This window comes from Cetorhinus maximus, chromosome 10, assembly GCF_964194155.1.
Source record: "Cetorhinus maximus chromosome 10, sCetMax3.hap1.1, whole genome shotgun sequence".
Classification (NCBI taxonomy): domain Eukaryota; kingdom Metazoa; phylum Chordata; class Chondrichthyes; order Lamniformes; family Cetorhinidae; genus Cetorhinus; species Cetorhinus maximus.
The window spans coordinates 133788674-133910897 of NC_135888.1; the positions used below are offsets into that span (position 1 = coordinate 133788674).

Below are 122224 nucleotides of genomic sequence, written 5' to 3' on the forward strand. Positions count from 1 at the left end.
CATAGACTCATAGGTATTTACAGCACAGAAGGAGGCCATTCGGCCCATCGTGTCCGTGCCAGTCAACAAAGATCTGACTGCACTAATCTCATTTTCCAGCGCTTGGCCCATTGTCCTGGAGGCTATGGCAACTCAAGAGAATATCTAAATACTTCTTAAATGTTACGAGAGTTTCTGACTCAACCACCCTTTCAGGTAGCGGAGAGGGAAACAGAGTTAATGTTTCGAGTCCGTATGACTCTTCTTCATAATGCTCTGGGGACCGGGGTTCGAATCCCACCACAGTCGGTGGTGAAATTTGAATTCGATAAAAAAACTGGAATTAAACGTTTAATGATGACCATGAAACCATTGTCAATTGTTGCAAAAGCTCATCTGACAGGGTTTGATATGGTTTGAAGAGAAAATGTTTCCAACTGTGAGAGAGACAAAACTAGGAGGACATAAATATAAGACAATATAAATATAAGACTGTCACTGATAAATCCGGTCAGGAATTCAGGAGAAATTTCTTTGCTCAGAGAGTGGTGAGAATGTGGAACTCACTAAGACAGGGAATAGTAGAGGTGAATGGTATAGATACATTTAAGAGGAAGCTAGATAAACATGAGGGGAAAAGGATTAGAGGGCATTCCAAAGCATTAAAAACTCACTGCATAATTTTAATTATTTCTCATATTATCTCAGGTTCTTTTTCCAATTATCTTAAATCTGTGTCCTCTGATTATAAATCCTCCTGCCACTGGTAACAGTTCTTCTTTATTTACTCTCAAAAGCATGATTCTGAACACCCCCATCAATTCTCCCCTTAACCTTCTCTGTTCTAAGGAAAACAATCCTGGCTTCTCCGGTCCCTTTGTGTAACTGAGGCCCATCATCCCCAGGATCATGACAATAAATATCTCCTGCATTCTGTCTCCCCTACAATTGGAACTATCTTCTCTTCAAACCCTTTCACAGTCTTAAAGACCTCTCCTTCAGGTTAACCCTCAGCCTTCTCTGTCTTCGAGTAAAGAACCCTATCCTGTTTAACCCTTCCTTGTAGTTACACTCTCTCAATTCTGGCATCATCCTTGTATATGTTTTTTCAGTCCTTCTAAGGCCTTGACATTCTTTCTAACGTGTGATGCCCAGAATTGGACACAGTAATTCTGGCTGAAGCCTCACCAGTTGTTTTATAACAACTTACCATAACTTCCTCGCTTTTATGCTCCAGGCCTCCACTTATAAAGTCAAGGATCCTGTATGCCTTTCTCACAACCTTTCCAACCGGCCCTGCCAATGTCAAAGACTTGCGTGTCTACACTCCAGATCTCTTTGTCCCTGCAATCCTTTTAGAAATGTACCGTTTATTTGATAATACCTCTGCTTATTCTTCTTATCAAAGTGAATCACTTCACATGTTCTGTGTGATAAAATTTCAATGCCATGTGTTTGCCCATTCCACCAATGAGTTGGACATAGGGCTAACACAGATATGATGGGCCAAATGGCCTCATTCTATAGTGTATGATTCTAGAAGGTTCTTCTGATGGGGTTAGGTGAAGTAAGTAGAATGGGAGGCTTGTGTGGAGCATAACTACTTGCATAGAACTGAGGTGAGCTGAATGGCCTGTTTCTGAACTTGACATAATTCTGTGTAAAATGCAAGGCGTTGCTATGTGTCAAGACGACACTGTCTGCACAGCAAAACTGTCGAGAACAAAAGGGAGAGGAAAATGTGGAGATAATCTCACCATGTTCTGGAAATAAGGGTTAATGATCACAAGGCAACCAGCCTGAATCACAGAGATTACTCAGGTCTATGCCAAAAGCCTCTTTAATTATGAGAAGCTGAAGAACTGCCTTGGAAGTTGCTTAATTTCCCTGGCTCCGATCCCCGGTTTGATCAAAAGTGGTCACTTTAGCTGGCATTAAGATGAACGGCCTTTGCCTTGCTTGTAGAATTTTACTGTAAATACTGAATCAGCATTTCTACTTTCACAAGAAGCAGTTAGAATTTTGTTGACATGTGGAGGGATTGAGGCAAATAGGATAAAATGCTACAGGGTTAGATTGAAGAATTTATTGGCCTTAGAGGGGGTTCAATGATGTTTCACTGGACTGATTCCTAGGTTGACAGGGTTGTCCCAGGAGCAGAGATTGAGTAGAATTGGCTTTGACAGCCTGGGTGAATGTGAAACAGAGGGCAGAATTTTACCGACCCCTTGTGGCAGGTTTATTTGTCACTCAAGGGCCCCTTCCCACCCAAGCCTCAATTTTGAGACTGACAGGAGGAATTCAGGGGCAGGGGAGAGCCCAGCAGGCCACCCTGCGTGACCCTTGGGTAGGAAGGGGGAAATACCTCCCTCATCAGGCAACCCCCAAGTTCTTCCCCCCCTCCCCTCGGGTGCTCCCTCACCACACCACCCACACCCACTCCCCTCCTAACCCCCCCCCGGCCCCACCCCCTCCGGGCCACTCCATCAAGACCCCCAACCCCTCTCTCCTGGCCTCATCTCCCCTTCCTGTAATGAAGCCCCCCCAGCACTCACATGGTCCTGAACTCCAGGAAATAGAACCTGGGGACAGCTTGCAGTCCCAGTCTTGGCCACTGCTGTTGCTGCTGGCGCTGTTGGGCTACAGAGCTGCCAACCAGCCTGAGGTGGGACCTCTGCCCACGTGAGGAGTGGAAGTCCCATTTCCAGCCAATTAACACTCCTTGGAATGTTAAATGGCTGTGGGGCAGCTGGTATCATTGGGGGTGCATTCCCCATCGAGTCTTCGGGTGGCGGGATGGGAAACTCCGCCATTCGAAAAATGCTGCCCATAGAAAATTCTTAGAGAGCTTGACAGGGCAGATGTTGGGAGTCTATTTTTTTCGTGGCTGGGAAGCCTAGAACAAATGTTCATATAATCTCAAGATAAGGGGGCAATCATTTAAGACTGAGGTGAGAAATTTCTTCATTCAGAGAGCTGTGAAATTTTGGGATTCTCAATTGGAGTGGGCCAAGGATGTTCAGTCATCGAGTATGTTCAATACTGAGAATGATAGATTTTTGGATACTAAGGGATCCCAGGGATATGGGGATAGTGCAGGAAAGTGGAGTTGAGTCATAAGATCAGCCACGGTGCTATGAAATGGTGGAGCAGGCTCGAGGGGCCTTTGGTCTATTTATGCTCCTATTTCTTATGTTCCTAGATGCTAAGGGGAAGTTAGATAAACACATGAGGGAGAAAGGAATAGGAGGATATTGTTGATGGGAATTAAATGAAGAGGGGCGGGAGGATGTTAATGAGGAGCATAAATACCAGCATGGACCAGTTGGGCTGAATGGCCTGTTTCTGTGCTGTCCATTCCTTACAGGAGGGGTTACTTATCTCTGGAACATTTGTTTAGATTCAGATTTATATGTATGGCTTGAGAAAAGGCCATTGAGTCCACTGATGACAAAAAACTATGTACACGTGGAAAAGTACTCTACAGCACAGTAAGATGTTTCCCTGCACACGTGTGCTGAAATTCTGAAAGAACTTTCAACTTATTCCCAAAGTTTCACCTTTTTCCCACTGCCTTTCTATTTTTCAATTTTCAAATATTTATCCACTTCTTTTTAAACAAGTTACATTTATATAGCACCTTTAACGGAGTGAAGACTTCCCAGAGTGCGAGAGACCAGCTTTGACACCAAGCCACTTGAGGAGATATTAGGACCGCTGACCAAAAGCTCGGTCAAAGAAATAAGTCTTAAAGAGCATCTTAAATGAGGAGAGAGACGTAGAGAAGCGAGGCGGTTTATGGAGGGAATTCCAAAGCTTGGGGCCCAGGCAGCTGGAGGCACAGCTGCCAATGGTGGAGCAATGGAAATCAGGGAGGTGCAAGAAGTCAGAATTGGAAGAACACAGAGATCTCAGATGGCTGTAGGGCTGGAGGAGTTTACAGAGACAGGCGGGGTCAAGGCCACGGAGTGACAATGGAGGGATTTGAACACCAAGATGAGAAATTTTAAATCAAGCCGATGAGAGCACAGGGGCAAGGAGCAAATGGAATTTTTAAGGAGACAAGGTTGTAGCAGATTCGATAAGGCAAGTAAAAAACATGATTAAATATAGTTATTTAATAGGACTATTAGCCCTGAAGCTTTTGTGACTCTTCTCAGGGAATGCCTGAACTCAATCAATCTGACACTTTTAGGTTTACACCAGAAATAATGGCCATGAAGCTACTGTATGATCAACAAAACCCATCTGTTAGAGATGGGTACACCTGCCAATCCTACCTGCTGACCTACACTCGGTTCCAGGCTATACAGCCTGTGAGAAACTTAATGCCCTCTGAAGTAGCTGGAGAGCTATTCAGTCGGTCAGCATTTGCTATTTTAAATAAGGGTCACCATCCACTGGGGTCTAAGGGTCTGGCACATACAGGGTTAATGTGGATCTGAGTACAGTACCGCCCAAATAGTGACGTAAGAGGCACATGATCCACACCCAGGCTCAGCCGAGTGTTGGACAGAGCAGTGTGTACCAGCTAGCATGGAGACAGCTTCTAGCTTGTACCCTTTACTGTTTATCTGTAAATAGTTCTAAGAGTCAATAAAGACTTACAGTTAACCTACGTATGATTATGAAGACTTCTTCAGACCCATTAAACTGTATCCAACACCCTACAACAGCCACAATCATCTCAAGCCAATTAGGGGTGGGCATTAAATGCCAGCCTTACCAACATTGCTCACATCTCAGGAACAATTATATTCCTGGAGCAGAATGTTCGAGATCAAGAACCTGTTCAGTCAACATCCTGAGGGTTACCATTGTCCAGAAACTGAACTGGACTAGTCATATACGTGCTATGGCTACATGAGCAGGTCAGAGGCTAGGAATCCTGCAGTGAGTAACTCACCTCCTGACTCCCCAAAGCCTGCCCATCATCTACAAGGCACAAGTCAAGAGTGTGATGGATACTCCCCACTTGCCTGGATGAGGGCAGCTCCCACAACACTCAAGAAGCTTGACACCGCCCAGGACAAAGCAGCCCCTTCCACAAACATTCACTCCCTCCACCACCAACGCACAGTAGCAGCAGTGTGTACCATTTACAAGATGCAATGCAGAAACAAACCAAGGCTCCTTAGGCAGCACCTTCCAAACCCACGACCACTACCATCTAAAAGGACAAGGGCAGCAGATAGATGGGAAAACCACCACCTAGAAGTTCCCCTCCAAACCACTCACCGTCCTGACTTGGAAATATATCACCGTTCCTTCACTGTTGCTAGGTCAAACACTCTTCTTAAAATCACTGTGGGTGTACCTACATCACAGGGACTGCAGTTGTTCAAGAAGGCAGCTCACCACCACCTTCTCAAGGGTAATTAGGGAAGGGCAATAAATGCTGGCCTAGCCAGTGATGCCCACATCCCATAAATGAATTAATAAAAAGAGACACTGGCACAGTCACATCTCCCATCAGTCTGTGAGGCTGTACCTTCCAGGAGAAATATTAGGCAAGATATTGTTTGGTCCTGACAAATAATTAACAACTGTCCTTTGAAGCAAGGATATCTGTTAACAGAGTGTCCAGGCGTGTGAAAAATAATGATCTCCAGTAGATCTGGTGTTCCATTCAGCCTATCAATTTTTAAATTCTCCAACTTGGTTTCAAACCCCTCCTTGACCTAGCCCCTTCCCTATCTCTGTTATCTCCTCCAGCCCCACAACCCTCTGAGCTCCTCTAATTCTGGTCTCCTGAGTATCCCCAATTTTAATCAATTCCCCACTGGGTGGCCATATCTTCAGTTGTCTGGGCCCCAGGCTCTGGAATTCCCTCCCTAAACCTCTCCACCTCTCTCTCTCTCTCCTCCTTTAAGATGATCCCTAAAACCTACACCCTGACCAAGCTTTTGGTCATCTGTCCAAATATCTCCCTATGTATCTTGCTGTCACATTTTGTTTGATAATGCTCCTGTGAAACACCTTGGGGCATTTTACTACATTAAATGTGCTATATAAATGCAAGTTGTTGTTGTCCCACACAATTGTGATGCTCTGTGTATCACAATACATGGAACCCAATACCTCCCCCTCCCCAATCATAGGAGTGCAAGAACAGGAGGAGGCCATTCAACCTCTCAGGCCTGTTCTGTGATGGGCTGATGTGGATCATAACTCCCCCTATCTGTCTTAGCCCCCTAACCATTAATGCCCTTACTCAGCAGAAACCTATCCGTCTCAGTTTTGATATTTTCAATTGACCCCAGCCCGAACAGCTCATTGGAGGGAGGGAGTTCCAGGGTTTCTGCTGCCCTTTGTGTGAGGAAATGCTTCCCGAATGGCCCAGCTCAGATTTTAAAGTTACGCCCTCTGGACTCCCTCCTCACCAGAGGCAATACTGTCCTTCCATCCTTAAAACCGGGTGGGGGGTAAAACATAAAGCCAAGGCAATGAGGTGAAGGAAATCTGGAGAATTCCTTCCTGAGCCTCCCCCATTACCCCCACTTTAAGCCCATCGTCTAAGCACATTAGGTCATGCAGGTCAAATACAGTTTAATTAAAGGCAGAGTCACATTGTCCAAGCTATTCGGACTCACTGAGGAATGAGTTGAAAGTTGCTGATGGTTTCTTTATCCAAGAGTTTTCTTATATTGATTCAGAATGAATTTGGCAGTGGAATACAGAATGAATCCTGGCTCCTAAATATAGAACACAGGATCAATGCACTGATAATATTACAGCGCAGGGATAAAGGTTTGTGCCATTGATTCCTAACCCATCGTTACTTGGTTGTAGGTATTTGTGAAGGCCACATGTACCTTGTATTCCTAACTGCTTCATTTCTCTTTTTAAGGTTACTTTTCAGCTGCAAACATTAAAATCTTGCACCGTTATTATTTATCCAGTTCGACTTGTGTCGGCTATGCCTCAAGGTTGTGGGTTCCAGGCCCCTGCAGAAACCTGAACACGTGACCCAGCGCCAGTGCTGAGGGTGTGCTGCACTGTCGGAGGTGCTGTCTTTTGGGATGAGATTTGAAAGTGAAGCTCGTCTGCCCTCTCAGGTTGATGTAAAACAGAAGCAGAACTGGGTGGAGGGTGTGCGTTGGTGGTCTCTTATTGTGGGCTTGTCTCAGGATTGCTTGGTTTCTTACTCTAGAAGGGATCTTCTAGAACCATTGCTGGAGACAAAGATTCAAAATACCTTTATCTACATCACTAACCACTTACAAAGTTATAGCATCAGGACATATCTACAGCTCCTCTCTAAGGTGCTTCTCAGAATCACAGGATTGTTATGGTGTAGAAGGAGGCCATTCAGCCCATCATGTCTGTACCAGCTCTCTGAGCATTTTAACTTAGTGCCAATCTCCTGCCTTTTCCCTGTAACCCTGCACATTATTTCTATTTAAATAATCATCCAATGCCCTCTTGAATGTCTCAGTTGAACCTGTCTCCACCACACTTCCAGGCAGTGCATTCCAAACCCTAACCACTCGCTGTGTGAAAAAGTTTTTTCTCACCTCGCATTTGCTCCTTTTGCAAAATAATTTAAAACTGTGCCCTCTGGTTCTCGATCCGTTTACAATGGGGAGCAGTTTCTCCCTATCTACTCTGTCCTCATTACTTTGAAAACTTCTATCAAGTCACCTCTAAACCTTCTCCTCTCCAAGGAAAACAGTCCCAACGTCTTCAATATTTCCTCATAACTGAAGTGTCTCATCCCTGGAACCATTCTCCTAAATCTCTTCCGCATTCTCTCCAATGTGTTCACATCCTTCCTATAGTGTGGCGCCCAGGACTGTACACAATACTCCTGCTGAGGTCTTATATAAGTTTATCATAACCTCCCTGCTCTTGTACTCTATGGCCCTATTAATGACGCCTAGAATACTGTATGCTTTAGAAACAACTCTCTCTACCTGTCCTGCCACCATTAATGACTTATGTACATATACACCCAGGTCTCTCTGCTCCTGCAGACCCTTTAGAATAGTATCCTTTATTTTATACTGTCTCTCCAGGCATGTTCTTTGTACCAAAGTGCATCACCTCACGCTTCTCCACATTGAACTTCATCTGCCACCTATCTGCCCACTCCACCAATGTGTCAATGTCCTTTTGAAGTTCTACACTGTCCTCCTCACAGTTTACAATTCTCCCAAGTTTTGTGTCGTCTGCAAACTTTGAAATTGTCCCCTGCACACCAAGATCTGGATCATTTATATATATCAGGAAGTGCAAGGATCCCAATACCGAGCCCTGGGGAACAACTTATCTTCTCTCAGTGAGTGACATCACTATGACTCAGTTCCTTAAGCACATGCTCAGTAGAGTTCATGTTAGAATTAACCCTTTACTGTACATCTCCCACGCCCTGAGTTTTTATCCCTATATTATTATATAGGGATCCTCCTACACCTCCCCCCAAAATCTCTGCTTTTAACGAGATAGTCTCCTCAGTGATTTCACCAGTCTTCCTGAATGAGTGCAGGGCCCCTTCTGAATCCCAAACCTCTCCACCTCTCACTCCTCCTTTAAGATGCTCCTTAAAACCTATCACTTTGACCAAGCTTATAGCCATTTGACCTAATACCTCTTTGTGAGGCTCTGCGGTAAATTCTGCCTGATAATTCCTCCTACGAAGCATCTAGGGACATTTTAACACTTTAAAGATACTGTATTGCTGTTGATATGCACAAAGGGTAAAAGGTACTTGAAATAGGGAAGATTTATACCCGCTATCAAATCCATTATAAAAGCTGTGTAATCATATTGAGAAACATTAGCTTCAGGTTTAACAGTAGCAGTGCAGATTGAAGAATAGATTAAATCATCGTAAACTTGGATTAAAAGCTTTAAACTGTAAGGAGGAAGGGAGGACTGGGAGATGTAAGGAGTTCTGCATTTTTAAGTATCTGGAATGAACAAATCAAAGGGTTGGTTCTCAAACTAGAGGACTCCTGGAAATATCAACATATTCGCTATCATACTCCCTGTGATCCTTATTTAAAGAAAGATGTAAATGCATTAGAAGCAGTTCAGAGAAGGCTTACTGGACTAATACCAGGAATAGGTGGGTTGTCTTATGAGGAAAGGTTGGACATGTCGGGCTTGTATCCACTGGAATTTAGAAGAGTAAGAGGCGACTTAATTGAAACCTTTAAGATCCTGAGGGGTCTTGACAGTGTGGATGTGGAGAGGGCGTTTCCTCTTGTGGGAGACTCTAGAGCTAGGGCTCATTGTTTTAAAATAAGGGGTCACTCATATAAGGCAGAGATGAGGAGAATTTTTTTCTCTCAGAGGGTTGTGAGTCTTTGGAACTCTCTTCCTCAAAAGGCGGTGGAAGCAGAGTCTTTGAATATTCTTAAGACGGAGCTAGATAGATTCTTGATTAACAAGGGGGTGAAAGGTTATTGGGGGTAGGCAGGAATGTGGGGCTGAGGTTACGTTCAGATCAGCCATGATCTTATTGAATGGCGGAGCAGGCTCGAGGGGCTGAGTGGCCTAATTCGTATGTTCGTGTGTGCATACATTGACAAATACCCCAGAACCCTGTAAAAACTGACACATTGTCAAATATTCTCAGCCTCTCACGGATGCCCTGCGAATAATGTCTCATCTTCGAGAGCTCCTGAAAATCCTGACACTCTGCAGACCCTCTGCAAATATTAACACATAATCCGGGAAACTCCTGTAAATTGCAGCGCAAAATCTGGGACCCTTTGCCAATTTTGACACACATTCAGGCTATTCTAACCTCTGAGAGGACCAGGTACCTAAAAGAAAAGAGTTTTTTAAATGAGTTTATATACAGTAAGTGTGTGGTAAGTACCAGTAAATGGGCAACATCGGCAAATACTTCAGGCACCACCTGTTTCCATTAGCCGCTGGTACCAGGGCTAGGAGCAGAATCTTAGGGGTGATGGGGTTTCTTGACGTGCCACCCAAAGTTGGCGGGGAGTGTTAATTGGCTGAAGGTGGGATTTCCGCCCCTCACTCGGGAGGAGGTCCCACCTCGGAGAGCTGCCTGATTGGCCGGTAGCTCTGTAGTCCCAGGAGCGTCACCGGGAGAGTCGGCCACTGCTCCAACTACAAGCAGTACCCGTATTCCAAATGGCAGGGCCCACAGGAACAGGTAGGTGCAGTGTCCCACTGCCAGGGTGAGGCCGCGGGCAAAAGGGGAGGATGTGAGGGTCTTGACGGGGAAGCCGGGTGGGGGATGGAAAACCCCAGGGATGGGGGGTGGGGGCGGGGACCAGGCCTTGCAGGAGGGTGCCCGATCTGTAAAGGGGGCCAGTGATGGAGGTGCCCCCTCCCCACCCTCACCCCTCCCTGCCTGAGGCCTGACAGGGTGACCTGCCAGGCTTCTCCGTCCAACGTCCCATTGGCCAAAAAAAATGCGGCCAGGCAGGGAGCAGCCCTTAAGTGGCCAATAATTGATTCCTTAAAGGCCCCAATTAGGGCGAGGGTGGGTGGGCTGTCCTAGGTCTTGCCCGCCCCACATAAAATTATAGACCGGTCGGGGGGGCAGGCAGCATGGTGGCAGGAAGACCACCATGTTAATTTTATGGGCAACCCCTCCCCACCCCTGCCAACCCACCAATTGGGGAACCATAACACTTCTGCCCTAGGAGACACAGATTTACACTTCTGGGAAAGAGATGCAGGGGGTATATGAGGAAGAATATTTTTACACAGCGAGTGATAATGACCTGTGAAGCGTGGCCCATGAGGATGGTGAAAGGGGAGACAATCAATGCTTTCAAAAGGAAATTGGATGGGCACTTGAGGGAAATAAACTTGCAGGAATATGGGGATAGAGCAGGGGAAAGGGAGTGACTTGATTGCTCCACCGGGAGCCGGCATGGACTCGATGGGCTGAATGGCCTCCCTCTGTATTGACTCTATGATGCAATGACTCTGCTGAGCGCTGGTGTGAATACCATTCATTAGGAATCAGTTCATTTTACAGTGAGTGGAAGAGAGGAGGAAGTTGAATTTTAGTATTTTAAGAACCGTTAATCTTTGTGAAATATAATTTTTGCACTAACTCAGAAGTTCCCACCTGAGGCAGTTTAAGTTATCATCAGCAGATAATTTCTCGAAGGAATAGTGGACACAGAAAAGTCTCATTGAATTAGCAATGTCTTCAATGTCCTTGGTGAGAATGTGATGCCGTTTATGCTTCATATTGAAGGCTCTGAACATTGCGTCTCTGTGTCTCCAGCCTCATTGATCTTATTCCCTCTCTTTGGTTCTTTCACTCTCTTTCTTTGTCTCTCCTTCCATCTGAGGCAGCTCAGCATCAAAAGAAGTACAGGGAGATACTGTGCAAAGCTGTGAGAGTAACCCACCTCCTGACATCCCAAAGCCTGTCCACCATCTGCAAGGCACAAGTCAGGAGTGTGATGGAATACTCTCCACTTACCTGGATGAGTGCAGCTCCCACAACACTCATGAAGCTCGACACCAGCCCGGACAGAGCAGCCCACTTGATTGATACCCATCCACCGCCTTCAACATCCACTCCCTCCACCCCAGACACACAGTAGCAGCAGTGTGTGTACCATTTACAAGATACCCTGCAACAACTCACCAAGGCTCCTTCGGCAGCGCCTTCCAAACCTGCGACCTCTACCACAGAGAAGGACAAGCCCAGCAGATGGATGGGAACACCGCCACATGCAAGTTCCCCTCCAAACCACACAGCTCCTTGACTTGGAACTATATCGCCGTTCCTTCACCGTCACTGGGTCAAAATGCTGGAACTCCCTTTGTAAGGGCGCTGTGGGCGTTGCTATAATGCATGGACTGCAGCGGTTCAGTAAGGAAGTACCCCACAACATTCTCAAGGGCAATTAGGGATGGGCAACAAATTCTGGCCTAGCCAGTGACACCCACATCCCATGAATGAATAAATGAAAATACTGGAAAGCCAAACTAAAAAAGGGGCAATACGGAGGGGTTTGGTGTGGAGGGCGGAGGGAGCAGGCAGTCAGCATCTGGCATTCTGAGTGGATCTTCCAATACAAAGCACCATGCCAACCATTGTTTATCTTCTTCATGCAGATAGTGACTGAGCTCAGATGTACCTCTTGTCTTTTCTGTTTTCTCAAAACAACATAAAACAGTCAGCGAACGTCATTATGTGTAGTACAGAACTCAAATGAAGCTCAACATAAACTGACAGAACCTCATCAGTCAATTAGACATTTCACAGCCTTCCGGAATCAATATTAAGTTCAACAATTTCAGATCGCAACCCATGCTGCCAATTTTTTGGGGCTCTGGGCATCGTCCTGGAATATTGAACACTGCCGAGCCTTCTCTGCCTACAGGCTCCTTAGCTCCTTCAGAGTGACATTAAATTTATTTTGCTTCTCTTCATAATTTTCCAGAGGAACAAGCTTTGACCTGAGGGGATCCTTGTTCATGTGAAGGTCCTTCAACAGGTTTTCCTCTTCTTTGCAAAGCTCAACTGCTTCGTCTGGAGTTTTCTTGTAATTCAACGGCGTCTCTTTGAGTTTCTTCAGCTCTTTGTCCATTCTGCTGTTTAAGACAGTCTTCATTTCTTCATTCTGCTGAAGGGTTATGTACTTCTTTTGCATTTGATCTTGAAGGACAAGCAGCTGTTTTTCAACTGTTTATTTTCTTTTTGACCTCACACTATACTTCAGTGTATTACTTTGTCGCTACTGATAGCTCTAACACTGCCTTTGTTGATGTAGTATTCAATATCTCTTTTAGCTCCTCATGGCTATGTATTGATTCTTCAAGGAGCCTTTCAGGGCTGCAACTTCTGTGGGTGTCGTTTCTGCCTGAGTGCCTGGCTGTACGGCTGGTTGAGTTTTCCCAACTCCCATTTCGATTTGCCATTCGTGGAAATGAGGGTCACTATTTCCTCCTGCAACCTTTGTGTAGTCTCTGAAATTTATTTGTTCAGCTCTCGAACAGTTTGGTTTATTGAAGACTTCAGTGTATCGTGTGCTTTCAAAGGCATATACTCAGCTTGAATCTTGTGCTTCAAATCTACCAGTTCAGCTTTGATGTAAACATTTTATGTTTTTATTTCTGCTTTTTCTTGCTCCACTTGCCGCAGGGCTTTTCCCTTGTTGTTCACTACCATCTGCTGGTACAGTTGTGGAAATATGTCTGTGTCTTTGAAAAGGAAATCATTTGGGACTTCTGTCTCGGGTTTCCCAAAAAGATGGATTCCTGGGACTTCTGGAAAGCTCTGTGCCTTTCTGACGCCCTCATGTGGTTTGTTCAGATATTGTCTCACTCGGCCTGGGGTCTCCTCAACTCTTCGGTGCTTTACAGGGGGTGTTCTAGACCTTCTTTTGAGGTCTGCATTCTCCACAACTTGCAGTTTAAAATATTTTTCAAAGGCTTTTCATAACTCATCAAATGTGGTTGAGGATTCATCTGTATCTTGTTTTAGTATTACGTCATCCGTATATGCACCAAACAAATATAAAAACTTATAAACTTGCACTTCTTCTGATTTCTTCCTTAAGCCTGATGTACTCCTGTAATCTAAAATTTTTCTTTTCCAACACTCCCAATCTTGGGTTTGGTTTAGTCCTTGCCTTAGTCAAAATTGGTCTGGTAGTTTTAATTTTCAACCGATGGCCTTTTTTTATAACAGGTGAGTACCTCCTTATTTTTTTTTGCTTCAAAATGACGCCACAGTTGCCATTTTTCTCTCTCTCTGTTCTTGCTGTACTTTTTTTCAGTTTCGGCGGGCTCCTGTTGTGCTGTTGGGGCCGTTCTAGTTAACTATTCTTTCTTTCCGCTGGAGACATTTGAAACACATTGTTTGGGCCAGCTATGTGCTCCTTCAAGCCTGGGGACTCAAATAGAAGCCGATCTTTAAACTCTGCCTACCATTTTAAAAAGCTTTTTCCTTCCTTCAGTCGAGCTTAGCCACCACGTGTTACTGCGTTGGCTGTAGAACTATAGCTGCAGCTTTCCTGCAGCTGTGCCCTGAATGTACTGGTCCTGATTGCTGCCTATTTTAAAGGGTAATTTCAGCTTTTTTTTTACTGTATTTTGCTCACCCTTCTTGTGATTTGGCTGGGTCCTTGACTGCAGCTCACTCAGCTTCTTCTTTTCATCTGCACAGTGGATTATTCTGCTGCTTTTTCAGCCTTTTTTAAAAAAAAATTTGCTGAACCTTTTTGTGATCCAGATGGGTCCCTTGACTCCGCGTTTGATCAGCTCTGGCGCATGCCTTGGTGGAGTCCTTCAACCTCCATGTCTGCAATGGAGCTTTGTATCTAGGAGATCTCCAACTGTTTCTTCAATTTAGGCACATTTCTCTCAGGTCAGGCTTCAGTTTCTTAATTTTTTTCATGCTTTGAGAATCTGGGTTCCTTCGCCAGCTTCTCTGGGATTTCAGTGTCCTCATCCCACCGCTGCCACCATGTTGTAAGGTGGTTTGGTGTTTCATGGAGAGGTTTGTAGACTTGTGTGTTTGAACGTTTATTGTTAACCCATAACTATGTACATATCGGAGGTAATGCCTTGCATAGGTGCTATCTCCATGCTCTTCCAGACTCCACTACACACAGTCTGCCATCATGTGACTCTCTACATCACGCCCTGGGTGGTACTGTTCTCCATTCACACATTAACCCTTGCTCTGCTGAACACTCTTATATTACAGTGGCATGCTGCTATCCCTTAAAGGCATACTACAACACTAAATGGGATAGATTTAGAACAGATGTAGCAACTCGAAACTGGGCATCCATGAGGATGAAGACAAAAAGATATGTTAGGACAGGTGATGAAATGCTGGTCAAAGAGGGAGGTTTTAAGGAGCATCTTGAAGGAGGAGAGGAAGAGGTAGAATCAACAGAGAGGTTGAAACTCCCTCCATATTGACTTTGCGCCCGGGCAGCTGAAGGCACAGCCACCACTGGTGGAGCAATTGAAACCAGGGATGTGCAAGAGGCCAGAATTGGAGCAGCGCAGAGATCTCAGAGCATAGTGTGACAGGAGGAGATTACAGAGATAGGGAGAGGGGCAAGGCCAATGGAGCGATTGGAAGGTTCTGGAATGGGTTGGTCTGAAGGAGTGTTCAGGGACAGAGGGACCTGCGGGTTCATTCTGTAAAGAGAGAGATTAGCAAAGCATATGGGATCTTGGGCTTCATGAACAGAGGCATTTTGTACAACAGGAAGTTATACTGAACCTTTGTAAAGCTCTGGTTAGACCACAACTATAATATTGTGTCCAGTTCTGGTCACCACACTTTAGGAAGTATGTGAGGGTTCTTGACGGGTGCGGAGAACCAGAATGGTTCCAGGGTTGGGGGATTTTAGTGACAAGATTGGGTTGGAGAAGTTGGGGTTGCTCTCCTTGGAGAAAAGGAGATTGCGAGGAGATTTAATAGAGGTGTACAAGATAACGGCAGCATGAGATAAGATAGACAAAGAAAAAGTGTTTCCATTAGTTGATGATACAAGGACTAGGGGACACATGAGGATGGGGGCAGGGGGGGAATGTAAGGAAGAACTTTTTACGCAGTGAGTGGTAATAACCTGGAATTCACTGCCCACGAGGGTGGAATCAGAGGCAATGAATGATTTCAATTGACTATGCACTGGAGGGAAATAAATTTGCAGGGACAGAGCGTGGAATGAGATTGACTGGATTGCTCCTTGGAGAGCTGGCATGGACCCGATGGGCTGATTGGCCTCCTTCTGTGCCGTAATGGTTCCATGACTGTAACTCTCAAGCTTTCACTCAGGGTTCAGAATGAATCATTCAGTGTCGGGGGGTGGGTGTTAGCTCCAGGTTCTACCAGGAGGGGGCAGCTTTGGCAATCTCCCAGTTGGAGCTCCACACCGCCCTCCAGCGGCAGCATCGCAACTTGACCGGCTGCCGGACACCGCGCGTGCGCAGCCATCAGGCAGGGGAAAGAGCGGAGTGCGCAGGCGCGGGTAAGATGGCGGATGACAAGGTCAGTGAGCCGGCTGCGGGGAGGGTCTGGGGGATATTGGGGGAGGGGGAGGGGGAGGGGGAGGGGGAGGGGTCTGGGAGCACAGGCCTTCACCCCACCCCCTGGGTGGGGGGCGAACATTGGTATTAGTTTGAATGTGAATTGTTCCCGTTGATGTTTGTCGCTTGTGCGGCCCAGTTGGGCCCGATTAGAGTGGAAGAGGGTTAAAGGAGGGGAACATAAAGGGGGGGGGGGTGCTGGGGGGTTAGGAGGGAGGAGTGGGGGGGGTTGGGGCGAGGGGGGGCGTGGGGGGAGGGGGGCGCTGGGATGGGGTTGGGGGGAGGAGGGGCTGGGAGGGGGGAGGAGGGGCTGGGAGGGGGGAGGAGGGGCTGGGATGGGGTTGGGGGGTCTGGGGGGGGAGGAGGGGCTGGGAGGGGGGCTGGGATGGGGTTGGGGGGAGGGGGGGAAGAGGGGCTGGGAGGGGGGAAGAGGGGCTGGGAGGGGGGAGGAGGGGCTGGGAGGGGGGAGGGGGGTCTGGGAGGGGGGAGGGGGGTCTGGGAGGGGGGAGGAGGGGCTGGGATGGGGTTGGGGGGTCTGGGGGGGGGAGGAGGGGCTGGGAGGGGGGAGGAGGGGCTGGGAGGGGGGAGGAGGGGCTGGGAGGGGGGAGGAGGGGCTGGGAGGGGGGAGGAGGGGCTGGGAGGGGGGAGGAGGGGCTGGGAGGGGGGAGGGGGTGCTGGGATGGGGTTGGGGGGGCTGGGATGGGGTTGGGGGGTCTGGGGGGGGAGGAGGGGCTGGGAGGGGGGCTGGGATGGGGGAGGGGGGGAGGAGGGGATGGGGTTGGGGGGAGGGGGGGAGGAGGGGATGGGGTTGGGGGGAGGGGGGAGGAGGGGCTGGGATGGGGTTGGAGGGGCTGGGAGGGGGGTGGAGGGGCTGGGAGGGGGGAGGAGGGGCTGGGAGGGGGGAGGAGGGGCTGGGAGGGGGGAGGAGGGGCTGGGAGGGGGGAGGAGGGGCTGGGAGGGGGGAGGGGGGAGGAGGGTCTGGGATGGGGGGAGGGGGGTCTGGGATGGGGGGAGGGGGGTCTGGGATGGGGGGAGGAGGGGCTGGGAGGGGGGTCTGGGATGGGGGGAGGAGGGGCTGGGATGGGGAGGAGGGAGGGGGTGCTGGGATGGGGTTGGGGGGATGGGATCGTGGGGGGGGTTGGGGGGTTGGGTGGGATGGTGGGTGGGGGGGCCTGGGGTTGGGGGGGATGGGGGCGGGGCTGGGATGGTGGGCAGGGGTGCGGGGGTGGGTGGGGAATGTAGGAGTAGAGGGGATTGGGCAGGGGTTTGCATGGGGGGCGGAATGAGAGGACTTTGGTGGGGAATATGTCGAGGTGGGGAGGAGGGAGGGAGGGAGTTGAGCAGGAGACTGGGTGGGGCAAGGAGGAGGTGAGGGATTGTGTATGGAGGGGAAGTGGATGGGGAGTGGGGCATATGGCAGGGATTGGGAAATTGGGGGAGGGGATGCGGGAAGGGAAGGGGCTGATGGAGTATGGCAGAGGTTGGGGATTTGGGGGAAGGGAAGGGTGATGGGAAATGGGCGAAGGTGATGGGAGTTAGTGTGGGAAGGTGGGTTTGGAGGGAGGGGGTGGGTGAGAAGTTGTGGGGCATAAAGAGGGTGGGGCTGTAAAGTGGTGTGGGGGGCTTAAAGGGATGGGATGAGGGGGAAGGGGTTGTGGGGGCATCAAGGGGTGTGGCGTGAGGGGCCCGGGGGATATAAAGTGGGGGGTGGGTGTGGGTGTGGGGTGAGGGGCCCGGGGGATATAAAGTGGGGGGTGGGTGTGGGGTGAGGGGCCCCGGGGATATAAAGTGGGGTGGGTGTGGAGCAGCATAAAGCGGTGCAGCGATTTAAGGGTGTGGATGGCGAGATGGGGAGAAATTTTTTCACTCAGAGGGTTGAGAGTCTTTGGAACTCTTCCTCAAAAGGCAGTGGAAGAAGAGTCTTTGAATATTTTTAAGGCAGAGCTGGATAGATTCTTGTTTAACAAGGGGGTGAAAGGTTATCAGGGGTAGGCAGGAATGTGGTGTTGAGGTTACAATCAGATCAGCCATGATCTTATTGAATGGCAGAGTGGGCTCAAGGGGCTGAGTGACCTACTCCTGCTCCTAATTCGTATGTTCATATGAAACAGTGTTAAATATGAGAGTTTCAGCCTTACGGGCAGAGGGTGGGAAAACACTGATACCTAGTCCAGTGTCATTCACAGAAACTGGGTTCTGTTGAGCAGCTTTTAGGCCATTTCACTCATTACCTCCCTTTCTGCTGTTGGGATGTTTATTGGTTTGCTTTTGCCATTTTTTTCTCATCCTCCTATTTTCTCTCTCAAGCTGTTAATTCTGATAATGGCCTTACACATTCCAATCCCTTTCCTGTGATGATCCTATACAAGATGCTGCTTGCTCTATATGTGCAACCGCACCAACCTATCAGTTACCTTTGACCATCATTGCTGGGATACTGTGGAGGCTGCATCTGGCACCACACCCCATGCATGTAAATAAATAACACTTGTGTTTTACATAGTGTCTTATCACGCTGAGATTACAACACAAGCAGGCTGTTTGACCCAACTACATATGTACGTACAAACATGGGAACTCGGAGCAGGAGTAGGCCATTCAGCCCCTCAAGCCTGTTCCACCATTTGATAAGATCAAGGCTGATCTGATTGTGGCCTGCACGCCACTTGCCTGTCTACCCCCCATACCCTTTGACCCCCTTATCAATCTAGAATCTAACTCAGCCTTAAAAATATTCAATGACCCAGCCTCCACAACTCTCTGGGGAAGAGAATTCCACAGACTATCGACCCTGAGAGAGAGAGAGAAGTATTCCTCATCCCTGTCTTAAATGGGAGACCCCTTATTTTTAAACTCTGTCCCTAGTCCTAGTCTCCCCCCATGAGGGGAAACATCCTCTCCGCATCCACCCTGTCAAGCCCCCTCGGGATCTTATATGTTTCAATAAGATCATCTCTCATTCTTCTCTTCACCAATGGAGACAGAGTCAACCACATTATTGTGGATCTGGAGTCACATGTAAAGGACATTTGTGAACCAGATTGGTTTTACCATAATCGATGATCGCTTCATGAGACTAGATTTCAATTCCAGATTTTATTAATTAAATTTAAATTCCACCAGCTGCCATGGTGGGATTTGAACCTATGTCTGCAGAGCACTAGCCTGGACTACTGTGTCCCCCGAAGAGGTCACTTTTAAATGTCCTGGCTCTAATTTTAAATTTACTCCCCTTGTTTGGGACTCCTCCCCAACCAGAGTTCTTTCCATTTATTCCCACAACAACTTATATTTTCACAGCGCCTTTAACATAAAGGAATATTCAAAGGTGTTTCACAGGAGCATTCTAAAGCAAAGTATGACACTGGGCTACGTAAGGAGATATTTAGTCAGATGACCAAAAGCTTGGTCACAGAGGTAGGTTTTGAGTATCTTAAAGGAGTAAAGCGAGATGGAGGTGTAGGGAGGGAATTCCAGAGCTTGGGGCCTAGGCAACTGAAGACAGGGCTACCTGTGGTGGAGCAATTATATTTGGGAGCGCACAAGAGGAGCGCAGATATCTCGGAGGGTTGTGAGGCTGGAGGAAAATACAGAAATAGAGAGGGGCGAGGCCATGGAGTGATTTAAAATCAAGACATTGTTTGACCGGGAGCCATTGCAGGGGTGATAGGGGAACGGGACAGCTCGATGAGGTCACCCACCAATCTTATAAGCTCATGGGAACACCTGTCAACCTGTCCTTAAAATTTAAACCCTCAAAGTCCCAGTATTCCTTGGAAATATATCGCTGTTCCTTCACTGTCATTGGGTCAAAATCCTGGAACTCCCTCCCTAACAGCACTGTGGGTGTACCTACACCACATGGACTGCAGCAGTTCGTGAAGGCAGCTCACCACCACCTTAAGGGCAATTAGGTGTTGGCAATAAATGATGGCCTAGCCAGCGATGCCCACATCCCATGAAAAAAGATGTACCTCACTGTCCAGTGACAGCTCTTCTGTCTCAGCAACATTGTTCAACTCCTGGGAGCTACCCACCCATATTGCCTTGCCTGGTGAACTGTACTCATAACGTCACATTGAAATTCCAACAAAAACAGGGCATTTGGCTCAAGCAGTCGGTGTCGGCACTTATCCTCCATGAGAACAAATCATGCTCCTCCTTTTTAATTAACTGCCCGTTCCCATATCCTTTCATCCCGACTCGAATATTGACTGACCTGCTTTCTGTCTAAACTGCAGTCCGTGAAACTGAACTCCACAGCCGCGCAACTCTGTTTAAAGAGAGTTTTCTACAATAAAACCTCTTCCGTTTAATCTCTTTGTGGATGGTTGGAAACAATCTGCTTCTATCTGCCCTGTCCCATCCTTTCATGCACTTCAATCATTTCGCCCCGTGACCTGTTTTCTAATAGAAAAGGCCCAGTTGTACTAAAAGCTGCTGCTTAATTGCACACACCCGTCACCAGCTGTCTCTCAGTGTGTGACTGTTGCTGTGTAACCAGCCTGTCCGACTGCAGTGATCCTGTGTTCGCTTATTGGTACCACCGTGCTTTGTTTTTCCCTTTTATTCTTCCAAGGGATGTGGGCGTCGCTGGCAAGGCCAGCATTTGTTACCCATCCCTAATTGCCCTTGAACTGAGTGGCTTGCTAGGCCATTTCAGTGGGCAGTTAAGAGTCAGCCACATTGCTGTGGGCCTGGAGTCACATCCAGGTCAGAACGGGTAAGGATGGTAGATTTCCTTCCCTAAAGGGGCGTTAGTGAACCAGATGGGTTTTTACAGCAATCAAAGATTATTGTCGCCATTACTGAGATTGGCTTTATGTTCCAGATTTATTAATTGAATTTAAATCCCACCAGCTGCCTTAATGGGATTTGAACCCATGTCCCCAGAGCATTCGCCTGGGCCTCTGGATTACTCATCCAGTGACATTACCACTATGTTCTAGTCTTTCCCTAAAGTGTGTTAAATAAGCTTCTTACCAACATCACCAATAGGTCAAGCTCCCCAGTGCAATTAATTTTAGAGTCATAGAGTTTTACAGCACAGAAAGAGGCCCTTTGGCCCATCGTGTCCACGCCAGTCATCAAGCCCCTATCTACTCTCATCTCATTTTCTAGCATCTGACCTGTAGCCCTGTGTGCTGTGGTGTTTCAAGTGTTCATCTAAATACTTCATAAACGTTGTGAGGGTTCCCGCCTCTACCACCCTTTCAGGCAGTGAGTTCCAGATACTCCCCACTCTCTGGGTGAAAAAAAAATTCCTCAAACCCCCTCTAAACCTTCTGCCCCTTACCTTAAATCTATGCCCCCTGATTATTGACCCCTCCATGGGGAAAAGGGGAAAAGTTTCTTCCTATCTACCCTATCTGTGCCCCTCATAACTTCGTACACCTCAGTCAGGTACCCCCTTAAGCCTTCTCTGCTCTAACGAAAACAGCCCCGGCCTATCTAGCCTCTCTTCATAGCTGAAAAACTCCAGCCCAAGGAACATCCTGGGGAACCTCCTTTGCACCCTCTCCAGTGCAATCACATCCTTCCTATGGTGTGGCGACCAGAACTGCGTACACTACTGCAGATGTGGCAAATTTTGTCAAATCTCAGTTTGTGCTGCTGTAAGTGCCTGTCTTCTGTGTAACATCCACGAATGGATGAGCAACAGCAGATAATGGTGCCTGAAGTCCTGGTTTCCTACCCTCCCCTCCCCCACCACCAATTTGGAAGCTTAAATAAGTGTTTGCTGCAGTTTGTCTTATACATTCTCACTGGGTCTCTTTCCAATAACATTGGGATATTCTTGTTGCAGGATACCCTGGGCAAGCTGAAGGATCTTGCGCAGCTGAAGGGCCAACTAGAAAGCATCCAGCGGAGGGTGGAGGAGGAGGTCCAAATGGGATTGCCCAATGTGAGTATCAGAAGCACTGTAGTGAAGTTAAAAAATCCTTTCAGCCTCATGTGGACAGTGCGAAGAGCATCTTGTTCACAGCTGCTGGTTAACAAGCAGCGATTAAATTTAATTATGTGTCACCTAGCAGTTTATCCTTAAAACAGATGAAATCGAACACACGTGTAAAGAGATCCACTTTTGGAGGAAGAATGGGGAGTGACAATCTGAACTAAGTGATAGAATTGTAAAGGGGGTGGAGGAACAGAGAAGCTTAGGGGAGTATGTACACAAATCTTTAAAGATGGTACGATGTGTTTTTTAAAGAGCTTGAGATCCATGGCTTTAATAATGATGCAGAGTACAAAAACAAGGAGGCTTTACTGAACCTCTATAAATCACAGGTCAGGCCTCAGCTGAAGTATTGTGTCCCGTTCTGCACATCACTCTTTAGGAAAGAGTCAAGGGGGTGGAGGAGAGATTTACTAGAACAGTTCCAGAGATGAGTAACTTCAGTTGTGGGGAGACCCTGAAGAAGCTGGGGCTTGTTCTCCTTAGAGCAGAGAGTTTAAGGAGTAAAGGTGTTCAAAGTCGTGAATGGCTTTGATAGAGTAAATAAGGAGAAACTGTTCCCAGTGGTGTAAGAGTCAGTAACTAGAGGAGCACAGGGATCCTGGAGGGTTGTAGGGAAGGAGGTTGCTGCAGAGGTAGGGAGGGTGAGGCCCTGGAGGTGTTTGTAAACAAGGTTGAGAATTTTTAAATGGAGGCTTCCCAGGGGCCAGTGTAGGTCAGCAAGCACGAGTGAAGTGTAAATGAGATTTGGTGTGAGCTTGGTTATGGACAGCAGGTTTTTGCAGGAGCTGTAGTTTACAGAGGTTACAGTGGGAGACCGGTCAGGAGAGAATTGGAACGGCTGATCTAGAAATGATAAAGGGCCTGGATGACGGTTCCAGCAGCAGTTAAGCTGAGGCGGGCAGAGATGGGTAATGTTACGCAGATGGAAGTAGGTGTTCCTGGTGACGGAGCGGGTTTTGGAGTCAGAAGCTCAGCTCGGGGTCAAGTGCAAGACCAGACTTTGGCAAACCACTAAACCTGATTGAATTTGCTCCTGTTCCAGGGTGGCTCCCTGTTGGCTTCTCCGTTCCTGAAGGGATTCCTGGCAGGATACGTTGTGGCAAAACTGCGAGCTTCTGCTGTCCTCGGCGTGCTGGTGGGGACGGCCACCGGGATTTACGCAGCCCAAAACTACAACATCCCCAATGTAGAAAACACAATCAAAAATTACCTGAACTCGATGAAGAAAGGACCAAAATAAGGAACGTTTTCCCCACCGCCGCAGCCTGGGAGCCAGTTGGATCTGTCCCGAGTGTCAGGGACGGGGGAATTGCAGGACAATCGAACATAAGCTTGGAGAGCAACTGACCTTTGATATTATTGGTGTAAGCAACTTACTGTAACTTGACTGGCTGTAGCTTGAAACTTTCAATGAATCTGACTGAAAGACGGGTGCTTGTGAATGCACAATTGCCGCCTTGCTTCTCTGTCCACCCCCATCGCCTCTTTCCTGGCCTTGCAACTAATCCGTCGGCATTTACTTCTTTAGCATAAATGAGCTTAGTTTTGGTGCGCTGCTTCAGAAAAGAAATGGATGCTGTGGAAGACTCCAGTACTTTCGGCTTGCCTCCTGCGAAGGCTCAGATGAGGGCTCGGTTCAGCTGGGGTCTCGTGCTGCTGCTCTCCGTGCTCGCCTATGGCTCGCACGCCCCCTTGATCGGCCTGTGCAAGGTGGACGGGAGGGTGCCCTTCAGCTCCTCCTCCGTCGTGGTCCTGGTTGAGCTGGCAAAACTCGTGTCTTCCGTGTTGCTCCTAACTTGTGACCGCAGCCCGCTCGCCAGCAGCGGCGCCATCTCTGTGCGCTCGGCCCTCCCTTTCGCTGTGCCCGCCTCCCTTTACGCCGTCAACAACAACCTGGTCGTCCACATGCAGCACCACATGGACCCCGTGACCTTCCAGGTGCTGAGCAACCTCAAGATTGCTGCCACCGCCGCCGCCTTCAGCCTCCTCCTGCGCCAGCGGCTGCCCATGCTCAAGTGGCTGGCACTCTTCCTGCTGATGGTAGCCGGGGCCTGCCACGCCGGTGCTCTGCGTGGCCAGCCTGGGGAAGTGGAGCCAGCAGTGCATGCCCACCTCTACATCACACCATGGGGAGCAGTCGCCATCACCGCCTACTGCTCGATATCAGGCCTCTCTGCCGTGTACACCGAGTGGGCTTTGAAGTCACAGCCGCTGTCCCTCAACCTGCAGAACCTGTTCCTGTACACTTTCGGGGTCGCTGTTAATTCCATCATGCACGCAGCCAGCTCCCCTGTTAGCTTCTTTGAGGGATACTCGGCCTGGGTGGCTGTGATAATTGCCACCCAGGCTCTGAATGGGTTGCTGATGTCTATCGTCATGAAGTACAACAACAACATCACCAGACTATTTATAATTTCCTGCTCCATGTTGGTTAACGCAATCCTTTCTGTCCTCTTGTTTAACCTCCAACTCACCCCTTTATTCATTGTGGCAGTGGGGCTGATCTGTACAGCTATTCATCTCTACTATCGAGTTAGGTAATGCTGACTAATAGGGTCATGGTTTTTGTTTGGGTTCAGTTTGTCTGCTCCCTACCTCACCACCATTTGGTGTTTCTTGATTTGCAGAATACCTTTTGTGTTAGGTTTTCTGAACTCTGACCCCAACCTGATTCAGTCTACCTCGCCTTCTGGGGCCCTCTGTTAATGTCACTGAAGTGAGGATGGGAATAGCGGTGCAGTTGCTTCTGGCATTGGGCTGATATACCCTATAATGTCTTAAACTGAACACTGTACAGGATACGTGTTGGGGAACCTCAAACTCAACCAATCAGGTAGCTGCATTATTGCCACTATTCACATTCTTACTGCTGTGGCTCTGGTTGCAACTTAATTTTCTTCATCTTTCTTCCACTTTCTGCTATGAGGGTTACCAACCCTCCAGGATTGGCCTGCAGCCTCCGGGAGTTATAAATGTTCACATCCAAAATGTCGTGAAAGACCCAGGTGACAAAGTCCCAAAACGCTGACCATCACCATGGTAAACAGGAGTTCCCAAATCTAGTTGTACATTACCCTGGAGGTTTCATCATGTCCTCCCACCTATTAACCACTCCCCCACCTGCCATTGGTCACCCAGCACATCCATCCTCACAGCCCCGCCTTCCACCGCCAGTTGGCAGGTGAACAGATTAATCTCCAAGGCAGTGTTGCAATTTAACAAAAGAAAACTCAGGGGCGTTCTTTAAACTAGAACCTTTACCCCCTTCGTTTTCTTTAAATGTTTTTGTCATTTTACTTGGCCCCAGGAATCGTCCAATCAGGTGACAGGGAATCTGTTCGCTTCCCAGTTAGCAGTGTAAGGCAGGGCTTCGCGAGGATGGACGTGTTGGGCAGACAGTGGTGTGTCAGGAGTGGCTAGAGGTGGGAGATATGAAGAAATCACCAAGGTAATGCACAACTGGAGTTGCCAACTCCTGTTGACTATGGCGGTGATGTCCAGAATTTTGGGACTTTGTCACCTGGAACTTGCAACAATATTTTGGGGTTGGGGGGTAATTTGAGGATCCTTTGAAATTTTCTTGGCTGCTTGAGGTGGGTTTGAAGTAACCATACAGTTGGCTAAAAAGGGAGGGAAAGTCTAGGGTTAGTTCAGGTTGTGTATCCCATTTTGCTTTAAGTTTTGACCTCTGAGCCCGGCCAACCCCAGTCTTCCCTCACTGCTGAGGCCCTCTCTCGAAGCCACAAACATGAAACTGATTTTCCTCAGTGTCGTGGAGGCTGTGTGACTTCAAGCTGCCTTTAAAGATAATCCTGGGGAGCCAGACTGCCGGTTGGGTTTTCTGCAGTCTGAAAACTGAAGCAAGGGAAAACTTAAACAAAACTCCCTGAACTTTCCTTTTTGTCTTTTTAATAATTATCTTACTGGACATGAAAACAATATCTGTCCTCCTAGGAATAGGCCATTCAGCCCTTCGAGCCTACTCCAACCCCATTTATCCATCTTTGCTCCCTATCCCTTGACCTCCTTACCTAATAACATAAATGGGTCTCAGTGTGGAAATCTCTAATTCCTGGCTTTTGGGTGAGAGAGTTCCAGATTTCTATTACCCTTTGTATGGTGAAAGTGCTTTCAGATTTCCCTCCTGAACAGCTTGAGTCTAGTTTTAATGTTACACCGCGTCCCTTTCGAAATAATTTTTTCTCATGTTAACTTCAAATCTCAGCTTTAGCTTCAGCTTTCTGGAGTTTCTCTTCTCTCTCTAACTCATTTCAGTGTGCTGAATGTCAATATCTGAAGCTGCCTTTGTCTCCCTGTTGCCCATCAGAGGTATCCACTGAATGATAGCTGACAGTCTGAAGTGTAGCGATGTAAGAGGGGGGTTGATCACAGCACCTATAGGATAGTGCCTTTCCTAGAAATCATTGCTCTTCAATTTCCGCACTGACTATCAGGCTGACCAACTGAAAACAGGAGTAAAGCTAGAATGGTGCAGTAGACAAGTTAGCACCTGGAAGAGGAAAGGCAATTTAACATCTTCAGCATAATCTTTCAACAGGTTGAGCTTACCTCCAGAAACTTGTTCTGCCCTATACACCTGTAACAGTGTGAATGCTTGACTGATCCATTCCTCATTCAACCTTTGCTACTTTCTAACTTGTCCTTTAACAATTGATTTATTTTTGGGATGGAGTTCCATTGATGTCAGTCATATCTCGAGTCCCTAGCCCAAGTACAATCAGCTGCTTAACCACAGGTGGCATCACACCTGATCAGGTCAGAGTATCCACCTGTGCTTCCTGGGTAGCAGCCAGAAGTGGTGAAGACTCCTTCTACTCCAGCACTCAGCCCTTGAAATCCAAGGCACTGAGTAACTTTGCAGAACAACTCCTGTCAAGATGAACCAGGCATTGTTTCAAGAACTTCCTTATCTTTGTGGCTCCCCTTGTTAGCCATGGTGTTGCCTGGTTCAACTTCTCATCAATGGTGGCATCCTCACCCCCAGTTGAAGAGACTTGGGTGATGGTGATGTTGCCCTGATCAGGTGGTAGTGGGTGGGCTTTCTCTTTGTCATTGAGGGGCAACTGTCCAATTTCGGTCCTGATGAAGGTCGATGCCTGAAACAATGGCACATATGCTTCCTGGCCACACTCCAGTGATTATCCAGCAGGTTTAGGGCAGGTAGGTTGGAAGTGTGCCTGTATCTCTCCTTTTCCTGGGAGAAGGGGCTTCCCAATTTCCTACCCGCAAGCTAGGGACTTTCAGATGTCACTGGAAGTTTATCTCTGCACATACAGGAGCCGTGATGAGCAGTACCCTTCCCCTGCGCCTCACCCCTTGATGGGTTGGCTGCCTCCCCCCCCCCCCACCCCCATCCTGACCAGCAATTGGAGAGCCCAATTCCTATAGTGACTCCAGGAGGGCATTAGTTGAGTAGGCAGATGGTCTTCAGGTGTCCCCACGATTAATTTCCCAACCAACACTAAAGCCTCCCCATGGAGAATAACCACTTGTTTAGGTTACTTGCTGGACGCTCCCTCGTGTCTCGCACCAGCTGTCCTGTGATCCCTCATATCAGATTACCAGAGGCCTGCTTGCACCCATGAATCTGTTGTCCTTCAAGAAGAAAATAAACTAAAACAAAATCCCCCTCTTATTTTTAAGGTGCCAACCGACTTGGGCATTTCAGCACTTTGTTTTCTATGTTGCCAAGAGATTATTCCAAGGCACAGCCCTCTCTCTGTTAACATCATTGTTAACCATAGACGCGGACACCATGGGTTGTGAGCTATGAAACTTCAAAAATGAAGTGCATCTGGAGTGATCTTGCCACGTTTACACATTATAGATGAACTTGCTCAAAAATTCCCTAATTCATTGTGTACTTTTTTGCAATGGCGCAATATAACCATTTAAAAGTATGCAAATGATGTGCACATAAGAATGTTGCATTGTATTAGTGAGCATTAGAAATGTAGAGAAAATATTTATGTTTCTTTTCTGAATAGAAAATCATTATTTTAAAAGCTATTTCACTGTTCAGGGTTAAATGCCTGTTTTAACCCTTTAAAGGCTTTAGCTGCGGCCTCTTATACCAAAAACACAATAATGTACATGTATCAATGCATGCCTTATATCTAATTTTCTCATTCATGCGCTGGAAATTTAGAATTGTAAGTCGCTGAGGTGGTGTGATGAGTTTAGATGTGCCCTTTCACGTCAGGGGAGCTCCGTTCAAATGCTGCTCACGTTACAGTGACCTGTTGTCTGCTCAGCTGAAGGGATTCTGCAGTTTCCAGACAGGCCCCTCAAAGTGGTGAGCTTACAGTGACTGTGTTGCTGTTGGAAGAAACTGCAGGGCAGTATCTGTGGGAGGAATTCACATCTCTGCTCCCCTGGAGGAAGTGGTGGGGCTGAGAAACCTTTACTCCGTGTCTAATCACACCATACAGGACTTGGGGAATAATGGGTGACCAAAGTTGAAACCATTGCATTTCACAGCTCTTAAACACTCTGTGCCTTTCCTCCAGAATTCACCAAAAATAAATACAAGGGTGCTTTTTTTTTTGAATGTCTTTTTTTTTGGTATAATTTATTTGGGTTTCTTGGAGACCAGTTTCAGGTTTTTCATAAACTTTGCACGTTTTGATTTTTTGTTTTAGGTCCAGTTGTTGTAGAAACTGGAGTTTGCAGTCCAACTGTTGAAATCTAAAGTGGGGAAGGCATTGTGATTAATGCAAAGAGATTCCTTTTCCTTTTTTATACCCACCTCTTTTCTCCAACACTGCTATGCTTGAGAAGAGGGCAAATATTTGTTTACTGACTGAAGACCAGTGGTAAAGTTTTGTTGAAAATCACAACCTTAAGCAGGGGCTTCCTTGAGGGAGAACCACATGAATGAATATAAATGTATATATTTAATTAAATGACTCCCACTTCGCCTGTCCTAAACCCCAGTTCAGGAATGTCCCAGAGATGCGAACAAACACCCAAAGAAACTGGTAAAGCAGCAGATCTGCTGAGAGCTGCCAATGAAAGGGAAAATGAATAAGATTGTCCCACCCTATGGGCCTTAACTGAGTACCATTATTGTAGATGAGAATGCTGGATAAATTCATGTCTTGTCATCAATCCAACCGCTTTGGGCACAGAAAGTGGTATCTAACTAACTTCACAACCCAAACCTAACTGCTTTGAAAATATATTCTTGAGAACAATGTCTGGCTTTCCGTGGCTGCAAATGTCATAGACTGGCCCAGAATTTCCTGAAGACTTGCACCAATGCAATGCTGACTTAGAAGATGGAGGAAATTCGGGTCTAAGTGACTTAAATGTTTATGCTGCATCTAAATTTCCCCTGTTTTAAGCTGATTGTTCGAAACCTAGCTTATCAAAATAGCCCCATGCGAAAATACAGCAAATGTCCTGAATTTCTGCAGGTTTTCAGTGGGCTGTATACCTACGCTTTAAAAAGTTTAGATTCAGTGAGACCCTAGATTATATTTCAGGTTTTCATGACAATTTTCTCCAGTTTTTAAAAAAAAATTTTCCTCAGAGACCCGCAATAAATTTTGTATACGATGACATCAGAATGACCAGCATTCAGACAATGCACGTCTTTCAATTTTTAACACTCCTTTCCATTTGTTTTACCTTTCGGCTTATTCTAGTGAGATGCTCAGGAAATTACACTGTGACCGGTTGACTGGTAAATTAATGCAAATTCCGGCGCAGTTACCCAGTTACACTGCTTCAGGAAATTCTTTGCTGTTCAGTGAATATCTAAACCAGTTTGGCACTGAAATCAGGATGCTCTCTGATTTACAAACCCGCTCCCCACCTCCACCACCTTATTCACAGGAACCACCTTATTACGCGGTAGAAATCAATCAGGACAAGTTTATTAGGGTCCAGTATCCAGCCTTTAGAAATCTGGGTGCTTTTTGTGACCACGATTCATTGCAAAACTAAAGTAACTGGGCAATGAGAAAAAAACTGGAAACGCAGAACAGACTGAACTTGGCAAATACAGACTGTCTTGCAATATATTTTCAAACTTTTTTTCTATTAAAATTTTCAGTGACAACAGGCAAACGTCCTGTTTTTAAGAAAAGGAAAGTGCATTGGACCGTTTTATATTTTTTAAAAAAGAAATGTAACTCTGGAATTCTGGAAGATTCTTTGCTATCACCACGATGTATACATAATCAGTATAAGTTATGTTATATAAATTAAAGGTATTTTATAAAGCTATTTTTCAAGACTTGTTCCAGTGTTATTTATGTCGCGATTCCTGAGTTGTCAGAGGACATCTGAAAGGTTAGTGGATTTGATAATCATAGATTGGTTACAATGCAGGAGGAGGATATTTGGCCCATCATGTTTGTGCCAGCTCTCTGCAAGGGCAACTGAGTTTTGCTTCCCCACCCTCTCCTCTCAACCCTGAAAATATTTGCTGTTCAGGTGATTATCCCATTTCCTTTTAAAAGCCACAGTTGAATCTGCCTCCACCACATGCTCACAGTGCTTTCTAGAACTAACCCATTCGTTGCATTAAAAATAGATTCTCCTCATGTCGCCGTTGGTTCTTTTTGACAATCACTTTAACTTGGTATCTCCTGGTTCCCAATCCTTCAGCCAATGGGAACAGTTTCTCCCTATCTACTCTGTTTAGGTCCCTCATGAATTTGAACACCTCTATCAAATCTCTTAGATAAAAGCAAAAAACTGCGGATGCTGAAAAACAATAACAAAAATACCCGGAAAAACTCAGCAGGTCTGGCAGTATCTGTGGAAAGGAATACAGTTAATGTTTCGAGTCTGCATGACTCTTCAACAGAACTAAGGAAAAATAGAAAAGGGGTGAAATAGAAGCTGGTTTAAGTGGGGGTGGGGTTGGGACAAGAGAGCTGGATAGAGGGCCAGTGATAGGTGGAGATAACCAAAAGATGTCACAGACAAAAGGTCAAAGAGGTGTTGAAGGTGGTGATATTATCTAAAGGAATGTGCTAATTAAGGGTAGAAAGCAGGACAAACAAGGTACAGATAGCCCTAGTGGGGGTGGGGGGTGAAGGAATCGAAAAAGGCTAAAAGGTAGAGATAAAACAATGGATGGAAATACATTTAAAAATAATGGAAATAGGTGGGAAAAGAAAAATCTATATAAATTATTGGAAAGAAACAAAGAGGGGGAAAAATCAGAAAGGGGATGGGGATGGAGGAGAGAGTTCATGACCTAAAATTGTTGAACTCAATATTCAGTCCGAAAGGCTGTAAAGTGCCTAGTCGGAAGATGAGGTGCTGTTCCTCCAGTTTGCGTTGAGCTTCACTGGAACATTGCAGCAGGCCAAGGACGGACATGTGGGCATGAGAGCAGGGTGGAGTGTTGAAATGGCAAGCGACAGGGAGGTCTTGGTAATGCTTGCGGACAGAACGAAGGTGTTCTGCAAAGCAGTCACCCAGTCTGCGTTTGGTCTCTCCAATGTCGAGGAAACCGCATTGGGAGCAATGAATGCAGTAGACTAAATTGAAGGAAGTACAGGTGAAATGCTGCTTCACTTGAAATGAGTGTTTGGGCCCTTGGACGGTGAGGAGAGGGGAAGTAAAGGGGCAGGTGTTGCATCTTCTGCGGTTGCATGGGAAGGTGCCGTGGGAGGGGGTTGAGGTGTAGGGGGTGATGGAGGAGTGGACCAGGGTGTCACGGAGGGAACGATCCCTACGGAATGCCGCCAGGGGGTGTGAAGGGAAGATGAGTTTGGTGGTGTCATCATGCTGGAGTTGGTGGAAATGGCGGAGGATGATCCTTTGAATGCGGAGGCTGGTGGGGTGATAAGCGAGGACAAGGGGGACCCTATCATGTTTCTGGGAGGGAGAAGAAGGTGTGAGGGCGGATGCGTGGGAGATGGGCCGGACACGGTTGAGGGCCCTGTCAACCACCGTGGGTGGAAAACCTCGGTTAAGGAAGAAGGAGGACATGTCAGAGGAACTGTTTTTGAACTGCATTCGTTGCTCCCAATGCGGTTTCCTCTACATTGGAGAGACCAAACGCAGACTGGGTGACCGCTTTGCAGAACACCTTCATTCTGCCCGCAAGCATTACCCAGACCTCCCTGTCGCTTGCCATTTCAACACTCCACCCTGCTCTCATGCCCATATGTCCGTCCTTGGCTTGCTGCATTGTTCCAGTGAAGCTCAACGCAAACTGGAGGAACAGCACCTCATCTTCCAACTAGGCACTTTACAGCCTTCCGGACTGAATATTGAATTCAACAATTTTAGATCATGAACTCTCTCCTCCATCCCCATCTCCTTTCTGATTTTTCCCCCTCCTTTTTGTTTTTTCCAATAATTTATATAGATTTTTCTTTTCCCACCTATTTCCATTATTTTTAAATGTATTTCCATCCATTGTTTTATCTCTACCTTTTAGCCTTTTTCGATTCCTTCACCCCCCCACCCCCACTAGGGCTATCTGTACCTTGTTTGTCCTGCTTTCTACCCTTAATTAGCACATTCCTTTAGATAATATCACCACCTTCAACACCTCTTTGACCTTTTGTCTGTGACATCTTTTGGTTATCTCCACCTATCACTGGCCCTCTATCCAGCTCTCTTGTCCCAAACCCCCACCCCCTCCGCCTCCCCCCCACTTAAACCAGCTTCTATTTCACCTCTTTTCTATTTTTCCTTAGTTCTGTTGAAGAGTCATGCGGACTCGAAACATTAACTGTGTTCCTCTCCACAGATGCTGCCAGACCTGCTGAGTTTTTCCAGGTATTTTTGTTTTTGTTTTCTATCAAATCTCTTGTCCGCCCTCTCTAAGGAATGAACACAGTTTCTCCAATCTGTCTCATGTCCCTCATCCCTGGAATTAATCTCATAAATGTTTTCTGTTCCCTCTCTAAAGCCTTTGCCTTCTTCCTAATGTGCAGTACCCAGAATTGGACGTAATACTTGATGAGGCTGATCTAGTGTCCTATCAAGGTTCACCATGACTTCCTTGCTTTTGTACTCTATGCCTCCTATTTATATGTTAAATTGCAGTTAAGACCGTAGATCCCAATGGAAAGTGTCTGGGTGAATAGAGTTTTTTTCTCTCCCTGATCCTACTTTTGTTGATGGCACTAGATAGAAAAGAGAAGACTTGAGGGTTGACCTGATAGAGGTCTTTAAAATAATGTAAGGGTTTGATAGGGTCGATGTTGAAAAGATGCTTCTACTTGAGAGTCAGACCAGGGCTAGGAACCATAAATTAAGATGGAGGAGAAACTTCCTTTCCTGGAGAGTGACGAGAATGTGGAACTCACTCCCACAAAGAGTAATTAAGGCAAATAGTATACGTTTAAGGGGAAGCTGGATAAAAATGTAAGGGATAAAGGAATAGAAGAATATGTTTATGTGGTGGAAGGAGGCTCAGGTGGAGTGTAAACAATGGCATGGACCAGTTGAACTGAATGGCCTGTTTCTGTGCTGTGCGTTGGCTTAGTTGGTCTCACACTTTCTGAATCCATAGGTTCCAGGTTCAAGGCCCAGTCCAGGGCTTCAGCAAAAAAAATTCACGGTTGACGCTCCAGTGCAGGATTGAGGGTGAGCTGCACTGTCAAAGCTGACATCTTTTGAATGAGATGTTAAACCGAGGCCCCATCTCCCTGCACGGGTGGATGTAAAAGATCCCATGGCAATATTTTGAAGAGCAGCAAGGGAGTTATCCCCAGTGTCTTGGCCAATATTTATAAATAGATTATCTGGCCTTCATCAAATCTACCACAGTACAATTACTGAACAATGTTAGAAAATAGACACTTTGCTCGTAACCTCAAAGTAAATGAAATTAAATATTTTACCATTCAATTTTTTATTGGTTTCATGGATGTTTAGGGATACAGAATACAACACGCCAGACTACTTTTTAAAAAACCTCATGGGATGTGGGTGTTGCTGACTAGGTCACATCCCTAATTGTCCTTGAGAAAGTGGTGGTGAGTCACTGCCTTGAACCGCTGCAGTCTATGTGGTTTAGGTACACTTAGGGTCCTGGCTGATGTTATTACTGGACAAGTCAGATCCCAGAATGGAACCTGGCTAGCTAGAACATAACTTTTTTTAAAATTTTAAACTGTGGAGGGTACTTACTGCAACATTCACAAGAGCCTGCTGTTGACTTTTAACAAAAAGATAAAACATTTATTAAACAAGAAACATTAAATATATTACAGTAGACAACAAGAAGATTGGAAAGATTTCAACACAGACACCAAGGAACCATAGAACACTACAGCACAGAAAACAGGCCATTCGGCCCTTCTAGTCTGTGCCGAAATATTATTCCGCTAGTCCCATTGACCTGCACCTAGTCCATAACCCTCCAGACCTCTCCCATCCATGTATCTATCTAATTTATTCTTAAAACTTAAGAGTGAGCCCACATTCACCACGTCAGATGGTAGCTCGTTCCACACTCTCACCACTCTCTGAGTGAAGAAGTTCCCCCTAAACCTTTCCCCTTTCACCCTAAAACCATGTCCTCTCGTGTTTATTTCTCCTAATCTAAGTGGAAAGAGCCTACTCACATTTACTCTGTCTATACCCCTCATAATTTTGTAAACTTCTATCATATCTCCCCTCATTCTTCTACGCTCCAAGGAATAAAGTCCTAACCTGTTTAATCTTTCCCTGTAACTCAACTCCTTAAGACCCGGCAACATCCTAGTAAATCTTCTCTGCACTCTCTCAATCTTACTGATGTCCTTCCTGTAGTTAGGTGACCAGAACTGCACACAATACTCCAAAGTTGGCCTCACCAATGTCTTATACAACCTCACCATAACATCCCAACTCCTATACTCAATACTTCGATTTATGAAGGCCAGTATGCCAAAAGCTTTCTTTACAAAAAAAATTATTCAAACTCATGCTATCCCTTTTATCTCAGCAATACCCTTAACAGACCCAACACTCTAGTGAAAAGGTGCCACTATTTCCACACCAAGGGTAGAGCAAGTGGGTAGAGCTGATTCAATTGCAAAAGGTTTATTTTCCAGTAGACTTCTGAACATTCAATAGAAATCCTTCCACAACTGGTATCTCCTGTAGATATTGAGAAAACTCACTCTAAATTCATTATAACTTTAACTTTAGAGCAATACATTTGAGTTCCTTAACAATCTGGCATCATTTCTAGCTAAAGTCTTATATCTTTCTTGTCTTCACCCTGTAGTATAATCATACCAACTGAAACCTAAAAACTGCTTTTCTTGCCCCTCCCTGTATTTCTGTGGGCCTCTCTCTGATCCCCTGTTGCTAGGCAACAGCACAACTTTTTTTGCTACTCTGCGTTTGTTTTTTTTTAACTTCCCTAAACTACTAACCCCTTGGTGACCCATCTCTCCACTTTAAGAGTCCTAAAACCTTATTAAAAACGCATGTATACAAAGGCTCCCAGACTTGCCGGCTCCATCTCTCAAAAACTCTAAACTGAAACCAAACCTAAACCTTTCTTAAAACACAAATAAAAAAGAATATAAATTAAACTTAAAACTACATTTGGTTCCTAAAACCCACAAATACAAATATAACTTACTTAAAACTATCTCTAGTTCCTAACATGCGTCCACAGTGCTGTTAGGGATTCCATGATTTTGATCCAGCGACAGTGAAGGAACAGCAATTGAGTTCCAGGTCAGGATGGTGTGTGACAAGGAGGGGAATTTGCAGGTGGTAGTGTCCCCATGCATCTGCTGCCCTTGTCCTTCTCAATGGTAGAGTTTGCGAGGTTGGAAGGTGCTGTCAAAAAGAGCCTTGGTGAGTTTCTGCAGTGCATCTCGTAGATGGTACACACTGCTGCTACTGTGTGTTGGTGGTGGAGGGAGTGAATGTTTGTGGATTGGGTGCTGATCAAGCGGCTGCTTTGTCCTGAATGGTGTCAAGCTTCTAGAGTGTTGTTGGAGTTGCAGTCACCGAGGCAAGTGAAGAGTATTCCATCACAGTCCTGACTTGTGCCTTGTAGATGATGGACAGGCTTTGGGTAGTCAGGAAGTGAGTTACCCAACGCAGAATATGCAGCCTCTGACCTGCCCTTGCAGCCACTGTAACAGGGCATCTTAACGGTGTTTGTCATTAGTTGTCTTGCCTTTGCACTTTAAGTTTTTAAATATTTTGCATAGCAAATTGCTGAAAATGTGAGCTCATATCAGGTCAGCAAGCAGAAATCAAGTATCCGGAGCTTGAGTGAAGAGGATAAACAGCTGAGTGTCTCCTTAACCAATTAAAATGAAGGATTGCACGAGGACTGAGAAAGAAGTATAAATTAGAGTGGGTGAATTCAATGTCAAATCAGATACAAAGGGAGAGATTGAACTGAAGAAAGCAAAAGGAAAAGTTTTAAAAAGGTAAAATGATAAATTTTACTTTTTAAAATTTCCAACAGCAATTAATACCTGAAGGAACAAGACTCTACAGTCGTAATTGTTCATTTTCAGTGCCAGAGAGTTTGATTTGAAGTAATTAACACTCTATTAAAAAGGGTACTTAAACTGGAATGAACAAGAGTTAACTTACTTTGGTGGGTTCAGTTTGTATCTACTACCCCAGTACAGCAGCTGATCAATGCATCTCACTTGTGAGGCAGACAATGGGATGTCATTTTCACAAAGCTAACAGCAGAACATGCAAAACAGTCATAACATTTGGGTATTCGAGTTTAACCTTCCATCTCCCCTGGCCTGAGGTTGCTGTACCATTTGTGTGTAAAGAATGAGAGTGCCACCAGTCTCACCATCATTTCTCTTGTCAGGAAAATCTTGGCTGATATGTGCTGAACACAACGTGTGCAAATTATAATAATCTTCAGATGCTGCTCATAAAGTATAAATCACAACCTTGGCACCAATCACCAAGTCAGCAGACTGAACTATCAGTGATAGTTTTGTACAAATCAAACCCTAAATTATGATAATTTTAAACTACATTTTCAGCTTTCCTTCATTGTCAAATACTTGTGCAGCAGTCCCAATAGCAATGGTGTTGACTCCTAACTCCTAACTTGACTTCAGGTCTGTTGCATTTGGACATGAACTACTAAAGCAGTGCAGGTCGAAATGTAGCAAGACCCGGGCAATATTCAGGCTTGGGCTGACGAGTGGCAAGTAACACCGAAGTATCAGGCAATGACCATCTCCAACAAGAGAGAATATAACTATTGCCTCTTGACATTCAATGGTATTACCATCACTGAATCCCCCACTATCAACATCCTCGGGGTTACCATTGACCAGAAACTGAACAGGACTAGCCACATAAATACAGTGGTTACAACGGCAGGTCAGAGGCTAGGAATTCTGCAGCAAGTCACTCACCCCCTGACTCCCGCAAAGTCTGTTCACCATCCAGAAGACACAAGTCTCTACTTGCCTGGATGAGTGCAGCTCCCACAACACTCAAGAAGTTTGACACCATCCAGGACAATGCAACCCACTTGATTGGCACCCCATCCATAAACATTCACTTTCTCCACCACCGACGCACAGCAGCAGCAGTGTGTACCATCTACAAGATGCACTGCAGAAACTCACCAAGCCTCCTTCGACAGCACCTTCCAAACCCACAAGCACTACCATCTGGAAGGACAAGAGCAGCCGACACCACCTGGAAATTCCCCTCCAAGTCACTCACCATCCTGACTTGGAAATATTTCACCGTTCCTTCACTGTCGCTGGGTCAAAACCCTGGAACTCCCTCCCTAACAGCACCTACACTACATGGACTGAAGTGGTTCAGGAAGGCAGCTCACCACCACCTTCTCAAGGGCAAATAGGGATGGGCAATAAATGCTGGTCTATCCAGTGACGCCCTCATCCCATGAACGGATAAAAAAACCTGAAGAGGCCTATAAGTTTTCTGTTACAGTAAACCATCACAAGGGCCCACCACTACATTCTCAGGATACTAGGGACAGGCAACAATGTCCACATTAATTTTTTTAAAATGTACTCAAGATCCTAAAGGATACAAATAAGGTAAATATCAGTTCCTTTAATATGGTCACAACAAGAAAGTATAAGTACCTAAGAAGAGTCATATTGGACTTAAAACGTTAACAGTTTCTCTCTCCACCGACAATGCCAGAGCTGCTAATAAGGTATAAGTATCAAACTTAGGAGAGTGAAAAGATTTAACTGTACAGAGAGAATGGTGAATGTATAGAATGCTTCCCTTCGAATTCTGATTTGTATCTTCTATTTTACTGTGTCTCCGATGCTGGTGGAAACAAACGATTGTGATTTAACTTTTTAGAACCCTTCCTTATCATGAAGACGGTGATCATCAGTCTGGCCAACGTGCATTCCCTGTCCGTCAATCGACCTGCCCTGATGAGGAAATTCATCCTGATGTCCGTCTGTCTCCCCTTCCCTCTGGTGAGGAATCACCCCTTGCTGTTTTGACACAGAGAGCTGGTCGCGGAGCTCAGCAATGACTGCAATTGAAGATGAAGGATGGTCACCGCATTGTAACAGGACTTTAGCGTGCTTAAAGCTCATTGACAATCCATTGTCATTGCTCATAAAGAGCATTAAAGCTCAATGACAACCCATCCTCAGGATTAAAGCCCTGATGCCCCATTGGTGCATTTGCACAATACCTTTGTCACACCCCAACTATTGCCAATAACCCTGGGCTGCTGATGACACCCACTAGGCTTTCATGCAATCTGGAATATTAGAACCTACATTTCGATAGCACCTTTCACAACCTCAGGATGTCCCAAAACACTTTACGGCCAATGAGATACCAGAAGTTCTAGGACAATCAAACATCTCCTTGGGACCTTGTCCAATAGCTGCAGCCAGTTAAGAAAATTAGGGGTGGCGCCTGACAGATGAAGGTTCACTGATCACAATTTGGGTGCGTTTAGGTGATTTACTAATTAATTTCCATGTTTCTGGGTTAACTGGAACTCGCCTACTCCTGACTGCTATCGCTGCTGAAAAATGCATGCGTGAGACAGGGTAAGGATTGGTAGCGGCCCTCCCTCTCCTCCCCCATTAAACATTCCTCACTGTTTAGGTTGAACTTTAAAATGGAAACTTGAACTAAGAAAATGGAGATAACAATTGTCTCCCTTTTCAGGATCTTTGTTTCCAGTGGTAATAGACTATCCAAATGATAATCAAATAATGATGTTATAGTCATCCAGTCACTCCATATTTTTTTCTCACTCCAGCCTATTCACGCCAGTCTTCCTCACTCAAGCCCTCCCCACCCCACTCCTCCCCATTCCAAACCCTATCTGCATCAATCACTTACCCTCCTTTAAGTGTTTCTTTCCTAATTCCAGTTGCTGTTTCTGGGCAGCGAGATACACCGCATCCTGAATTGCATCTTGCAGCAACTTGCGATAGCGTTTCTCCAGCCCGTCCAGTTGCAGCTGAGAGGCCTCGCGAAATTCACGAAGGACCTTGGAGACGGAGGCAAAAAGAGGATTCCTTCTTCTATAAGTAACGAAAGTTGTTCCAGGTTCACAAAATTCGTCACAAAATATCTGGTGCTTCATTGAAACAATGGCAAGTTATTTCAACCAGGAACAGCTGGGGGCTCAGCGCCACTGACCATCTAGAAACTCTTCCTAATTTACACATCAAAGTTTGACACAATCGTGCCTGTCACTGTGGGGAATGGTGGCAATGTCACTGGACTAGTAACCCAGAGGCCCAGGTTAATTCCCTGGAGTGATGAGTTCAAATCCCACGACGGCAACTGGTGGAATTTAAAAGTCAATTATTAAGTCTGGAATTGAAAGCTAGTCTCAGTAATGGTGACCGTGAAACTATCATCGATTGTTGTAAAAACCCATCTGGTTCACAAGTGTCCTTTAGGAAAGGGAAATCTGCTGTCCTTACCCAGTCTGGCCTACATGTGACTCCAGACCCACAGCAATGTGGTTGACTCTTAACTGCCCTCTGAAATGGAGTGGCAAGCCACTCAGTTCAAGGGTAATTAGGGATGGGCAACAAATGCCAGTGACGCCCACATCCCATGAAAGAATAAAGGGAAAAAAAAACTTTCAGATGAGGCATTAAACTGAGATCTAGTCTTCCAGTTCATGCAGCTGTTGAAGATCCTATGCCACAATTAGAAGAAGAGGAGGGAATTTCTCCTGATGGCTGGGCCAACATTCATTCTTCAAGTACCCCCAAAACAGATGAACTGGCCTTGAATATACTTAATGACCCAGCCTCTACAGCTCTCTGCGGTAAAGAATTCCACAGATTCACTACCCTTTGAGAGAAGAAATTCCTCCTCATCTCTGCCTCAAATGGGTGACCCCTTACTCTGAGATTATGCCCTCTGGTCCTAGACTCTCCCACAGGGGGAAACAACCTCTCAGCATCCACCCTGTTAAGCCCCTAAGAATCTTATATGTTTCAATAAGGTCGCCTCTCATTCTTATAAACTCCAATGAGTACAGGCCCAACCTACTCAACCTCTCCTCATAAGAAAATCGCTCCATACCCGGGATCAACCTAGTGAACCTTCTCTGGACTGCCTCCAATGCCAGTATATCTTTCCTTAGACAAAGGGAAGCAAAACTCTTCACTGTATTCTAGGTGTGGTCTAACTAATGCCTTGTATACTTCTAGCAAGACTTGCCTATTTTTATACTCCATTCCCTTTGAAATAAAGGTCAACATTCCATTTGCCTTCCCTATTACCTGTTAAACTTGTATGTTAGCTTTTTGTGATTTATGCACGAGGACCCCCCAAATCCCTCTGTGCTGCAGCTTTCTGCAGTCTTTCTCCATGTAAATAATATTTAACTCCTCTATTCTTCATGCCATAATGCATAACCTCACATTTTCCCACATTATATTCCATCTGCCAAGTTTTTGCCCATTCACTTAACCTGTATATATCCCTCTGTAGACTCTTTGTGTCATCCTCACCACTTGCCCTCCCACCTATTTTTGTGTCATCTGCAAACTTGGCCATAGTACATTCACTTCCCTCATCTAAGTCATTAAAATATATTGTAAATAATTGTGACCCCAACACTGATCCCTGTGGCACTCCACTAGTTACATCCTGAAAATGCCCCCATTATCCCAACTCTCTGTTTTCTATTAGTCATCCATCCTCTATCCATGCTAATATACTACCCCCAACACCATGGGATCTTATTAAGTAGCCTTATATGTGGTATCTTGTTGAATGCCTTTGGGAAATCCAAATATATTACGTCTACTGGTTCCCCTTTATCTATCCTGCTTGTTACCTCCTCAGAGAATTCTAATAATTTTTTTCAGGCATGATTTCCCCTACATGAAGCCATGCTGACTCTGCTTGATTATATTATGCATTTCTAAATGCTCTGCCATTATATCCTTTATAATGGACCCTAACATTTTCCCAATGATGGATGTTAAAGCTAAATGGCCTATAGTTACCTGCTTTTTGTCTCCCTCCCTTTTTGAATAAGGGTGTTACATTGGCAGTTTTCCAATCTTCTGGGACTTTTCTAGAATCAAAGGATTCTTAGAAGATTATTACAAGTGCATCCATTATCTCTGTAGCTACTTCCATCAATGTCCTAAGATGCAACCCATCAGATCCAGGGGACCTAATGGCCTTTAGCCCCATTAGTTTCACTAGTACTTTTTCTCTAGTGATAGTTATTGTATTTATTTCCTCCCCCTTTTTTGCCCCCTTGATTATTTAGTATTTGGAATGCTTTTAGTATCTTCTACCATGAAGATTGATGCAAAGTATTTATTCAACTCCTGTGCCATTTCCTGGTTCCCCATAATTATTTACACAGCCGCATTCTCTAAGGGGCCTATGTTCACTTTGGCGCTCTCTTCCTTTTTATATATTTAAAGAAGCTCTTACTGTCCATTTTATATTACTTGCTAGTTTACACTCAAAGTTTATTTTCTCCCTCTTTATTATTTTTGGTCATCTTTTGTTGTTTTTTAAAATTTTCCCAATCCTCTGGATTACCACTAACCTTTGCCACATTGACTGTTTTTCTTTCAATTTGATACTATCCTTAACTTCCTTGGTTAACCATGGTTGGTTTATCCCCTTCCTAGAATCCTTCTTTCTCACTGGAATATTTCTTTGTTGTGAGTCATGAACTATTTTCTTAAATGTCAGCCATTGTTCGTCAACTGCCTTTTCTGCTTAACTCCTTTCCCAGTCCACTCCAGCCAACTCTACCCTCATTCCCTTGTAATTACCCTTATTTAAATTTAGCACAGTTGTTTACCACCCACGTTTCTCACTCTCAAACTGAATGTTAAATTCTACCATGTTATGGTCACTGCTTACTAGGGGATCTTTTACTCTGAGATAATTTATTAAACCTGCCTCATCACACATTACCAGATCATAATTAGCCTGATCCATTGTCGGATCCACAACATATTGTTCTAGGAAACTGTCCCAAATATACTCTCTGAATTCTTGCTCGTGGCAACCTCTGCCAATTTGATTTTCCCAATCTACATGAAGATTAATGTCACCCATGACTTTTACATTTTTTACATGCCTTCATTATCTCCTGCTTTATTCTCTGTCCTACAGTATAGCTACTTTTAGCGGGCCTATGGACTACTCCCACCAGTGTCTTCTTCCCCTTGTTATTTCTTACCTGCACCCATATGGATTTTACATCTTCCAGTCCAAGATCACTTCTTGCTATCGTACTTATTCCATCTCGTACTAACAAAGCTACCCCACCACCCTTTCCTTCTTGTCTGTCCTTTCAAAAAGTCACATACCCCTGAATATTTAGTTCCCAGCTTTGATCTCCTTGTAACCATGTCTCCGTAATGGCTATAAGATCATACTCATTAACCTTTATTTGTGCCGTTAATTTATTTATTGTGTTCTGAATACTATGTGCATTTAAGTAAAGGGCCAGTGATTTTGCCTTTTTACCACTTTTTCCCCCTTTGACCCTATTTGCTGATTTTTGATGTTTGTATACTCTGTCCCTCCCTGTCACACTCTGGGTATCATTACCTAAAAAGCTGCCCTGCAATGGTGCCATATCCTTTTGCTTTGTTAGCCTGCATATCCCCTCTCCAGAACCCTTCCCCTTCCTATTTAGTTTAAAGCCCCCTCTACAGCCCTAGTTACTTGATTCACCAGGACACTGGTCCCAGCGCAGTTCCTGAAGCCTGTCAGACCGGAACAGTTCCCCCAGTACTGGTGCAGGTGCCCCATGAACTGAAACCCATTCCTCCCACACCAATCTCTGAGCTATGCATTTAACTCCTTGACTTTATTTACACTATGCCAGTTTGCCCGTGGGTCATGTAGTAATCCTGAGATTATAGGGACCTTAGAGGTTCTGCTTTTTAATTTAGCGCCTAGCTGTTCAGATCCTTTCAGCAGAGCCTCATTTCTAGTCCTATCAATGTCGCTGGTACCAACATGGACAACGACAACTGGATCCCTCCTCTCCCACCCCAAGTTCCTCTCCAGCCCTGAGGAGATGTCCTTAACCCTGGCACTGGGCATGCAACACAGCCTTTGGGACTCACGCTCATGGCTGCAGAGAACAGCATATATCCCCCTAATGATACTGTCGCCTACAACTACTATGTTCCTATTTCCTCCCCCCACTTGAATGTCTCTCTGTACCACGATGCTGCGGTCAGTTCACTCACCCTTCCTGCAGTCCCTGCTCTTGTCCACACAGCTTGCAAGAACTTTGTAACTGTTGGACAGTTGCAGGGGCTGAGGCTCCTCGAACGCTACCCCCTGGATCCCCCTACCTGTTTCACCTGCAGTCACACCCTCTTGTCCCTGGTCACAGACTGAATTTGAATGACCTAATCTGAGGGGTGTGACTGCCTCCTGGAGCAAAGTGTCCAGGTAACTGTCCCCCTCCCTGAGGTGGCGCAATGTCTGCAGTTCAGACTCTAGCTCCTTAACTCAGATCCGAAGTTCCTCGAGCTGCAAACATTTACTGCAGACACGATTGCTCTGGATCACCTTGGTGTCCAGCAGCTCCCACATGCTACAGCAGCAACACATCAAAAGTCCTGCCATTGCTATCATATTATATTTAATTGCTTAATTAATTATTCTAGTATTCCTGCTGATGAAGAATCCCCTGGTCTTTGCACTTTATTGTAATTTTTTTACACACCAGTATTGATCTTATACTTAACAAGCTATCACAGAATCACACAGTACAGAAGAGGCCCTTCAGCCCATCGAGTCTGCACCGACACGTGAGAAACACCTGACCTACCTACCTAATCCCATTTACCAGCACTTGGCCCATAGTCTTGAATGTTATGACGTGCCAAGTGCTCATCCAGGTACTTTTTAAAGGATGTGAGGCAACCCGCCTCTACCACCCTCTCAGGCAGCGCATTCCAGACCGTCACCACCCTCTGGGTAAAAAGGTTTTTCCTCACATCCCCCCTAAACCTCCTGCCCCTCACCTTGAACTTATGTCCCCTTGTGACTGACCCTTCAACTAAGGGGAACAGCTGCTCCCTATCCACCCTGTCCATGCCCCTCATAATCTTGTACACCTCGATCAGGTCGCCCCTCAGTCTTCTCTGCTCCAACGAAAACAACCCAAATCTATCCAACCTCTCTTCATAACTTAAACGTTTCATCCCAGGCAACATCCTGGTGAATCTCCTCTGCACCCCCTCCAGTGCAATCACATCCTTCCTATAATGTGGCGACCAGAACTGCACACAGTACCCCAGCTGTGGCCTCACCAAGGTTCTATACAACTCCAACATGATCTCTAAGAAAGAGAGCAAAAAAGACTAGAGACCTAAACACAAACTAAAGACCTTACTTTTACTTTAAAGACTAGAAATACTCACCAATCCTACTCACCAAACAGCTGCTAACCGTGCTCTTTAATAGTCTCTCGCCTCTCCCTCTGCGCTCTTTAATGGTCTTTCACTCTTCTCGCTCTCTCTCACTATTAATGGCCCCGCTGCTCCTCTCACTCTCTCACTATTAATGGCCCCGCTGCTTCTCTCACTCTCTCTGTTAAAATCCACTCATGCCAATAATTCACAAACCTTCCCATTCCGTGTTGAGCCTCAGGAACTCCACAATAGCTTTTCTTTTTGCAATCCCGTGGGGCCACTTGACCATGTCCAAAAGCACAGCCTAAATACATGACTTTGCAAATTCACTCTTAGCCAAATTGGCCTCTTGTAGTCAGTTGAATAGTTCCTTCAGATGCTGTGGGTGTTCTTCCTAAGTCTGACTGAACAGCAACAAATCATCAATATACTCTGCACACTTGCTTCAATCGCCTTGTTTGCAATATGTCTGAGGCATTTTTCACACCAAAAGTCATCACCTTACATTGATACAGACCATCTGGGGTCACAAAAGCTGATATATTTCTTTTGCCCTTTCCCCCAGTGTCCTCAAAGTAAGTCAATTCTTGTAACAAATACCGTAACAAATATCCAAACCTTTCAATGCAATCGTCCAGTCATGGAATAGGATAGGAACCTGCCTTTGCTATTGCATTCACCTTGTGGTAATCAATACACAGTCTTTGCGATCCATCCGGTTTTGGCACCATTAGGATAGGTGAACTCTAATTATCGTGACTGGGTCCTATTATGTCATTTTGAAGCATAAATTCAATTTCTTTCCAAACTTGAGCCAATTTCACTGCATTTAATCTATGTGGATGTTGCCTTATTGAAACTGAATCCCCCACATTAACATCGTGCATAGCCAAAGCTGTCCTCCTGGCCTATTCCCGCAAATTGCTTTGTGTGACTGCAGCAGCTTCTGTATGTCACTTGGTAGGTAACTTAATAATACATTTAAATTCTTAAGCACTTCCTCATTTTCCAATTTAATCAGAGGAAGGTCAATTTCAGAAATTTTTATTTATTGTTTCCTCCTCTGAAAACACTGACAAATTCCCTTCTCTTCCTTCCTCTTTAACTACAGTTCCTTGCACTTCCTTCTGCCTATCCTCCCTGTCAAAATAATGTTTTAGCATGTTCACATGGCACACACGCTGACTTTTTCTCCTACCTGGAGTACTCATTACATAGTTTACGCCGTTCAGTTTCTTTTAATCTGGTAAAGCCCATTAAACCTTGTCTTCAGTGGTTTGCCTGAGACCAGCAACAACACCAATACTTTCTCTCCAGCTACAAAGCTACGAGCTTTTGCCCCTTTATCTGCTTTTGCCTTCGTTACTTGCTGAGATACTTTTAAATGTCCCCTGGCTAACTCACATGCCCTAATTAACTTTCCTCTGAACTTTGCTGCATAATCCAGGAGGGTAGTTTCAGAACTTTGATTCATTAATTCTTCCTGAATCAATTTGAGTGGTCCCCTTACCTGATGACCATAAATCAACTCGAAAGGACTGAACCCTGTTGACTCATATTGGGCATCCCTAATAGCAAACAAGAATGGAATCCCCCCCCCCATCCAAATCAGGAGAATATTCTTCAACATAAATTCTAATCATGGTTTTTAAAGTTTGATGCCATCTTTCCAAAGCGCCTTGAGATTCAGGGTGATAAGCAGATAATCTGAAATGCTTTATCCTCAGACTGCTCATTACTTCCTTAAACAGCTGGGACATGAAATTTGAATGGGCAGGCAGGCAGGCCACAATTATCAAAACCTCGTCCACGGGCGGGATAAGAGGTGTCAGTGGCCTTGTCCATAAGACCACAAGACATAGGAGCAGAAATTAGGCCATTTGGCCCATCGAGTCTGCTCCGCCATTCAATCATGGCTGATAAGTTTCTCAACCCCATTCTCCCGCCTTCTCCCCGTAACCTTTGATCCCCTTACCAATCAAGAACCTATCCATCTCAGCCTTAAATACACTCAATGACCTGGCCTCCACAGCCTTCTGTGGCAATGAATTCCATAGATTCACCACTCTCTGGCTAAAGAAGTTTCTCCTCATCTCTGTTCTAAAAGGTCTTCCCTTTACTCTGAGGCTGTGCCCTCGGGTCCTAGTCTCTCCTACTAATGGAAACATCTTCCCCACGTCCACTCTATCCAGGCCTTTCAGCATTCTGTAAGTTTCAATCAGATCCCCCCTCATCCTGCTAAACTCCATCGAGTATAGACCCAGAGTCCTCAAACGTTCCTCATATGTTAAGCCTTTTACTCCTGGGATCGCTCTCGTGAACCTCCTCTGGACCCTCTCCAGGGCCAGCACATCCTTCCTGAGATACGGGGCCCAAAATTGCTCACAATATTCTAAATGTGGTCTGACCAGAGCCTTATAAAGCCTCAGCAGCACATCCCTGCTTTTATATTCTAGTCCTTTCAAAATAAATGCCAACATTGCATTTGCCTTCCTAACTACCGACTCAACCTGCAAGTTAACTTTAAGAGAATCCTGTACTAGGACTCCCAAGTCCCTTTGCACTCCAGATTTCTGAATTCTCTCCCCATTTAGAAAATAGTCTATGCCTCTATTCTTCCTACCAAAGTGCATGACCTCACACTTCCCCATGTTGTATTCCATCTGCCACTTCTTTGCCCATTCTCCTAACCTGTGCAAATTCTTCTTCAGCCTCCCCGCCTCCTCAATACTACCTGTCCCTCCACCTATCCTTGTATCATCTGCAAACTTAGCCAGGATGCCCTCAGTTCCTTCATCTAGATCATTAATGTATCAAGTGAAAAGTTGTGGTCCCAACACTGACCCCTGCGGAACTCCACTAGTCACCGGTCGCCATCCTGAGAAGGACCCCCTTATCCCCACTCTCTGCCTCCTGCCAGACAGCCAATCTTCTATCCATACTAGTATCAAAGCGATTAGTGCGGAGTTTAGGGTATCACTTGCTGCTGGTTCTAACTGTGAACAGGACAGCTTCATCTCGCTTCAGAGCTGCATTCAGATATTTGAGAGGCTTCAGTTCAGACCCCCGGAGGATTCACACCACGTGGGGCCTTCCAGGTATCAGACAGCCTTCCCTTACCCTGGGAATGGGGATTGTGGTCTCCGCTGGAGGCACCTCCTCTGAGGGGGAAGAGAGGGACAGAAGGGAGAGGAGGCCATGTGTCCCTATGCAGCTTCCAGGGGAGGGACCTGTGGGAGGAGAGGCGCAGGCACAAGGCGTGCAGAGCCAGCAGGAAGTCCAAGGTGGAAGGGGCCGCAGAAAATGCCACCATCCTGCTGTCTGGGTTTACAGGCAGCGATGCAGCTACCTCAACAAGTCCGAGCTGCAATGCTGAAGGAGGCTCCGCCTCTCAAGGGAGACAGTGACCTCCATCTGTCAGAGGATTGGCCCTGAGATCAGCTCCGACTGCATGTGGTGGACACCCCATGCCAGTGGCACTGAAAGTCACAGTGGCCCTCAACTTCTATGCCTCCGGCTCTTTCCAGGGCTCAGTGGATGATCTGTGTGGAGTTTCCCAATCAGCTGTCCACACTTGTGTGAAGCTGGTGACAGACGCTCTGTTCAGGTGTGCATTGACTTTCATTCATTACCGTACAGATGAGGCCAGCCAGGCTGAGTGAGCCAGAGGCTTTGCAGCAATTGCTGGCTTCCCCCACATCCAGGGTGCTATAGACTGTACACACGAGGCCATCAAGGCGCCAGCAGGTGAGCCCGGTGCCTTCGTCAACAAGAAGGGCTTCCACTCCATGAACGTGCAGATAGTGTGTGATCATAGGATGCTGATTCTACAAATCTGTGCAAGGTACCCAGGCAGCTCCCACGACGCCTACATCCTCAGACACTCCCAGGTGCCGAGGCTCTTCAGTGCTCCAGCCCGGCTGGATGGATGGCTGCTGGGTGACAAGGGCTATCCCCTCAGAAGGTGGTTCATGACGCCTCTCCGCCATCCAAAAACAGAGGCTGAGCAGCGGTACAATAGGAGCCGGGGCACCACAAGGGCTGTGGTAGAAAGAGCCAGGTTTTCTCTAGATGCGCTTCCAATGCCTGGAGTGTTCAGGAGGCGCAGTCCAATACCCCCCAGACCGGGTGTCACTGATAGTGGTTGCATGTTGCAGTCTCCACAATCTGCCACTGCCAAGGGGGATGCAGTGGAGGAAGAAGATCTTGATGCAGCTGCCCGTCTGCCCCCCGCCCACCTCGCCCATCCCCACCCACCTCCGCCTGCCTCACCCGTCCCAGCCAATCACGCACACCAGGAGTAAAATTCTGTCCCTGGAAATCACGTGGACACATGTCAGTAAATACCGATTCCCACTTTTAAATGTAGGGAGGTGTCCTACACGGTCAATCAGGACTCTGTTAAAAGGTCAAATGCAGCAACATGAATTAAAAGTGCAGGTTTAATCACTGCTTTAGATTTTCCTACCACTTGACATGACTGACAAAATTTAACTACATCTTTATGTAGTCCGGCCAATGGAAATGTTTTTGTATTTTAGCTTGGGTTTTCCTAATTCCCAAATGTCCAGCCATTGGGATTTCATGAGCCACCCTTAAAATTTCATTCCGATACCCAGACAGAATTACTAACTGGTGGACTTCTCATCTGCAGGGACTTGAGGCGGTCTCCATTTCCCCATTAGAACATTGTCTTTGAGGAAATGACACTCTGGGATGTGTTCTGCCCCAGTTGTCTGTCTGATACAGATCTTTTAATTCTGGATCCTCCCGCTGTAACTTCACTAAATTTGATGGGTTAAACACCTCAGCCTCCTTCTCTCTAACCTTCTCCTCCTGGGCTAACTTTTACCAAATTGACCCAGCCAACTGAGGTTTGGCATTCTCCCCCTTTCTTTTAGAGAATTCCTCTTCCTGTCTAATTTTGTGGGCTTGTGATCTTGTCACCACCACATAGTCTGGAAACAACCCAGGATTTTTATAAAGCCTCAGTAGTTTGTGTTTCAAAGAATTTTTCTACAACTTTAGGGGTAGCTAATATTTGAGGCCTGTAAATATCATTTCCTAAAATGAACTGAGCTCCTGCAATGGCCAATTTCTCTACCACTCCAATAATTACTTCTCCTGTTTTCAAATCACTTTTTAACCCCACCCTATGCTGTGAAAAGGGTTTGAATTCACCATGTGTTCCTCCAATTAACAATTTCTCCTGCAATAATCCTTCTGGGCAGCAGATGGCACTATCTGATAACACTGGAGACTGACTTGCACCAGCGTCTCTCAAAATTCTGATCAGCTTCCTTTCTTAACACAAGAATACACTTTCCCCTCACACATAAAATCTTTGAACACCTCTGTAACCTGTCTCTCAGAATTTCCCTGAGTAGGTTGGGGACACATTCTTACCTCTGGCTAATTCTGACTTCTCCCTTTGCCTTGACAGAATTAACCTCCACTTGGAGAGCCAGGGATTAATCAAGGAGAGTCAGCATGGCTTTGTCAGAGGGAGATCATGTCTAACAAATTTGATTGAATTTTTTGAGGAGGCGAGGTGAGGGTAGTGCAGTTGATGTCGTCTACATGGACTTCAGTGAGGCTTTTGACAAGGTCCCGCATGGTAGACTAGTCAAGGAGATAAGAGCCAATGCGATCCAGGGCAATTTGGCAAATTGAATCCAAAATTGGCTGAGTGGCAGGAGGCAGAGGGTAATGGTCGAAGGTTGTTTTTATGACTGGAAGCCTGTGTCCAGTGGTGTACCGCAGAGCTCGGTACTGGGTCCCTTGCTGTTTGTAGTGTACATTAATGATCTAGACATGAATGTAGAATGTATGATTAGTAAGTTCATGGTGGTGTGGTAAATAGCGAGGAGGAACGCCTTAGGCTACAGGATGATATAGTCAAATGGGCAGAACAGTAGCAAATGGAATTTAATCCTGAAAAGTCTGAGGTGATGTATTTTGGGAGGACTAACAAGGCAAGGGAGTACACGATGAATGGTAGGACCCTAGGAAGTACAGGGGATCAGGGGGACCTTGGTGTGCATGTCCATAGATCCTTGAAGGCAGCAGGACAGGTAGGTAAGGTGGCTAACAAGGCGTATGGGATACTTGCCTTTATTAGTCGAGGCATTGAATACAAGAGCAGGGAATTTATGACAGAGCTGTATAGTTAGGCCATACTGGAGTAGTGTGTGCCGTTCTGGTCGCCACACTATAGGAAGGATGTGATTGCACTGGAGAGGCTGCAGAGGAGATTTGCCAGGATGTTGCCTGGGCTTGAGCGTTTCAGCTATGAGGAGGGACTGGATAGGCTGGGGTTGTTTTTAGAGTAGAGAGGGCTGAGAGGGGACCTGATTGAGGTGTACAAAATTATGAGGGGTATAGATAGGGTAGATAGGAAGAAACTTTTCTCTTTTGTGGAGGGGTCAATAACCAGGGAGCATAGATCTAAGGTAAGGGGCAGGGGGTTTAGAGGCGATTTGAGGAAAAACTTTTTCACCCAGAGAGTGGGGAGTATCTGGAACTCACTGCCTGAAAGGGTGGTAGAGCCAGGAACCCTCACAACATTTAAGAAGTATTTAGATGAACACTTGAAATGCCATAGCACACAGGGCTAGGGCCAAGTGCTGGAAAATGGGATTAGAATAGATAGGGGCTTGATGACTGGCACAGACACAATGGGCCAAAGGGCCTCTTTCTGTGCTGTAAAACTTTATGACTCTATGACTCTATGACACATGTACATACGGTATTGCTCTGTCTCTAACTTGGGACTCAGAATCCAAAGCATTTTTATTTACAGAATCCTTCCGAGTTCCTACCACTGCAATCGGCCTCCCGTTTAATTTCCAGCAATTCGACCTCGTGTGTCCAGCCTTATTGCAATATTAGCAAATTATTTTCTTCACTTCACCTTTGGATTCTACTCAGTCACCTTTAATAGACTAGCATTCTTCAGCCTGCTCTTTACTACAAGCACTTTGTCCATCACTAGACTTCCTATATCTCCAATTTCCTCGCTGACCTCCCTACGATCCTTTTCCCACATTAAACTGTCTGTGAGATATCATAGGCATCGGCCAAAACTGCTGCTTCTTGTATCTTTGATACTTGACACTCATTTAAGTAAGTCTTAATGGTTACTGGAATACTATTTCAGAATTCTTCCATAATCATGATTTCTCTCACAATCTCAAGAGTTTTAAATAAAAACAAAAAATGCTGGAAAAACTCAGCAGGTCTGGCAGCATCTGTGGAGAGAGAAACAGAGTTAACGTTTCGAGTCCATATGACTCTCCTTCAGAGCTAAAGAGAAGTAGAAATGTGATGGATTTTATACTGTTTAAGAGGGGGTGGAGCAAAATAGAAGGTTAGGGATAGGTGGGAGCTAAGGAGAAATTTGACAAAGATGTCATGGACAGAAGTCAACAGGAGTGTTAATAGTAGTGTTAAAGACTTAAGAAGGTGTTGATAACGGCATAAAGGCAAGATAGCAGAATGTGTTAATAAGTTTTCAAAAGTTTTATTTAATATCAGTGGACGAAACCATTAATCCCATTGCTTTTCTTTTTCTCTTGCAAATTCTACAAATGTCTGATTAGGTTTCTTTCTTATGGTCCTAAACTCTAATTGATAAGCCTCAGGGACAAGCTTATAAACATTGAGTATTGCCCTTTTGACTACTCTGTAGTCTGCCGATTGCTCTTCTGATAAACTAGCGTAGACATTCGTGGCTGTACCTGTCAGAACACTTTGTAACATTAACGTCCATGCATCTTTTGGCTATTTCAGCTTCATAGCTATCTTTTCAAATGTGGTGAAATATCATTCAATTCCATCCTCTGAAAATTTAGGCACTGAGTGAAGATTTTTAGTTACATCAAATTCCTCGGGAGAATCAGAATCACCCTCTGACTGACGAGCTCTTCTTCCTTCCTTTATTCTAAGCAATTGCCTAGTCCCAATACGCTGTCTGAGCTCTTACTCTCTCTGAAACTCGAGCTCAAGCTTTCGCCATTCCGTTTCTTACAATCTTTCTCTTTCTCTTTCTTGCTCCTCTTTTTCAAGCCTTTTCCTCTCAATCTGTCTTTTTCCATGTCTTCCTCCTTTCTTTCTAATTCAAGTCTTTTCCTTTCTCCGTCTTTTTCTAATTCGAGTATTCCCATTTCCCTTTCTTTCTCTTTTCCTTCCAATTCAAGTCTTTTTTCAATGCCATTTCTTTTTCCAGTTCAAGCTTCTGCCTTTCCTTATCTCGTTCTACCTCAAGCTGCTTCATTTTTGGCTGAAGTCTCACTACCTCTAGCTGTGACACACTAATGCCAGGTGACTCCCCCTTTCATTTTAAATGCTGTGCAATGATTTTCTTTATACATCTATGCCTCTAACTTTATCTCGAATGCATTTTTTTCATTCGTTCATGGGATGTGGGCGTCGTTGGCTGGGCCAGCATTAATTGCCCATCCCTAATTGCCCTTGAGAACTGAGTGGCTTGCTGGGCCATTTCAGAGGGCATTTAAGAGTCAACCACATTGCTGTGGGTCTGGAGTCACATGTAGGCCAGACCAGGCAAGGATGGCAGATTTCCTTCCCTAAATGACACTAGTGAATCAGATGAGTTTTTACGACACTCGACAATGGTTTCATGGTCATCATTAGGCTTTTAATTCCAGATTTTCTATTTAATTCAAATTTTACCATCTGCCATGGTGGGATTTGAACCTGGGTGTCCAGAGCGTTACCCTGGGTCTCTGCATGTGCTAAGTCTCCCAACTGAACCTTTGTCAGAGTTCACAATTTATCCATGGTTATATTTTCTTCCTTGAGAAAAGTTTTAGCGACTGCTAAAGCCATTTTGAGATCCAACCACTTCAAAATCCTTCAACAATAACACCTGAGTTAAGTATCCTTCATGTACTCATATTTTTTAGATTCACAAATTCCAATCAGATCAAGGAATTTTGCTACCGCAAAGAGCCCCCAAATTTGTTACGACCACAGCTGACGTTAATGCAAAACAAGCCAGATCTCAGATTGATCATAACCTTATTTTTTGTATGGTAGAAATGAGGAGGGAAAGCTATTGAACACAAAAGCACAGGAGTCCAGTGATAACTTTTAAAATCTGAACAAAATTAAAATGTTTATTAAAAGAAAACATACATACGAACATGTGAACCATCGAATTAGGAGCAGGAGTAGGCCATTCAGCCCCTCGAGCCTGCTCCGCCATTCAATAAGATCATGGCTGATCTGAAAGCAACCTCAACCCCACATTCCTGCCTACCCCCGATAACCTTTCACCCCCTTGTTAATCAAGAATCTATCTAGCTCTGCCTTAAAAATACTCAAAGACTCTGCTTCCACCGCCTTTTGAGGAAGAGAGTTCCAAAGACTCACTCTGAGAGAAAAAATTTCTCCTCATCTCTGTTTTAAATGAGTGATCCCTTATTTTTAAACAGTGGCCCCTAGTTCTAGATTCTCCCACAAGAGGAAACATTAGCTCCACATCCACCCTGTCAAGACCCCTCAGGATCTTAAAGATTTCAATTAAGTCGCCTCTTACTCTTCTAAATTCCAGTGGATACAAGCCTAACCTGTCCAGCCTGTCCTCAAAAGACAACCCACCCATTCCTGGTATTGGTCTAGTAAACCTTCTCTGAACTGCTTCTGATGTATTTACATCTTTCTTTAAACAAGGGGACCAGTACTGTACACAATGCTCCAGATGTGGTCTCATCAATGCCCTGTACAACTGAAGCATAACCTCCCTACTTTTGTATTCAATTCCCCTCACAATAAATGATAACATTTTATTAACTTTCCTAATTACCTGCTGTACCTGCACACTAACCTTTTGTGATTCATGCACTAGGACACCCAGATCCCTCCGAATCTCAGAGCTCTGCAATCTCTCACCATTTAGATAATAAGCTTCCATTTTATTCTTCCTGCCAAAATAACAATTTCACATTTGTCCACATTATACTCCATTTGCCAGATCTTTACCCACTCACTTAACCTATCTATGCCACTTTGTAGCCTCCTTATGTCCTCTTCACAATTTACTTTCCTACCTATCTTTGTGTTGTCAGCAAATAGAAAAGATAAGGAAAGAAAGAAAGAAAGAGTGAATGTGGAGAGGATGTTTCCTCTTGTGGGAGAATTTAAAACTAGGGGTCACTGTTTAAAGTTAAGAAAAGAAATAAAAGATAAAACATAAGTACTGACGAGATAGAAGATACACAGTTAGAAAAATCTTACAAAATAACCCCCAAAATACTTTATCAAAAGTACAAAATAAAACTATCTTTTTGGCAACAGCCCTTAAAGATTCCTAACTAAAAATCCAGGAAATATTACCCAAACTGAGAAATTACTTTCACTTTAAACAGAGGTAGAATGCACAATTTCCAAGAACAACTCCACGCTGATGTGGTCTTTCGAAAAGGAGATTTTTTTAAAACTGTTTCACGGGACAAATAGTCTCCTGGCCCAAAACTGAGCTGCTTTTTCCAATTGAAAGATTTTCACAGCTTTTTCAGCACGCTCCAAACACACAGGAGTGCTGCATTCAGCAGGAGTTTCCCCCTCCCACCTCCACCCCCACCCCCACCCACCCCCACTCACCCCCACCCCCACCCACCCCCCCCACTCCCACCCACTCCCACCCACCCCCACCCCCGCCACCCCCAACCCCCCCCACCCCCACCACCCCCACCACCCCCACTCCCCCCCACCACCACTACCACCCCCACCCCCCAGCAACTCACTACAGCTGAAAACCCATTTTCAAAAATACTCCTTTTGTCCCCTTTCATCTCAGTGCTCCATTGTCTTCAAATATCCCTATGAAAACTCAGGTTCCTAAATATTAAAACCTTTCATGCTCCTATTTTCCCTCTATATCAATAAAATTTAAAACACCTGCCCCTGTTTGCTCATGAATTTCCTATAAAATGCAACTGTTCTTTGAGACCTTTAAGACTCCTTTGAAATGCAATAGCTACACATCAATTTCAACACTTATCCCCAAATGCAAATTCCAGATCCCCTCTGTTTACTTGTAAGTCAAGATGCACCATAAAGCCTCATCATAAAATGCAAGAAGATAACACCCTTCGTCTTTCATCTCTTAGATTTCAGACATTCTGACTCCAACAACCTCTCCTTTGATTAACCCTGGACACACAAAGACACAGCTTCACCCTTACCTACACAGAATATATATATATAAACACAGAATTATAAAAATGTACACATATCATTATAATATCAACACTGTAGCTTCAAGAACAGGGCAGAGCCTCGGTACTCTAACAAGTGGCTCACCTCTTGAATCCTCAAAAAGCCTCTGCACATCTGCGAGGGTCAATTTCGGAGTGTGATGGAACACTCTCCGCTCTACCAGGGATGTGTGTAAATCCAACAGCACTCAGAGAGCTCAACACTATCCAGGACAGAGCTTGATTGGTGTCCCTGTAACCAATCTCGATACCCAACCTTTCCATTGTGTGTACAGAATGCACTGCAGCAACCCACCAATGTTTGCTTCTGATGTTTAGTCACAGACCTGAAACGTCAAACTTTGTTTCTCTCTCCACAGACGCTATCCGACCTGCTGAGTATTTCCAGCATTTTCTGATTTTATTTACTTCAACAGCATCTCCCTCTACCGTGCCCTCAACCATCAAGAAGGGTGAGAGCAACAACTTGATCAGAATACCCTCCGAATCACTCGCACCATTGCAACTTGGACTCATATTGGTCATTTCTTCACTGTCACTGGGTCAAAACCCTGGAACTCCCTCCCTAACAGCACTGTGGGTGTACCTACACCACATGGACTGCAGCGGTTCAAGAAGGCAGCTCACCACCACCTTCTCAAGGGAGTAATCAGGAACGGTTAATTAAATGTGGCAATTCCAGTGTCACCCACATACTAAAAAGGAATGAAATGAATTACAGGAGGATTGCACTGTGTGAGCAGAATTTCATTCCTCCTTTAATCGGTCTGTAGCCACTTGATCCGATTCTTCAATCTACCCCCTGCTTAAGCAAAATTGCACACCAGATGCCCGGGCTCACAGAATGATGCATTCCTTCAGCATTGTTGCATAAAGAGATGTGCTGTTGAAGCTCTTCACCTTGCACTCATCAGGACAGACACAAGCATGCCAAATTTCAACTTCTTTCGAGTACAATCACAGTTCTTGGTTTCCGGGAGTGGGACATGAACCCACAACCCTCTGATTCAAAGGCGAGGGTGCTATGAACTGAGCCACAGCTGACACCTCGTGCCAAATTTCAAACTCTTTCGAGTTATCAACAGTCACAGATTGCAACTCTTTCGAGTACAATCACAGTTCTTGGTTTTCCAGGAGTGGGATATGAACCCACAACCCTCTGATTCAAAGGCGAGGGTGCTATGCCAAATTTCAAAGGGAACACCAATTTATACTGATTGAGAAAAGGGCAATTGGTTAGCAGTTTGACTCTGATTGGTTGAGGCGTTTCCATGGAGAATGTACCAGGGAGAATTGTCCCCCACACTTGTTTAATTCAACAAGGGCAACGCCTGGACATGTTCCGCATATGAATCTATCTAGCTTATCAGTTGGGCTCACAATGTGGCTTACTTACACGTGCTAGAAGCTACACATATTCATACTCAGGGGCCAGCCCCCTGTAGGCAAAAGGAACCTGTCCAGGCATTGTGTCTTTTTTGTATTAAGCAAAAGGTTGGGGGACAATAGTTCCCTGAGGGACTCTCCATGGCAATGACTCGACCAATCACAGTTGACTTGCCAGCCAATCACCCGTTTCTCATGCACCATAAATGCATGTATAGATATATATGGTTCTCTTTGAAATTTGGCATTTTTGCATTCTCCTCACATGCAAGATGAAAAGCTTTGACAGCATGTTTCCTTTTTCAGCAATACTGAAGTTCTGTACCACCAAGCGACTATTTAATCACCATTCCCTTCCTTAACCGCGTCAGCACTCAAGGAGAGGCTGATCTTGCCTCCAGGCGATAATGTAAAACAGGTGACAGCGAATCGGCAGCTCGTCTTTCCCGACCTGACTTTGATGGAAATAAAAATCGGGGGAAAATGTAAATTGAGTCAAGATCTACACCAATTTTACTCACCACTATTATACTCCAGCTTCTCCTCTTTCAGTTACCAAGAGTAGCCGGTCAACCCCAGGCTCTGAGCAGTTCCCTGCAATACTTTCCACAGATTTACGTAGTGTTTACATACAACACAGGAATAGGTGCTCTTGCCTAACTGGTCTACGCCAGTGTTTATGCTCCACACAAGACTGCTCCCATGCCTCTTCATCCCTATTGGCGTAAACCATTCATTCGGCCCTCATGCATTTATCCAGATTCCTCCGAAACACATCTATGTTTTTCTCATAGGCCACTTCCCAAACTCTATTCCCGTTTTAAATGCTGACCTGGAGAGCCTGGAGTCTCCAATTCCCCAACTCGGTTTTGTAGCTCTGATACATGGTCTGCAGATCTTTCTCTGCCTCCTCCTTCTCCCTCCTGAGAGCCACCAGTTGTAAGACCACCACCTCTCGTTCTCTCCTCAGTCTCGCAGCCTCATCTGGTATCCCTGTGGTTTCACTCTGGCCAGCCTGCAAAAGAGTTCATTGACTATTTTCAACACAGGGCACAGGCATTGAAAGTGAATTTGCGACCACTCCAGGTCCCGTCAATGAGCCATGTTCAATCATCACTAGTGCCCTAAGTACCAAAGATAAGTAGTTATGATGCTGGACCATGACAAAGATAACTCGCATTTATATAGTGTCTTTAACATAGTAAAACGTCCCAATGTGCTTCACAGGAGCATAATCAGACAAAAATGGATACCAAGCCAAGGAAGCAGACATGAGGACAGGGAACCAAGAGGTTCTAAAGTTTTCCCGGACCAGGAACCAATGTAAGTCAACAAACATGGGACTTAGTACGAGTTTGGATATGGGCAGCAGAGTTTTGGATGGGCTCAAGTTAATGAAGGGTGGCAGATGGGAGGCAGGCCAGGACAGCATTGGAATATTGGACCAGCAACCCATGAACTAACAGTCCCATGGGCAATTAGTGACAATTAAACTTAATAATCCTCGTCTTTCCTGAGTTGGCACCAGAAAATGACCCTGAAAAGTTAGGTTGTTGCCAAATTCCAACTAGCTCACTGACATCATTCAGGGAAGGGAACCTGCCATCCCTGGATGATCAGGCCTATACCTGACTCCAGTCCCACTCTACATGGTTGGCTGTTAAGTGCCCGCTTGGTAGCATTCCAAGAGCAAACTAAAACAAAACAGTACTGCTGACTTGATTGGTTTATAAGTACCTGGATGCCCAGTTTCAATCTCCTATCAGAGGGCATATCATCTTGTAGCCAACTTGCCCCCAAAGAGGCCCTGCTTATCACTTTTCTCCCTTCTCCTCGCCCCGTTAGATTTTTTTTTTCATTTGGTAGGACAGAACTTGAGTATTGCTGAAAAAAGAGACACTTTTGTCGAAGATTTTCATCTTGCATTCATCAGCACAGTTCGCAAGAAAATGCCAATGTTAGGGGAAACAACATCAGAGTCAAGCTGCCTGGTTTAAATTTCAGACAATGCTTGGCAGCAGTTAACTGTCAGTCACTATCCACTGGTGCATTCTCCATGGCAATGCCTCTACCAATCAGAGTCCACTTGCCAACCAATCAGCATTCTCTTCTCAGACAGTGTAAATATGTTGTTTCCCCTGACGTTGGTATTTTCTTGCAAATTGTCCTGATGAGTGCAAGACAAAAAGCTTCAACAAAAAATGTCCCTTTTTTCAGCAATACTCTAGGTTTTTTTAAATTCAATTGTGGGATGTGGACATCACTGGCAAGGCCAGATCTCTCGCCCCTGTTTAATCGCCCTTGAGAAGGTGGCTTTCTTGAACTGGTCCAGTCCATCTGGTATTGACTTTTCAGTAGTGGTTTGGTTCAATTGGGTAGTTTGCTGGGCCATACGCAGGCCAGACAGTGAAAAGGAGGACAGATTTCCTTCCTAAAGGACATTAGTGAACCAGATGGGTTTTTACAACAATGGGAATAGTCACCATCAGCTTGCAATTCCAGATTTATTAATTAACTGAATTTAAATTCCACCAGCTGCCATGGTGTGACTTAAACCTGTGTCCCCAGAGCATTAGCCTAAGTTTCTGGATTACTAGTCCAGTAACATTACCACTTCGCCACCATCTCCCCATCAATATGAGTACGATAGCTCTATTTACGTCTGAATGATGTCACCAGCAGGCAGGCCACATAGTGCCAGTATCAAGCACTCCCAAGTCAGACATGGTAGATGAAGAGTGTAGCTCCCTTCATACTGCCCCAATAGTCTGCCTCAGTCCCAATCACCAGGAGTCTTGGTGTTCCGTTGCTTTTCCATTGTTCTGAGGTCTCACTCAATGAGATTGCCAAATTACAGGATCATTTCCACACCTCGTGGGGAGATCCATTTGGAAGGTCTGGTTATGGGCATAAAGATCAGGTAAGACATGTAGAACTTTGTATTCCTTAAGGGCAAGAATTCCATGGAGTATACAGCCACCTGGATACCTAATCTAAGGAGTTAACAATAATGGGGAACATCCAGTAGTAATGCACACTCACCATGAAGGCCCATTCAAATTGAGGACAGATCAGGAAACAGATTTAAATGACAGGAAAGTTGGGATTGGATGTATCAGACATAGAGACCTCCTCAGTCAACTCTCCAATTCATGCTTCCCAGAGAAAGGCTCCACATTGCGAGTGTGGCCTCATTGACTTTACTCCAGAGTTTTATATGTAGTGGAACTGTTTTTCCCGAACCCCTGCTCCCAGCACATAGCCTCGCACCCTTCCCTGCGCAACACCATCCACACCCCTTCCCCTTTCACCCCATACCCCCAAGGGAATGCCAGAAAATACTCCTTTGACCTCATTTTTTTTATTCATTCATGGGATGTAGGCATCACTGACTAAGTCAGCGTTTATTGCCCATCCCTAATTCCCCTTGCTCAGGGAGCATTTCAGAGTCAACCATATTGCTGTGGCTCTAGAATCACATGTAGCCTAGACCAGCAGATTTCCTTCCCCAAAGAACATTAGTGAACCAGATGTGTTTTTACAACAATCGGCAATGATTTCATGGTCATCATCAGACTTTTTATCCCAGATTTTCATTGAATTCAAATTTCACCATCCGGCAGGATTTGGACCTGGGTCCCCAGAGCATTACCCTGGGTCTCTGGAATACTAGCCCAGTGATAATACCATGCCTCTGCCTCCCCCAAAGCTCCAGAGTGCTTTGATCAGACCACCTCATAACCTTCTGTATTCAAGGACGTCCAAGCCATGTGTTATGCAACCTGTTCTCGTAACTAAACCGTTTTAGGTCCAATATCATTCTGGTGAATCTGCACTGCATCCCTCCCAAGGTTAAATATCCTTCCTGGGAGATGATGACCAAAACTAAAGCCTAGGTGGGGGTCTGACCAAGGTTCTGCGCAACTGAAGCATAAATTCTACACCTCAATAGGCGGAATGGCTTTCTGCTGAAGAGCAGCTGAACTGTATGTTTTGTGCTTTGAGAGAACTCTGACACCTTTTAGTTCCACAGTTACAGTCAGAGATCAGTAAGATTGTTGTGTCCAACTGCAAAGATACATTGAACTTGGACCTGCTGGGGATGAAAGGTCAGAAGCCCACAGAAGCACACCTGGACAGGTAGCTAGGTGAGAGGTATGGCTCCTGTAGTCATTTACAAGGAACGTACACAGCACAGGAACAAACTAACTGATATAAACCACTATTTACCAAACACTGATCAGGTGAAAAAGCAAGACACCAGAGCTTCAGCGAGGTTTCTCTTTATTTGACCAGTTCTTGGACTCCGAACAGTGCAAACTATAATTATTTTTCAATACATTGGTGGAAAACCAGGTGATCCCTGTTCATACTATCAGAAACTTCAAACACATACGATTAAAGTCAACATCAGCATAAAGGGAATGAAATTGGTCCTGCTGAGAGCTCAAAAGAGACAATAGTGAATATTGGCTCAGCTCCAATCACCTGTCGTTGCTCCATGTGCCCTGATACCCTTGCCTCACAACAATATATTTCAACCTTGAAAGCTCTAACTGACCCCTTCTCACAAATCCCTCTCCCCCTCCCCCTCCCCCGCCAGTATCCACAGGACTTTAGAGATGAGAGTTCCAGATTTCCAATACCCTTTGTTACATAGTTAAACAATATTGACAGTACAGAAACGGGCCATTCAGCCCTACTGGGACATACTGGTGTTTATGCCTACATGAGCCTTCTTCCGACCTACTTCATCTCTCCTTATCAGGATATCTTTCTATTTCTTTCTCTCTCTTGTGTTCATCAAGCTTCCCCTTATATGTATCTATGTTATTTGTCTCAATGATTCCTTGTGGTAGCAATCTCCACATTCTAACCGCTCTGGGTAAAGAAGTTTCTTCTGAATTCCCTATTGGGTTTATTAGTGGCTATCTTATGCTTGTGGCCCCCTAGCTTATGCATCCTGACAAATGGAAATATCTTCAGTATATCTAACCTATCGAGCCCCTTCGTAATTTTAAAGACCTCTATCAGGTCTCAGCCTTCCTTTTCCCAGTATGTTCAATCTTTTCTGAGAGTTGTAAATCTTATCTTTGTGCTTTTTCCAATGCTTCTAGGGTGGAACCAGGGTTGAGGGACTTCAGAATTTTTTTGAATTATTATTCGTTCTTGAGATGTGGGCAAGGCCAGCATTTATTGCCCATCCCTAATTGCCCTTGTTTAGAGGGTATTTAAGAGCCAACCACATTACTGTGGGTCTGAAGTCACATGTAGGCCAGACCAAGGAAGGACAGCAGATTTCCTTCCCTAAAGGGACATTAGTAATGGGTTTTTACAACAATTAGCAATGGTTGCATGGTCATCAGACTTTTTCTTAAATTGAATTCAAATTAATTTTAGTTGATTCAAACCCTGAGCCTCTGGATGACCAATCTAGTGACAATACCAGTACACCACCATCTCTCCAGATATGTGGGGAGATTAGAGAAATCAGATTGTCTTTAGAGAAGATTAAGGCTAGATTTAATGGATATGCTCAAAATTTTGAAGTGTTTTAATAGAGTAATCGGCAAGAAATTGTTTCCAGTGGCAGAAGGGTCGGTAACCAGAAGTTACAGAGTTAAGGCAATTTGCAAAAAAAGAGACAAGAGTGGAAGAATTTTTTTATGCAATGCATTGTTATGACCTGGAATGCTCTGACTGAAAGGGCGTTGGAAGCAGATTCAGCAACTTTCAAAAGGGATTTGGATAACTACTTGAAAAGGAAAAAAAAATTCCAGAGCTAAGGGGAAAGAGCAGTGGAGCGGGGTTAATTGGACAGCTTTTTCAAAGAGCCAGCACAAACACAATAAAACTGAATAGCTTTTTTCTTGCACTGTAATGAATACACAAATCTTCTTGACTATGATGCATCAATGATTGGACAGAAACATCAAAGTACAGAAATTACTGTCAGTCAAGAGAAGATGTAAATTCTTTCATCTAAATTCTTTCACAAGATTCAGAACTTAAAAACCAATCCTACCTTTTGTAGTTGCAGTTCTCGCTCCATCCTTATCAGTTCCCGCTGTACTAAAGCAGCATTAGCTTCTGCCAGCCTTGACCTCCTCTTCATTGCTGCCGCGTAGAGATGATCAAGATCAGAACGGAGCGATGCAGCGCTCTGCCATGGGTCAGGAGGATGAAAGTTAGTGCAGGAGGTAAGGAAGTACAGAATGAGGGAAGGCCATTCAGCCCATTTAAGCCTGGCAGCCCACTAACTATAAGGTCGATATTCTGATCATGTGCTCCCGGCATGGAGCATTGAGCTGCACATCAGGAGATCACAGGAACCCTTCCTGCAGTTTTCCAGGATTATTCATGATTTTTTGATATCTCCACACACACACACACACACCCCCATCGGGTGGGCATGGGTGTGTGGTAGGAGCTGGGATTCAGAAAACCAATTTCCGCACATACACCCCTCAGTCAATGGGGATGGCCCTTCACCCCCACCATCGCCCCCACCCTATCACTCTGCCGCCCACACCATGGAGTGTTGGTCATGGGAGCATGGATCAAAGTATTGGCTGAGGAGTTCCCAATGCCCAATACAGTGTCAGCCATGGCTCAGTGGATAGCATTCTTGCTCCTGAGTCAGAAGGTCCATGGTAATTATGCACTCCAGTGACTTGAGCACAAATAAATCAGCTGATTCTCCCAATGTAGTAGAGTAAGTGCTGCAGAGAGTAAGTGCTGCACTGTCAGAGGTACCATCTCTTAGATGAGATGTTAAAATGAGCCTTGTCTACCCTCTCAGCTGGCAGAGAAGTGGAGTTCTCTCCCATGTCTCGGGCCAGTATTTAATCCTCAACTGACATCACTTAAAAACAGATAATCTGGTAATTTATCACATTGCTGTTTGTGGGACCTTGCTGTGCACAAATTGACTGCTTCATTTCATTACAACAGTGACTATGCTTCAAGAGTGCCTCATTGACTGTAAAGCACCTTGGGGGATCCTGAGAGCAGATAAAGACGCTATAGAAATGCAATCTCTACCATTTTAATAAATAGGCCTCTCAAATAACGTGATTAAAATCTGTCCTACCAACTCCTTCCCCTTTGAGTGAGGCCCCACAACAGGTTGTTCCCCATTATCTTTAACTAAAAATGTTATGAAACTTAAGACTAGAGAGGATAGCTCCCTCTGCTGAAGCTGTTCACTGCCACACGAACATATGAATTAGGAGCAGAAGTAGGCCATTCGGCCCCTCAACCCTGCTCCACCATTTGTTAAGGTCATGGGTGATCTGACTGTGGCCTCAGTTTCACTTTATTTCCAACCCCCTATACCCATTGATTCCTTGCCAGTCAAGAATCTATTTAACTTAGCCTTAAAAATATTCAAGGACTCTACCTCCACTGCTCTCTGGGGAAGAGAGTTCCCACAGACTAATGATCCTCTGAGAAAAGAAATTTCTCCTTATCTCCATCATAAATGGGAGACCCCTTATTTTTAAACTGTGTCCCCTAGTTCTAGTCTCCCCCATACGGGGAAACATCCTCTCAACGTCCACCCTGTCAAGTCCCCTCAGGATCTTACATGTTTCAATAACCTCTCATTCTTCTAAATTCCAATGGGTCCAGACTCAGCCTGTCCAACCTCTCTTCATAGGATAACACCTTCATCCCAGGAATCAGTCAAGTGCACCTTCTCTGAACTGCTTCTAATGTAATTATATCCTTTCTTAAGTAAGGAGACCAAAACTGTACACAGTACTCTAGATATGGTCTCACCAATAACCTATACAACTGTTACAAAACATCCCTATTTTTCATTCCATTTCATATTTCACCCCTCTCCTAACTATACTCAGTTCTGCTGAAGGGTCATGAGGACTCGAAACGTCAACTCTTTTCTTCTCCGCCGATGCTGCCAGACCTGCTGAGTTTTTCCAGGTAATTCTGTTTTTGTTTTGTTTTTATCCCTATTTTTATATTCCACTCGCCTTACGATAAACAACATTCCATTTCCTTCCTGATCACTTGCTGTGTGTGAATACTAACATTTGGTGATTCATGTAACAGGGCACCCAGATCCCTCTATATCTCAGAGTTCTGTAATCTCCATTTAAATAAAATGTTGCTTTTTCAATCTTCCTGCCAAAGTGGACAAGTTCACAATTTTCCACATTCTACTCCATCTGCCAAACTTTTCCCCACTCACTTAACATACCTATATCCCTTTGCAGACTCCTTATGTCCTCTTCACAGCTTACTTTCCTACCTACCTTTGTATCATCAGCAAATTTCATGACCAGAAAGTTGGTCCCAGCATCCAAGTCATTAATATGGATTGTAAATAATTGAGGCCCCTGTGGCACTGATCCCTTTGGCACTCCACTCATCATATCTTGCCTCTCAAAAATGACCCCTTTATGCCTACTCTCTTTCCTGTTGGCTAACCAATCCTCTATCCATGCAAATAACACCATGAGCTCTTATTTTGTGTCATAACCTTTGATGTGGCACTTTGTCAAATGCCTTCTGGAAATCTAAGTACAGCACATCCACACTGCTTGTTGCTGCCTCAAAGAATTTTGATAAATTAATCACCCATGATTTCCCTTTCACAAAACCATGTTGACTCTGCCTGATTGAATTAAGATGTTTTGTTAAGTGCTCTGCTATAACCTCCCTAATAATAGATTCCAGTATTTTCCCTAAGGCAGATGTTAAGCTAACTGGCCTGTTGTTTCCTGCAATTTGTCTCCTTCCTATTTTGAATAGTGGAGTTACATTTGTTAATTTTCAATCTGATAGGACCTTTTCAGAATCTAGGGAATTTTGGAAAATTAAAGCCAATGCATCTATTATTTCAGCAACCACTCCTCTAAAGACCCTAGAACGAAGTCTATCAAGACCTGGGGACTTGTCAGCTTTTAGCTCTAATGATTTTCTCAGTACTCTTTCCCTGGTGATTGTAATTGTTTTAAGTTCCTCATTCCCTTTCAGCTCCTGATTCACAATTATTTCTAGGATGTTATTTGTATCCTCTACAGTGGAGACAGACGCAAAATATTTGTTCAATTCATCTGCCGTTTCCTTATTTTCCGTTATAAATTCCCCAGTCTCATCTCATCTGCAGAAGACCAAACGCTCTCTTTACTTACACTTTTCCTTCTTAAATACCTGTAGGAGCGCTTACCTTGGGCAGGATTTTCCATTCGGCGTGTGGATGCGCCCCCGACATGTTCAAGCGTGAAATAGCGCGCAATATTTCGGTCGGCACCCACCAACAATTAGGAGGCCTATTAAGGCCATTAGTCAATTAAGAAATACGTTACCGTTGGCAGCCAGGCGAATCGGCCAGGCGGCCTTTGGATTTTCGAGGAAATCTCATCCATGGGTGGGATGAGGTTTCCGTAATTAAATTTAAAAAAAGATACATCATTTTGACATCATTTTTATTACGTTTATGCTCCTGTGACTGAGTCCTTTGTGGGGACATTTTTAAAAGGTTTTCAAGATCTTTATTTTTAATGTTAAAATTCTTCAGCTCCCTAAATCAGCTCTCTGCCTTCGAGGAGCTTTCCGTGCGCGCTCCCCCCGTGCCTGCGCAGACTTCAGCGCTCGCCCTCCTCCCTCCTCCCTCCTCCTGAGCTTCTCAGCGCACCTTTCGCGCTGGCTAGCTGCTAATCGGCTTGTGGGCAATGGGCCGTTTCCCAGGTGCTCCTGGGCCTGCCGACTGCGCCCGCCCGACAACCTGAAAACCCTGCCCTATCTGTTTTTATATTTCTAGCTAGCTTTCCCTCGTACTCTCATTTCTCCCTCCTCATTATTTTTTTTGCCATTCTTTCTTGTTTTTTTATATTCTCTCCAATCTAACCTTTGCGCGATTGCCTGCGCGCCCGCCCCTGCCCAGCCCACCCAGCGGGGGGGAAAAATTCTTCCCTATGACTCTATGAGAGAGGTGAGATGTTTTTTGAAAGGGCCGGTGCAGACTCGATGGGCCAAATAGCTTCCTTCCGTGCTGCACTGTTCTGTAATTCTATGATTTCAGAATGTACCAAGGTGCCTTTCAGCCACTAAAGCGCTTTTAAAGTAACTGTTGCAATGTAGGAACTGTGGCAGCTGATCCCGCGGACAGTGAGCCCCCACAAACATCAATATGATAATAACTAAGATAATCTGTTTTTAAGGACACCAGGTCATCGACCTGAAAGGTTAAACTCTGTTTCTCTCTCTGCAGATACTGCCAGACCTGCTGAGTTTTTTCTCCTGAATTTTCTGATTCAGATTTTCAGGATCTGCAGTATTGTGCTTTTGATTTTAGTGATTTTGGTTAAGGGGCAACTATTGCCTCCAGGGGACTGGAGATAACTTCCCTGCTTTTCTTTGAAATAGTGTTGCGGGATTGTTCACCATCCACCCAAAATTAACTAAACCAGATTGAAATTGAATCTCGAAACTGGGCAACTGATCAGCTATGCCGAGACAGGTACATTGATAAGCTGCGCTTTGACACTCACCTCGTGCCTTGGCTCAGCCACGCTGTCCAGTTGGTCCAGTTTGTGTCTGATTTGCTGAAGACTTTCCTCCTCCGCCTGCAGCTTCTCTTTCAATCCCTGGATGCAGCTGAGGAGGGTCCTTGTTTCGTCTGTATTTCCGCTCCCACCTTTTCCCACACAAGTTTGGACATTAATGCAAAACCATTTTCAATGCTATTGTTGTGCCAATAACATTACACTGCCACCCTGACAGAATGTTAGTCAAGGGCTCTCAGGACGATTGAGTGGATCAATGGGTAAGCCCACTACAGTATATTACAACAACAGCTGGAATTTATATAGCATGGTTAACACAGTAAAACTCACCAAAGCGATTCACAGCAGCGATTATCAAACAAAACTTGATACTGAGCCACATTAGGTGATATTAGCAGAGATGTTTAAAAGCTTAAAAGAGGAGAAAAAATGTACAGAGAGAGAAAAACGGAAAGGTTTTGGGAGGGAATTCTAGTGCTTAAGGCCTAGGCAACTGATGGCACGGTGCCAATGGTGTTGTGATTAAAACCGGGGATGTGCAAGAGACCAGAGTTGAAGAAGTGCACGCGTTGGCATGTCGGGCCCGCCCCCGCACGCTGATCGGAAAATTCAGCCCCAGGAGCCATCGTAGCTCAGCGAACACTGAGGGGTGATGGTGAACAGGGACATGATGCTATGAATATAGGGAGATTGGAACCTAGGAAGGGGAGCAGGCCATTTAGATCCATGAGCCTGTTCCTTCATTCAATATGATCCTGGCTGGTCCAAGGCCACAGGGTTTTGGATGAGCTGAAATCTAAGGATGCTGCAACCCCTATAGACTAGGAGGGTCCCATGTGTGAGTTTGGGTTTGTGCCAAATTGGCTGCTCAGCTGCTCGATCATAGGGTTTGCAGAAACTGGGCTCCATTTCCTGAGGTACTGAGAAATTTGTACTTAGAAAATATTGCTGGAGAAATAAGTATTGTGATACTCACTGTAGAACAATTGGCCCTTTGTTGCGATGCTCCTCTGCTAGAGTAATGAGGTGGGTGTTTAGTATATATGTTTTAACTTGGATTAAAACTTCCCACATCCAAGACTTCCACAATGTAGAAACACAAGGAGTGCAGGTGCATGGAAACACCACCATCACCAAGTTGCCCTACGAGTCACACATACCGGACTGGCTTGGACATATATCATCGTTCCTTCGGCTGTCACTGGGTCAAAATCCTGGAATTGGACCACCCCCCCTAACTGCAACTTTGGGAGTTCCTTCACCACACGGAATCCAGCGGTTCAAGAAGGCGACTCACCACCACCTTCTCAAGGGGCAACAAGGTGTGGGCAAGAAATGCTGGTTGTGCCAGTGATGCCCATATCCAGTGAGTTAAATAAAACCATTAAAATAGTGGAGAAAGGAATAGTGTTACCCATTCAGCTGCTAGCATTACGGGCAGAATTTTACGGCAGCGGGATTTCATGTTCATTGGAGTTTAGAACAGCTCGCAGCATTTTACAGACCCTGTCCCTAACGCGAGGGGGCTGCAAAATTCTGGCCTACAAGAAGGTCAAAATAAAATGGAACCTAGAGAAGACCGGGGAGCTTAGGAGGCTAAAACCTCATCAAAACTCGGGACCATCAGTATAAGAGAGCCACAAATAAAATCCAATCAGGCATTCAGGAGAAACTTCTTTACTCAGAGTGCCATTAGAATGTGGAACTCATCTCCACATAGGGCACTAAAGAAGGCCCATTTTGTCTGTACTAGCTCTTTGAAAGGCCTATCCAATTGGTTACTAATCCCCTGCTCTTTCCCCATCGCTCTGCAGATTTTTCTCTCTCAAGTATGAGATGATTAAGGCAAATTACATAGAGGCATTTTAGCAGAAAGGTAAGTATACGAAAGAGAAAGGAACAGAAGGATAGGATGATAAGGTTTTTTTTCATCCATTCATGGGATGTAAGCATCACTGGCTAGACCAGTATCTTTATTGCCCTTGAGAAGGTGGTGGTGATCTGCCTTCTTGAACTGCTGCAGTCCATGTGGTGTAGGTACACCCACAGTGCTGTTAAGTGGGGAGTTCCAGGATTTTCACCCAGCGACAGTGAAGGAACGGCGATATATTTCCAAGTCAGGATAGTTTGTGGCTTGGAGCGGAGCCTGCAGGTGGTGATGTTCCCATGCATCTGCTCCCCTTGTCCTTCTAGGTGGTAGAGGTCATGGGTTAAATGGTGTTGCCGAAGGACCCTCGGGGAGTTGCTGCAGTGCATCTTGTAGAGGGTACACACTGCTGCTACACTCCGGTGGTGGAAGAAGTGGATGTTTAAGATGGTGGATGGGGTGCCAATCAAGCAGGTTGCTTTGCTCTGGATGGTGTCAAGCTTCTTGAGCGTAGTTGGAGCTGCACTCATCCAGGTAAGTGGCGAGTATTCCATCACACTCCTGACTTGTGCCTTGTAGAGGTTGGACAAGCTTTCGGGAGTCGGGAGGTGATTTACTCTCTGCAGAATTCCCAGCCTCTGACCTGCACTTGTGGCCACAGTATTTATGTGGCTAGTCCATTTCAGTTTCTGGCCAATGGTAACCCCTAGGATGTTGATAGCAGGGGATTCAGTGATGGTAATGCCATTGAATGTCAAGGGAAGATAGTTAGATTCTCTCTTGTTAGATGGAAATGGATAGCAGATGGCTTGTGTGGAACATAAATGCCAGCACAGATCAGTTGGGTCAAAATGCCTATTTCTGCGCAGTGCATTCTATGTAATTCCATGTAATTAAACTCCCTCAGCTCTGCTGAGTGCTCTTCCCTCACCTTTAAGATATTCCGCGACCTGCTCTTTCAGCTGCTCCTTAATCCGACTGACTTGCTGCGCTTTCAGGCTGTGTTTCTGATGCAGACCACGCTGCGCGCAAGAGGACAGTTGCTCACCCTGTGATGGGACAGCTCCCGAGACCAGCTCCAGTAAACCCTGCTGGGAAAAGAGAAGGGGATGGAGTTTCCTTGTGGGAGCGGTCAGCAACCTGGCTGTAAATTGCACCTGAAATTCAGCTGGTTCTTCGGAGTGAAGTTTATGGTTTCAAGTTTCTGCCCAAACTCATTTGCATAATCACAAACACAAACGCTCCCATGAACCAGCGCACTCAGGAAGTGCGATTGAACCTAATTCTTCTCCCTTGCATTAAGAAATGATCTTTGATTATACTCGACAATGTAATGTGGTGCAGTTTTATGCAGCAAATGGATAGGTCAAACAAAAAAAGCCTTTTTAACATGCCTATTTTACATCACTGAAAAAGTTTTTTCACTCTGTCATGGGGCACGGGCATCACTGGCAAAGCCAACATTTGTTGCCCATCCCTAATTGCCCTTGAACTGAGTGGCTTGCTAGGCCATTTTAGAGGGCAGTCAAGAGTCTGGAGTCATATGTGGGCCAAACTGGGTAAGGCTGGCAGATTTCCTTCCCTAAAAGGGCATTAGTGAACCAGATGGGTTTTTACACCAATCAAAGATAGCTTCATAGCCACCATCATTTGGGTGGGATAGGCTTTTAGTTCCACATTTATTAATTAATTGAATTTAAATATCACCAGCTGCTACGGTGGGATTTGAACCCACATCCCCAAAGCATTAACTCTGGGTATCTGGAATGCTAGTGCAGTGACACTACCACTACACCATCTTCTCCCCTGAATTTATTATATCATTTACTTGTTTCATTGATACTAGTTTCTTACTTTTAAAACATGAATACTAGCACTTTTGCAATTAAAATAATGCAGCTCCTCAAACAGACAGAAGTGGTAGAAATTCAGCATGGTGATTAATTCAATCAGGGGCTGGTGGTGGTGGGAGGTGGGAGGTGGGAGTGGGGAGCAGTGTGATCTGTTTTTTGGGTGGGATTGGCTTCAAATGCGATGTTTTTTAAACCAGTGCAAAAGATTGTGTAAATTTGATTTACACTGGATGTAATATTCACTTAAAATCCCTTGATCTTTGATTCTAGTTCGGCCCATTTCAGGCAAATCACTAGCAGAAACTCTGGGCCCCAACAAAGATGGTGACTTATATTTATACAGCCCCTTTAATGTAGGATAACATCCCAAGGCGTTTCGCAGAAATGTTATTAAACAAAATTTGACACTGAGCCACATCACCAAAAGCTTGATCATAGGGACAGGTTTCCTGAAAAGGAGGAAAGACTATCGGTGCCTCATTTCAATATCGAAAGGCATGTCCTAATGAACAAGTGACTTCACTTCCTACATTCAGAGACTTGAGCACAAAATTGAGGCCAGTTCAGGAATGAGGGGAGATCTCCCCCGATGTCCTGGACTATATTTATCCTTGAATCAACATCACTTAAAGAAAGAGAAATGGCCTGGTCATTATGAAAATTGCTGTTTGCTGTGAAAATAGGAGTATAGATACAGGAGAAGACTATTTAGCCCCTCAGGCCTGTTCCACTATTCAATGAGTTCATGGCTGATCTGCGACTCAACTCTAGGTACCCATGTGTGTGGTACAAGGGTGTTCAGCATAGGAAAGGTTAATGTGGGAGTGGAGAACAGTACCACCCACAACATGATGTAGAGGGTCACATGATAGAGTCCCAGAGAAGTCAGCATGAAGATAGCACCTAGACAGGGCTCTACTTTGGAGGTAGTTGTGTGTTAACAATAAACAGTTTATGTTCAGCCACACAAGCCTCCAGACCTCTGAATGAGACACCAAACAACCTTACAACAATGTGCACAAATTGGCTGCTATGTTTCCCACATTATAACAGTGGATCGACTTCATAAGTGCTTCATTGGCTGTGAGACATTTTGGGATGTCCTGACACCATGAAAGGTGCTGTAGAGATGCAAGTTCTTTCCTTCTTAGCCCGAGGAACGGATAACAACCAACCTTAGCCGCGAGGTGCTGTCTACGTTCTTCCTCGCACTGCTGGGACCTTTCTTTCTTTTTCTCCCAACGTTGCCTTTTCACCATCTGTCAAAAAATTGTTTTCCTTTAATGCTAGCTGTCGGACCATAAACATCTATAGCAACAAGACAAGCCATAGGCTCTGCAAGTCCATCCATTCTGATACAACTGAGCAGCTTGCTAGGCCATTTCAGAGTCAAGCACATTGTGGTGGGTCTAGAATCACATGTAGGCCAGACCAGGTAAGGATGGCAGATTTCCTTCCCTAAAGGATGTTAGTGAACCAGTTGGGTTTTTACAACAATTATTTCATGGTCATCACTAGACTTTTAATTCCAGACTTTCATTGCTATGGTGGGATTTGAACCCAGGCCCCCAGGGCATTACCCTGGTGTCTCTGGATTACTAGTCTAGTAACAATACTACTGTGCCACACTCCAGGCTGACTTAGGAACATATCGCCGTTCCTTCACTGTCACTGGGTCAAAATCCCGGAACTCTCTCCCTAACAGCACTGTGGCTGTACCTACACCACATGGACTGCAGCAGCTCACCATCACCTTCTCAAGGGCAATTAGGGATGGGCAATAAATGCTGGCCTAGCCAGCAAAGCCCACATCTTCTGACCTCAAGTCTGGGGTAGGTGTTAGCAGACTCATCGAGTTCAATCATTACAAATCAGTGATCAAAAAGCAAAGTAGGTGTCAGTCCGTGATAACACTCACATCTCTGAATCAATGTTGTGGATTCAGGTTCCGTTTCAACACAAATCCAGGCTGACACTCCCATTGCAGTACGCAGCGGGTGATGCACTGTCAGAGCTGTCGTTCTTTTGGGTGAGAGCTTAAACTGAGGCCCCACCTGCCCTCTCAGTGGACATTAAATATCCCAGGGTACTATTTCAATGAAAAGCCAGGGCCATTCTCTCCTGTGACCAGGCCAATATTTACCCCTCAAGTACTTATCTCAGAAACAGATCACCTTTCATTATCACATCGCTGTGTGTGGGAACTTATTGTGGGAACAGCTATTGTGTTTCCTACATTACAACAGTGACTACAATTCAAAAAATACTTCATTAGCTGTAAAATGCTTTGAGATGTCCTGAGGTTGTGAAAGGCGCTACAGAAATGCAAGTTCTTTCTTTATCAGACTACAGTATTAATTTATCACATGGATATGGAACGGCCTGGGAGAGGGGGGATACAGAAGGTTCAGAACACCTGGTAATCCGGCCTTCAGGGGGCCAAGGTTCAACTCGCAGATTTTGCTCGTCTTTACCGGCAGCACCACCCCTCTCTACCTCAAGTGGCTGCCCCACACCTCAATGTAGTCACGCACAAGCACAATGGGGGTGCTCTGCTCCAGGACACGGTTCCAGTGCTCTAGATCCGATTGTACAGGAGCGAGAGCCCGAGTGGTTATGTGTTTTGACAGCCAGGGTGCATTCTGGGTGACGTAGTCCACCCTTGGCCCCATTCTTGCCCTCCCATGCGGCCTACTAAAGGACGACAGGAGTCTCCCCTCACACCAAATGGTGGAGCAGGCCAGGAGGAGTGGCGGTTACAAGCAACAGCTCGGGCAGCTGGAGTGTTAGACAGAGCTGAGAGGAAGCATGTCTTGCCACCTTCACAGCTGTTCCAAACTCCTCCTCCACGATGATTTTTAAAAATTTGCTCATGGGATGTGGGCATCGCTGGCTCAGCCAGCATTTTATTGCCCATCCCCAACTGTCCAGCGAGCAGTAAGAGTCAACCACAGTGCTGTGGATCTGGAGTCACATGTAGGCCAGACCAGCTAATGATGGCAGGTTTCCTTCCCTAATCGACATTAGTGAACCAGATGGGTTTTTATGACAATCAGCAATGGTGTCACATTCATCATCAGACTTTTTAATTCCAGATTTTTATTGGATTCAAATTCCACCATCTGTCATGGTAGGATTCAAATCCAGGTACCCAGAGCACTACCCTTGGATTTACCGGATACCAGTCCAGTGACAATACCACTACGCCATCACCTCTCCAAACCTCTGGGTCCTGGAGTGAATGAGTGAGTGAGTGCATAGGTGAGTGTGAGAATGAGAGAGCGAAGGAGAACCCCGAGACTAGGAGTGAGCCTGATACATACACACATGCACACGCACACACATATATACACACCCCCCTCCTCCTCCTCCTCCCTTCCCAAAAGGTTTTCACACAGCGGGCTGGGAGAGGAGGAACACCCAGGCTGAAAGGCAACCTGCTTCCGACCCCTGCTTTCATACGAGTTCTGCCGAGGCTAGTATGAAATGTGCACCACAGGGGCGATCGCAAGGTTGGTGTTAGTTAAACCCAACTCCTTAGCTCAGCCCTGGTCCCCGCTCCTTCCCTGGTAGTGAGGAGTTGGTGCCTGGTCTATCCCTCTAGCTCTGTATCATAAGCAAAAAGGCAAAAAACTGGTTTTATTAGTTAGTTCTGCTGCTCAGCACTTTTTAATTTTTCTTTATTCATTTTAATGCTTTGACATTGATTTTTTTTGTTCAGCAAGTTGTTTATGTTTTCCTCATACCTTAACTTATTGTTTGAAATTAATGTTTAATGTGCAAACCAGATCTCAGGCAGCTGCTGCTGGGGTTTCTTGCTGAAGGGGAATGAGAGGCTCACAAGAGTCTGACTGCTTTTTGAAGAACTGGCAAAAGGTTTTGGTTTTGCTCCAATAGAAATGGGAAGTGTTGAAAATGTTCAGTACGACTGTGCAGAGAGAAACAGGGGTTCCTTCATCCGATCTAGTGCAGGTCATGGACCTGAAGCGTTGACTCTGTTTCTCTCTCCACAGATGCTGCCTGGCCTGCTGAGCATTTCCAGCATTTTCTGTTTATATTGCAGATTTCCAGCATCTGCAGTAGTTTGGTTTCCTTTTTTATATGCTCCATGCTGGGCATTTGTAAGCATGGTTAACTTTTAATTTAAAATGAGAACGTATTTATCACTAAAAGCAAAGTGTAATTTTTCTGTTCACAAAGCCCACTTGTGTACATATATTATTGCAGGTGAATTGGTTGGTGCTAATTTACTGTAAGGTTTTGCTATTTTTAAACATGGAAGTGGAACCAGGAGTCATACAACAGAATATGTCACTGTTTGTTCAAAATATTCTCATTTGGACATGGGATTGTTGTTTGCAGTGCTTGTGAGGTTCAAGACTTTTGGATGTTGCTGTCTGGATGTTGCATAGAGCCAGGCTCAAAGAAGCGGAGTCGGTAGCATAATATGAATGACCAAGTTGTGTGTAATTGTCTGATAAAGCCATGGTTGTGAAGTGTATCATACTGAAACCTGAGCTTTCATTAGGCTCCATAAATAGAGAGATAGAGTACAAAAGCAAAGAAGTTTTGTTAAACCTATGGAAAACAATTTTGCTCCACTGTTACTATGGTTCCCAATTCTGGGCACCTGAAGGATATGAGTAGGAGTCTTAAAAGGGGGGATGGTGAAACAAGGGGACAGGAAAACGACCAGGACCTAGATTTCTCTCCCTGGGCCCTGGGGTAAGACACTTGTCAGAGGGTATCATCTGCACTCTGAGTACTTATTCCAGTTTTGGTGCTGAATGGAAAATATAACAGTGAAAAGATTTTGCCATTTGGTGCATGAACTGTGAGGTTGTGACTCACCTGTAATTCCTGTACCAGACTTCCTAGTCTTTTTACATCCTCGCTGCAGAGGTCACCATTTGAGCTGAGTTTCATCCTTAGCTCCCTAATGCTGGATCTGAGGCGCTGTGTGAGTTCCCAGTAATCCCAGCAGTTCGGAGTGACTTGGTTCATGAGGTCCATCAGCTCTTGAGCGAGCGTCAGTGCCGAGACTGTCTGTCCAGGCCAGGGCTCTGTTTGAGAGATGGGACACAGAATAGAAACATAGGAATCGCTAGACACGAGAAGACTGAAGGTCCACCCAGTTCACTTTCTACCATCCTGGTAGTTACAGAATACACCGATAGTGGAGTTATTCCCTCATCATAACATAACATTTCTATTAATTTTTTTATCACATAAACAATGTGGCTACAAGAACAGGTCAGAGGCTGGGAACTATATCACAGTTCCTGCATCGTCGCTGGGTCAAAATCGTAGAACTCCTTCCCTAACAGCACTGTGGGAGTGACTACACTACATGGATTGCAGCGGCTCCAGGGGGTGGCTTACCACCACCTTCTGAAGGGCATTTAGGGATGGGTAATAAATGCTGGCCTTGCCAGTGATGCCCACATCCAGTGAATGAATACATTTTTAAAAATGAAAATAATTAGTCTAAGAAAGACCCAGGCATGAGAGGAGGAAAACCCTCAGTGGTGAAGAACTTTGGAAACCATAGGTCCAAAGTCACCTGTTCCTCCCAAGCACGCTACACTCACCACACCTCATATCCCGATTTACTCATTAACTATATCCCAGGGTATTATTTTTGAAAGTATTAGATGTAATTTGCATTTGTATGAATCAATATAATCTGCTTCCACCCTCTCTCCCTGGGAACCCTGTTGCATAGATTGACCAATCACTTACTGATGTTTCCACAGATTTGTTTTAAATGGACCGACCCCCTCTCATCCCCCTAAAACTTCAAGTGCAGGCTGTGTCCACTGATTTTACTGCTCTGGACAAGGTGAAACAGCTCATCAGGGCCAATATTATCAGGTCCCTTTTGGAATCTTAAAACCAGGAATCATATCACCGCTGCATCCTCTCTTTCCCAGCATGCCCAATCTACATCATTGATTCTCATAACCCAATCGCTCAGTCCCTAACATTTATCTGGTAGCTCTTTTCTGTGATCAATAACTGGAATACCCTTTTTTGTATTGTGGTAACCAGAATATAATCCACTTATCAGAGCATTTTCCTTTATTCTTCCATGGATGTAGATTTGTTGCGCATCTCTAATTGCCCTTGAACTGAGTGGCCAGGATTTTCCCCTCGGCGATTTGGGGGTGGGGCCCGCTCGCCGAGGGGAAAATGACGCGGGATGACGTCGGGATAGAAAGGCAGGCGGACAGCGAAATCAGCTGCCCGCCCGCCGACCTGTCAATGGCCAATTAAGGCCATTGACAGGTTAGTTAAGGTAATTACAGACCTGCCCGTCCAAGCTTAAGGCTGGTGGGCAGACCAGGAGCCCCAGCGGGCTCCAGATTATTCATGAAACTTCATCAATTGGCGGGATGAAGCTTCATGCCCGTTTTTTAAAAAATGTAATAAATTTTAAGTATTATTAACATGTCCCATCTCGTGTGAGGACAGGACTTTGCCTCAGGGAGCAGTGCGCAGGCGCGAAAGAGCGCACTTTGATAGTTGGGGATTCCCTTTCCCCCCAGCACAGGAAGCACATAGCGCTTCCCATCGGGCAGGCCGCTGGGCGGGCCTTAATTGGCCCGCCCACTCAAAATGGCGGCGGGCCCCGTTTCAGTGGCGGGAGTCGGCTGTCCACCCGCCGCTGAGCCGGTGGGGCCCGCACGCCCACCAAGGGCAAAATTCTGCCCAGTGTCTTGCTCGGCCATTTCAGAGGGAAGTTCAGAGTCAGCCACATTTCTGTGAGTCTGGAGTCACATGTCAGCCAGACCGGGTAAGGACGGCAGATTTCCTTCCCTAAAGGACATTAGTGAACCAGATGGGCTTTTAACAACAATTAATGATAGCTTCATGCTCACCATTGCCAGGACAAGCTTTATTTTATTAACTGAATTCAAATTCCACCAGCTGCCTTGGTGCGATTTGAATCTGTGTCCCCCAGAGAATTAACCTAGGCCTCAGGATTACTAGCCCAGTGACATGACCACTCCGCCACCATCTCCACCATTGTTTTCCCCCAGTCCACGGACAATCTAAGTATTAGCTTTTTGGTAATGTCTTGTCTCTGAGCAAGACGGATGTGTGTTCAAGCCCCAAACCTCCGAATCAACATCTCACTCCAGCACTACATTGCTCGTCAGAGGATACCACCCTTCAGCTGAGAGGTTAAACCCCAAACGTCTGTTCCAATGCTTCAGGTTGTTGTTAGAAATCCAATGGCACAATTTGACTAGGGAGTTATCCTAATGCCTTGGTCACCATTTCTCCCTCAACCAACAGCAGATTAACTGGCCGATGATCTCACTGGTGTTTGTTACATTTTGTCATCCACTGACTGGCGGCAATTTACTGAATGTGAAATGCTGAGAGATGTGATCGAGTGCTATTAAAAACAAAGTTGTGCATTTCCACAGCGCCCTTCAGGACCTAAGTGATGTCCCAAGCGCTGTACAGCCAATGACCTAATTTGGAAGTGTAGTTTGTGTTGCAGGGAATGCTGCAGCCGTTTTGCACACAGCGAGCTCCCACAAACTGCACTGCAATAACCAGGTAATTTCACATAATCCAAACTGCGCAGTACTGAGGAAGCGCTGCACTGCCGGAGGCACTGTTTTTTTGCCGAGGCATTAAACTGAGGCCCCACCTGCCCTCTTAAATGGGCGGAAATATCCCACTGCACTATTGGAAGAACAAGGTGGTTCTCCCCGATGTCCTGGCCTATCGTTATCCCCCGACCAATGTCACAACAAGAAATATTAACTAAAGGAAATAACTAGTGCCTTTAATGGCCTCAGGGCACCCCAAAGCACTTTACACAGCACTTTTTGAGGTGTATTCGCTTGGCATTGGTGGGATCTTGCTGTGTAAATGTTGACTACCATGTATGAGTGCTGTGGTAATCTGATGGATAATATACCTTTAAGAAGAATGTTATAATAGAAGATCACATGGTCTTATCCAATGACAGAGTAGTGCGGGCTACCTTAGTAGTCAGTAGTCAGTAGTGAGTAGTCTAGAGTAAGAGTCTGTAATGTAGAGACAGGGTTTTAGTTGTAAGTACATAAGTGTAGCTGCTGAGTTCCTTTGTAAATAAATAAAATGTGTCCTACATAAGTACCGTCTACTCATCTGTTATCTCTATGATACCAACTCGGTCATCCCGAAACAAGAGTGCAACCCAGATCCATTAGTACAACTAAACTAGTGACCAGGATTGAACAAGTGCTTAACAACTAGACTTAAAGAGTAATTTATTGACTCTGATGCTCTTTGGGACATCCTGAGGTTGTGAAAGGTGCTAGAGAAATGCAAGTTCTTTCTTCGATGAGAAGCTTACCTGTCAGGTTCAGACAGTAGATCAGCACGGAATGGCTGTTTCCTCCCAGAGCCTGACTCAGCAGGGCTCCTATGCATCCGTGGCTGGGTTCCCCACTGAGCGTGTACACTAAGGGGGTGGCACTGTAAAGAGATGCAATATCACTACAACCGGTGGAATACACAATGTGTCTGAGGAGGCACCAACATGGTTTCAACCCGTTCACGCAATTTTAACCCTGTCTGCCACTTAACATTAACCTGCATTCAAGTAGCGCCTTTAGTGCAGAAAGGTGTTTCACAAGAGCATAATCAGGAAAAAATGGACATTGAACCAAAGATGGAGGCATTAGTAGCAAAAGGGATAGTTTTTAAGAAGGATCTTGAAGGAGGAGAGAGAAATAGAGAGATATAGGGAGGGAATTCCAGAGCTTAGGGGCCGACACTGCTAATTGCAACCCTCTTGTTTTGGAACAGAGGGCCGGCGGGTGGCTCAAGGTGATCTTAAGGACCGTGATTCCCAAAACACGGGCGGAGAGCTGCAGACAAATAGTTTTCCAAGATTTTGAAAACAGCACAGCAACATTTATCCCAGTAGAGGGGAATATTTCAAGAAGTTGCAAGTTCAAGAAGAGCAATATTTACAGTTTTAAGCTTCGACAAGTTGAAGAAAATGAGTTGTTATGGTTTAGGTACATTAAAAAATGCAAGAATGTTTCTCTTTCACAGTTCAGCAATATCCTCGGCACAGGGGCCAGTGAGGAACGCAGCATGATAATGAAAAGGCTCGTGTGTTAGCTGTGACATTAGGTCAAGTCTTTTATAAGGCTTTTATCCTGTGGAAATTCTAACAGACAAGTTGAAAGGCAGTTTATGGGGTCTAGTTGGAGTGGAAAACCAGCTCCTCTGGGACCTCTCCCTCCATCCCAGGACTGAGAGGCACCCAGGATGTATAACCCTGACAGGGTAATGAACCAGAAAGCCAAGCCCAGCTTTCCCATCAGAATATGCAAGTGGCAGTAGACATCAGGGCAAGGGAGGAAAATTAAAACCGGGGCAGGAAGGTTGCAGTAGACCTTACCACCTTGACCTGTGCCCTCTGCTATCTCGCTGCCTGGCTGCAGATGAGATAGAAGTAGAAAATCCATCCCCATAATGTCTTACAGGTAAGGGCCCAGGTAAGAAGCCCACGCTCAGGGCTATGAGCCATGGCCAACAGTGGAACCAGTGCATTTTCAGTAGTGATGGTAGAAGAGGTAGAACCTTGAGGAACAGCGACTGCTTACACCTCATGTATACTTTCCCTAGTCATATTGTGCATTGCTCACTGAGGTTGAAAATGGGAAGTTTTTATGGACAACTGAAGAGGAAAACGCAGGATCGCAAGGCGTGGAGAAATGAGCACAGTGTCAATGTCTTATCAATTACATTGTTAAGGGGAACAGGTGATGGGTATTTGAACACATATAAATAGGGGATAGCTGGGACACTGGGTGGAGGTGAGGAGTGTTGACACTGACCAAAGTTAACAAACTATCTCAGGAAGGAAAGGTTCTGTGTCTTAGTTTTGACTTCACCAACCGATGTGGATCCTGTTAACACAGAGAACCAGCCCTTGGGCAGATTACCACTTTAATGTCCAACCATGTGGAGGCTTAAATTTATTAAGCACTTTGCGGAGGTGAAATGGAGGCTTGTGCAGCAGATAAGGTCAGCGTGTCAACTGAAAACATGGTGACAATCAGAGAAAGCTGATAGCTCCAATGGGTAAAGTAGCAGAGAAGAAGAGCTTAGAGAGATAAAGATTCTTCCAATAATGGTGGAATGGAGGGCGGAGGGAGGTGCAGGGAACTAGGGTCAGAGAACGGAACATGGATGTTGCTTTGCAATGGTCTGGAGGGCGTTTCCAAATAGCAAGGTTAAGGAGGGATATTTAACCAAGGATTTATGAGACTATAGATAAATGTTAGGATTTCAATGGGTACGAATGATATTTATTGTGATTATTAATGATAATGAGGGTTGGTGGAATTGAGGCAGGAGATCAGCCATAAATCGTGGTGCAGGATCGAAGGGCCGAATGGCCTACACTTCTGCTCCTAATTCTTATATTCTTATGAAGCAAGCATCCAAAATGAAGCCACAATTCCCCTTCTCCCTATTGCTAACCTAATGTCTCATGGTAGTGTCCTCGGCCCAATCATCTTCAGCTGCTTCATCAATGACCTTCCTTCCATCATAAGGTCAGAAGTGAGGATGTTCGCTGATGATTGCACAATGTTGAGCACCATTCGTGACTCCTCAGATACTGAAGCAGTCCATGGCCAAATGCAGCAAGACCTGGACAATAGCCAGGCTTGGGCTGACAAGTGACAAGTAATATTCAGGCCACATAAATGCTGGGCAATGACCATCTCCAACAAGAGAGAATCCAACCTTCACATTCAATGCCATTACCATCGCTGAGTCTCCCACTATCAACATCCTGGGAGTTACCATTGACCAGAAGCTGAACTAATCTAGCCATATAAATACTGTGGATACAAGAGCAGGTCAGAGCCTAGGAATCCTGCAGCGAGTAACTCACCTCCTGATTCCCCAAAGCCTGTCCACCATCTACAAGGCACAAGTCAGGAGTGTGATGGAATACTCTCTATTGCCTGGATGAGTGCAGCTCCAACAACACTCAGAAAACTTGATACCATCCAGGACAAAGCAGCCTGCTTGATTGGCACCCCTTCCACAAACATTCACTCTCTCCACCACTGACACACAGTAGCAGCAGTGTGTACCATCTACAAGATGCACTTCAGGAACTCACAAAGGCTCCTTAGACAGCACCTTCTAAACCCATGACCATTACGATCTAGAAGGACAAGGGCAGCAGATACATGGGAACACCACCACCTGGAAGTTCCCCTCCAAAGCCACTCACCATCCTGACTTGGAAATATATCGCTGTTCCTTCACTGTCGCTGGGTCAAGATCCTGGAACTCCCTTCCTAACAGCACTGTGGGTGTACTGACACCACATGGACTGCAGCGGTTCATGAAGAGAGCTCCTCACCACCTCCTGAAGGGCAACTAGGGATGGGCAATAAATGCTGGCCTAGCCAGCAATGCTCATATCCCATAAATGAAAAAGGATGACCTAGGCCTCCCTGTCGTTTGCCATTTCAACACACCATCCTGCCCTCATGCCCACATGTCCATCCTTGGCCTGCTACAATGTTCCAGTGAAGCTCAACGCAAACTGGAGGAACAGCATCTCATCTTCCGATTAGGCACTTTACAGTCTTCCAGACTTAACATTGAGTTCAACAACTTCAGACCATGAACTCTCTCCTCTATGTTCACCCCTTTTTAAATCTCTTTTCTTTAAATTTATTTTTATTTTTTATTTACTTATTTTTATTCATTTTTTCATTGTTTAATAGCTTTTTTACCCCCCTTTTTATCCCCTTTTTATCCTTTTTCCCCAACCACCATCCCTTCCCCCCACCCCAAAAGGGCCATCGGTCACTTGTTCCATGTTGTTCTTTCACAGAGTGCTGACCCTTGTTCTGCTATGAACACATTCTGCCTTCTTACCTTTATGCCACCATCAGCACCTTCTTAGTAATCACCACTACCATTAACACTCCCTTTGTCTTGTGTCCATGACATTTTTGTCAATCTCTCCTTAGCCCCCACCTATCGCTGCCTTTCTATCCTGCTTTACCTGATCCACCTGCCTTAAACAGTGTAAATTCCATCACTTTTCTACTTCTCCTTAGCTCTGAAGAAGAGTCATACGGACTCAAAACATTAACTCTGTTTCTCTCTCCACAGATGCTGTCAGACCTGCTGAGTTTTTCCAGCATTTTCTGTTTTTATTCCATACTATTGTCTGTTGCCTCAAAAGGGGCAAGACTTTTGTGGCTTCACAGTAAAGGATGTGCTGAAGAACAAGCCAAAGTGATCTGACTGTGCGATGACATGGGGTTGTGAGGACCAAGGGTATGCAATCAAGGAGGCAAGCTGAGAAATGTTGGATGAACTTGTTGGCAAAAGAGGGGTTAGTGTTTGTAGACATACCCATTCACTGCATCTTTCTCAGCCTCTCCTGTAAGGTCAAAGATCCGGATGGATGAATGAATGCAGCTACCACTAGTCTCCTGCTGCTCCAGTGTAATTGTAAATAACGTGCTGCACCTGGATTTACAAAGGAAAATAAACTGATAAGAGTTTCTATAATTTCAAAATACATGTTTAACAATTGGTACCTTATCCTTTCATTACTGTGTCAGCTTCGATCAATAAGTAATGTTCTTTATTTTTGAGTCCAATTAAATCCCACTCCAGAGCGCATAATTTAGGCTGGTGCTCCAGTGCAGTGCTGAAGGGGTGCAGCAGTGTTGGAGGTACTGACCTTCAGATGAGATATTCAGCTGTAGTCCTGTTGGCCTCCACTGTGCCTGTCAAAGATCTAACGACACTGACCAAAGAAGTGGAGAGACTTCTGCTGATGTCCTGACTAACGTTCCCCTCTCAATCAACTCCATTCAAATCAGAACATGTTATTCACCTTATTTGTTGTTGGTGGGTCTAATTTGCTGTTACATTCACCGACATAGCAACAGTATTTGCACTTCACAAAGTAGTGTGAGATATAATCAGGTTGTCTCGAAAATGTTCTCATGCCTGGGTTCAAATGCAACTCAAACAGTGATCTCAGTGCTAAGAACTGTTATTTCTTGGTGGGACAGCAGGTGTCAGCCATGTCTCAATGGCTAGAACTCTCACCCCTGAGTGAGAAAGTGGTGGCTTCAAGCCCCACTCCAGAGATTTGAGTGCATAATCTATGTTGACACTCCCAGTGCCAGTACTGAGGGAGTGCTGCACTGCCAGAGGAGCCGTCTTTCAGCGAAGACATTAAGTTGAGATCCCGTTTGCCCTCCCAGGTGGATATAAATGATCCTAAGGCCACAATTTTGAAGGAGAGCAGGTTCTTCCTGGTGTTCTGGAGAATATTTACCTAAAACAGTCATTATGCCATTGCTGTTTGTGGAAGCTTGCTGTGCACAAATTGGCTGCAGCACTTCCTATGTTACAACTGTGCCTGCACTTCATTGGCAGCAATGTGCTTTGGGAGAGGACAGGCACTATCTTTGTACACAGATTCTTTCTTTTCTTTTAGATCAATTGAACTGGCTGTAAGGATCCCAAATGAAATAATTACGGCAATGTTTGTCCAATTCCTAATCCATGGAACCAAAAAAATTTGGCACTGAATTGGCAATCTTTTTGAAAGGCTGAAGTGACACATTGACAGATACAACACTAAGTGCAAAGGGGGTTCTCATTCAAAGTTGGAGGAACATAGAGTGAGTTCTTATGCATCTGCCTGTGCTAGACCTGTCCCTTGACAAAATACTAGGGGCCTGAAATAGGAAAGACTTCAATTTGATGAACAGGAGGGATTCACTACAGACACAAATTTCCTTGTGAACTCCTGTGAAAATGGAGCTTCCCCCATAGCTGTGGCAGTGAAATGGATGAAGTCCTGAGAAAATGTATCCCTTGTAGTTTGAAACCACAATAATTTACATGACAGAAAAGGCTATTTGGTAAGTTTTTTTGTTAGAACAATCAAAAAGCAATCCCATACTCTACCCATAGTCCTTGGAGCTTCTCCACCTCAGTAGCCATGAATGAGTTCCTGTAGTAGCAAAGCGAGAAGGAAATGGGGCACCTCGACGTCCCTCCAGGTGCTCCTTCCCCTCAAGGAGTCAGGCCGGGGCCCTCAGGCACCTGAAGGGAGGAGGAGCGGCAGCTGGACACCCCGGGTCATCAACTGAGGAATCTCAGAGGCCATCCTCTCCCTCCGAGTCCCCTTTGTCCATGACCTCTCAAACTCATCCTCTGTCACCACAGAGTGTGCAGCTGGCCTACAGGAGGACAGCCAAAGCAAGCCGGGGCCCTCAAGGTCTTGGCTCACCAGAGGACGCATGCCGAAGTCATCAGAGGCAACAAGGCCAACCATTGCACAGGTTACCTCCACCCCTACTGCGGATGTCAGGGCAGCACCTAGAAGAAGTGGAAGGCCTAGAAAGGTTAAGAAATTCTGATCACAAGTTGTCGCACAGGTGAATATATTCACATTCACTGAATAATGTGTAACATTGTCTTTCAGCTTCATTTACAAGCTTCCCAAATCCTCCCACTGCACACCCCCCCACCCCCCCGCTACTAGCAGTTGAGCTGCACGCAGCTGAATCACGAGTGATTCTGGAGGTAGAAGTGTGTGTGTGGCAGGACCTTTGGGGGCCTGGTGCAAGCCTCTCCCACACATTTGGAGCATTCGTCCATCACACTCACCTCAATGTCCTGAGCATTGTCAATGCTGCCTGCTGGGGTTCTCTTTCAGTTGTCCATCTGAGCTGACCTGCATCACCGCCCACCCACTGGTCGCACTCCCATGCAGCACCTCTGCCCATCCAACAAGAGGCTCCATCACTTTCGATTTCGACAGCCATGGCAGCCATTAAGTTTCTGATTAGCTCTCCCGTCCTTTCCCCTCTCCCAATCACACATGTCCTTTCCCCCATCACCGTTGACTCCCCTGGCAACACCTTCCACCTCCCCACCATCAGCTTCCAACCAGAACCCTTTTCTTTCCAGGATGTCCAGGTGAACGTGCATGTTCCCTATCTTCCTGAGTATCCCACCCCTATCCACATTGACCTCCCCGACCTCCTTCTTCCCACCTCCAGGGTCTGTGTTTGCCTCTGAGACCCCACCAATCACCCTCGCTGTCCCTTCTACTGCTACCAACGCACCCTCACCCTCCCAACCTTCCGGCTAACTCCACCCCCTCTCACACTCACCATCCCTCCTACCATGCCCACCCTCAGCCCACTCCCCAGGAGACAGTAATTGACTCCATTTCACATTCACCTGGACATCCCACCCACTTACTCCCTCCTCCACCCTTACTCTTTCCTCCCCCTGGACCTCTTCCCCCCCGACTGAACTCCATCCCCCCTCCGAATGATTCCAGTCAGGCCTTATTTTGCATCCCGTTAGGTTTACGCCAGCCTCCATCGGGATTGGCATTCTGCCATGGTGGACACCATCGGCTGAACCCACTGTGCTTTCACGCTGACATGAAACCAATTTTTGGCCTTCTCACCATATTGCGCTCCCCACCCCCAGCCCGCCATGATGCACAATGCCGATGGAGCCAGAAAATTCCGCCCTTTGTGTTTACATGAAGTTTGCACAATCAGAACAGTGGACCGTCCAATTGAACATCTGAATGTATAGGAAACACTCCTACAGCATCCGTATCTCTCACATAGTTACCTGTCCAGGTGTGGTCCTGCCAGTTTCTCGGCTTTTGTCCCCTGTAGGTACAAGCTCCAAGCATCATCGCAACTGGACACAACAATCTCACTGAGCTCCTCTGTGATTCTAGAACCGAATGAATTCAAAGGAATATAAGTTCTCTCAAATCACAGAACATACATTTCTGCTGCTCTTCAGCAAATAAGAAGTGGCCGTTTGAATGGAATTGAGGTGCAGATCAACCCTGATCTGATTAAATATGGAGCAGGCTTGAGGGGCTGAATGGCCTGTTTCTGTTCTTTGATACCTTGAGTTTTCGAGATCTACCTTATCTGAACACATTTTAATATTAATGCACTTTGTTGAGGTCTCCACTTATACACCTTCAATCTGGATGGTATAGTTTGAGTTTTTTGACCTACCTCATGTGTGACTTGATACTTATAATTTTACTGCATCCTCTCTACTACTTGCACTCTTTGTTGGCAATGATATTTTCATCAATGCGAGAAATAATCTGGGAAATTCTTTTCCAAATCTCTGAATCCTTAATCCAGTAGATCACTTTTGTTAGTCTGTATCTCAACTCCATTTACCCGCCTTGATTCCCTGCTAGCTTCCCCCATTTTAGACGATGTAAGTTCTTGAGTATTGCTGAAGAAAGACACATGTCAAAGTTTTTTGTCTTGCACTCATCAGGACACTTCGCAAAAATACCAATAGTAAAGGGAACAACAATTTATACTGCCTGAGAAGAGAGTGCTGATTGGCTGGCAAATGTTATGGACTCTGATTGGCAGAGGCATTGCCATGGAGAATGCACCAGGGGTCAGTGAACTGCCAAGCTTAAAAGCTTGGACTTCCTTCTCTTCGGTCTCTGTACGTTGTCCACTATCTCTGTCATGCTGTTTCAGAATATTGTATCATGAAATCCTCAGAAGAATATTCATTTATTGTTGTAACGTTCATCTTTTCCCCCCCGCCACTACACCTCCATTTTTAACCATTCATATTTTAACCTCTGCTCCAACCATTCTTACTTTTGGGAACAGTAATAGGCCACTCAGCCTCATAAGCCTGTTTCTGCTATTCAATTACAAGCATTCGAGCAACGACAGACAGGAATCGACGCACTGGTCCATCCAGTCTGTCTCATTGATACCGATTGTATCACAATATATAGAATTTCTGTCCCAGGTAAAACCATGCAATCTTCTGGAAGAGGCATAACATCAGATTAAAAACCCAGACCAAGTTGTGAAATAATCCAGGAAGTTCCTCTTAGGCTCCTTTAGGCAAACAAGATTAATTCAGGAGATCACTGTGCCTGATCTGTATCTTTATTCCATTTTATCCACCTTGGCTCCTCAAAGAATCTGTAATATTTTTGACTGACTTAATCGTTCTTTAAGTGAAATCTGTGGTTGAGATTTTTGAAAGCTATTTCTTAAATGGATCCCAAGCCAGGTGATGAAGTATGAATCTAAAGATAAATCCTTTTATTGATAGAAGGTTTATTTACAGAATGCAGCATTACATATCTCTGCCTCTGAACTGTCAGCCAACCCGATGTCCCAGCGGTCCCTTTTTATAGACTCTTTTTAGAAACAAAATCAATAAATTAAACTCAAAATCAATAAATCAGAGGGGGGTGACAGACCCTGGTGGTAGTCCCTTTTTATATGTGCTCACAATACTTAATCAATCAATACTCTCCACCACAAACAAAAACAAAAATAAAAATACTTGGAAAAACTCAGCAGGTCTGACAGCATCTGCGGGGGAGGAATACAGTTAACATTTCGAGTCCGAATGGCTCTTCAACAGAACTGAATACTCTCCACTAGTTTATCCTTTACCTTAATACAATTAACATAGCATTAATACTATAGAACCAAGTGGGAGTATCAATAGCTTAAATGAAATACAGAATGCTCTTTGCAGAGGGGAACAATTGGGAAGAGATGACCACTCATTCTATAAATAGGATTTTAGAGCATTTGAGTTGCTCTTGGTAGCTAGATTTAGTTGATCTACTTCCTCTTATGATCGGCGAATATAAAATTAATTTGTGCTGGTTAGTCACAGATATGTTACAAGACGTTATAAATAGAATCAGCTACAATAAAATTGTGTGTTGAAAGGAATTTCACGGGGACATTGTTAGACATTGCACCAGCATAGAGAGAGAATATTGTTCCAGCGGGTCAGAGTGTGAGCACAATTTAATCACCATAATTCACCAATCATAGGAGGAAGGAGATAAATGAAATCCAGCTACTAAGGAGAACCCAAACCCTCTTGGAAGTTGAATTATTTGGTTAAAAACTTTATTTGCAATGGTGTAACAGAGCTTTGGTTGTAAATCCTTCTGTATTTAGTGTCTCTGTCCAACACACAATTTTATTGTGGCAGGTCAGCTATGCAAACAGGTGGATTTAAACCATGGCCAACTATTCCCATTAGCAGATGGTACAAGGACTGGGGGACACAGATTTAAAGTTTTGGGCGAGCGATGCATGTGGGATGTGAGAAAGAACTTTCTTACGCAGGTAATGATCTGGATCGCCAGATGATTGATTAATGATCGCCGCCCACCAGGTTGGGGGAAGCAGAGCCGATCAATGATTTCTAAAGGAAATTGGATGTGCACTGGAGGGAAATAAACTTGTAGGGTTATGAGGATAGACCTGGGCGATAGGACTGACTAGATTGCTCTAGAGAAAGCCAGCATGGATTCGATGGGCTGAATGGCTTCCACCTGTGTCATAATGACTCTATGGGCACTCCAATAATACAGCCACAACTCCAATATACATTGTATAGGATCAGGGAACCATTAATTTCACACAAAACATACAGATTACATGTTATGCTGCAGTAATCCATAAAGCATGCACACTAGGTACATACATTCCCAAACTATATTATGTAATATATGAAATCAGCACATGAAACACAGGTACCATGCACCCACAAACATGCGTGGTGTAACACATGAGACATACAGGTCAGAGCATCATGCATTGCACATATAGACCCCACTTACAGTCCCAGTACTGGATGGTGTAGACATTGTATTTCTCTGTCATGTGGGTTGAGCAGATCTATAGTGGAACCATCGATGTGAAACTGAAGAATTGTAAATGAGTGAGTCAGGGAATGGGTGCAACAGCAACAAAACTTGCATTTATATAGTGCCTTTAACATAGTAAAATGTTCCAAGGTGCTTCACAGAAGTGATTGTCAAACAAAATTTGACACTGAGATATCGGGACAGGTGACCAAAGGTTTGGTCAAAGAGGTAGGTTTTAAGGAGTGTCGATGGAGGAGATGGTGGAGAGGGGGAGAGGTTTAGGGATGAAATTCTAGAGCATAGGGTCCAGGCAGCTGAAGGCAAGGCCACCATTGTGGACTGAAGAAAATCGGGAATGCACAAGATGCCAGAATTGGTGCAGCACAAATACCTCACTGGGAGAGATTACATAGATTGGGGGAGGTGATATGCAGCTCGCTGATTTAAATAACACTGTTGGTCTCACAGCCTCCGAGCCCTGACTGCAGCTGTTCCTCTTGTTCCTGAGGCCTGACTCATGAAAGGAAAGGAAGAACAGGGTAATAAGAACATAGACATTTAGAACAGGAGTCAGAGTGCTTGAAGCTGGGGGATCATAGGAGTCAGGGCTCTGAGATTGGAAAACCAGCAGAGATCAGGACTCTGTGACTGGAAAACCAGCAGAGATCAGGGCACTGTGATTGGAAGATCAGCAGAGATCAGTGATTGGAAGATCAGCAAAGATCAGGGCTCTGTGATTGGAAGATCAGCAGAGATCAGGGCTCTGTGATTGGAAGATCAACGGAGATCAGGGCACTGTGATTGGAAAACCAGCAGAGATCAGGGCTCTGTGACTGGGAAACCAGCAGAGATCAGGACTCTGTGACTGGAAAACCAGCAAAGACCAGGACTCCGTGATTGGAAAACCAGCAGGGGGTCGAGGCTCTGTGATTGGGAAACCAGCAGGGGTTAAGGCTCTGTAATTGGGAGGCCAGCAGGGGTCAGGGATGTGCGATTGGAAGACCAGCAGGGGTCAGGGCCCTGTGATTGGGAGACCAGCAGGGGTTAAGGCTCTGTAATTGGGAGGCCAGCAGGGGTCAGGGATGTGCGATTGGAAGACCAGCAGGGGTCAGGGCCCTGTGATTGGGAGACCAGCAGGGGTCAGGGCTCTGTGATTGGGAGACCAGGAAGAGTTAGGGCTCCATGAGATGCTGAAACTCACTAAATATGAGTTTTCTCTGCTAATTAAGAAGTACACACCTTAGGCAGGGGAGGGGGGTGTGAGGTGGTGTGGGTCGGGTGGTGTGGGTGGGGGGTGGGGGAGGCGGGATGGGGGGATGGTTGTGGGGGCGGGAGCTGGTCAGTGTAACTTGAGGTTGGCGTTTGCACACCCAGTGGAACCCACCACCATGGGGAGACCATGACAGTACAGGCAAGAAGGGCCGAGTGTCCTCTTTCTGTGCTGGAACATACTCATCATCATTCTATAAGAGACAGAAACTCACTGAGGATAGAATTTCCCCAGGGCTTCTCCCTGTTAACTGCCGTATCCTCATCGGAAAGCCAGGAAAAACAATTTAAATGGCGCTTCTCCCAAGGTTTCCAGGTCTGTTGCAATGAGGTTACAGTAGATTTAATACATGGAGCACTCTGCCAGTTTCCTGTATCCACCGGGTGATGGTTATTCTTAGGTTTCTTTTAATTAATTTTAGAAAATTATTATAGAATCCAACTGATTTTACCTGAATGTTTGAAACTGTGATGAGTCGCTTCTGATGATCTTCATCCTTCTCCACCTCTTCAAACAAGTTCTTCATTAGCTGTAAAAGGCAAGACCAGTAAAACTTGGAAATGAAGGATACCAGCAGAACTGGTCTGAACTGGTCTTGTATACCTTAAAAATGGTCGAGTAGTATTATTGGTGCCAGTATTACTGATTTTTACTGGAATTTGAAAATTTTGAACTATTTTTTCCTTCTGCGGAAAATAATGGTTTATCTTGCCTTAGTTTTAATAAATGTTTTAAAAGAGGAGGAGCTAGTAAAATAAATACTTGCATTTCTATAGTACCTTTCACTACCTCTGGACATCCCAAAAGTTGCATAATCAATTAAGCACATTTAAAGTGTAGTCACTGTTGTCATGTAGGAAATATGGCACCCAGTTTGTGCACAGCAAGCTCCCACAAACAACAACGTGATAAAGACCAGGTCATTTGTTCTTCAGTGATGTGATTTGAAGGGTAAACATTGGCCAGAACAATAGGGATAACTCCTCCTGCCCTTCTTAAATATATTGCCATGGGATTTTTTACGTGCACTTCACCTGAGAGTCAGCACCTCCAACAGTGCAGCACTCCCTCAGTACTACACTAAGAACGTCAGTGCTCTTGAGTGCGACGTACAATAGAGTGCCGGAGTTGAGCGCTTCAGGGAGTTAAGCGGAGGAAGGGAAAGAGGTGTTTGGTTGTTTTTTCCTAAACTTTTTCAGCCTCCAGGAATTGATTCTTGCTCTGCTACAGGAGAAGAAGCTGGTTAATTGGTGAGTATCTGGTACGTGATTCAGGCTTATTCTATTCCCAAGGCTCAAAATAGTATATTTTGAGCGAGAGGTGAGTGAGGGAGGATAAAAGGTGTGGATCGAGAGGCCTACCTGCAGTGAGACCAGTGGCGGAGTGAGGTCACCAACCATAACGTGATGTGAGTGCAGGGAAAGCAGCTGATTGGTGAGAAGGATTGGTGAGCATTTCTGGTCTTTAGAATAAAAGTAAAGTCTTTAGTTTGTGTTTAGGTCTCTAGTCTTTGTTTTCCCCTCTTTTTCTTAAAAATAGCCTGTTAAGTATAGGATCGATACTAATGTAAAAAAAAATTAATTACAATAAAGTGTAAAGAGCAGGGGACTCTTCAAGGGTAAAGAGCAGGGATACTAGAGCAATTAATTAATAAACTAAATTAAATTAAATACGATAGTGATGGCAGGACGGGTGACGTGTTGCTGCTGCAGCATGTGGGTACTGCAGAACACAGAAGTGATCCAGAGGGAACACATCTGAAATAAAGGTTTGCAGCTCGAGGAACTTTGGATCAGAATCGAAGAGCTGGAATCTGAGCTGCAGACATTGCGCCACATCAGGGAGGGGGAAAGTTACCTGGACACTTTGCTCCAGAAGGCGGTCACACCCCTCAGATTAGGTCATTCAAATTCAGTCTGTGATCAGGGACAGGAGGGTGTGACTGCAGGTGAAGCAAGTAGGGGGACCCAAGGATAAGCGTTCGAGGAACCTCAGCCCCTGCAATCGTCCAACAGTTACAAGGTTCTTGCAAGCTATGTGGACAAGAGCGGGGACTGCAGGGAGGATGAGGGAACTGACCGCAGCATCGTGGTACAGGGAGACATTCAAGTGGGGGGAGGAAATAGGAATGCAGTACTGGTAGGAATGTTTGCAGCTGTGAGCATGAATCCCGATGGCTGTGATGCCTGCCCAGTGCCAGGGTTAAGGACATCTCCTCAAGGCTGGAGAGGAACTTGGGGTGGGAGGGAAGCGATCCAGTCGTTGTCATCCATGTTGGTACCAAGGACATTGATAGGGCTAGAAAGGAGGTTCCTCTGAAAAAATTTGAACAGTTAGGAGCTAAATTAAAAAGCAGAATCTCCAAGGTAATAGTCTCAGGATTACTACCTGAGCCATGGGCAAACTGGCATAGGGTAAGTAAAGTCAAGGAGTTAAATGTGTGGGAGGAATGGGTTTCAGTTCATGGGGCACTGGCACCAGTACTGGGGTAGAAGGGAGCTGTTCCAGTGGGACGGGCTTCACTTGAACTGTGCTGGGACCAGTGTCCTGGTGAATCAAATAACTAGGGCTGTAGTGAGGGCTTTCAACTAAATAGAGGGGGGGAGGGTTCTGGAGAGGGATATGTAGGCTTACAAAGCAAAAGGATATGGCAGCATTGCAGGGCAGCTATTTAGGTAACGATATCTAGAGTGTGACAGGAAGGGACAGAATGTACAAACATTAAAAAAAGCAGCAAATTGGGTCAAAGAGGAAAAAAATGATAAAAAGGCAAAATTAATGGCTCTTTATTTGAATGCATGTAGTATTCAAAACAAAATAAATGAATTAATGGCACAAATAGAGGTTAATGGGCATGATCTTATAGCCATTACGGAGACATGGTTACAAGGAGATCAAAGCTGGGAACTAAATATTCAGGGGTATGTGACTTTTTGAAAGAACATGCAGGAAGGAAAGAGTGGTGGGGTAGCTTTGTTAGTACGAGATGGAAGAAGTATGATAGCAGGAAGTGATCTTGGATTGGAAGATGTAGAATCCATATAGGTGAGGGTAAGAAATAAAAAGGGGAAGAAGACACTGGTGGGAGTAGTCTATAGGACACCTAACAGTAGCTATACTGTATGACAGAGAATAAATCAGGAGATAATGAAGGCATATAAAAAAGGCAGTACATTAATCATGCGTGACTTTAATCTTCATGTAGATTGAGAAAATCAAATTGGCAGAGGTAGCCATGAGCAAGAATTCATAGAGTGTATTCGGGACAGTTTCCTAGAACAATATGTTATGGATCCAACCAGGGATCAGGCTATTTATGATCTGGTAATGTGTAATGAGGCAGGTTTAACAAATGATCTCAGAGTAAAAGATCCCCTAGGAAACAATGAGCATAACATGGTAGAATTTAGCATTCAGTTTGAGGGTGAGGAACCTGGGTCGGAAACAACTGTGCTAAACTTGAATAAGGATAATGACAAAGGAATGAGGGTAGAGTTGGCTGGAGTGGACTGGGAAAGGAGTTCAGCAGAAAAGACAGCTGATAAACAATGGCAGACACTTAAGAAAATAGTTCATGACTCTCAACAAAGATATATCCCAGTGAGGAAGAAGGATTCTAGGAAGGGAATAAACCAACCATGGTTAACCAAGGAAGTTAAGGATAGTATCAAATTGAAAGAAAAAGCATACAATGTGGCAAAGATTAGTGGTAAGCCAGAGGATTGGGAAAGTTTTAAAAATCAACAAAAGATGACCAACAAAATAATAAAGAGGGAGAAAATAAACTTTGAGAGTAAACTATGAAGTAATATAAAAATGGACAGTAAGAGCTTCTTTAAACATATAAAAAGGAAGAGAGAGGCCAAAGTGACCATAGGCCACTTAGAGAATGAGGCTGGGGAAATAATTATGGGGAACCAGGAAATGGCAGAGGAGTTGAATAAAAATTTTCATCAGTCTTCACTGCAGAAGATGCTAATAGCATTCCAAAAATACTAAATAATCAAGGGGCAAAAGTGGGGGAGGAAATAAATACAATAACTATCACTAGTGAAAAAGTACTAGGGAAACTAGTGGGGCTAAAGGCCAATAAGTCCCCTGGACCTGATGGGTTGCTTCCTAGGATATTAAAGGAAGTAGCTGCAGAGATAGTGGATGCACTGGTAGTAATCTTCCAAGAATCTTTAGATTCTGGAAAAGTCCCAGAGGATTGGAAAACTACCAATGTAACACCCTTAATCAAAAAGGGAGGGAAGCAAAAAACAGGTTACAATAGGTCAGTTAGCTTAACATCCGAGATTGGGAAAATATTAGAGTCTATTATAAAGGATGTAATCGCAGGGAATTTACAAATGCATAATATAATCAAGCAGAGTTAGAATGGCTTCATGAAGGAGAAATCATGCCTGACAAATTAATGAGAATTCTTTGAGGAGGTAACAAGCAGGATGGATAAAGGGGAACCAGTAGATGTAATATATTTGGATTTACAAAAGGCATTCGATAAGGTACTGCACATAAGGCTACTTGATAAGATAAGAGCCCATGGTGTTGGGGTAGTATATTAGCATGAATAGAGGATTGGCTAGCTGATAGAAGACAGAGTGTTGGGATAAGGGGGGCATTTTCAGGATGATAACCTGTAACTAGTGGAATGTCACAGGGATCAGTGCTAGGGCCACAATTATTTACAATATATATTAATGACTTAGATGAGGAAAGTGAATGTACTATCGTCAAGTTTGCGGATGACACAAAAATAGGTGGGAAGGCAAGTGGTGAGGATGACACAAAAAGTCTAAAGAGGGAGATAGACAGGTTAAGCGAGTGGGCAAAAACTTGGCAGGTAGAATATAATGTGGGAAAATGTGGGGTTATGCACTTTGGCAGGGAGAATAGAGGAGCAGAATATTACTTAAATGGAGAAAGGCTGCAGAAAGCTGCAGCACAGAGGGATTTGGGAGTCCTCAGGCATGAAACACAAAAAGTTAGCATACAAGTTCAGCAGGTAATAGGGAAGGCAAATGGAACATTGGCCTTTATTTCAAAGGGAATGGAGTATAAAAATAGGGAAGTCTTGCTAAAACTTTACAAGGCACTAGTTAGACCACACCTAGAATACAGTGAACAGTTTTGGTCCCCTTACCTAAGGAAAGATATACTGGCATTGGGGGCAATCTAGAGAAGGTTCACTAGGTTGATCCCAGGTATGGAGGGGTTTTCTTATGAGGAATGGTTGAGTCGGTTGGCCTGTACTCATTGGAGTTTAGAAGATTGAAAGGCGACCTTATTGAAACATATAAGATTCTTAAGAGGCTTGACAGGGTAGATGCTGAGAAGCTGTTTCCCCTTCTGGGAGAGTCTAGGACCAGAGGGCATAATCTCAGAGTAAGGGATCGCCCAGTTAAGACAGGAGGAATTTCTTCTCTCAGAGGGTAGTGAATCGATGGAATTCTTTACCACGGAGGGCAGTAGTGGCTGGGTCATTAAGTATATTCAAGGCTGAGATTGACAGATTTTTAATCCCACATTATGTTCTACCTGCCAAGATTTTGCCCACTCACTTAACCTGTCTATCTCCCTCTAAACTTTTTGTGTCATCCTCACCACTTGCCTTCCCACCTATTTTAGTGTCATCCGCAAACTTGGCAATAGTACATTCACTTTCCTCATCTAAGTCATTAATATATGTTGTAAATAATTTTAATCAGTAAGGGAATCAAGGGTTATGGGGAAAAGGCAGGAAAGTGGAATTGAGGATTATCAGATCAGCCATGATCTCATTGAATAGCAGAGCAGACTCAATGGACTGAATGGCCTACTTCTGTTCCTCCATCTTATGGTCTTACGGTCCGTCTGGATTTAGCATTCGTGTCTCTGGGAGTGGGATTTGAACCCACAAATTCTGACTCAGAGATGAATGAGTTGCCCACTGAGCCATGTAGTTGACACCTAGCACTATGGTAAATGTTAATACTTAAGTAACGTTTTAAAATTCATCCACCAGATGTGGGAACACTGGCAAGGCCCACATCTATTGTTCATCCCTAACTTCTCTTGAGAAAGTGGTGAGCTAACTTCTTGACAACTGAATAGCTTGCTAGGCCATTTGAGAGAGCAGTTAACAGTGAAACACATCGTTTTAGGTCTGAAGTCATTATCGGGCCTGAACTGAGTGAGGACAGCAGGCCCTCGAGCCTGCTTCACCATTCAGTAAGATGGTAGCTGAAGTATCACAGAATCTTTACAGTGCGGAAGGAGGTCATTCAACCAATTGAGTCTGCACTGGCTCATTGAAAGAGCATTCTATCCAGTCCCACTCCCCGCCTTATCCCCTAACCCTGCATATTCTTTCTTTTCAGGTAGCACTCCAATTCCCTTTTGAATACCTCAATTGAACCTGCCTCCAACACTCTCTCAGGAAGTTCAATCCAGACTCCAACCACCCTCTGGGTGAAAATAATTTTCCTCACATCACTTTTACTCCGTTTGCCAATTATTTTGAATCTGTGCCCTCTAGTTCTTGATGCTTTCTTGAGTAGAAACAATTTCTCACTATTTACGCTGTCCATACCCCTCAGGATCTTGAATACATCTATCAAGTCTCCTCCCAGCCTTCTGTTCTCCAAAGCAAACAATCCCAACCTCTCCAATCTATCCTCATAGCTACAGTTTTTTATCCCTGGAATCATTCTTGTGAATCACCTTTGTACTCTCTCCAAGCCTGCACACCCTTCCTCAAGTAGGGTGCCCAGAACTGGATGCAGTATTCCAGATGAGGCCTAAATAGTTTCTTATACAAGTTCAGCATGATCTACTTACTCTTGTACTCAATGCCAATATTATTAAAGCCTAAGGTACCACATGCTTTATTAACGGTTCTCTCAACATGCCCTGCCATCTTCAATGACTTACGTACATAAACACCAAGGTCCCCCTGTTCCTGCACCTCCTTTAGAGTTTATCCCTTTATTTTATACTGTTTCTCCATATTCTTCCTGCCAAAATGAATCACCTCACACTTCTCTGCATTGAACTTCATCTGCCACTTGTCTGCCCAATCCACCAACATGTCTATGTTCTTTTGAAGTTCAAGACTATCCTCATCACAATTCACAACATTTCCAATCTTCATATCATCTGCAAATATTGAAATCATGCCCTGCGCTCCACAGCCTAGGTCATTGATATATATCAGGAAGAACAAGGGTCCCAACACTGACCCCTGGGGTACTCCACTACAGATCTTCCTCCAATCTGAAAAGCAGCCGTTTATCACTACTCTCTGTTTCCTGTCACTCAGGCAATTTCCCATCCAAGTGAATAGCGTAGATACATTTAAGGGGAAGTTAGATAAATATGTATTGGAGAAAGGAATAGAATGTTATACAGCAGGGATAGGTGAAGGGGAGTGGGAGGAGGCTTGTGTAGGGAACAAACACCAGGAACTGGTGACCTGTTCCAACAAAGGCCTTGAGTAGTTAAGTCGTTGGGTTGAAGAGGAGACACCTTAAACGTTACTTTAATTATATAACTGTCATCTATTTCTTTACATGCAAGCAAATAAGTTAGACAACATAATGCCTCGAACAAACATTGGCAAGGATAATGAGATGCTGGGCTCAATGACACACGCAGGGGTTTGATGAACTCTCTCCTTGGGCAGTATGAGACAGAGACAGTCTTACCTTATGCACAATGCCATCCCGCTTCTCATCTCCCCGTAGCAGCCTGCTCTTACCAGACGCATAGGTGCCAGACACAACAAGAGCCACATTGTACCCCAGCTTTGCCCTGGAAAGCAGCGGTTTTACCAATCCCTCGTAGACTACCTCCTAATGTGCAAAGTCATAGAAACAATAATATTAGAGGAATGTCTTATCTTGGCTCAATTGGCAAATACATCTCAGGGTGCAGTACTGGAACCACATCACATAAACCATCTGCACTTTATTGGATAAATGGCACAAACCATTTGCCACCCCTGTACAAGTCAACAGATAAGACATTGCTGATAATATGCTAAGAGAATTGGCTATTTTAGGTGATTCAATAAGTCCCTATTCTTCTTTCATTTATTCATAGATGTAAGACTTGCTGATAAAGCCAGCATTGCCCATCCCTAATGACCCTTGAGAAGGTGGTGTGCAAATCGCCTTCATGACAACTGAGTGACTTGCTAGGCCATTTCAGAGGGCAGATAAGAATCAACCACATTGCTGTGGGTCTGGAGTCACATGTAGGCCAGACCGGCTAAAGACAGCAGATTTCCTTCCCGAAAGGACATTAGTGAACCAGATGAATATTTATGACAATCCAATAGTTATATGGTCACCATTACCAATAGTAACTGTTTATTCCACACGTTTTAAATCAATTTAGTTTGCATTTCTCAACTGCAGTGGTGGGATTTGAATTCATGACTCCAGATCGTAGATTCAGGCCTCTGTATTATTAGACTAGTAACATAAGCACTATACTACTGTTTCCTGTAATTAACGATTTTAAAAACTCTGCTGATTTCAAAGTCGGATCTTTAAGCAATTTCAACCAGTTGTACTTCACACAAAGAATTACTTTGTGGACTTCACTGACTGTGGTTATGTGGGCCAACACTGCAGTCACTGTGCACCAGGAGTGCTCCAGAAACAGCAGTAAGATGAATGATCAGTGAACCTGTTCAGTTGCTATAATCCAACATCTGAAATTCCCTCCCTAAACCTCCAGCTCTCCATTTATCTCTCCTTCTTTAAGACGCTCCTTAAGACCAACCTGTCCTAATATCTCCAGATGTGGTTCGGTGTCAAAGTTTGTTTGATAAGGAACCTGTGATGTTTTAGATATTTTACTTTGTTAAAAGCAATATATAAATGCAAACTGTCATTGCTGTTGTTGTTGCTGCTGTGCTGATTGAGGGAGGAATGTTGGCCAGGATGCCTGAAGAATTCCTTGCTCTTCTCCTTTAAAGTCAACACAGATGGGCAAATCTTGATTTATTGTATTTTGAAGAATGATACATCCAATAGTCCACTATCATCTTAATACTCAGGGACTAAAAGGGTAAAGTTACGATGGCAGGTTGCATAGAATAGGCTTGTATTCCCTTGACCATGGAATATTAAGGGGTAATCTAATTCAGGTGTTTAACATGATTAAAGAAGTTGATAATGTAGATCAAGACAAAGGTGGGAGAAGTCCAGAACAAGGGCATGAATTTTATGATCCTGTTGTTGTGGGGGGGGTGGAGAAGGCCATAAAATGTGGTGAGCCATTGTAAACACCATTGACTTTGCCGGGAATGTAAAATCCTGCTGCCATAAAATTCTGCCCAAGTGCTCAGGTCCTTAAAATCAAAGCTAAGCCATTCAAGGGTGATGTCAGGAAGAAATTCATCACACCAAAAAAAGTCATTAAAATGCAAACAAACACCAGGGTTCATTTCTAGAGGGATAGGACTGAAAAGCAGAAAAGCTAGGTTACACTGGTTAAGTTTTGCTTGGACTGCACTTACAGAACTGGGAACTGTTCTGGTCTCCATATTATAAAAAAATACAGAGGCACTGGAGAAGGTGCAGAAAAGATTTACTAGAATGGTAATAGAACTGAGAGGTTTTTTTTTATTCATTCACGGGATGTGGGCTTCGCTGGCTGGGCCAGCATTTATTGCCCATCCCTAGTTGCCCTTGAGAAGGTGGTGGTGAGCTGCCTTCTTGAATCTCTGGTGTAGGTACACCCACAGTGCTGTTAGGGAGGGAGTTCCAGGATTTTGACCCAGCGACAGTGTAGGAACGGCGATATATTTCCAAGTCAGGATGGTGAGTGACTTGGAGGGGAACTTCCACGTGGTGGTGTTCTCATCGGTCTGCTGCCCTTGTCCTTCTAGGTGGTAGTGGTCGTGGGTTTGGAAGGTGCTGTTGAAGAAGCCTTGGTGAATTCCTGCAGTGCATCTTGTAGATGGTACACACTGCTGCTACTGTGCGTTGGTGGTGGAGGGAGTGAATGTTTGTGGATGTGGTGCCAATCAGGCAGGCTGCTTTGTCCTGGATGGTGTCCAGCTTCTTGAGTGTTGTGGGAGCTGCACTCATCCAGGCAAGTGGGGAGTATTCCATCACACTCCTGACTTGTGCCTTGTAGATGGTGGACAGGCTTTGGGGAGTCAGGAGGTGAGTTACTCGTCGCAGGATTCCTAGCCTCTGACCTGCTCCTGTAGCTACAATATTCATGGCCAGGATATTGAGGTCGGCGAGCCGGGGTTGGGGCCCACTCGCCGATACGGGGGGGCGGGGCCCACTCACCGATACGTAAAATGACGCGGGATGATGTCCGGCGGAACTCCCGACGTCACCCAGCATCATTTCAATTTTCAGGTCAGCGGGGGTGCAGCCGAATCAGCTGTGCGCCCGCCGACCTATCAACGGCCAATTGAGTCCATTTAAAAAGTAATTGATAAAAGCAAAATACTGTGGATGCTGGAAATCTGAAACAAAAACAAAAATAGCTGGAAAAACTCAACAGGTCTGACAGCATCTGCGGAGAGGAACACAGTTAACGTTTCAAGTCCGTATGACTCTTCATCAGAACTAAGGAAAAATAGAAATGAAGTAAAATATAAGCTGGCTGAGGGGTGTTGGACAGGTAAAGCTGGTTAGAGGGCCAGTGATTGGTGGAGGCAAAGAAGAGATTGCCAAAGATGTCATAGATAAAAGGACAAAGGGGTGTTAATGGTGATTTCTTAGCTAATATCACCACCGTTAAAACCCCTTTGTCCTTTTGTCTATGACATCTTTGGCAATCTCTTCTTTGCCTCCACCTATCACTGGCCCTCCATCCAGCTCAACCTGTCCCACCCCCCTCAACCAGCTTATATTTTACCTGTCTTCAATTTTTACTTAGTTCTGTTGAAGAGTCATACAGACTCGAAACGTTAACTAGGTTCCTCTCCACAGATGCTATCAGACCTGCTGAGTTTTTCCAGCTATTTTTGTTTTTGTTTAAAAAGTAATTGAACTAGTTAATGGACCTGCCTGTCCAACCATAAGGTTGGCGGACAGGCCGGGAGCCCTGGCGGGCTTCAGAAAAAGCATGAAACCTCATCCATGGACGGGATGAGGTTTCATGTAAGTTTTTAAAAATTTAATAAGAGTTTGAATGAAAGTGATGAACATGTCCCAACTCATGTGACAGTGTCACATGTGGGCACATGTCAGGGAAATTTTAATTTTGTACATTGACCATTTTTGAATTTGGCGGCGATCTCCCTGAGGCAGCACTTAGCCTCAAGGAGATGAGTGCGCTCTTTCGCACACTCCTGGCTGAGGGAATCCTCCCCCGCCCGTACAGAGAGCGCATAGTGCTTCCTGGTGCACGTTGGGCGGACCTTAATTTGCCCACCCATGTGAAATGGCAGCGCACCCCATCGGAGGTGCATCTGCACACGCCCGCTCCTGCTCTCTCCCCCCCCGCGCCCCTCCCCGATGGGGGAAAGTTCTTCCCTATATGGCTAGTCCAATTCAGTTTCTGGTCAATGATAACCCCCAGGATGTTGATAGTGGGGGATTCAGTGATGATAATGCCATTGAACATCAAGGGGCGATAGTTTGATTCTTTCTTGTTGGAGATGGTCATTGCCTGACAATTGTGTGGCGCGAATGTTACTTGCCACTTGTCAGCCCAAGCCTGGATATTATCCAGGCCTTGCTGCATTTGGACATGGGCTGCTTCAGCATCTGAGGAGTCGCGAATGGTGCTGAACATTGTGCAATAATCAACGAACATCCCCACTTCTGACCTTATGATGGAAGGAAGATCATTGATGAAGTAGCTGAAGATGGTTGGGTTGAGGACACTACCCTGAGGAACTCCTGCAGTGATGTCCTGGAGCTGAGATGACTGACCTCCAATAACCACAACCATCTTCCTTTGTACTGGGTATGACTCCAACCAGGGGAGAGTTTTCCCCCTGATTCCCATTGACTCCAGTTTTTCTGGGGCTCCTTGATGCCATACTCAGTGAAATGCTGCCTTGATGATAGGTTATACCTATCAGGAAAGGTTGAACAGGCTGAAGCTCTTTTCTCTAGAGAAGAGAAGGCTGAGCTTTTTTTTATTCCTTCATGGGATGTAGGCATTGCTTGCAAGGTCAGCATTTGTTGCTTATTGCTAATTGCCCTTGAACTAAACATTTCAGAGGACGGTGAAGAGTCAATCACATTGCTGTGGGTCTGAAGTCACAGGTAGGCCAGCTGGGGCAAGGATGGCAGATTTCCTTCCCTAAAAGATATTAGTGAACTACATGGGTCATTATGACAATCAATGATAGTTTATGGTCACCATTACTGAGACTAGCTTTCAATTCCAGGTTTTAGTTAATTTAGTTTAAATTCCCCCAGCTGCCATGGTGGGATTTGAACCCATGCCCCTGGACAATAAGCTGGACCTCCGGGTTACTAATCCGCAATGCCACCATCGCCAATTTCAGGTGTGTCCTGATAGAGGTCTTCAAGATTATGAATGGGTTTTAGAATGTAGACATAGGCTGGCATTCTCCGGGCCTGTTGGCATTGGGCGTCATGGTGGGTGAGGGCTAATGGGATGCAAAGTAAGGCCCGACCAGAATCGTCCCCTGACGTCAGATTTTCCATTGCGCTGGCGGGAAAACACGCCGACCCAGAGCAGGTCTGGACAAGTGTGACGTGCAGAAGTCGTGACTTACCGCCAGGGCCTTGCTCAGATCGCGGACATCCAAGGAGTAGAAGATGCCGGAGCCCGACAGCTACCGGACCCTGGAGGAACATGTGCATTGCATGCTGGGTGGATTCTCATGGACACGACTCCGCCGCAAAGCAGCTCACGGAAGGTCGGACGTCTCCGTTGATGTCTCAGGTTTGCTTCGGAACATCACGGTCTTGGCCATGGGATGCTATGGATGATCGGTGATGGGGCGGGGAGAGGAAGGTCTAGCAGTGTATGGGAAAGGGAGGTGTACCAGTGGGGGTGGCGGAGGTGAAGTTGTGGGGGTGGAGGTTGAACAAAGGTGTCAGGGTTTGACGTTGGGAGGGGGAGGACGAAGGTATTGGGGGGGATGAGTTTGCGAAAGGGGGACAAAGGTGTCGGGGGTGATGTTGGGAAGTGGGGGGCAAAGATGTTGGGGGGATGAGGTTGGGGGAGGGACGATGGTGTCAGGGCTGAGGTTGGGATGGGGAGGAGGGAGTACGGGGAGGGGGGTGTAACAGGGAGAATGCAGTAAGTGGGGAGATAGGTGTAAGGGGAAGGAAGGTGTAAGGGAAGGAGTTCGAACGGGAGATGGAATTCGGAGTGGGGAAGGAGTCCAGGGGCAGGAAGGAGTCCAGGGAGAGGAGGGAGTAAGGGGGGGTGATGTCCAGGTGAATGTGCAATGGAGGGGTCTGTGAAGTTGATGCATCCTAGGGAGCGAACTGAGGGTGGGTGTAGTAGAAGGGAATGGTGAGTATGAGAGGAGGCAGAGTAAGCCAGAAGGGTGGGAGGGTGAGGGTGCAACAGTAACAATACAAGGAATGGCGAGGGTAGTTGTTGGGTGCTCAGAGATAGACGAGGAACTTTGGGGTGGGACGGAGGAAGTTGGGGAGGTCAATGTGGATGGGGGTGGGATTCTCAGGAAGGTAGGGAACATGCACGTTCACCTGGGCATCCCGGAACGACAAGAGTTCAGGTTGGTAGGTGATGGGTTGGACGGTAATGCTGAGGGGGTCAACAGTGATGTCGGAAAGGACATGGGTGACTCGGGGAGGGGAAAGAATGGGGGAGTTAAGGAGAAACTTTGGTGTGGGCCCTCTGGAAAACTGAGGCCTTAAGAACGCCGGCTTGTTTTGGCTGTCCTCCTGTGGGCCAGCTGCTCCCTCTGCGGTGGCAGAGGACGAGGTTGAAGGGGTCACAGGCTCTGAGATTCCTGAGTGGATGACCCAGGGGTGTCCAGCTGCTGTTACTCTTTCCTTCGGGTGCCTGAAGACCCCGGCCTGACACCTGGAGGGGAAGGAGCACCTGGATGGGCATCGAGGTGCCTTGTTTCCCTCTCGTGTTGCCCCTGCAGGAACTCACCTATGGCTACTACGATGGAGGGCAGGTCTGCGCACATCTCCATGTTCTGCTAGACCAGGGTCTCCATGGTATCCGCCATCCTTCCCATGGGGGAACTCCACATGCACACGTAGGGACCACTTCATCAGAGCAAGCAGGCACTCTCCTCTGGCTCACATGCCACTCTGTTGAGGGCTTCCAACAGGTCTGCATGATGTTCCGCTGCCTTCTGCTGACTCTCCACAATTAGTTGGAAGGCCGAATCTAGAGGCCCATCATCTGACTCGGACCTCACAGATGTCTCTTCCCCAGTAGACCGCCGAGTGCCGGGGAGCTCGGCCGAATCTGCCTCCTCCTGCTGCGGACACGTATCCGTGTGGGGAGCACCAGATTGTGAATCCGAGCCTGCTCTAGATGTAGGTCCCACCGAGGTGTGTGTCTCTGCGCTGGTGGAGGGTGTGGGTAAGCGATGTGACAGGTCTTTCAGGCCGTTTATTTCCAGCTCTTCAAATGAGGAAGGGTCGTCTCGGTTGGAGGTGAGGACCTGGATGGCTGAGGGTGTCGGTCGCTTGGCAGAGCTCCCTGTGAACTGAAGTAGAGATAATTAGTGCCTGGCAGCAGAGGCAAAAGCAGGAGGTTTCACCTTTTAACCCACAAATAGAAAAAAATATAAATTGAAATTAAACTTAAAGACATACCTTATTCCTAACATGCCCAAATACACACATAACTTAAATTAAACTACCTCCATTTCCAAACAGTGTTCGCCACCGACATCACTGTCGCCACAGGCATGGTCCACATCCTCACCAGTCAGCGCGATGGCACTCTCCTCCAAGTGAGTGAGGTGCCTAATGTGGGCCACTCCACCCCCGGACTGGGACCTCTGCTGTTGTCAGCCAGCTTCTCCTGTGTGAAACAGATGGGGAGAGTGCGAGCTGGATACATGGCACTGTGTGGAATGTTTGTGTGGTGAGCGGAGCCATGGATGGGATGAGGCCACGAGCTTGTGAGGATTTGAGTCTGATGGAGATGTGAGGGTTTGTGTGAGAGTTAGTGGTGTTGTCCCTTGAGGTGTGAGATCCCTGTGGATGTGTGATGGGTTTGTGAGTGTGTGAGTTGAGAGCGATGAGGTGGTTGCCTCACTCTGGGCAGAATGGATGAGAACATTCATCCTCTTCCTGCACTGGATGGCTGACCTCCTCTGTGCTCCAGTGGCACTGACCGCTGCTGCCACTGCCTCCCAGGCCAGGTTAGTAACTCTGGTAGATCTCCTGTGGCCAGGGCGAGGGTAGGGGACATCGTGGTGGCCTTCCACTGTGTCCAGCAGACACCCCAGAGAGGCGTAGCTAAATTTGGGGGCTGCCGTCTTCTTTGCCTTCAGGGCCATCTGTCACCCGGAGTGGTCCTGGTCTGTAGACATGAAGTAAGCATGTGGTCTGGTACATTTTAAATATGGCGCCTGTAGCAAGGGAGCGCTGAGGTGATGGCGTGACAGGCAAATTCGAGCCTGCCCGCCAGCAATCCGGCATGTTTCCCAAGAATGCATTATTAATGAGGCTGGGAATGGGACGATACAGCGTGAAAAGCCACCATCGCGGCTGGCAGGTAAAACATCCTTTTTCCTGTCTGCTACCGCACTTTGTGCAAATCTGGGACGATTCCGCCCAAAGAGTTCCACTTGCAGGGGAGGCCAGAACTAAGAGACATAATACAAGGTAGTCGCCAAAATCCAACAGAAAATTCAGGGGAAACTTCTTTACCAGGGAGTGCTAAGAATGTGGAGTTCGCTCCACAAAGGTTACGGTGAACAGTATGTCAGGTTAACCTAGATAAATACATGAAGGATAAAGAAATAGAAAGATATGTTGATAGGGTGAAATGAAGAAAAAGGAGGCTCATGTGGAGCAAAAGCCATGGATCCCTTGGGCCAAATAACCTTTCTCTATAACAAAGGGCGGTGGAGGTCAGGAACTCTCTCCCTCAAAAGGCTGTGGATTATGAGGGGTGAACTGGAGCTTTCAAGGTGAAATAAGTTGTTGTTAAGCAGGGAAATCAGGGCATATGGAGCAAAGGCAGGTGATTGGAGTTAAGCCAATTCACTATTGCTTGTTCTGAGCTCTCAGCAGGACCAATTTCATCCTCTTTATGCTGATGTCTAGTTTAAATGTATGTGTTTGAAGTTTCCGATGGTATAAACAGGGGCCATCCAACTTCCAACATAGTGAAAAAAGTTATAGCTGTTTGAAGTCCAAGGACTGGTGAAAGAAAGAGAAATCTTGCTGAAGGCATAATGTTTTGTTGTCTCACCTGGTCAGTGTCCTGGTTGAAGACAGCATCGTATCTGAACGTGCGTTCCTGGAAAAACAGAATTTTTTCAGTGGTTGGTGATCCATCAAGCTCGCTCCTTCCACATCGAATATACAATCTACAGAACCAGATTAACACAAAGTCCTACAGGGCTCAGGGGCAAGGGCTACCAACCAAATATGAGGCATAGTGATCCTTCAGAGTTCTTGGAACTTTTCACACTTGGCGCCACCAGAATGATACCGTGGAGCAGGTTCAAGGGTCTACATCTGTTCCTAACCACTTCTAACTCCAAACCTTCCTTCCCCATTGCCATTCCACCACCCCTGCTTCTCTGAACTGTTTCCAATGCAAGTAAATCTCTCCTTAAATAAAGAGAGCAAAACTACTCAGTACTCCAGGTGTGGTCATACTAATGACCCCTACAGTTGCAGCAAGACTTCCCTACATTCATATTCCAATAAAGGCCATGATTCCATTTGTACAGTTAGGTCGTAGGGAGGAGGCAGGATGTGCAGGACAACTTATTTGGAGTGTTAATGGAGCATGGAAGGAGCACCAAGCACATAAATCTTGATCAAAACATAAAGCTTATCCTAAGCGTCCAATGGCCGTTTTTGACTGACCTTTTCTCCAGCGTTCTGATTTATGACAGACAGGCTTTTGGAACCTTTGATCGTCAGTGACGTTAACTTTCCCTCATCTTCATCTATAAACCCGAACAAAAATTCAGAGAGAAAAGAGGTCAATGAAAATGCTGCTGTCCCCGAACCCACGCTATTCACCTTATCAAATGTTTCTGATGGACAGACTGTGCTGCCGATATGTACGGCTTAAAGGGTAAATGTAAAATAGTGCCATTTCATGAAATGTAAACACTAGTTATAATTACTTAAAGTTTCAAATACAATGCAGGTTATTTTTGTGTATGGAGTTAATAAAGAACGTACATTTATGCTGAACTTTTCAAGTCCCAAAATGTCATTCTGGACAGTGCAGTTAGCTAGATCAGACCCTCTACACTGCCATCCACCCCCTGCATCAACAATTCACAGACTACAACAGGTGGGTCACCTGGGAGTCACCTAAACCCCCAAAATCACTCTCCCACAAGGAGAACAGCTGCTGATCCTCAGAAAGTTCTCACAGTTAAGTGTGATGCAGACACAACGTGGGACAAAATCCCAAAGCACCAGATTCAGGAGATAGAAACTCCTCACCTGAAACATACTGGAATCCAACAGCAACCCGCACAGGAGCTAGTTCCATTGCCTGAAACAAATAACAAGCAAGTGAGGAATCCATTTTGTTGTAAGCCCCTATTTTTAAAAGCCGGCAGTGCTTTTCTGACTGTGGCAGTTTGCACAAAGGTCACAAATAGCCTGACCCCACCCCCCTCAGCTAAACAACATAGGAAGAGGCCATTCAGCCTCTCGAGCCTGTTCTACCATTCAATTAGATCATGGCGAACCTGTATCTTAATTGCATCTACCCACATTGGTTCTATAACCATTGATACCCTTGCTCTATCAATCTCAGTTCTGAACTTTTCAATTGATTCCCGTCCTGTATAGTTTTTCAAAGGAGAGAATACTAGATTTCCTCTATGTGAAGAAATGCTTCCTGACCTTCCCCCGAATTACCTGGCTCTAATTTCAAGGTTATGCCACCTTATTCTGGATCCTCCCATCAGTGGAAACATATTCTCTCCATCTGCTCTATACATTTAGATCTGAACTTTCTCACAATGCTAAGAGGCTAACATGTCTTCACCACCGCTGTAACAGGTACACATCTGATGCTTTGCTTAACCTTAACATTAGCGGTTCCTGTGCCCTGGGAAGAGATGACAGATGTACAAGAATCTGGAACTTGTTGATAAGAATCGTTGGGAGCTGGCACAAAGTGAACAAAGGTCATGGAATTAAATGTAAAAGAAATGGGATTGTAACACAGTCCATGTGATCTCTTGGACTGGTTTTGATTGCCTTATAGAAACATAGAAAACAGGAGCAAGAGTAGGTTAATCGGCCCTTTGAGCCTGCTCCACCATTCAATTTGATCATGGCTGATCCTTTATCTCAATGCCGTGCTCCCACTCTCTCCCCATACCCCTTGACACCATTGTTGTCTAGAAAGCTATCTATTTCCTTCTTAAATATATTCAGTGACGTGGCCTCCACAGCCCTCTGTGGTAGAGAATTCCACAGGTTCACCACCCTCTGAGTGAAGAAGTTTCTCCTCATCTCAGTCCTAAATGGCTTTCCTCTCAAGGGATCGGAAAGCAATTTTCCAGGGATGTTTCTTCCCTTATTAGCCCTGGATCTTTCCTCATGGTGTATTTAGGGGTGTTGTCTGTGAGTATATGCCCCTTGAATCCTTGCAAGTGTTTGACTCCTGTGCTTTGAACTCTCATTCCTGGTCATAGACAAGCCTCTGTCTACTGCACAATACCTGCCTGAAACTATGCGAATTACTTCCCCTGTATATAACCCCAGTCAAATAAACAGACCCACCACAACATGCTGACAATAGTCAGATTGAACCTGGAAATATTAACTGTCCTACAGTGGCCAAGCTGACCCATGCACTCCTCAATCAGGTGTGGAGATCAAGTTCAATCTCAGGTCCAGGCTAAATTGGTTGGTATCAGCTGGGACAGTGGTGAACTGCACACACTTGAGTTAGGAAAGGAGGAATAATTTAGCTTGTGGTTCCTGCTGACTCTTACATGTGTGGACTTTGGTTAGGGACAAAATTTGGTACAGATGTGACATTCTCTATGTAAGGGAGAGAATAAAAATTGCCTTTGAATTCTGCAGAGGTGTACTGCCTTAACCTTTGGAGAAGTATTTTATCAGCTAGAGTTTTTAAGCGATTGGAATATGGGAGGGTGTTATGGCACAGCCGATGGTAAATGCTGAGCTGTTCAAATCCCAAAAGGAAACTTGAAACAACTGCCACAACTTGTTTTGCAATTTGTATAAATTTCTAGATGCATGCCTTGAATTCAGTAGTAATAAGACCACCAAGTCTTACAGGTTTTTACAAAACTAGATTAAACATTTATTAGTAGAAGAAATTACTTTAAATACATATATAGATCTACAAATTACTACCATGATAACTTCTAAATCCCCGACTTACTCTGACTCCCAGTTACACTTGCGTTAAGGCAACAGTTAGACACATAGATTTTAAAAGACCCAGGCAAAGAAACACAATACCCTGAACCAGTCGAATTCAAAGTGAGTTTTCTTGACTTCTGTTCTTAGAAAACAGCAGCTTAACATAGATGTTGAAGGCTTTTCACACTCATTAGTTCTTAAAAATGCCTACCCTTACACACAGCCTTCACTCCTTTATGTATATTTTCCCCTTTGAATGCAGATTCCCATTATTTCACTGTGTCTTTGGACTTTATTGTTCTGATAATAAAAATCTCTTATAGTACTAAGTTTTACCAGTAATCTTTGGAAAAAATAAACACACTGGGCGTAATTTTCCCAAATTTGCACTAAGTGCAGTAGTGGGCGGGTAAAATGACATTTTACCCACTGGCTGTGATGGTGGGTTTTCACGCTGCATCATCCCGAACCTGCCTCATTATTTATGCACTCCCAGGGAACATGCTGTTTCGATGGCGGGCGGACTCTCATTCGCCCACCCGCCACTACCCTGCCGCTGCATCACGCCGGGCACCATGTTTAAAGTCCAGCCGCAAGCACTCATCTCAGTGCTTTCAGACCACCACCAGGAAAACATGACCCCGAAACTGAAGAAGACTGCAGCCCCCAGGTTCAGTGACGTGACTCTCAAGTGACTTTTGGATGCCATGGTGCCATCGAGGTCTGCCGGGATGTCCTCTACCCCTGCTCTGGCCGCAGGATGGGCAGCAACAGCACTAACCAGGCTTGGGAGGCGGTAGCAGCGGAGGTCAGTGACAACGCCCTGCAAAAGAGGGCGGCCACCCAGTGTCGCAAGAGGATGAATGATCTCCTCCATTCCGCCAGGGTAAGACACACATCTCGTCTCTCAACTCACACACTCACAAACGCACCATAAATCCACAGGGCCTGCACTCACTGTCAGTTCAAGGGACATCACCATTCACTCTCTCACACTCACCTTCATTGTCCTCATCCCATCCATGGGACCACACAACACCCACACAGGCCAGGCATACTTGCCATCTGGCCTGGCAGGCATCCTGCTTAGAATTTAACCATCTCTATCCATGCAGGACAAGCTGGCACACAACAAGAGAGAGAGGTCGCAGACCTTTGGCGTAATGCCCGAAATCACAGACATTGAAAACAGAGCCATCCAGCTGGCCGGCGATGACCAGGACCGGTCCTGTGCTGACAGTGAGGTCGGTGCTGCTCTACCAAGTGAGGACCCAGCAGTGCAACATCCATCAGACAACTATGCCATCAGTGATGTGTCCTCTTTCACAGGCCACTGCCATGCACTAATTATCTCTCCTTGCTTTCGCAGGCACATCTGCCAAACAGCCAACAGAATCCAGGGCCTCCAATCAAGACCCGAAGAAACCTCTGAAGAGGAATCTGAAGGCACCCTCCAAAGTCCCGTCACAGCGCCCACCCACACCCTCCACCAGCGCAGAGACACACACCTCAGTGGGACCTAGCTTTAGAGTAGCCTTGGAATCACAATCTGGTGAGCACATTGCACCGTCCGATCCACAGCAGGTGGTGGCAGGGACCTCCCTGGTGTCAGGCACTCGGAGGACAGCTGGAGGCCAGAAATTTGCTGAGTCCGAGTCAGATGAGGAGCCTCTGGACTCAGTCATGTCACAGTTGCTGGAGCTGCAAAGGCAGGCTGGGGAACATCAGGAAGGGATGTCCGCTGCTGCTCTCAGATTGCAAGGCATGATGGAGGAATCCATCCACCTTCAGGCTGAGGTGATAGCGCCAGCATACCAATGCACCAAGGTCAACACTGGTTGGTTGACGGCTGCCATAGAGACCTGGGTCCAGGACATCCATCCTGCACTGCTGTGCGGGCTTAACTCCATCGCTGATGCCATTGTTGGCCTCCAACAGTGTGTACGTGAGAGTGGTGCTGGGCAGCTCGATCTCACTCCAGCTACCCCTGCTCCTCAAGGAGTCAGCCTGGGGCCCCCAGGCACCCATAGGGAGGAGGATCAGCAGGTACACACTCTGGGCCCATCCATCCAGATGACTCCGAGAGTGTCCGGACCATCCAACTCCCCTCTTCCTGTGACCTCAGCAGCTCCAGATCCACAGGCCGAGGAGGGTGCCACTGCCACACAGCAGGACCCTGGAAGCAGGCCGGGACCCTCAAAGTCTCAGCCCTCCAGAGGACACCTGCCAAAGTGATCACAGACAGGGCGTTGCTGTCAGCAGGCTGCCTCCAAGTGGAGCACCTAGACGTAGCGGCAGGGTTAGGACAGTTGAGGAGAATTAGTTACACAGCCTGGGCACGGGTGTTAATCACTTGTACATACTGTTCACTATTGTCAATAAACTCCCAAGAATGTCTCCCTGCCTATGGCTCCTTGTTCTGATGAGCAGTGTTCATGTCACTCAGACATGAAACCTTTCTGCACAAAATAAAGGCAGGTGTCTCAGTCCAGGGCCTCTTCCCTGTGCTCTGTGCAGCCTTCAAACCAAAGAGATGGTCTGGCCTCACACTCCCTGGAGACATTACTGATGCCTGCACCTCAGCGATGCTGGTCATTGCTGCCAGAATGTAGTGGGCAGGTGCCACAGAGTTCCATCATTCTCTCTGTGTGCTCTCAGCACCTTTAAGGTGGAGCTGGCCCCCATCTCTTCAGCATCTGTGACCAGTGATGCTGTGCTTCAGCTCCCAAAGGGCTCAGATGCTGAAGGTGGACAAAGCATCAGATGCTTCTAAAGTTTCATGGCTGTGTCTCTATGATATGACCCTGATCACAGAGTGCAAGCGATCTGCCCTTGGCCAGACAGGAATCAGACATTCTCAGAGGCTATGTGAAGATTTATGGAGTGTCCTTACTGCATCTTGTCATGATCTTCCTGCGATCGAGCGACTATTAGGGCCTCCACTGTGTCTCCATGACAGGGCCATTATCACAGAGGGTATTCGCTTTGCCAGAATCCAGACTGGAATCAAACGTTCGCAATGCAATGTGAGGAACTATGGGGTCACCTCACTGCATGTCGTCATCATCCTCCACAAATCTGGCAGCTATGAGGGCCTCCTGAGTGTACCTGCCTCATCTGGCCAGTGTGAGAGCCTCATCCCTGTCATCGTTGCCTCCGAGGACCTCCTCAGCCTCATCCCCGTCAGCGTCCTCCTCATTGGAGGGGGTGTAGCACCCTCTGCAGACTATATTGCAGGGCTCCACCAGACCGGTCCAGGCACCGCAACCTCATCGTCAGCATCCCGATGGTCTGTTCCACCAAGTTGCGAGCTGCTGCCTGAGCCTCATTATAGCGTCGCCCTGCTGCAGTCTGAGGCCGCCGCACGGGTGTCATCAGCCACAGCCTCTGCGGGTAGCCCTTGACCCTGAGGAACCAACCCTGCAGCTTCTGTGGAGCCTGGAAGACTCCAGGGATCTGTGACTGACTGCAGGATGTAGGAGTTGTGCACACTCCCTGGAAACCGTGTGCACACCTGCAGGTTGTGTTTGTGGTGCTCGCACACCAGCTGCACATTCAGTGAATGAACCCTTTGCGGTTGTTGTAGTCCACTGTGTGTTGTGACGGAGATCTGAGTGCCATAAGAGTGCAGTCGATCACACCCTGCACCTGTGGGAAACCTGAGATCTGGGAAAATCCAATCGCTTTTACATCCTGGCTGACCTGGTTCCGGGCGAAAAGCACAAAGTTATGTGCCCTCGAGAAGATGGCATCCATGACCTCATGGTTGGGTGACTTGTGGGGGGAGGTTTGAGAGACCCCACAGAGGTCACCTGTGGAGGCCTGAAAGGAGCCATTGGTATAGAAATTGAGCACTGTGGTCACATTCACAGCCACTGGCAGTGGATGCCCTCCATGTCCCGTTGGCTCAAAATCCTGCAGCAGGTGGCAGATGTGATTGAACAGGTCCCTAGACATTCGCTGTCTTCGGCGACACTGGTTCTCGGTCATTTGCAGGAATGAAAGGCGGTGTCTATAGACCCTGGGTGTCGCTAGGCGCTGGCATGCAATGGCTCGCTGGGCTCTTGGGCGGTGTGTGCAGGAGCCCCAGCTGCCCCCTCTTCCTGAGGTTGCTGCTCCTGCTCTGCGCAGCCAAGAGCTTCAGTCACTTTCTCTTCCGTCTTCTTTGCACTCTGTAGGCCATCAGGCATACAGCTAGTTCACCAGGCTCCGTGATCCTGAGGTACTCCTCCTGCAGGATGAAAGAGAGAGGCACATGGTTAGCATGGGGTGTACGAAAAACCTGTCCTGGTTAAGTGTGAAGGCCCCTTAATGCTTATCGGAGAGCACTGGCCACCACTTGGATGGCCTGAGATTAGTGCGCTGCAAGGCTGCCCTGTTAGCTTGAACCATGGGGGAGACTGGTCCAAACTGGGATGCTGATGTTGCAAGAGGCTGAGTGCCTCCAGCAGTGACTGCTACATGGCCAGTTTTAGCGAGGAGATTGTACAACGTGTGCAGTCCAACTGTTCTGCAACCCACTAAAATGTTCACGAATTTGCAGTCTGTGCTGGTGGGGGAGAGGGCAGGGCTGGGGGGTGGGATGGCGGTGAGGGGGAGCTATGGAGCGTTTGGTGGCACTTTGATGCCACTCTGTTGCTTGAGTGGGCAGATAAGCCAGGAGCCCGACCCCAATCATATCAATGTGGCTGCGCCTGAACTGTCTCAGTTGCAGAGGAATGGTCACTTTCTACAGGTTTCCCTAATGCGTGGCCACTTCCCTCGCCCACCCTACCCCCCAGCCCAAATGCTTGTGCGCTATATTCAACGGCAAGGCTGCACTTGCCCCCCCGCTTCCCCTCACCCTCAAAAGTCACCTCCGAGGCAGGGCGGCACTTAACCCTGACTCCCCGCCGGTGCCCCTGAAGCCTGCGCAATCACCTCCAGTTCACCCAAAGTGAAGGCCGCCAAGTGCCCATCGCCCATGTGCTGTTGTGAAACACATCAACGCACTTTCCCGCTGACGTGGACGGGCGATCCAGCAGGGGGTGCAAGAGCCTGGCGGGATGGCCTGATAATGATATGCTGGCGTATTACGATGAGGTTCCCAATGACCAATGGCAGGAAATGCAGCCTGCCATCGGCAGGCTGAGCGGGCAATCGCGACTTGCCTTCCCGCCATCGTGAAACCGATCGCACCGTATTGTCCGCTCACGCCACCTATCACACCTGCCGCCAGCGGGCATGGAAAATTCTGCCCACTGTTTCTAAACTTCACCTGGCTCGGTGACACATTTCACTCCTCCTTTGAAAACAATCTAGGCTGGTTTATTTAAAAATGTCCTTTTTCACCTTACATTCTAAACATCCCCCACATTCACCATGTTTACATCAAAGCTGTCGGAGCTGCCTTTAATCCAATTAATTCTCACACACACAGGCACATACAGACCCAGAAACCAGTATTTTACAATAAATTCCAATAACATTATTAGAATCATTATATTTTCCTGACAGAGGGAAAGAGTGGGAGCGGGGGGAGGGGAGTGGGATGAACGGGATTGCTTTTCAAAATAGCCGGTGCAGACTCACCAGGTTGAATGGCTGAAATGATTTTGAACAAATCAGCCGTGACTCAGTGGAAAACACTCTTGCCCCTGCGTTAGGAGGCTGTGGGTTCAAGTCTCACTCCAGGGACCTTGTGCACAAAATTTAGGCTGGCAGTCCCTGAGCAGATGTTGCACTGTCGGAGGTGCCGTTTTCAGGTGGACGGGAAAGATCCCATAGCACTAGCTCCTGTAAGGAAGAGCAGGATTATTCTCCCCGGTGTCCTGTGCAAATGCTTATCCATCAAAAAGAAAATTATCTCTCAACCTCCCATTCCAAATTACTCAAAGCTATCCTCACCTTTTGTAACCAGACCTTCTTTTCTACCTTTTACAGTTTTCACGCTCCCTCAGGCAAAAAGGGGAACAGAGCAAAGTGAAATAAGTTATTCGTAATTTCTTTAAAACCTACCTCTGTGACCAAGCTTTGGGCCATCTGTCCTAATTGCTCCTCCTTTGGCTCAATGTCAATTTTATTTTATATAACGCTCCTGGAGATGCTTTACTACGTTCCAGGCACTATATAAATGCAGGTTGATGCGGCCTGTCTTTCAGATGCTAACTGGCCTACTATGCATTTTAACACTTTTTTGTTTTAAATCTAATATTTATCAAGATTTTAAGATTCTCTTTGAAAGCAGACATTAAGTAATAAATGGATAAAGAACCTTATTCAGTCCGGTGACTGCCCACTCACTGGAGCGAATATTGGCTTGTTCCACTTTTGTACTCTTAAGCATCATTCAGTGCCTTTAGTACTTCGAACTGGGACTCTGCAAACACAAGTCAATACTCAACAGGTTAATAATTAAAAGATGGCGTGTTCGTCTGCTGCAAATTTACAATCAATTTTTTAGCAGGCAGGGAATTATGTTACAATAGAAAAGCCAGTTGGTTAAATTATAAATAACTTGTTTCATTTTGTTCTGTTCCTCTGTCTGTCATCCTCTCACTCTAAACTACTCAAAGCTTTCCTCACCTTTTGTAACTGGACTTTCTTTTCTTCCATTTACAATTTTCAAGCTCCCTCAGGACGCTTTCACAAATTCTTCATTTTTCTTTCTTGAAATGTAGTGAATTCTTTCCCTCCTCCCTGCCATTTTTAAAATAAGGCCCTTAATTTAAGGCCTACGCGCTCTGAGTACATGAGCCGAGAGGTCACTGGCAGTTCGACGGAGATAACTTGGAAAGAAGGAAAATCCTTCAACTGAGATGGAGAGAGACATTTCAAGTCCTCAACAAAAACAAAAATACCTGGAAAAACTCAGCAGGTCTGGCAGCATCTGCAGAGAGGAACACAGTTAACGTTTCGAGTCCGAATGACCCTTCAACAGAACTAAGTAAAAATAGAAGAGAGGTGAAATATAAGCTGGTTTAAGGGGGGGTAGGACAAGTAGAACTGGATAGAGGGCCAGTGATAGGTGGAGATAACCAAAAGATTTAACAAGGCAAAAGAGAGATACGAAAATCCTGACGGAGAGAAGAACAATACTTCTTCAAGGTAGGCATTCCTTGAAGAGAAGTGGCAGTCAATTCAACACTAAGATAAGTATCCGCAGTTTTTTGCTTTTATCTTAGTGTTTAATTGACTGCCACTTCTCTTCAAGGAATGCCTACCTTGAAGAAGTATTGTTCTTCTCTCCATCAGGATTTTCGTATCTTTCTTTTGCCTTGTTAAATCTTTTGGTTATCTCCACCTATCACTGGCCCCCTATCCAGCTCTACTTGTCCCACCCCCTCTTAAACCAGCTTATATTTCACCTCTCTTCTATTTTTACTTAGTTCTGTTGAAGGGTCATTCGGACTCGGAACGTTAACGGTGTTCCTCTCCGCAGATGCTGCCAGACCTGCTGAGTTTTTCCAGGTATTTTTGTTTTTGTTTTGGATTTCCAGCATCCGCAGATTTTTGCTTTTATTTCAAGTCCTCAGTCAAGTGTTCTACTTCCTGTGACTGATGCTCAATTGTTCTCATCAATTCTCGTTTCTCATTCACAAACTCATCTTTTGTGTGTGAAAATTGCTTCTCTACACTGAAAAGGTTTTCCTTCAATTGCTTGTTAATGGCATTAAGCTTCTCGTGTTTGAACACTGTAATTCTTTGGATTTTGGTAGGATCAGCATGATCAAACGCCTGTGACAATATAGTCGTCACCATGTTACTGTCTCCCCTTCGTTACCCAGAATAAAATCTACCATTTCATACCAGGCGAACAAGGAACAATTGCCGTTTACAAAGTCACTTCATAAATTGACTTTTACACAAAGGAACGGGTTTAGAAACTCCATGAATATCTCCTATTAATACCTTTTCCTTCATCAAATTATCTGGAACACAAATTGCAACATCAGCCACCATCAATGACTGATCTGCCCCGGTGTCTCTCAAAATTTCAATTTGTTTATTTATTTTGTTGGAGGAGTAAGGGAACACTTCTCCTTCGAGATAAAACATTGTTATGGCACAGCCGATGGTAAATGCTGAGTTCAAGGGAAACTTGAAACAACTGCCGCAACTTATTTTACAATTTGTATAAATTTCGAGATGTGCGCCTTGAATTTAGTAATAATAATATTAATTCAGTAGTAATAAGACCACCGAGTCTTATGGATTTTTACAAAACTAGGTTAAACATTTATTAATGAGAAAAATAATTTTTAAGCACATAAATATGTCTACAAATTACTACTATAATAACTTCTAAATCCTCTACTTAATCTGACTCCCAGTTACACTTTCGTTAAGACTACAGTAAGACACATAAAAGACCCAGGCAAAGAAAAATGATACCCTGAACTAGTCAAATTCAAAGTGAGTTTTCCTAACTTCAGTTATTTGAAGGCAGCAGCCTGAGGCATAGATGCTGAAGGTTTTTCACGCTTGTTAGATCTTAAAATGCCTACCCTTCACTCATTTATACATATTTTCCCCTTTGAATGCAAATTCCCATTGTTTCACTATGAGTTTGGACTTCACCTTTCTGATAATAAAAATCTCTCATAGTACTAAGTTTTACCGCTAATCTTTGGGAAAAATAAACACACTGTTTCTGAACTTCACCTGGCTAAGTGACCCCCCTCCTTTGAAAACAATCTAGTCTGGCTTATTTAAAAATGCAAATGTTTACCTCCTTAACATTTCAAATCTATCTCATCTTCTACCACATCAAAGCCTTCAGACAAGGTGCCTTTAATCCAATTAAGTCTCACACAGACACATACAGACACGGAAACCACTATTTTACAATAAATTCTAATGACATGATGAGAATTATTGTATCTTCCTGACAACATCCAGAACCTCCGGTGGCCTGACTCTCTTTAGCAGTAATCGAGGAAGAATTCTCTGGACTATCCTGAGCCATATCCCCCTTTCTAGTAGGCTCTGAGGGAACATGTTTCACCCGTGCCACTGCTTCGGTTTTAATACCCATTTCCTTTTTTGGTACGGCCTTTTCTGAGGATTCCTTAAGCATTCCTATTACTGCCACCAATTTACTGTTCAGCTTCCAACAATGGGCATTGAGATGCCCTGTCCTATGGCAATAAAAGCATACTGGTTTCTTTTCACCCCTTTTATTCTCTACTCTATCATTTTCATTGACTGGAACATCTTCTGCCTTCTCCATAAAGCTAGACTCTTTCCTGTTCATCCAGTTTCCCTGTTGATTCTCATATGACCATTTCTCCACATGTAACTGTCTGTGAGAGATATCATAGGTTTCAGCCAAAACTGCCGCTTCTTGGATCTTTGATACTTGACGTTCATCTAAATAAGTTTTAATGGTTACTGGGAAATAATTCCGGACTTCTTCCATAATCGTATTTTCCCTCATGTTCTCAAAACTTTTTTCTAACTTCAGTGATCGAAACTACTTATCCCACAGCAAATGTGCAGCAAATTTTGGGGAATTAACCAGCGAATGGTTATCACTTATTTTCTTCGGCTGAAACAGGCGCAATGTGTGTACATGTTTTTTTCTGTCTGCAATTCCCCAGGCCAATATCTTAACCAAGTCAGGGTCAAGCTGTCTGATTTAAATTTCAAACAATGCTTGGAAGTTAACTGATCGTCACCATCAACCGGATAGATACAAAATTGGCTGAAAAATAGTAAGTAGGGAGTAATGGTCAATGGATATTTTTCAGGCTGGAGGTAGGTTTGTAGTGGAGTTCCCCAGGGGTCGTTATTGGGACCCTTGCTTTTCCTGATATATATTAATGTAAATGACATATCTTTTTATTTCTGTGGACTGTTGTAAAGAACATATCTTTGCATTTCTGTTGGACTGTGGATTAAAATTACAATGGCTGCAGTTTGAAGGACATGTCTACTGGAACAGTATGAAGGGTATATACAAAATTGTTGTTCTGGAACAGAGTGTGCCATGAAAGACAGGATGGTGTCGAGGAGGAGTCTGGTCTCTAATGGCGAACTGCTTGGCAACAACATTTTAATTGGCTCCTGACCAGGTGACCAGGGTTTGTGTGAGAGCAGTGCAGCAGAAAAAGCTCCTAGCCTGAAAAGAGAAAAGACCGAAAACCTATTACTGGATATAAGATTCCAGTAACTCTACAATAGCAGCTAACTGTTTTTTTTTCTCCTCATATCTCTATAACTTGCCCTATTTCTCTCTGAAAACCCCTGTCAAGGGGCAAAGGGAAAAATCACTATTAGAGACATTGAAAGGCAAGTGCTCAACCAGTGAACTACAGACTGAAGGTGCTGGAAGACCCACCTCGTGTCATCAACAAGTAACTGAAAGGAATTTGGAAAACATCAATCAAAATCAACCCATCAAATCCTGTACTCTGGAATTGGTGTTATTGAACTGTTTTATCCTACCCTAAAAATCGATGTTTTTGTGTGTCTTATGTGTCTTGTATGTGTGTGTATAGGGATTCAAGAAGGGGTAGGGTTTAAGTTATAGAGTTAGAAATAAGCAGTTCATATCTCTTTCTTTTGCCATTGGTTAAAGACAATTTGTTCAATAAACAGTTATTTACTTATTAAATTTATAAGCTTGGTGCTCATACTCTGTTAACCTAAATTAAACAATTAGGTAGCTGATCAAACATTTTCACATTTCTTGCAGAATGGGGAACAGTGGGGCTTGATATTGCAATGCACTGTCCCCAGTGAGTCATGACATTAACGATCTAGATCTTGGTGTGCAGGGGACAATTTCAAAGTTTGTGGATGATACAAAGCTTGGGAGTGTTGTGAACTGTGAGGAGGATGGTGTGGAACTTCAAGAGGGCATAGACAAGTTGGTGGAGTGGGCAGATAGGTGGCCGATGAAGTTCAATGCGGAGAAATGTGAGGTGATGCATGTTGGTAGGAAGAACATGGACAGACAATATAAAATAAGGGGTGAAATTTTGAAGGAGGTGCAGGAGCAGAAAGACCTGAGTGTATATGCACATAGATCATTGAAGGTGGCAGGACAGGTGGAGAGAGCAGTTAATAAA

General features: G+C 45.4%; 3 protein-coding genes across 6 annotated transcripts; 2 read left to right on the top strand and 1 right to left on the bottom strand.

Annotated features, from left to right (window-relative positions):
- Window positions 1-15855: 15855 nt before the first annotated feature.
- LOC144686053 (SLC35A4 upstream open reading frame protein) lies at window positions 15856-23392 on the top strand. Its single transcript, XM_078551210.1, has 3 exons — window positions 15856-15946; window positions 21791-21889; window positions 22986-23392. Exons 1-3 carry the CDS (start codon window positions 15932-15934, stop codon window positions 23181-23183), a joined length of 312 nt encoding a protein of 103 aa, XP_078407336.1. The 5' UTR covers window positions 15856-15931; the 3' UTR covers window positions 23184-23392.
- LOC144686052 (putative UDP-sugar transporter protein SLC35A4) lies at window positions 23337-24620 on the top strand. The gene has a single exon (XM_078551209.1). It carries the CDS (start codon window positions 23477-23479, stop codon window positions 24482-24484), a length of 1008 nt encoding a protein of 335 aa, XP_078407335.1. The 5' UTR covers window positions 23337-23476; the 3' UTR covers window positions 24485-24620.
- Window positions 24621-37436: 12816 nt separating this feature from the next.
- On the bottom strand, window positions 37437-117459 carry LOC144686054 (kinesin-II 85 kDa subunit-like). Of its 4 annotated transcripts, XM_078551211.1 has the most exons (18): window positions 117168-117459; window positions 109263-109314; window positions 108669-108751; window positions 108043-108090; window positions 99369-99515; window positions 92132-92209; window positions 90384-90466; window positions 87353-87460; window positions 84083-84199; window positions 80028-80149; window positions 76520-76731; window positions 72844-72927; window positions 70747-70903; window positions 67934-68079; window positions 63442-63579; window positions 58249-58431; window positions 39245-39395; window positions 37437-38414 (listed from the first exon to the last, which is right to left on the bottom strand). In XM_078551211.1, exons 1-18 carry the CDS (start codon window positions 117189-117191, stop codon window positions 38230-38232), a joined length of 2118 nt encoding a protein of 705 aa, XP_078407337.1. In that variant the 5' UTR covers window positions 117192-117459; the 3' UTR covers window positions 37437-38229. The 4 variants fall into 4 exon arrangements, with proteins under 4 accessions (XP_078407337.1, XP_078407338.1, XP_078407339.1 ...); XM_078551212.1 differs by lacking the exon at window positions 72844-72927; XM_078551213.1 differs by lacking the exon at window positions 58249-58431.
- Window positions 117460-122224: the final 4765 nt, after the last annotated feature.

Coding starts and splice junctions, on each gene's coding strand:
- LOC144686053 (XM_078551210.1), top strand. Junction 21,890..22,985: donor TCCAAATGGGATTGCCCAAT/GTGAGTATCAGA, acceptor CTCCTGTTCCAG/GGTGGCTCCCTGTTGGCTTC.
- LOC144686054 (XM_078551211.1), bottom strand. CDS start 117,191: ATGGCCCAAAGCTTGGTCACAGAG. Junction 90,467..92,131: donor TCACAGTTTCAAACATTCAG/GTAAAATCAGTT, acceptor ACAATTCTTCAG/TTTCACATCGATGGTTCCAC. Junction 72,928..76,519: donor GTCTGGTACAGGAATTACAG/GTGAGTCACAAC, acceptor ATTTTTTGACAG/ATGGTGAAAAGGCAACGTTG.
- LOC144686052 (XM_078551209.1), top strand. CDS start 23,477: ATGAGCTTAGTTTTGGTGCGCTGCTTCAGAAAAGAAATGGATGCTGTG.